At 43.1% G+C, this 117,653-nt stretch overlaps 8 protein-coding genes across 8 annotated transcripts; 5 read left to right on the top strand and 3 right to left on the bottom strand.

Moving 5' to 3' along the window:
* Positions 1–5,227: 5,227 nt before the first annotated feature.
* LOC134489937 (olfactory receptor 2T27-like) lies at positions 5,228–5,818 on the top strand. Its single transcript, XM_063292814.1, has one exon. The coding sequence runs from the start codon at positions 5,228–5,230 to the stop codon at positions 5,816–5,818; it is 591 nt and encodes a 196-aa protein (XP_063148884.1).
* Positions 5,819–17,445: 11,627 nt separating this feature from the next.
* LOC134489936 (olfactory receptor 2Z1-like) lies at positions 17,446–18,039 on the top strand. The gene has a single exon (XM_063292813.1). The coding sequence runs from the start codon at positions 17,446–17,448 to the stop codon at positions 18,037–18,039; it is 594 nt and encodes a 197-aa protein (XP_063148883.1).
* Positions 18,040–28,840: 10,801 nt separating this feature from the next.
* LOC134489935 (olfactory receptor 2Z1-like) lies at positions 28,841–29,428 on the top strand. Its single transcript, XM_063292812.1, has one exon. The coding sequence runs from the start codon at positions 28,841–28,843 to the stop codon at positions 29,426–29,428; it is 588 nt and encodes a 195-aa protein (XP_063148882.1).
* A 9,528-nt stretch (positions 29,429–38,956) lies between these two features.
* On the bottom strand, positions 38,957–39,571 carry LOC134489934 (olfactory receptor 2T27-like). Its single transcript, XM_063292811.1, has one exon. It carries the CDS (start codon positions 39,569–39,571, stop codon positions 38,957–38,959), a length of 615 nt encoding a protein of 204 aa, XP_063148881.1.
* A 7,408-nt stretch (positions 39,572–46,979) lies between these two features.
* LOC134489933 (olfactory receptor 2Z1-like) lies at positions 46,980–73,449 on the bottom strand. Its single transcript, XM_063292809.1, has 4 exons — positions 73,365–73,449; positions 72,672–73,265; positions 47,428–48,308; positions 46,980–46,988 (listed from the first exon to the last, which is right to left on the bottom strand). Exons 1-4 carry the CDS (start codon positions 73,447–73,449, stop codon positions 46,980–46,982), a joined length of 1,569 nt encoding a protein of 522 aa, XP_063148879.1.
* Positions 73,450–75,584: 2,135 nt separating this feature from the next.
* On the top strand, positions 75,585–76,520 carry LOC134492213 (olfactory receptor 2D3-like). Its single transcript, XM_063296399.1, has one exon. The coding sequence runs from the start codon at positions 75,585–75,587 to the stop codon at positions 76,518–76,520; it is 936 nt and encodes a 311-aa protein (XP_063152469.1).
* Positions 76,521–84,520: 8,000 nt separating this feature from the next.
* On the top strand, positions 84,521–85,459 carry LOC134489932 (olfactory receptor 2T27-like). Its single transcript, XM_063292808.1, has one exon. It carries the CDS (start codon positions 84,521–84,523, stop codon positions 85,457–85,459), a length of 939 nt encoding a protein of 312 aa, XP_063148878.1.
* Positions 85,460–90,651: 5,192 nt separating this feature from the next.
* On the bottom strand, positions 90,652–109,110 carry LOC134489931 (L-amino-acid oxidase-like). Its single transcript, XM_063292807.1, has 7 exons — positions 108,972–109,110; positions 100,089–100,309; positions 98,896–99,002; positions 96,268–96,463; positions 94,194–94,247; positions 91,791–91,924; positions 90,652–91,414 (listed from the first exon to the last, which is right to left on the bottom strand). The coding sequence occupies exons 1-7, from the start codon at positions 109,108–109,110 to the stop codon at positions 90,652–90,654; spliced, it is 1,614 nt and encodes a 537-aa protein (XP_063148877.1).
* Positions 109,111–117,653: the final 8,543 nt, after the last annotated feature.

Raw genomic sequence — 117,653 nt, 5'->3', positions numbered from 1 at the left:
CTTATCAACTTGGTTGCTCTCTTCTGGGTGTGCTCCAGTTGGCTGATATCCTTCCAAAAACACAGTATTCAGAACAGGATACACTATTCAACCAAAACAGACTAGAGAGGAATGACGACTTCCACACTGTTGTAGAGAAGAGAAGTGCCTGTTCTGACCTACTGAGCTTGACAGACATAAGTCAGCAAAACCCATTATTGGTGGGAGGCACACAATAAATCATAAAGCACACTCAGTCCAAGTTTATATGCCAAAAGTTCCTACTAAATGACAAATGCAGACAAAGGCAATATCATCAAAGCCAACTGCACTCACACATTCCAGCAAAGGCTGGACCTCACAAGGATTTCCCAGCAAGAAAAGAAGCATGAACACCAAACTACTATGCCATACGATTAGAAAAAATCAAAATAAAAGATTATCCCAGAAAATTTGCTCTAGGTTCCCCCTCCCTAGTGGGGGTCTTAAATCCCTTGCATGTCTTCAGCATCCCTCCAAGAAGAGATGTAGGATAGAATACCTATATACATACAGAGCGTGTAGCATAGAGTTTCCTCAAAGCTGATAAGTCACTATAGGAAGTCCTTGGCTTACGATGGCAATTGGGACCAGAATTGCCATTGTTAAGCGATGCGGTTGTAAACAGCATTGTCACATGACCGGGTCGCTTATTGATGGCAATTCTGGCAGTCCGGTTGTTATTGTTAAGCAAGGACCGTGCAGGTCGTTAAGCGAGGACCTCATGTAACCATGACTTTCAACTTCTGACTTCCTGCTGGCTTCCCCATTGACTTTGCTTGTGGGAAGCTGGCAGAGTACATCGGAAATGACAATCACATGACCGTGGCTCGCTGCGACATCATAATTGCAATCTGGGTGCCAAGGCTTGGAAATCAAAGAGCTAAGACACTATCAGGCTGAACTTGACCCTTGATGATAACATACAGGTGGGATGCATCTTAGTTTGCTTAGCTTCTGGAACCGGTCCAGTTGGCTGGGTGCTCCCACTGCTGAGGCTTTTGATAAGGAAGAAGAGCAGAAGCACCTCAACTTTTGAGTGGAGCTTGACCTGAAGGAGATGTTAGCATTAGGAAACAAAATGTATGTTATGCTGGCAGTGGGTTCTCCCAGGAAGAACCAGGGGATCCTTGTGCAAAAGGCCTGGGAGCAGAACATGGGCAGCTCTGGAGATCTAAAGGGATGGGCCTGAGGCTTAGGCCAAACAACATGGCACAATGCCAGGACTAAGCTGGACATTGGCTGGACACATAAGCAGTGGATAACCAGGTCAGCTTCTCAGATGAATAAAGATCAGGGAGGGATTAAGTAAGTAAAGGTTCCTAGCATTAGCATCAATAAACTCAGTTATATTCTCAGATGCAAATCTGTCTCTTCTATGCTTATTGCGACACCTATTGTCTTTGGAACTGACACAACGTCACTTTGCAATTTACTAAATGGGTAGGAAGTTCTCTTTAAAATAAGAAAACCAGAAAGTTAAAAGAAAACCTCCAGAAGTAAAATGATCTATACTCTGACCTTTTCACTTTTGAAACTGCATCTTAATTAAAATCTTGGACTGAGAACCCAATTCCCTGAAGTAGAAGTAGCTCAGAACCTCTCCCTGGATATATGAAAGACTTGGTTGGTTGCAGGAGGAATGACACGAAGATGGGCCCTACCTTGAATTCTTCAAAATGAGTAGACAGTTTTTTCTCCTTTCCTCTATTGCTAAGTAAAAATTTAATTATGTTGGTTATCAATAATTAAGCTTGGAAGAATAGACTGAGTCTATTTCTTATTTTCTTTGTGTGTGTGTGTGTACAAGTGACCCCAGAATTAGAGACTAGATTTTTAAAAATCAGATCTGTATCTGATCAAAATCAGATGAATACTTGTTGCCCATCTGTACATCTGTGGCACGGATTTTTCTCCCTGATTTTGATTGTAAAAAGTTTCAGCTTGTCTCCCTAATTTTCAGAATGGTAGCTGCTTGTTTCCTGAAGGATGAAAGACAGTGACTCTTGCATCGGAAGAATAATTACAATACATTTGAACAGAATCACATTGGGTGGTTTGAGGAAGCTATGAAAGAAGGAATGGGGGAAAAATCCAGTTGGGGGAAGAATCAGAAGCTTAAACCGATCTTTTGGATTTTAAAAGCCCCTGTCTTCCCCGTTTGCTGTTGCCGACACATGCAGGTATGTAATTCTTGATTCCTGAAGAGATAATTGTTTCTTGGTAAGCTGATATTCTTTAACAGTCCATACTGCAACTATTAAACTCACAAAACTATATTTGCAAATGACTTCCAGGCTGGCAAATATAATTACTACGTAAGAACAACCACAGCAACAATAGTAATGATATATGCTTTATCATAATATATTGCATGTTAATATATATTAAACTCTAACAACAATAACAACAACAACAACAACAAATCATAATTGTATCCCTGCTTTATCCAGGAATTCATAAGGCAGTAAATGACACTCTGTGTGTGTTTGTGTGTGTGTGTGTGTGTGTGAGTTTTCATCTGTGCATACGTTTAAAATCAAAATTTCATTTTATCAGTAGGCCTGACAGTGCAGATCACTCTTTGCTTGAGTAAGAACAAACGAATCTGTTTGCCTGATCTTGCTAAACAAGTCCCTATTTTCCAAATGTTCAACGGTTTCATCCTCCTTTTACTGGAGATGCAAAACCAAAGCTTGTCATTAATGTTTAATTGTTTCGACAGGAGTTGGACAAAGAGAAGGTCCTGTCCCGTGCTTTGAGTGTAAGACAGATGCCGTGTCTTGTGTTTATATTAAGAGCACTGCAGAGTTTTGCTCGGGGGCTTGGGGCTGCACATAAAGGTATCTCTCTTGCAGCACGTCATGGTAATATTCAAGAAGCTTTTCCTTTGTGGTTACTGTTAAAGAGAATGTGGTTCAAGCTTTTAAGGACTCAGAAGTGTGCAGTGGGGTACATCAGGGTCAAACCGATGGGCAACAGATGCTTTCCAGGGTGGGGCTGGTGAGGCAGCGTAGTGAAGGGGTAGGAAGACCCAGCTCCACGTTCCCCTTCCCTGCATGACTGTGGCTGGGTCATTTGCCTTCACCCCACCTATGCAGAATATTTTTGTTGTGCGGAAAATCTATCTATCTATCTATCTATCTATCTATCTATCTATCTATCTATCTATCTATCTATCATCTATCTATACCTATCATCCATCCATCCATCCATCCATCTGTCAATGTGCTGATCAATTTGAACCAATGTTATTTGAGGTTTAAGATTTGCAGGCAAGGCAACAGAACTTAAGATTTGCAGGCAAGGCAATGGAATTGGATTGGATTGGTTAGATTTAAATATAATAATCTTAGAGATGTGTGTGTGGGAGTGGGTGGGTATATGCATGTATGTGTGTATGTATGTATGTGTACATGTATGTATGTTAGAGAGTGCCAGTTGGGCATAGTGGTTAAGGCAACAGGCTAGAAACCGGGAGACCAGGAGTTCTAGCCCCACTTTAGGCTCAAAGCCAGCTGGGTGACCTTGGGCCAGTCCGTCTTTCTCAGCCCTGGGAAGGAGGAGGCAAGGGCAAACCACTAAAATCACCAGGAGAACTGCAGGGACTTGTCCAGGCAGTCGCCAGGAGTCAACACTGACTTGAAGGCACACACAAAAAAAGTATGTTATAGTGGCTTAATCTGTAAGAATTTGTCTATATTTAGCATTTCAGGTTACAAAGGCAGCACATTTCTCTTTGGAAGGGCAGAGAGTCAAGGCAGATGGCCTCAACTAGTTGTTTCATGTCTGGACGTCAGACCTGAGCTTGAGTCTTTCCAGGGCTGGTCAAGCAAGGCAGTGGAGCCAAGCAGCACAACCGTCCTCCCCCCTGCCCGAGCCTCCGCTCACAGATGTGCCCAGCCTTCTCGTGGATGCACTTGTGAAAGAGCAAATTCACTCTCTGACCCACGAGTGAAATGGATCCCCTCACCCAGGATCAGACAAGGCAGGGACAGACAAACATAGAAGCAACATGGAGAAAATTTTCATTATTTTATTTTTTAGCAGAGCATGAGGAGAATGGAAGGGAATAAGCAGGATGGAAAGAGATGGTCAGACAGATTGGACATGCATACTGACAGTATATTACAGGTTGGACAGATATATGGAGACTCAGGAAAGATACAGATGGCTATGGGGATGTATAGCATCATGCAAGAAAGAACAAACCAGGTGAAAAATGAAGAACATTTTGTTTTGAAGGCACCTGATTGAATTCAAAACTTCAACATTTTGGATACTCCTCAAATATATCAATGTATGTTAGTTCTATCCATATTTAAATCTATCTATCTATCTATTTATCTATCTATCTATGATGATATCAATAGATAGATAGATTGATTTAAATATGAACTAACATATATTGATATATTTGAGGAGTATCCAAAATATAGATAGATTTGGTTCTACATAATCACAGAATAATGTATATCAAAAGGAATATCTTTCAATGCTGCCCTACAAAATAATTTTTAAAAATTATAATTTCTAAATTGATGTCAACAAACAAGGATTGTGCAAGACTTTGGATCTGTCACCAAAACATCCCTTGGAACATATGAGACCCAAACACATCCAAATGAAGACAGCATCCAAATCATGTTAACTGTGCATTTTCACTTATCTCCAGATAGTTCCTGGAAGTTAGTAGTAATCTTATCAGACACGGCACATGATATGCTCTTTCTTCAAATTGAAACAAAATGGGGAGGGGAGAGGAGAATATCTATTTTGTTCATTTCAACAAAATTTATCACAACAAATCTCACAAATTATTTTCGTATCTTTAGGTAAAAGCTTGGCAAATGAAGGAGGGATGAGAGAGGAGAATATAACTTCATGGAGAGAATTTCTTCTCGTTGGGCTTCTGCATCAATGGTCACCCGCCCTGTTCCTCTGGGGGCTTCTCTTCATGTTTTTGATTGCTCTGATGGGAAACAGCCTCCTTATTTTTCTGATTAAAACAGACCCTGGACTTCAGATTCCCATGTATTTTTTCCTCAGTCAGTTGGCTTTCATGGACCTCTGCCAAGTTCTCTCAATCGTTCCACAAGTGCTGGTCAGTTTTGTAACCAAGAGGTATACCATTTCACTCTATGGGTGTGTTGTTCAGATTTCTGTAATTTTGGTCTTGGCAGGAGCAGAATGCCTCATCCTGGCAACCATGTCATATGACAGGTACGTGGCCATCTGCAAACCTTTGCAATATCCTGTACTCATGAGGAGAAGCGTCTGTCATATGATGTCAGTGGCGGCCTGGTTTTGGTCTACTGTACAGGCGCTGACCTGCTCCCTTTATGTCTTGCCCCTTCCCTACTGCAAGTCCAATGTGATTAATCATTACATGTGTGATTATCCAGTTCTTTTACAACTGTCTTGCTCAGATAATTCTGCTTTTGAAAGAACAATCTATGTTGGAAATTTCCTGGTACTTCTCATTCCCATCTCAGTCATCCTCAGTTCCTATGTTGCCATCCTCCTCCAGGTCCTGAGGGTACGATCTTCTGAAAGGAGCCACAAGGCCTTGGGAACTTGCATGTCCCACTTGTGTGTAGTTGGGATCTTCTATGTGACCGCTCTTCTGACATACATGACACCTGCATCTTCTTATTCTCCCCAGGAGGCCATGGTTAATACTCTGTTCTTTACTGTTGTTCCTGCTGTGACAAACCCCTTCATATATAGCCTGAGGAATCGGGATGTCTTGGCAGCTCTGAAAAAAGCCTTTGGAAGAGAGATTGCATCAGTGACTTGATGTTTGTTGTTTATTCGTTCAGTCGCTTCCGACTCTTTGTGACTTCATGGACCAGCCCACGCCAGAGCTTCCTGTCAGTCGTCAACACCCCGAACTCCCCCAAGGTCGAGCCTGTCATCTCTAGAATATCATCCATTCATCTTGCCCTTGATCGGCCTCTCTTCCTTTTGCTTTCCACTTTCCCTACCATCAACATCTCCTCCAAGGTGTCCTGTCTTCTCATTATGTGGCCAAAGTATTTCACGTTCGGCTTTAATATCATTCCCTCAGGTGAGCAGTCTGGCTTTATTTCCTGGTGGATGGACTGGTTTGATCTTCTCGCAGTCCAAGGCACTCTCAGAATTTTCCTCCAACACCACAGTTCCAAAGCATCGATCTTCCTTCTCTCAGCCTTCCTTATGGTCCAGCTCTCGCAGCCATATGTTACTATGGGGAACACCATTGCTTTAACTATGCGGACCTTTATTGTCAGCTTGATGTCTCTGCTCTTAACTATTTTACTGAGATTTGTCATTGCTCTTCTCCCAAGGATTAAGCGTCTTCTGATTTCCTGACTGCAGTCAGCATCTGCAGTAATCTTTGCACCTAGAAATACGAAGTCTTTCACTGCCTCTGCGTTTTCTCCCTCTATTTGCCAGTTATCAATCAAGCTAGTTGCCATAATCTTGGTTTTTTTGAGGTTTATCTGCATGCCAGCTTTTGCACTTTCTTCTTTCACCTTCATCATAAGGCTCCTCAGTTCCTCTTCACTTTCAGCCATCAAAGTGGTATCATCTGCATATCTGAGATTGTTAATGTTTCTTCCAGCAATTTTAACCCCAGCCTTGGATTCCTCAAGCCCAGGATGTCGCATGATGTGTTCTGCGTACAAGTTGAATAGGTAGGGTGAGAGTATACAGCCCTGTCGTACTCCTTTCCCAATCTTAAACCAGTCTGTTGTTCCGTGGTCTGTTCTTACTGTTGCTACTTGGTCGTTATACAGATTCCTCAGGAGGCAGACAAGATGACTTGGTATCCCCATACCGCTAAGAACTTGCCACAATTTGTTATGGTCCACACAGTCAAAGGCTTTGGAATAGTCAATAAAACAGAAATAGATGTTTTTCTGAAACTCCCTGGCTTTTTCCATTATCCAGTGGATATTGGCCATTTGGTCCCTAGTTCCTCTGCCTTTTCTAAACCCAGCTTGTGCATCTGGCAATTCTCGCTCCATGAATTGCTGAAGTCTACCTTGCAGGATCTTGAGCATTACCTTACTGGCATGTGAAATGAGTGCCACTGTTTGATAGTTTGAACATTCTTTAGTGTTTCCCTTTTTTGGTATGGGGATATAAGTTGATTTTTTCCAATCTGATGGCCATTCCTGTGTTTTCCAAATTTGCTGGCATATAGCATGCATTACCTTGACAGCATCATCCTGCAAGATTTTGAACAGTTCAGCTGGGATGCCGTCGTCTCCTGCTGCCTTGTTATTAGCAATGCTTCTTAAGGTCCATTCAACCTCATTCTTCAGGATGTCTGGCTCTAGCTCACTAACCACACCATCAAAGCTGTCCTCGATATTGTTATCCTTCCTATACAGGTCTTCTGTTTATTCTTGCCAGCTTTTCTTGATCTCCTCTTCTTCTGTTAGGTCCTTGCCATCTTTGTTTTTGATCATGCCCATTTTTGCCTGGAATTTACCTCCAATGTTTCTAATTTTCTGGAAGAGGTCTCTTGTCCTTCCTATTCTATTGTCTTCTTCCACTTCTGTGCATTGCTTGTTTAAAAATAATTCCTTATCTCTTCTGGCTAGCGTCTGGAATTTTGCATTTAATTGGGCATATCTCCCCCTATCGCTGTTGCCTTTTGCTTTCCTTCTTTCTTGGGCTACTTCTAGTGTCTCAGCAGACAGCCACTTTGCCTTCTTGGTTTTCTCTTTCTTTGGGATGTATTTTGTTGCTGCCTCCTGAACAATGCGAACTTCTGTCCAGAGTTCTTCTGGGACCCTATCTACTAAGTCCAGTCCCTTAAATCTATTCTTCACCTCCACTGCATATTTCTTAGGAATATTAGTGAGCTCATATCTAGCTGATCTGTGGGTCTTCCCTAATCTCTTTAGTCTGATCCTAAATTGTGCAAGAAGAAGTTCGTGATCTGAACTACAGTCAGCTCCAGGTCTTGTTTTTACCGACTGTATAGTTGTCCGCCACCTTTGGCTGCAAAGGATGCAGTCAATCTGATTTCAGTGTTGTCCATCTGGTGAAGTCCATGTATAAAGCCGTCTCTTAGGTTGTTGGAAGAGAGTGTTTGTTATGCAGAGTGAATTGTCTTGGCAAAATTCTATCAGCCTATGTCCTGCTTCATTTTGTTCTCCCAGGCCATGCTTACCTGTAATTCCAGGTGTCATTTGACTGCCCACCTTAGCATTTCAGTCTCCTGTGATGAAAACAATGTCTCTTTTAGGCGTGTTGTCCAGTAGGTGCTGCAGATCCTCACAGAACTGCTCTACTTCAGCTTCTTCAGCATCTGTGGTTTGGGTGTATATTTGGATCAGTGTGATGTTAGATGGCTTGCCATGAATTTGAATTGAGATCATTCTATCGTTTTTTGATTGTAACCAAGCACTGCTTTTTTTAGCCACTTTACTATTAATTATGAAGGCTACTCCATTTCTTCTGTGGTCCTCTTGTCCACAGTAGTAGATCTGGTGGTCATGTGATGAGAAGTGGCCCATTCCAGTCCATTTCAATTCACTGATGCCCAAAATGTCTATCTTTAATCTTGACATCTCACCAATAACCACATCGAATTTGCCCTGGCTCAAAGATCTTACATTCCAGGTTCCAATGGCGTGTTGATCCTTAGAATATTGGATTCGCCGTTCACCACCAGCACCGTCGGCGGCTAGCCGTCCTTTGAGCTTTGAGCTAGCTGCGTCATCACATCTGGGGCTAGTTGAACTCATCCTCTGTTCCTCCCCAGTAGCATTTTGACCATCTTCCGACCTGGGGGTCTCATCTTCCGATGGTATACCGACATATCTCTGGTTGTACTGATCCATTTAGTTTTCATGGCAAGAATACTGGGGTGGGTTGCCATTGCCTTCCCCAGGGATCGCATTTAGTCTGACCTCTCTGTCATGACCTTCCTGTCTTGGGTGGCCCTTCACGGTTTAGCTCATGGCATCATTGAGGTGCTCAAGCTCCAGCACCACGATAAGGTACAATTATTGATACTTGATGGCATTAGATGTCTCTTTTTCATTGCTGTTCTTTAATTGACGGAAGAGTGAACATGTGAATCCAAAGAGTGCATTATAGAGCCTGAGTCTAGAATTGTATATCTTCCGATCTAATTATGGCATCATTAGTGTACCTCGAGAAAGTGACTTTTACTTTAAGCATCTGAACTGTGATACATGTGTGGTAATGTTGAGGTATTGCACAGAATTGTTGTTAGAGTTTTTACAGGAGAAATGTTTAGATCTCTCCAAAACCCCTTATGAAATCTAAGAATTGTGATTTCCCTTATTTAACTCAATAAATATTTGTACAATCATGTTCAGTGATACTAACTGAGGTGCTATGAGGTCACTACTACCAACAGGGCAGTCAAAATTATGATCTTATCTTATTTAAATGATCTCTAAAGACTTTGAACACAATGGGTTCCTATTGTATTCTATTGTGGGTTCTTATTGGAACTTTTAAAGTGGAAATCAATAGACTTGGTAGTCTAGGACAATGCCCAGCTGTAACTATTCCACCTGGTTCTTGAAATCTTATACTTCCCATGAAGGCTCTCCTCTTTCCATCTATACAGGCTGGGATTTGTGAATAAAGGCAGTGCATGTCATGTTTGATTCTATCAGAATAAGCTCATCATGAAGAGCAGCCATTGACTTCCCAGATAGCATCCTGATGCTGATTCACTGGTATCACTTAGGATCCTATTGTCTGGCATACTAAAGACTGACTAGATGATCCTCTGCTCTTCTGGAAATTCTGGGAGTTTTTATAGATTTATTTTTATTATTAAATGTATACACTGCCCATCTCACTATAAAAGTTGCTGTCCCAATATCTGGAGGGCATCTGGTTGTGGATGATCATAATAGATAGTGGCATCCTGAAAGTACCTGATAGGTAGCTATGACCAAAAAAAGAAAAAAAAATGCTTGTTTGCTACTGTTGTATCAGGGTCTGTCAGGGTATCTGTCAGGAGGATGACTGCTTCTAAAAGCATGCAAAGCAAGCTGGGAAATTTGGAGACAGGAAAGTAATGCTGACTGGTCTAATAAAGCTTGGGTGAAATTGCTTCTTATTGTCTTTTAAGTGAAAAAAAAAGGGAGCGAGGGAATGGGAAAGCTGTGTGGCCCTGCTTCTTTCAGTCAGATCCCTTGAATCCAGATAAGTACACTGTTGCACCCATAATACTGAAATTATGTCTATAAGCCAGAAGTGTACACAATCCATCAAATCATACAATGGAAGAGATGGAAGAATTAGAAGAGGACTTAGAGTTCACCTGGTCCAACATCCACCTGGTGCATCCCGAACAGAGAGCTATCCTGCTTTTGTTCACATTTCTCCAGCACAGGAGAGTCCAATGCCTCCCAAGGCACCCTGTTTCATTCTTGAACAGGTCTTAGTATTACGAATTTCTTGCTATGTTCACCTGAAAACTGCTTCCTTGTAATGTCCTCCCCTTCTTTCTTGTCTTGCCTTCTGGAATAACCCTGAACAAGTGTTGTTCTACAGGACAGCCCTTTGTGCAATTGCCCTTCATACCTAGTTTGTACAACACCTTAAACCATAATGTACTTCTACCGTTTTAGGTTGTGCTGGGTGAATTTCATCCATTCATCCATTTTAGGTTGAACGGTGTGAACTCAGCAAACAGTGACTTCTTCAGGAAGCCACATCACTATGAACTACCATTACGATGTGAAGGTGAATCATAAAGAAAAGGGTTAAGGTTTTATTACGAACGTCATATTCAATGGGCCTAGAAAAGAAAGTTTTTAATTTGTTCAGACCTCAGAAACTGTTAGTTAAAAAACAAATTCCAGAACCCCTGATCAAATTTACACTTTCTAAAATATGCAAACCACACGATAAAATTCAGAAGAATGCCCGTTTTGAAAGAACACTGTGGCTTGGTTGGTGGAGTGGTTTGGAAGTGCAAATGCAGATAAATTTGTATTCATGGGCAAACGAAACCATTTTCTCCCACATTCTCAGTTTGGGGAAACCTCATTCCTTACTGTCAGAGGCTGTGCATGGCAGGTGGAAAATTTTAGGAGCTGGATTTGTCTCCAAGTGGCCCCTCCACATTGTAATAGGGAGTAGCTTTTTGTGTTCTGAACAAAAGACCATACAAGAAGGCTGAATAATCAGTCTTTTCTCTTTTGGCCCTTCCTGCTAGTGTGCACGTTGGATACATCATCCCTGACTACTGAATTGTTTCCTACATGGTGCAGAATAGAGGATGAACCTCCTGCAGTTTAATTTTCCATATCTACTCATACACAGTACCAGGGTTCCAGCGATGATAACCAAGGCCATTCCCTTACGGACTGCCCATTGTAATCACCCTGCGTATCATTTCCAGAACCTCCGGCAAGTTCTGTGCCTTTGGATATGTTATGTAAATAACATAAATTCTTGCTCAGTGTCTATGTATCTTTCTCTCTCTCTCTTTCCTCCGCCCCCCCCCCCGCTTTCCTTCCTTTTTATCTCTTTTTGGCCACTTACTATTTTGTGGTGTCCTTATGTTTAAAACTGCTCACCTAGCAGTTCGAAAACATGCAAATGTGAGTAGATCAACAGGTACCGCTTCGGCGGGAAGGTAACGGCGTTCCGTGAGTCATGCTGGCCACATGACCCGGAAGTGTCTATGACAACGCCGGCTCCTAGGCTTAGAAACGGAGATGAGCACCGCCCCCTAGAGTCGGACATGACTGGACTTTACGTCGAGGGAAACCTTTACCTTTACCTTTACTATGTTTAATAAATAAGCATCACCAAACTATATTTTCTGCTAGCTGAGCTGCACAGAGTAACGTGTGCTCGCTCTGACCTGGATACAGGGATTGACTGGGAGTGTGCTTGAGGCAAACCAGTCTAGAAATTACCCCAGTAAATGTCCAGCAGTGTGAACAGTAAAGACTAGCATCTCTCCCAAACTGAAATGCATGAGCTGTAAACTCACGCAGACGTTAGCTTTTGGCATATTGGACAGAAAGCTTCCAAATCACATGAAAAATAATTCACTATTTGTCATAGGTAGTTCCATGCAATACGGGAAGATATCCTCCAGGTTGGGAATTCAAAAGCACTGCTGCTCCTTCGGCAAAGCTGGGTGCTGAATGCAGGTTTCATTCTAAGCTGCTTGACCAACTTTTCTGTTCTTCCTTTTTAGTAAAAGCCATCCAGAGTCACCTGGAGTCAGGAAGCCTGTAAATCAAATAAATACATTTCCATGAATTAAGCCCACCCTCATCACTCAACACATGGGGCCTGTAAGCATATTGGTGATAAGGACCCACCCTCACCTTTTAGGACAGGATGCCTAAGGAAGGTGTGAGATAAACCATCATAGCTACTGGCAGTCATCATTCGTTCATTAGGCAGAATAATGAAAGAAGGCCTTCTGAACTATAGACCATAAAATCTTGCCCCTGGATAATGGATGCCAGCCAACTTTGCCTGCTCTTGGAATGCAGAGCTGGGTAAGACCTGGTAATTCCTTGGATGGGAGACTTCCAGGAAATTCCAGGGCTGGATGCCAGGCTGGGAAGCCATCGTGGAAGAAGAGGTAGAGCTAAGACGCTCTCAGGCTGAACTTGACCCTTGATGACAGCAGGCAGGTGGGTGCATCTTGGTTTGCTTAGCTTCTGGAACTGCTCCCGCCTGCTGAGGCTTTTGATAAGAAAGCAGAGCAGAAACACCTCCCTTATTGCTAAGAAAACTAATGGAGATGCTCATGAAGAGACTATGAGTTGAGCTTGGCCTGAAGGAGATGTTAGCGTAGGAAACAAAATGTATGTTATGCTGGCAGAGGTGGGTTTTCCCAGGAAGAACCAGGGGATCCTTGTGCACAAGGCCTGGGAGCAGAACACGGGCAGCTCTGGAGATCTAAAGGGATGGGCCTGAGGGTTAGGCCAAACAACATGGCACAATGCCAGGACTAAGCTGGACATTGGCTGGACAAATAAGCAGTGGATAACCAGGTCAGCTTATTAAATGAATAAGAATTAGGGAGAGATTTTTGCAGCTGTCATCCTGTATTTTAGTAAAAGGGTAGAAGTTTTCTTTAGAACAAGGAAGCCCAAAGAATCCTGCACTATAAAATGGAATAATCTCTAGGCTAAACTTTTCACTTTTTACTGCATCATAATTAACATCGGAATTAATTAAATTTAGAACCAAATTCCCTGAAGTACAATTAGCTCAGAACTTCCCTCTGGTTATATGAAAGATTCAGATGGCTGCAGGAGTGTGCCATTTGATTGACCCTAACTTGAATGTTTTCTCTAAATTCAGGTGGGATGTTTTCTAGATCATACTTTGGCACTTTTAGATTTGCTTTAATTTTCTTCAGCTTCAGCTTGAACTTGTACATGAGCAATTGACGATCTGTCCCGGTTCTCAATTGCCACATATGTCTGTGAAAGCTGGGCATTAAAAAAGGAAGATAGAAGAAGAATTGATGCATTTGAATTGTGGTGTTGGTGAAGATCATTGAAAATACCATGGACTGCCAGAAGAACAAATGAATCAGTTTTAGAAGAAATACAGCCACAATATTCCCTAGAGGCGAAGATAACTAGGCTTAGACTCTCATACTTCGGGCACATCGTCGGGAAAGACCAATCGCTTGAAAAGGACATCATGTTTGGCAAAGTCGAGGGCCAGTGGAAAAGAGGAAGACCTTCAATGCGATGGATTGATACAATCACAGCAACAATGGATGCAAACATTGGGACAGTCAGGCGTATGGCGCAAGACTGAACAGCATTTCGTTCTGTTATACATAGGGTCACCATGAGTTGTAAACAACTCAATGACAACTAACAACAACAACAACAACTTGAATGTTTCAAAATCAGTTGATTGATTATTTGCCATCAAGTCATTTTTGACTCCTAGTGACCACACAGGTAGATTTTTTCTCTATGGTGATCTGTCCCTAACCTGGCATTTCAGGTCTTCCAATGGTACACCCATCACCACTGTAACTGAATCCATCCCCCTTGCTGCTGGTCTTCCTCTTCTTCTCTTTCCTTCCACCTTTCCCATCATCAGAGCCTTCTCCAGAGAGCTGGGTCTTGGCATAAAGTGTCCAAAGTAGGGTTATTTGAGCCTGGTCCTTTGTGCCTCAAGGGGGAACTTGGGTTGATTTAGACACATTTTTTCCTTGTCTCCTTTTGTGAAGTAAAAAATTTACTATGACAGCTGTAGATAATTAAGGTTGGAAAGGTAGGTTTTTTCCGGTGTGACAATTTGAGTTTCTTTCTTTTTCTTCTTTTTTTCTTGCAGATGACCTTAGAATTAGAGTTTAGATTTCTAAAACCAGATCTGTAGAAGGAGATAGAGCAGTCCCCATCTGTAAATCTGTAGCACAGATTTTTTTTTCTCTGATTTTAACTATAAAAAGTTTCAACTTGTCTTATTAATTTTCAGAATGGTCATTGTTTGTTTCTTGAAGGATGTAAGACAATGAATGTTTGCACTGGAAGACTAATTGCAATGACTTTGAGTAGAATCGGTCTGGATGCTTAAGAAAGAAAGAAAGAAGCAATGAAGAAAGTTTAATTCAGTCCGTAAGAGAATGAAAACCTGAAGCTGAACTTTCACAATTCTAATTTTAAAAGACCCTGTTTCCCTGCATTTGCTGTTCCAAAGGCATGTAGATATGTAATTCTTTATTTCTGAAAAAATCATGGTTTATTTGTAAGTTCTGCAATAACCCATAATGTAAGTATTATACTGATATACAGAAAAATATTTGCAAATGATTTTCAGGCAAGCAAATATATTTGAAACATAATGATTAAAACAAAATAATTGTATAATAATAATAATAATAGAATTCTATATTCATATCTATACTATTATTATATAGTTATTTTGAACATATAATAGTAATAATTACTATAATCATTAATTATAGTTATAACCCTGCTTTAATATCCAGGAATTCACAAGGTCATGTGAATTCTATGTCTCTGTATCTCTCTGTATCTCTGTATCTCTCTCCCTCTCTCTCTCTCTCTCATTTATATACATTTAAAATATAAACTTCTTTTTAAAGGTAGACCTGAGGATGTAGATCACAGGTCTTGAATAAGAAACAAGCAGATCTGTGTGATAAATCTTGCCAGACAAATGCATGTCTTTGAAATGTTCAATAACTTCATCCTTTGCCTTTTTTTTAGCTTTATCAGAGAGGTAAGAATAATGTTTACCCAGGGCCGCAACTAGGGTCTGTGTCATCCAGGGCAAACATGGATTCCACACCCATTTTGGTGCCCCACCAGTGCTCATTTTGGCACCCCACCAGCGCAGCGCCCGGGGCACATGCCCCGCTTGCCCCCCCCCCCTAGTTGCAGCCCTGTGTTTACCATAATTGTTTCAACAGGAAGCTGGCTATTGTACCTCAAAGAAATGTGCAGGGACATCCGTCAGGGTAAACCAGATCTGCAATATTATGCTTTCCAAGTTGAGGCCAGCGAAGCAGGTTAATGAAGGACCAAGAAGACTCAGATCTCCTCTCAGCAATGGAAGCTATGGTATGTGTGAATCAGTGAAGAACCAGTTTGAATGTGAGATTGAAGAAGGTTCAGTCAAATATGCAACCTGAGATTTGCATGCAACAAGATTGGATTGGGTATAATAACAGTCATTATCATCACCATCATCTTACAGCAGAAGTGTTTTTGTTACCACTGTTCCATATATACTGTATAATTCACAGTGTTAGAAAGGAATAGCCTGTGCGGGAACTCGAGTTTGCCTACACTTAGAGCAGCCTTTCTCAGCCTTTTGACCCCGGAAGAATCCTTGAAGTATTTTTCAGGCCTGGGGGAACCCCTGCACATCCAGGCTCAAATAGAGGCCAGAAGTTCCAAAATTATAATATTCGTTTCATGGGTAGGCCTGTGTATATGCATGAACTGTGTTCTTAAACTAAATATAAAGAATGAAACTTACCTCTGTAATGTGAAGTTGCCGGAATTTGAAATAATTTTTTGAATCAGTTGTGATCTCCCAGGGAACCCCTAGTGGAGCTCTAGGCTTGCATGGAACCCTGGTTGAGAAACCCTGACTGAGAGCTTGAGGCTACAAAGGCAGCACGCTTCTCTTTGGAAGGGCAGAGAGTCAAGGCAAATGGCCTCAACTAGTTGTTTCATGTCTGGACGTCAGACCTGAGCTTGAGTCTTTCCAGGGCTGGTCAAGCAAGGCAGTGGAGCCAAGCAGCACAACCGCCCTCCCCCCTGCCCGAGCCTCCGCTCACAGATGTGCCCAGCCTTCTTGTGGATGCACTTGTGAAAGAGCAAGTTCACTCTCTGACCCACGTGTGAAATGGATCGCCTCACCCAGGATCAGACAAGGCAGGGACAGACAAACATAGAAGCAACATTGAGAATTTTCATTATTTTATTTTTTAGCAGAGCATGAGGAGAATGGAAGGGAATAAGCCGGATGGAAAGAGATGAAAAGGTCAGACAGATTGGACACGCATACAGACAGTTACAGGTTGGACAAACAGACTGAGAGGTATGGAGGATGATGGATGGGCAGGGAGAAGGTGCAGCATAACATTAGAAAGAGAAACCCAGATCAAAAAGGATATTGTAAATCCATCTGTCACACAGCTCAACCCCCCCTCATCTTTGCCTATACTGTATACTGGAAGGAAAACTGCAACAATGTTACAGGTTTCACAAAGCCAGAAAATCCATTGAATCTCTCTTTTGGCTTCAATTTCTTTTGAGAAGATCTGAAGGCACTTGAATCAGTTTGAAGGTTTGATTCAAAGGCTGGATTCAGTCAGGTCTCCTTTGAATGAAATAAAACTTCAAAACTAAAACTTTGCACACAACTATCAGTAGGTGTTGATAATTCCCCATCAGTCTGTCTGTCTGTTTTTATAGATGTATAGATAGATAGATAGGCATATAATTAGAGTGGATTCTCCATAGACATAGATATTCAAAGGAAAATTTATCACAACAATTCTCACAAATCATTTTTGTATCTTTAGGTAAAAGCTTGGCAAATGAAGGAGGGATGAGAGAGGAGAATATAACTTCATGGAGAGAATTTCTTCTCGTTGGGCTTCTGCATCAATGGTCACCCGCCCTGTTCCTCTGGGGGCTTCTCTTCATGTTTTTGATTGCTCTGATGGGAAACAGCCTCCTTATTTTTCTGATTAAAACAGACCCTGGACTTCAGACTCCCATGTATTTTTTCCTCAGTCAGTTGGCTTTCATGGACCTCTGCCAAGTTCTCTCAATCATTCCACAAGTGCTGGTCAGTTTTGTAACCAAGAGGTATACCATTTCACTCTATGGGTGTGTTGTTCAGATCTCTATAACTTTGGTTTTAGGAGGCGCAGAATGCCTCATCCTGGCAACCATGTCATTTGACAGGTACGTGGCCATCTGCAAACCTTTGCAATATCCCGTGCTCATGAGGAGAAGCGTCTGTCATATGATGTCAGTGGGGACCTGGTTTTGGTTTACTGTACAGGCGCTGACCTGCTCCCTTTATGTCTTGCCCCTTCCCTACTGCAAGTCCAATGTGATTAACCATTACATGTGTGATTATCCAGCCCTTATTCAACTGTCTTGTTCAGATAATTCTGCTTTTGAAAGAACAATCTATGTTGGAAATTTCCTGGTACTTCTCATTCCCATCTCAGTCATCCTCAGTTCCTACATTGCCATCCTCCTCCAGGTCCTGAGGGTACGATCTTCTGAAAGGAGCCACAAGGCCTTGGGAACTTGCATGTCCCACTTGTGTGTAGTTGGGATCTTCTATGTGACCGCTCTTCTGACATACATGACACCTGCATCTTCTTATTCTCCCCAGGAGGCCATGGTTAATACTCTGTTCTTTACTGTTGTTCCTGCTGTGACAAACCCCTTCATATATAGCCTGAGGAATCGGGATGTCTTGGCAGCTCTGAGAAAAGCCTTTGGAAAACAGATTGCATCAGTGACTTTATAGGAAAAAACATAATCGTGAATATTTTCTGTTTGAAATCGAAGCATTTGCTCCAGTGGAAGTGTAGTAGTAGCTATTGTTGTTATTTTATCCCACCATATATGTGGGATCAACTCAATTTTCCCCACAACAACCCTCAGTACTTGGTGGCATTAGACGTGTATTTTTCATTTCTGTTATTTAATTGATGGAAATGTTGAAAGCATGAATTAAAAGATTGCATTCTGCCACTTGAGTCTAGAATATTATATCCTCTGATTTACTTATGACTTAGAATGTTCTGAAATGCCTTATGAAATCTAAATATTGTGATTTCTGTTTGCTCAATAAATATTTCTAAAATAATGCTCAGTGATGGGGACTAATCCAAACCAGGTAATATGTGGTTCCCATGCCAATAGGCCACTCAATATTATCAGATCTACTCCCACATCCTGTGTGGTTTACAGCCTTCTAGCACACTGGGTATTGTGGTCTCCTATTGAATCTATTACAGGAAAAATCAATAAATTTCCTAGATCTCCAGTCTAGGATGATGCCCAGCTGTAGCAGTTCCATCCAGTTCTTGAGGTCTTATATTTCCAGAAAAGGCTCTCCTCTTTCTACCTATACAGGCTGGGTTTGTGAATAAAGGCAGTGCATCCCATGTCTGATACTGTGAAAAGAAGCTTATTGTGGAGAGGAGCCACTGACTTCCCAGATAGCATCTTGATGCTCATTCATTGGTATCGCAGGGCCCTATTGATTGGGACACTAAAGGCTGACCAGATGAGATGATACTCTGCTCTTCTGGAAATTCTGGAAGTCATTGTCCTAATATCTGGAGGGCATCTGGCTGAGAAAAATCAGAATAGTGCCTGAAGAGGTTGCCTAGTCTGGCAATGAAACACCTGCAAGAAAACAACAAGGCTCAGAGACCAACAAGGAGTCCACAGTTCAACCCTGAGCTACAAATATTCTCTTCAATCAGAATAGATAGTGGCATGCAGTAATTACCATGTCTACGCCTATGACTACTCTTTGGAGCATGGTTGGCCAGAGACTCTGGAACTCTGTAGATTCCAGTGTCTGTTGTAGAATTTTTCAGGAGTATGTTTGATTCAATGACCAGGACACATTGCACTGAAATACCAGCTGGTTTATTGATAGTGCTAGAGGCAAAGACAAGCCTAAAGAGGGATGTGGTTACAGTCCCTCATTACAGACTTACACTAATTAGAATATACATGTGATTGGGTATAGCAGCTAGGCCATGTGACTATAGGTGCTTGGTGAGGTCAGTGAGGCCTTTAAAGTGTCACTAAGAGGTCATGGGCAGGATTACAAAGACAGTGGGGTTTTGAAAGGACAAAGAGGTGGGATTCCATGAAATGGTTTCTTTCTAGAGAATGACTTTCTTCTGCTTATCTGGAGTCCTGCTTGCTTCTGAATATCTTCTCCCAGCTTTTCATCATTCCTTGGCCTTCTAAATCTTTTTCTGGCTGAGCTGACTGCTTTAGTTTTCCTGGGAAAGTGTTTCGTGGAGGGGAAAATTGCCTAATTTAACCCCATATAGCTAACTCAGTTCCCTCTGGGAAGATGTATTTGGGTTAGGGTCTTTTAGCTGGTCCCCACCCCCAAATTTCATATATTTCCTTCCTCTGAAGCTCAGATGCCTCTCCTATTTGGTGCTCTGAGGAATTTTTTTCTGGATTTTTTTTTTCTTGCAGTCCCTGATTTTATTCAGCCTATTTTCAAACTTAATCTTTCTTTTTCTGGATTCTACCACTACATCAAAATTGGTTCCATCCTTTTCATATTTTTAGCACATGATTGATTGATTGATTGATTGATTGATCACATTTATACGCCGCCCATCTCACTATCTAAGTGACTCTGAGTGGCTTACAAGTAAAATAGAAAACCATAAAAATCCTTACAAAAAATATACAAAGTTTAAAAAGGCAGAGAGAGTGTCCTCAAGCCGCCAACCTCCCCCAGGGCTGTGTACCATTCTTGGATCACCATGCTAGTTGGCAAAGCCAGGTTTTGATGTTCTTCCGGAAGGCCAGAAGAGTGAGGAGCCAACCCCACTGCAGGGGCAAGATGTTCCACAGGGCAGGGGCAGGGGCAGGGGCAGAAAAGACTCTCCCCCTTGACCCCGCCAGTCTAATTCTTTAGCCAATGGGGTCTGTAACATGCCTTCCCTGCCAGGCCAGGTGGGACAGGTTGATGTAATTGGGACAAGACAGTTCCTCAGGTAACCTGGGCCCATATCCTAGTAATAGACAGAGAGAGTGGATCCAGACCCCCTTTACATAATTTCTTTCCAAAGTCAATCAGAAGGGTCCACAAGGGGGGGGGGAGGAACCCCTTAGAAAAAAGCTAGTTCTTATTAAATTGACAAGGATTAGTTTTTATGAAAGAGTAATAAAATCTTCCCAAAGGAAGAACAGAGATGAAGAAGAGCTGACCAAAGAATCTCTGAAAATAACAGGCCTGAAAAAAAAACCCTGATCCATAGTAGCAATTGCAATGTTTGTTTGTTTTTCTCCATATGTTTTAATGAAGAAAATTAATGTCAGCAGCACATATACAGAAAGATGGAGAGGGAAAACCAGTGTATATGTGAAAACCAAAGTTGAAGCTAAGATAAATAACTGCAAATGCTTATTTCTTTTTCTTTTCTACTCTCACCCTTTCCCCTTTCCCCCTAAATAAAAAAAAATATAGATATACTGTAGCTCAAGGTCAAAGTTTAAAACAAGTTTAAATCATTTTTCTCTGTAAATATAAATAGCTTTTTTGGATTTGGTGCAATTTGGCTGGATTCCCTTAAGCTTCTTCTTTATCTCTCTTGGACCATCACGTGGGCTAGAAAGAGAAAGAAAGAAAGAAAGAAAGAAAAAAGGCTCAACTTTTCACCCACTGGTGAACTTGTAAAACAAAGGGGCCATGGAGCACAGTGACCAAGGGCCAGGGTGTGTCTAGGAACCATCTGGAGTGGAGGTATTTGCCTACAATGAAATGAAGTGCAGCAGGTGAATTGGATGGCACCTCTTGAGCTAGCACAAATCAGATAACACCACTACTTATGTGTAGGAAGGAAAGACAGGTTGGGGGTAGGTAGAGGACAGTACTGTGCGTTTCTCTCCCTGAGATATGCTCAGTGACTTGTCCTTACTCTGGAGCAAGCTGGTCCTGCAGATTAGCCCTCAGGGTCCTCTCTGGAACATGGCTAACCCATGTCTTCAGATCTCTTATCTTGTACCACATATGTAAGATCTGGCCTTTTTTTTAACCTTTCTCTTCTTTCCTGAGGATCAAGACTCTGGATTCTATGCTTGCTTTTCAAAGAGGAAACAGGCCATCTAGCTTTCTTCAGCTGGATGTCCTCAGATGGGTTAGGATTACAACCCCCTAAATTCCAAGCCACGATAGCTAGTGGCTTTCTGGGAATTCCAGAAGCTGTGATCCCAACTTATTTGATAGGCATCTTAGGAGAGGCATCAATATATGAACAAAGATTTCTTCCATTCCATAATTTGGCAGGCCATGTCTGTATTAGTCTAGGACACACAGAATAGAACTTAAGCACCCAAATAAGCCCTGAGTAATAAGCAGATTCAACTGAGGAGTCTTTGGTGCTCTCTGAGCTTGGTTGCATTACTCGACCAGTTGGGTAATGAAACACCTGCAAGCAAACAACCAAGCTCAGAGAGCACCAAGGACTCCACAGTTCAGTCCTGAGCTACAGAGATTCCCTTCTATTAGATTCAGCTGAATCTCATAGAACCCCCAGTTCAGTCTTTACCTCAAGGTTGGCAATGAGACCAGATATATGGAGGAATGTTGGCAGCAGAGTTGATATGCATGAAATACATTTCCCCCATGTACCAAGAATGGGGAAGGGTGGCCCCCCATGAATTGTTGAACTACAGCCTCTGGCATCCTTTGCCATTGGCCATGTTTCAGCACCTGCAGGTTTCCCACACCACCTTACATACTTTATCCTTTTGCATATTCTATAAATAAATGCCCAGATATGGCTTACATGATTCAGGAATCACAGTCAGATGGAACTCAGGTTTTATTATAGGATATGGAGTCCTGTTGGGCTATTCTGGGAGGCAGAAAAATGGAGAGGCATTTTTTCATTGTCAAAAATTCACATGAACCTGAGCTGGAAACATATTTAAACTATGAAAAGAGGCAAGTTTTGAAATTGCACCATAATTAGACTCTCAGACTCAAGGCCCCTTTCCCTAAAGGAAAAACTAAGTATGTCTCCTTGGAGAGTTTAAATCCTGGCATGCCTGAGTGATATAAATGCTAGAAATGATTTAGCTGTTAGATTCAGGAGCAGGAACATTTTTGCATTAGAAAAACAGCTGCAGAATTTTTGCTTTAAAACAATAGATTGATTAGGGAAAATGAGAGAGAAATAATAAGCTTGATGAATTTCAATCGGCAGAAGCATCAGGATGTTTTATCTGATTATTGCAGATTTTCAATAATAATAATAATAATAATAGAATAATTTGCTTCTTTATCAATTGGAGCAACATACAGTATATAGCAAATACAGGTATGTGGTCTTTGGTGGGGGGAGTTGCAATTTTTTCACAACTTACTTTTCTGATTATTTTCATTATTAAAGTTATTTATATATCAAGTACATTTAAATTTCTGTAAGGTTATTCTACCATGAGGATGGTGATGATGATGCAATGTCAACAGGCAATTATAGGTCTTTGAAGGATATTTTTAGCATCATGCATATAATGAATTCCCAAACTATTCCTATTTCATATGTTATTTTTTTAAGCTTTATTAAAAAAAATTCAAGATATACATAAAAACTAAAAAAAAAAGTAAAGGTATTAATAATGTTACTTTTAAAATTGTACAGGAGTAATAAGGAGTTGGTAGGTTATTTTGTTTTAGCCTGCTTCACATGTTATGATGCAAGAGAAAGAGACAAAAACGGCAATCAGAATAAGGAGTGAGCTAAGCAGTCCCGTACAATGAAAGGCTATAGCTATTGTGATGTATAGGTTGGAGCGAGGGGGGGTGAGGAGAAACGTATTTCTCTTGGCGGGAGATGGGCAGTAATAGAAATGAGAATAATAAATAAATAAATATTAAAAACTTGCTTTGTGTGGGAAATGTGGGTAGAGAATAGTTTTTCTCCTTCTCTGGCAACGTCAGAACTCAGAGTCATCCATTAAAATTAATGCGAGGAACCCAAGACCTATGGGGGGAAGAATGACTTTATACAATACATACAGTTGTCAGATCTGCTGCCACCAGAAGTGGTGATGGCCACTTAGCTAATTTTAAAAGAAGCGCTGGAGCTGTCCTGGCTTAAGCAAAAAACCACACTGAGACAAGAAAGTAGTCTGTAGTGCTTATTGACTGCTCTAGAAGACAGAAAATCCTACCAAACTGAAGGAGCGTGGGAAACCCAGACAGATAAACCCCAAAACTCAAGGTGGATCTGCTCTGAGTTTCTTTGAAGGACAGTTCAAAGCCTCTAAAGTACACATGCGTTTTCCCCCCTGGATAGGGCCTCCCTCCTGCTCACCATCTGTACTCATGACAGGAGCCCTTGTTAGAGGATGTGCTCCTGAGCATCAGCAGAGTCCTAAAAGAATGCTGTGTAATTCTATAGCACAGCATCCCATTAAAAAGAATAAAGTGTCCATAATGTAGCTGTTTTGCATGCAGAGCATAGGCTTAGCCCTGGTATCAAGGAATGCTAACTGACATTAATGATTATTTGCAGTAAAAAAATTAAGAAATACAGGAGGATAGAAAAGTCTCACATCTTCCTAAACAATATCTAGAAGAGTGTGAGACACGCTCACACTTACTTGAACACAAAGTCTCCTTTAGCTAATAAGAGTCCAGGTAAGGACAGGCCCGCAACTAGGGTCTGTGTCACCCAGGGCAAACATGGATTCTGTGCTCATTTTGGCACCCCCCCCCAGCACTCATTTTGGCGCCCCCCCAGCACGGTGCCCAGGGCACATGCCCTGGTTGCCCCCCACCCCAGTTGCAGCCCTGGATAAGGAACAGAGGGAGAGAAAACATCTGATGACCCTTTCCTTCATCTCTCTCTCTCTTTCTTCATTTGCACTAACAGCTCACAGGTGCAAAGAGATAGTGTAATCTCCATCCAGGGGAGGCTGAGCTGTTCCTGGACACTTACCTTGATGCGTGTTTGTTGCTTCAGGAGTCACCGGTGACCAGCTGGAACTTCTACCTTGAGTATTAGCTGCTAGGGAAGGTAGCAAAGTGGGCTATTACCCTGGTGTCCATGCTTCTGACTGGCCTGAGTGTGACCCTGAATGCTGGGCTGGATGGGTTCCTGGGCTGATCCATATGGCTCTTCCTTATATCTTCCTATGTACATTTGAGAAAGAATTTCCTTCCTTCCTTCCACTTTCTCCCACCCTCCCTCTCAACAGAGGATCTCAAAGAACCAATTATTCTCTGATAGCCAGAGCTACACAGTTCCATTATCAAACAAAATATGCTGTTTTGTAATATTTAAGGCCTGAATTCTTGTTTTGTAGAAAATTTGAATAGGAGTTTGTTTGTCCCGTCCTGAGTTTTGGCAGACTGCAGTTCCCTTGTATGCTTATAAAGGTTTAGCAGGACCAAAACTCTTGACCATATTCATTGCACATTAGCTTGTAAGTTGTCTAAACAGTTCGATGCAATCCAAAGGATTCATTTCCCCACCTCCCTATTTTACTTATACTAAGTCAGCCATATTGAGCTAACGTGTGATTGCTCTTTTATTAAGTACTGGTTTGTTTTACAAATGGAAATTTGCTTCAGCAAATTTTTATGATCTGCAATTAAATCTGAAATCAGATTCAGATCTCTATGTCTTAATATTTTAACACAGTATGTACACAAAATAGCTTGAATTCCCAACTGGCATTCATAGCATTAACACTGTATATTTTCTATGCAATCAGGAAATGTTAACTACAGTGATCAAGTAAACAGAAGCAGAAGTTCACCTGAACTCTCTTTCAAATCTTGGAAATTCCAGAGAGATTGAGCTTACAGTACTGCCAGGGCAGAAAGAAGCAGAGTGAGGTATATGTCTGAATAGCTTACAGGATAGAAAGCCATAGTCCTGTTCCAAAGTTCATCTATGCGCTAAATATTGAGTGAAAGAGTTTGCTGATCCTGTCCTTCTCTTTTCACCCTTATATCCTGTTTGCAGTTGTGATGTAAAGTAGAAAAGGTGAGCCATTCAGATGGATGTGGTTAGAACTTTCCTCTTTTTTGTGTGTGTGCATCTGTGTGTATTTAACACAAATGTGTTAGGTTTGTCAGAACTTTAATAACAATTTTCATAACTTTCTGAGAAAATGGCAAGAAACCAGCGCAGGTGTTCAACTAGCACACTGTTCAATTTAGCAAAGGAGGTGGAGGGGCCTGAGAATTTGACCAAAAGGATTTGGATGCCCTGAGATCACAGGTTCTCCTTCCTATCCTATTACATGGAAACAGGTCATGGGCCCATCCCAGAGTGACCAGGTCTAAAACCTGCTCTGCCATCACCTGCTCACACAATTCCAACTGCATTGAGGAAAGATGAATGTCAGAACAGGACTTGTGAATGTAAATAGGAGCATTAAATGAGGAAGCTTGGACTCTATCTGCGTGGAGTCCATTCCTAACAGGTAAAATTATTATTATTATTATTATTATTAATTAAATTTATACCCTGCCCATCTCACTATAAAAGCGACTCTGGGTGGTTTACAAATAGAAAAATCATGAAAACCATTATAAAACTACAAAACAATGCAGGAAGGTAAAGAAGAAAAACTAGAAGTCCTATTGATCAACTATTCAAAGGAAGGACCTAAGACTGAGCTCACTGACTCTTTGGGCAGAATATTAGCATTTTAAGAAGGAGGTCCCTATGAACTGTATGTGGGTGTGGGTGACAAATAATATTCTTCTTACATACATGGTGCTGGCTGCCTAGTAAGCAGAGCAGACAAGCTAAAGCTGCCAGATGAACCTGGAAGGGAAGGAGACAGATAACAAAACCCAGGTTGTTGCCTTTTCTGTGGTGTGAAGAGAGTCAATATATGGGTACAATAAAGGGCATTGTTTATGTTAGAACAGTTTTTTCAAACTTGTTAACTTCAAGATGTGTGGACTTCAACTCCCAGAATTCCCCAGCCAGCATGAAAAACACTGTGTTAGAAGGTGGTAGTATCAGTGGAAAGGGTGGGCTTGGGTCTCTTTGAAGACCAGAATAGAGAGGTGCTATGCCAGCCCATAGGAAGGTCACCCCACGTTGTTATCAGATCCTGTCTGTGTGCCTTCGAGTCAGTGTTGACTCCTAGCGACTACCTGGACAAGTCCCTGCAGTTTTCTTGGCAAGACTTTGGAATTGGTTTGCCCTTGCCTCCTCCTTCCTAGGGCTGAGTGAGAGGGACTGGCCCAAGGTCACCCAGCTGGCTTTGTGCCTAAGGCAGAACTAGAACTCACCATCTCCTGGTTTTTAGCCTGGTGACTTGACCACTATGCTAAACTGGCTCTCTATTAGATCACTACACTCATGCAATAAACATTGTGTTATAATTTATGCTGTTTTTGTAATTCTTATGTAATTCTTATCCTCCCAGAGTTGGTAAGTTGGTGAGACTTGGGACTTTTCTTTGGAATATATATATATATATAATTAATTGATTGAATATATATAATTAATTACAGTAATACAAACTAATACAAACTAAACTCAGAGAGAGATAGGAAAGTAAAAAGAGAGGATAAAAAGTGCAAATAAAACAAAAGACAGAAAGAAGGAAAGAAAGAAAGAAAGAAAGAAAGAAAAGAAAGGAAGGAAGGAAGGAAGGAAGGAAGGAAGGAAGGAAAGAAGGAAAGAATGAGATAAAGAAAAAAGAAAAGAAATATATAATGAAGTGACTTCCAAGGTTGTGAGCTTGGTGATTGATTGCTTCATCTCCTGGTGCTCAAACTTGTGGAAAAGCGCTGTCCTGTGGTCTCCTCATGAGGAGCAGCTGCCTGGAGCACATGTGGGCATTCTCCTGTCCTCTCCTTGTCTGGAGAGGTTCCAAATAACCAGTTTACTCACTGGTTCTTCGGTCTGTGCTGCAGTTGTCGGCTCTGCTCTCCCAGAGACATGTTTAGCTCACCATGCCTCCACCGGAGGTCCCCAGCCTTGGGACTTTCCTGTGTTGCTATGGTGAGGGGTCCAGTGATGACTGTAGCTGCACATGCCAATAAAAGACACTTCCTTGCATCTATCTCCAAACACTTTGGGTCCTTGTTTGAGTGGGCATTGAGTGGGCACTATCCACACAAGCAAAATTGGAAGCATACTCTACTAGCAGATGCAAGTTTTCTCTGATTGTCTTTTGTTTTAAAGTACTTTTGGGGACGATTCTATAAATAGTGTAAAAAGAATCCCATCGGGATTTGAGAAGAATTTGCATGGAGAATATCTTTAGTAAAGTCCATTTTGTTTCTAAGATTACATTGCATCGTATACGTACGCATGTGTGCATGGGTACATATATGTGTGTATTTATTGGTCTATTTCCAATGCAACTGGTGTTGTGTGAGCACACACTACAACAATGCACAGAGGTGTAATTGTAGAAGAACAGGCAACGCTTGCTAATTCCACGAACACTGAATATCCCTACAGACAGCTTCTCCATTTAAAGTGTTTCATGGAAGGATTATCCCATCACTGGGGATGCACTTATTCATAATTTGCAGCTGTACAGCACTGAAAAATAAGCTCCTCCCCAGTCTAACCATGGCTATATCTGCACATTTTTCCTCCAGCAATGACTCCACGTGGTGCGAAACAGCTTCTACGGTTTTCAAACTATTGTCATGGCAGGGATAATAACTGACAAAAAGCTGATTTGAGAATTATACCCAAAGGGCTGGAACAGGAATAACTTGTACATAAAAATGGTTTGTAAAAAAAAATATGGAATATTAAAGGAGAAGTAGAATCAGGAGAGCAGGTTGAGGAGCATGTTGTGTGCTCAATTAGTGGACCAAATATTACAGGTTTCAGTGTAAATGAATTGGTCTTTGAAGTCTGGGGTGTCAAAATAAGTGGAAGGAGGCACTGAAGGGAACATGAAGGATGGCAAATAATCACTGAACGTAGGAAGAGAGAGAAGAAAGATGGCAGAGACCAAAGGACATGAAATAAATGGCAGTGGGAGATGAGATGCCCAATTTCATTTATTCTACACTTCTAGTTTTCTATAATTTAATTTACCAGGTTCTTCAAATACAAACCTACCTATATTATTGCATGCACAGAGCTGTGACCATAAAGAAGTAGTGGCCCTGGATTTAAACTGGATATTTTCTCATGCATTACCACTTCTATTCTCATAAACAATCTTTTTAAATCTTCCGATAAATTCAGATACATGAAAACGGAATGGAGGAGAAGAATACCTCATCATGGAAAGAGTTTATTCTACTTGGACTTCAGCATCAAAAATCACCCACAATTTTTCTTGTTGCCATTGGCTTCATGTTCTTTGTTGCGCTTATTGGAAACTACCTCCTTCTCTTCGTAATTCATGCTGACTCTAGTCTCCAGACTCCCATGTATTTTTTTCTCAGACAATTAGCTTTATTGGACCTCTGCCAAGTTCTCTCAATCATTCCACAAGTGCTGGTCAGTTTTGTAACCAAGAGGTATACCATTTCACTCTACAGATGCATTGTTCAGATCTCTATAACTTTGGTTTTAGGAGGCGCAGAATGCCTCATCCTGGCAACCATGTCATATGACAGGTACGTGGCCATCTGCAAACCTCTGCAATATCCCGTGCTCATGAGGAGAAGCGTCTGTCATATGATGTCAGTGGGGACCTGGTTTTGGTCTACTGTACAGGCACTGACCTGCTCCCTTTATGTCTTGCCCCTTCCCTACTGCAAGTCCAATGTGATTAACCATTACATGTGTGATTATCCAGCCCTTATTCAACTGTCTTGCTCAGATAATTCTGCTTTTGAAAGAACAATCCATGTTGGAAATTTCCTGGTACTTCTCATTCCCATCTCAATCATCCTCAGTTCCTACATTGCTATCCTTCTCCAAGTCCTGAGGATACGATCTTCTGAAAGGAGCCACAAGGCGTTGGCAACCTGTTTCTCTCATCTCTGCGTGGTGGGGTTCTTCTATGGAGCAGCCATTCTGACCTACATGACATCAATATCCTCTTATTCTGTTGAAAGGTCCGTGGTTAATACAGTGTTTACGACCATCGTCCCCGCCACAATGAATCCTTTCATATACAGCTTGAGGAACCAAGATGTCTTGGCAGCACTCAAGAAATTATTTGGAAAATACAAACAGTGTAAATGATTTTACGGGCAGTAACTATAGGTTGGTCTACCAAGACAAATTCAGATGAACGTATTTGTGAGTGTAGACATTCATTTTGCCTGAACTTATTTGAATTCTATTGCTAATTAAAATTGTAATGAAATTGTAAAAACCTGGCCTTCTTAGTCAGCCAAGCTGACTCAAATGAGCTCATTGGCTCAAATTGGATTTTTAAAAAAGATGGTATTACCACCACCGTAGTAATGAACAATAATTATTTGTGAATCAATCCAATTTCAAGTGGAATTCCACATCCATCTACACCTCCAAGCCACCTCCACTTCTCCACAGAAACCTTTCTCCCATCTGCTGATCCTCTAACCTCACTTACTATTATTGATTAGAGGTGGCAAGTAGAATGAAGGAGGGAAAAACGGGTTCCCTCCTCAATTCTTGCATAGTATATACAACATGCTCCTTTGCATATTTGCCCAGAAAACAGTCCTTACCTTTACTACACCACACACTTTTGGGATGATTTCACAGCAACCTTTGAGAGTCCAGGGATTATAGTAGAGATGGGCCACATTTTTTTCTGCTGAAAATGCATTTCTCTTTGGAGTAATCAAGCAGTGGTCACTTATGAATTAGGTTCAAGCAAGCAATGGGTGTGCATAGATAAAGTAGCTAGAGCATGAGGGAATGTTGACCCTCAATGAAGCCCTACGTAATATTTTCACCAGCTTGCTCACTTCCACTAGTTCTAGCTTCTTCCATACATGCAAATATGCATCACTGATATTCATGAACTTCTGCCTTTTATGTTTTCCTTAATTACTTGAAAGCATTTTCAAAAATAACACATTTTTCTCTATGCAAAAGTGATTTGCTGGACTAACAAATTTATAAAGTAAAAAAAAAATCACAGAATTGGAAGGGACATCAGAGGGCATCTTGTACATGGTTCAATCCTCTGCTCGTTGCAGGATGTGGAAGTGGGTTGATGAGTTTTATGGTCAAGTTTATGATCAAGTCCAATTTGAAACTGACAGAAAATGCAAGCAAGATGTGCTGCTTGTGATTGGAGACTGGAATGCCAAAACTGGAAACATGAAAAAGGAAAATGTAGTTGGATTGTATGGCTTAGGAAACTGAAATTGAGGAGGAGACTGACTCATACATTTCGGCCCCTCCAAATGATTTCTTCATAGCTCTGTCTTCAAACACCCAAAATAACAGCTCCATACATGGACATCACCAAAAAGAGTATATAGAAATCCACTTAATTATATCATTGCTAATAGGAGATGGAGGAGCCAAGTTGTAGGATCACAGACATGGCCAGGTGCTGACTGTGGAACAGATCATGAACTGCTCATGTACAAGTTCCAAGTTAAGCTAAAGAAGAAGTGGAAGCCAGTCAGTTCCCGTGATTTGACCTCGAGCATAAAGCCACTATTTTCATGAAGAACATCAGGAATCGCTTTGAAGTCCTGAACCTCACTGACAGAGAACCAGAGGAGTTATAGAATAAACTTAAAGAAGCCATTAAGAATGAGTGTAAAAAAAAGACTGCCAAAAATGAAGAAACAGAAGAACGCAAACTGGATTTCAGAACAAACCATGGCAATTACCAAGAAGAGAAGCCAAAACCAAGAAAGACACAAATCTCAGAAAGGAACAAACAAGAAGCAGTATTACAACATCTGTAAAGACGCTGAAGAAACAGACATGGAAAAACAAGGAAAGTCTTCCAAATGATCTCTGAACTTTGAAGGTTTTGAAGGAATACCCATTGAAATATGGCAAGCAACAGAAGAGGAATCAGTCAAGGTTCTAACCAAGCTATATCAGAAAAGCTAGAGAACCACACAGTGGCCAACAGATTGGAAGTGGTCAATCTACATTCCAAAACCAAAAAAGGAGACTTAACAGAGCATTCAAACTATTGTACAATATCCTTAACTTCACATGCTAGCAAAATAATGTTTAGGATCATCCAATGCAGATTAGACTACTATATGAAAAGGGAAATGCTAGATGTTCAAGCTGGTTTTAGAAAAGGCCAAGGAACCCAAGACATTATTGTTGATGCACACTGGATAATTGAGAAAGCCAAAGAATATCAAAAATAAATCAACGTATACTTCATTCAAGGCCTTCAATTGTGTTGACCATGTCAACTGTGGAAAGTCCTTTGGAAAATGAGAATCCCAGAACATCTCATTGTCATCATGTAAAATCTATACACAGGAAGGAAGTCATAGTTTTCACAGTCATAGAACAGGGTGAAACAGACTGACTCCATGTTGACAAAGGAGTGCAACAAAGCTGTACACGCTTCGCTTATTTATTCAACCTATTTGCTAAATATATACTAAGGGAAGCTGGATTGGAAGAAGATGAGTGTGGTTTAAATTTGGAGGAAGAAACACAATAACTTGCACTATGTTGATGACACTAACCTGATAGCTGAAAATGCAAAGGATCTGCAAGCTCTAGTAATAAAAGTCAAGGAGCACAGGGAAAAAATGGGACTAAAATTAAATATAAAGAAGAACAAACTAATGACAATAGGTTCAAAAATCAGTCTTAGATTTGACAATAAAGACACTGAAGTGGCGGATAGCTTCTGCCTTTTAGGATCAATAATCAACAATAAAGAAACAGGAAGTCAAGAAATATACCACAGACTAGCAACCATTGAAGGCCTTGGAAAAATTATTCAAATGCCATGATATGTCTAAACCTACATGTCTATACCTACAAAGATCAGAATAGTGCAAGCCATGGTATTCCCTGTGACACTCAATGGAAACAAAAGTTGGATTCTGGAGAAGCAGGACTGATGCCTCTGAACTTTGGTGTTGGAGAAGACTCCTGAGAATACTGTGGACAGCCAAGAAAGCAAACATATTGATCATTGAACAAATCCACCCAGAATTCTCACTAAAGGCACACATTACCAGGTTCAAATTATCCCACTTCAGACACATTATGCAAAGACCTAGGTCTATGGATAAGTCTCTAATGCTGGGAAAGGGGGAAAGAAATAGAAGAAGAGAATGACCAGCTTCAAGGTAGATGGAGTCAGTCCATCTGGCAATGGGGACACCATTGGAAGAGCTGAAAGACCAGTTTAGGGACAGATCATCATGGAGAAAATCTATGTGGTCACTAAGAGTCAACAATGACTTGATGGCACATGATCAATTGATCATTCTAAAATGATCATTCATTGATCATGAATCAATCATTCATTCTAAAATGTTTATCTCAAGGGTGTCTAGATTTTTTAAAATCTTCTCCTTCTCCAAAGTGTTAGCCGGTCCTCCTGCTTTTCTGCCATCCACAGATTTAATCATCATCCCCTCAATTCCTTTTATCCAGTCATTAAAAAAAGTTTTGAACAGCACAAGGCCCAGGACAGAGTCCTCTGGCACTCCACTTAATATTACTCTCCAAGCCAACGTGGAGCCATTTATGAGTACTGTCTGAGTATGTTCATTCAACCAATTATGAATCCATGCCACAGTTGTAGCCCATGTTTGATCACTTTATTCATATGAGAATTGATCAATTGCTTTCTGTTCATTTCTTGTATTCCTAATAGCTAAGAGAATTCAAATCCTCTTTTTGATATTCAGATGAAGTAGATCTCCATTCTTAATTATTGTATTGATTATGTGATAATTGATTGCAAATTCCAGTAAGGTCTTGAAAAGAGAAGAGTTTTCAAGATATGAGAAGAGTCTCTGCCTGTGCAGCTGCTTTTTATGCTAAATTAGCTCAGTTAATTCATTCCTGTATATAAGTGCAGATCCAGGTTGGTCTTGCTTCAATACAATCTATGTGATTTGTCTACTGACAAACATTCCTGTGCCAGGCTGTACAGGCCAGGAAGGGAGACCCAAGGAAGAGAATCATAGATCTGGAAGAGGACATTGGGGCTGTTACATCCATTGTCCTGAAACGAAATTTCAGCACTCCCAGCAGATGCTGTCCCACCTGTGCCTGACAACAGCCAGGAATGAAACCAATACCTCTCTAGGAAACTGATTAGTTCCCTTAACCCAGTCCTTGTTACTAACATTTTTCCATTAAAGGTGCCCATTCAGTCATGACAGATGGCTTTGTAACATGAAAAAGTAGTCATGAAATAACTGATATTCCCAGTCAGGGGGAAAAAGAGGTAGGATGGGAGGAGTGGAGAGTAGAGAGGGAAAGATCAAACTTGGCAGGGAGGAGAGAATGAAAGAGAGAAAGAGAAGAAAGGCTATTTAACCCCTCTTAAAATGCTTTGCTGCTCTGAGTGCATAGAACTTGGCTAGATTACTGCAGTGTTGGTGGCCACAAGGTCTCAGGATTCGAACCCAGCTTCACCAGCCCTCAGCATAGTGGCCAAAGTCTGAGACCAGCAGTCCTGCATTGCCAGTTATGGCTGAGGTTGATTGCCAACACTGATTGCCAACAGCCTTTAAACACTGTTTCATTATTTCTTGAAAAACAAAAGAAAAAATAGGCAGTACAAAGTCTGAGACATACTGAAGAAATGAAGATGGTGGCTACTCCTTGGGCCTTGCAAAGTCTGCTTGAATGGGCTTGCCATGGTGACATAGGTCAAAGAGAAAGTCATCTTAGAAACGTCCTCTTACCAGAGGACTGTCTAGAAAACTCTTCTACAGTATTTATCATTCCCATAGCACAGATGGAGCCTGAGAATGAGAGATGGGAAGGCATGGATGGCTTCAGGGCTCATAATGCAGCCACCTTTTAGAAGTTAAGTAAGAACTGTATTATTAGCAGCTGGATGAAGGACCAAGTGGAACACTGTCATCTTTTATGACGGAAGAACAGTAGTTCAGTACCATGCAGACCTTTGAGGCAGCAACCTCGTCAGGCACCATAAGATAAACATGTTCCATGGTACCGATGCGAAAATTTAAATTATACAAAATCACCCAAGGCTTTGATGAGCTCATCAGACCTCAGGTTAGAACAGTTTTGGTGATATCCTGAGTGTTTTTTTAACACTGATAACACTTTTAATTTAATTCTAGTATTTATGCAAATAGTACTAGGATTCTTGCAGGAAACTTGGCTATTGCATTATTTGACGTGGGAAAGCTAGATATAGAAAATTTGGGCAATGTTCAGTAGCAATGAAAGAAAAGCAATTAAAATATACAGTAAATATCCAAAATATAGTAGAAATACATTATGCTATTAGGCAATGGATATGATATGATGTATATGTATATGTATATGTATATGTATATATGTGTGTGTATGTATGTATATATGTATATCCTGCAGGCATGAACAGCATACACTGAACAGCACAACCAAGTGGCTGGCACTGTGTACATCAGATGACCTCTGATGTCCCTTCCAATTCTATGATTTTTTTTTTTACTTTATAAATTTGTTAGTTCAGCAAATCACTTTTGCATAGAGCAAAATGTGTTATTTTTGAAAATGCTTTCACTGTGTATGGGCTAGAGACCCTCCCAAGTCCAGATGGGAGATTCCACAGAAGGTCATGGAGAATGACAGGGCTAAGATCCTGTGGGACTTCCAGGTCCAGGCGGACAGGCAGGTACTGGCCAATCAGCCAGACATCTTGGTAGTAGACAAGGACCAGAAGACAGTGGTGGTGATAGATGTAGCAGTGTCAAGTGACAGCACCATCAGGAAGAAGGAGCATGAGAAGCTGGAGAAGGACCAGGGCCTGAAGGAGGAACTAGAGAGGATGTGGAAAGTGAAGGCCAAAGTGGTCCCAGTGGTGGTGGGAGCCCTTAGGGCTGTGACTCCCAAGCTGGGAGAGTGGCTCCAGCAGGTCCCAGGAGCAACATCAGAGATCTCTGTCCAGAAGAGTGCAGTGCTAGGAACAGCTGAGATCCTGCGCAGAACCCTCAAACTCCCAGGCCTCTGGCAGAGGACCCAAGGCTGAGGAAGACACTCACCACCCATAGGGTTGGGAAGGGAATTTTTTCTTCTTCTTTAGTGTGTTCAAAGTACCTCACATACATTACTGTAGTAGTCCTTATAATAACTCTATATAGTAAGAAGCCATCTTTATTATCCCAAAAAATTCAAATACAGGGCTTTTGTTGTTTATTCGTTTAGTCGCTTCCGACTCTTCGTGACTTCATGGACCAGCCCACGCCAGAGCTTCCTGTCGGTCGTCAGCACCCCCAGCTCCCCCAGGGACGAGTCCGTCACCTCTAGAATATCATCCATCCATCTTGCCCTTGGTCGGCCCCTCTTCCTTTTGCCTTCCACTCTCCCTAGCATCAGCATCTTCTCCAGGGTGTCCTGTCTTCTCATTATGTGGCCAAAGTATTTCAGTTTTGCCTTTAATATCATTCCCTCAAGTGAGCAGTCTGGCTTTATTTCCTGGAGGATGGACTGGTTGGATCTTCTTGCAGTCCAAGGCACTCTCAGAATTTTCCTCCAACACCACAGTTCAAAAGCATCGATCTTCCTTCGCTCAGCCTTCCTTATGGTCCAGCTCTCGCAGCCATAGGTTACTACGGGGAACACCATTGCTTTAACTACGCGGACCTTTGTTGTCAGTGTGATGTCTCTGCTCTTAACTATTTTATCGAGATTTGTCATTGCTCTTCTTCCAAGGATTAAGCGTCTTCTGATTTCCTGACTGCAGTCAGCATCTGCAGTAATCTTTGCACCTAGGAATACAAAGTCTTTCACTGCTTCTACATTTTCTCCCTGTATTTGCCAGTTATCAATCAAGCTGGTTGCCATAATCTTGGTTTTTTTGAGGTTTAGCTGCAAACCAGCTTTTGCACTTTCTTCTTTCACCTTCATCATAAGGCTCCTCAGTTCCTCTTCACTTTCAGCCATCAAAGTGGTATCATCTGCATATCTGAGATTGTTAATGTTTCTTCCAGAGATTTTAACTCCAGCCTTGGATTCCTCAAGGCCAGCTTGTCGCATGATGTGTTCTGCATACAAGTTGAATAGGTAGGGTGAGAGTATACAGCCCTGCCGTACTCCTTTCCCAATCTTAAACCAGTCTGTTGTTCCGTGGTCTGTTCTTACTGTTGCTACTTGGTCGTTATACAGATTCTTCAGGAGGCATACAAGATGACTTGGTATCCCCATACCACTAAGAACTTGCCACAATTTGTTATGGTCCACACAGTCAAAGGCTTTAGAATAGTCAATAAAACAGAAATAGATGTTTTTCTGAAACTCCCTGGCTTTTTCCATTATCCAGCGGATATTGGCAATTTGGTCTCTAGTTCCTCTGCCTTTTCTAAACCCAGCTTGTACATCTGGCAATTCTCGCTCCATGAATTGCTGAAGTCTACCTTGCAGGATCTTGAGCATTACCTTACTGGCATGTGAAATGAGTGCCACTGTTCGATAGTTTGAACATTCTTTAGTGTTTCCCTTTTTTGGTATGGGGATATAAGTTGATTTTTTCCAGTCTGATGGCCATTCTTGTGTTTTCCAAATTTGCTGGCATATAGCATGCATTACCTTGACAGCATCATCTTGCAAGATTTTGAACAGTTCAGCTGGGATGCCGTCGTCTCCTGTTGCCTTGTTATTAGCAATGCTTCTTAAGGCCCACTCAACCTCACTCTTCAGGATGTCTGGCTCTAGCTCACCGACCACACTGTCAAAGCTATCCCCGATATTGTTATCCTTCCTATACAGGTCTTCTGTATATTCTTGCCACCTCTTCTTGATCTCTTCTTCTTCTGTTAGGTCCTTGCCATCTTTGTTTTTGATCATACCCATTTTTGCCTGGAATTTACCTCCAATGTTTCTAATTTTCTGGAAGAGGTCTCTTGTCCTTCCTATTCTATTGTCTTCTTCCACTTCTGCGCATTGCTTGTTTAAAAATAATTCCTTATCTCTTCTGGCTAACCTCTGGAATTTTGCATTTAATTGGGCATATCTCCCCCTATCACTGTTGCCTTTTGCTTTCCTTCTTTCTTGGGCTACTTCTAGTGTCTCAGCAGACAGCCATTTTGCCTTCTTGGTTTTCTCTTTCTTTGGGATGTATTTTGTTGCCGCCTCCTGAACAATGCTGCCAACTTCTGTCCATAGTTCTTCCGGGACCCTATCTACTAAGTCCAGTCCCTTAAATCGATTCTTCACCTCCACTGCATATTCCTTAGGAATATTAGTGAGCTCATATCTAGCTGATCTGTGGGTCTTCCCTAATCTCTTTAGTCTGATCCTAAATTGTGCAAGAAGAAGTTCATGATCTGAACTACAGTCAGCTCCAGGCCTTGTTTTTACCGACTGTACAGATGTCCGCCACCTTTGGCTGCAAAGGATGTAATCAATCTGATTTCGGTGTTGTCCATCTGGTGAAGTCCATATATAAAGCCGTCTCTTAGGTTGTTGGAAGAGAGTGTTTGTTATGCAGAGTGAATTGTCTTGGCAAAATTCTATCAGCCTGTGTCCTGCTTCGTTTTGTTCTCCCAGGCCATACTTACCTGTAATTCGAGGTGTCATTTGGCTGCCCACCTTAGCATTCCAGTCTCCTGTGATGAAAATAACATCTCTTTTAGGCGTGTTGTCCAGTAGGTGCTGCAGATCCTCATAGAACTGCTCTACTTCAGCTTCTTCAGCATTTGTGGTTGGGGCGTATATTTGGATCACTGTGATGTTAGATGGCTTGCCCTGAATTCGAATTGAGATCATTCTGTCATTTTTTGGGTTGTATCCAAGCACTGCTTTAGCCACTTTACTATTAATTATGAAGGCTACTCCATTTCTTCTGTGGTCCTCTTGTCCGCAGTAGTAGATCTGGTGGTCATTTGATGTGAAGTGGCCCATTCCAGTCCATTTCAGTTCACTGACGCCCAGAATGTCTATCTTTAATCTTGTCATCTCACCAATAACCACATCCAATTTGCCCTGGCTCATAGATCTTACATTCCAGGTTCCGATGGTGTGTTGATCCTTAGAACATCGGATTCGCCGTTCACCACCAGCACCGTCGGCCGCTAGCCGTCCTTTCGGCTTTGAGCTAGCTGCGTCATCATGTCTGGGGCTAGTTGAGCTCATCCTCTGTTCCTCCCCAGTAGCATTTTGACCATCTTCCAACCTGGGGGTCTCATCTTCCGATGGTATACCGACATATCTCTGGTTGTACTGATCCATTTAGTTTTCACGGCAAGAATACTGAGGTGGGTTGCCATTACCTTCCCCAGGGATCGCATTTAGTCTGACCTCTCTGTCATGACCTTCCCGTCTTGGGTGGCCCTTCACGGTTTAGCTCATGGCATCATTGAGGTGCTCAAGCTCCAGCACCACGACAAGGTAACGATCCTTTGCTGAAGAAATACAGGGCTAGAATAAAGAAATATCTGAAAGCAACCAAATAACTCTCATATGAGGCAAAAGAAATGAAAAAGTGACCAGCCAATAAAGTCATTATATTACACAGCTATCTTTTCCAGTACTTTTATCCATTTCAAATTGCAATTAATATTAAAAGATATTTAGAACATTGTTTTGATGACATTTTTCATTATAGATTCTAGAAATGGCCAGTAGGACCCCAAAGAAGCATACCTGTTAACTTCTTTTTCCCACACCCTCATTCATCGCAATTGACGTACATTTTGCAAAGAGTTTCCTCAGGGCCGCCAAGACATCCTGGTTCCTCAGGCTGTAGATGAAAGGGTTCATCATGGCAGGAACGATGGTAGTAAAAAGAGAATTTATCATGGCCTTTTGTGCTGAATAGGAAGAGATGGGTGTCATGTAGGTCAAAATGGCTGCTCCATAGAAGAAGCCCACCACACACAAGTGAGACAAACAAGTCCCTAAGGCCTTGTGGCTCCTTTCAGAGGAACGCAGCCTCAGGACTTGCAGGAGAATGGCCACATAGGAAGCAAAGATGACTGAGATAGGGATAAGAAAGACTAGGAAAGTTCCAAGATATACTGATCTTTCAAATGCAGAATTGTCAGAACAAGACAGCTGTATGAGGGCTGTATACTCACAAGCAATATGGCTAATCACATTGGACCTGCAGTAGGGAAGAGGCAGGACATAAAGAGAACAGTTCAATGCCTGCACAGAAGACCAAAACCAGGCCGCTACTGATACGATGTTGCAGATTTTGTTCCTCATAAGGTTTGGATACTGTAAAGGCCTACAAACAGCCACATACCTGTCATAGGACATGGCTGCAAGGATCAGGCACTCTGATCCTCCCATTAGTAGGGTGACAAAAATCTGAAAAACACATCGGTAAAGTGAAATAGTATATCTTTGGCTTACAAAATGGACTATCATTTGAGGAACAATTGAGAGAATTTGACAAAGGTCCATAAAAGCTAACTGGCTGAGGAAATAATACATTGGTGTCTGAAGACTGGAGCTCATTTTAATTAAAAACAGAAGAAGGCTGTTTCCAACTAGAGCAATAACAAACATGAAGAGGATCAAACCAAGAAAAACCATGGGTGACTTTTGATGCTGAAGTCCAACAAGAACAAATTCCATCCAAGACGTTGTGTTTTCCTTCGTCATTCCTCCTTTATTTGTCTGGTTTTTATGTAAAGATTCAAGAAGAGAATATGGTGCACTAGAATGTATTCAAAATTTAGGTTAACTCACCAATATTATGAGTGGGAAAAATAAAATGCAGAAATAAAATACCTCTAGAATGGTTTCTTTGCTTATATTATTTATTACTATAAATTATTACTATAAATATATAATAATTTATTATTATGTATATTATTAGTGTTTTCCATTGTGGGGGGATCCCCTGTCCAGTTGAGCATAGCATTGATTGACATCAACATCTTTTTAAGGTCACATCTTCCAGATGTCTTTGGACTTCCACACAAAATTCCCAAGCAACCTGGAATTATGGAAGGCACCCTTTTTGGGAAGTCTGGTTTATATGAATATAGCCCATGCTCAAACTGTAGAAGTGGACTATTTGGAGTCAAAGGACAAGCTTGGAGACAATCCAAGCTCCTCAATTTCAGGAGAAGGATATTTTTCCTCTCTCGCAGTTTTCTGCTGCAGGGCAGCAGAACATCTGAATGCTTCATCCATGCACTCAAAGTCTTATTCTGCCTCTACAGTGCCCCCAGCCCAGGTTTCCAGATGTTTGGGACTGCAGTACTCATGCTACTTATAATCCCTACCAAGTGCAGCCAAGCTTTTTCAGCACTTAGTCTTCATGGATGCAGAGGCAAACTTTCCCAGGTAGAAATCGATATCCATTAATTAGAAGTAATGTATATAATAAAAAAGGTGATCCTAAAGGCTTAATGCTCATGATTCCTACTGAAAATGTCCAGCCTAAGGACAACAATGAAAGTTGGTGATGCCAATGTTCTGAAAAAAATAGGGCTTAGCCATGAAAGCATGCTGGTGACAATTTTAGGTATTAACTATAGACAAATAAGTGAGTTAATGACATGTTGCACAAACCTTTTAATAACCATTTCCTGAATAATCTAAACAAAGAAATAGGCATTAGGTGAAGAACAACAAAAGGCTATGTACTACTTATGGCTTTTGTGACTTTAAGCACCCATACTAGAGGGGCAAACCACAGTAGTTGTTCCCTGAGCTCGTTGGACGAAGCTCATATGAAATAAAAAGGCAATATTCACAGACAGTGGCTCTGATAGGCACACTTTGGCTATTTCTCCATACCCCACTAATGATCTATAGCATCACCATTCTAGGAGGAGAGCCATGTTAGTCTATGGTAGCAAAAAACCTGGAGGAGTGGGGCAGCATCTTTTCTGACTGACTAATTTCTCATTAAAAGGCATAAGCTTTCGTGAGCTGCACTTGACTTCATCAGTGCATGAAGCCGGTAGACTAGTATATAATCCTACATGACTCTAGCCGCTCTGCGCATCTGATGAACTGAACTGCAAGCTCTCTCACAAAAGCAGATGCCTTTTAATAACATCGCCCAGCCACTGCTGAAGTTACATAGAGCCTGCCCTCATTCGTGCTATTTTGGATAAGGGTGGACAGATGACTCTAAAAGGGGCTGTCAGTCCCTAACGGGAAAATGACCTACCTAGGCTCTACAGGAGAATGCCCACATCCAGAGGAAAGCGCCACTCTCGATTCGAGCCACTTTATGATTCTTATAACTGACAGGGCAGCTTTAGCCTAGAGTCTTTAATGTCTCTAAGCAGAGGAAAATATTTGTGTTATAAATAATCCATGTATCATACTGGAAAACACTTGATGCTGTGTAACAAAAAGATCTACCCCATCAGATAAGCCAAAAGACTTGCTTATCTGACCATCAGGGGAAAAATGTAGAAATTGATGAGACGCATGGGGCCGTGTAGACTACGTGGATGGATCTCCCTTTCTCTGTGTATCTCTGTGTATCCATGCACATGGAAGATGGGGATCTCACTCTGTGGCTTCTAGCATCACCTTCCCAACCATTCTGGAAGAGGGAACATCCACAATGCCCTTCTCCGTTCTCCTAGCACAATTCCTCCCCGGAATCAGATGTTCCTTGCAGATAGAAGGACACCCCTCCAAGTACATAGAAAGAAGATTTTTGATCCCACCCCACCATCATAGATAGACTGGCAATCAGACAGGCAGGCTACACTGTTGTGCAGATCTATACAGCTATAATATATTAATGTTGTTATCAATGCACAATAAAATGAAAATATAATGAAGATACAATGGTCACATACCTGTATCTACTGCATGTATATTTGCAAAAGCAAGTAGAAAAGAAACATATTTTTAAAGGCAGCCAATATATACATTCTGAAGATGCTGAAAAGCTCCTGCTGCTTGAATTAATTTTTCTTCATGGATTCTATCTCACCCTCCTAAAATACTGAATATGATTTACCTAGAAATTTACCTAATGCATAGTTGCTTTACATTTAAAAAGGACTTTGTGTTTTGAAATTCTTCATTATATGTTTCGAAATCTGTTTTAACATACAGTGATCAGTATTCACAGCTCAACAATAGCAAATATTAACAACCACTATTTGATCAGAAGTCAACTGCAAATGTAATTCAAAAGCTATAAGAAAGCATCTTTCCTGGAAAACAACATTTCCTAATCCACAGGTATGCTGTTATCATGGCAAAAATCTTCATTTAAATCTCCAGACATATTAGTTGCCAAGTCTTTAAAAAGTGCCTTGTAACTTGGCTAAGTCTAAACCAGAAATGACACTTTCATAACATTGATTTCCCAGTTTTTAAAGTCTCCAAGGATAAATTATGTCACAACTTTACCTTTGAGGCTTCCAGATCTCTATTATGGAGCAGTTTCAAAAATGGAAAGTTGAATATCATTCTGTTTGAACAGGTTCTCATGTTTCCTACAATTTCCTTCAGTCAATTCCTGCCAATTTCCCTTTTTCCTACACACAGACACACACAGGCAAAGAGTTTTCAAAACTCAAGGATAGTTTCTCCCTTTATTTTGAAAAAAAAAAGTGTTGTAGAGCACTTAGATTTTTTTTCCTTTTTACCTGTTCAATTGTGTCTGATTCTTAGAGACTGCCTGGACAAGTCCCTGCAGTTTTCTTAGCAAGGCTTTTCAGAAGTGGTTTGCCATTGTCTTCTTCCTAGAGCTGATCAAGGGGGACTGGCCCAAGGTCACCCAGCTGGCTTCGTACCTACAGTAAGGAGGGACTAGAACTCACCATCTCCCGGTTTCTAGCCTGGCACCTTAACCACTTCACCAAACTGGCCCTCACATGCACTTAGACATTAGATACCAAACAAAAATACTAAATTTGTACTAATCATCTTCTATAAATGTTATTCTAAAGTCAGGACTGAAAATGGGAGGGAAAATGCTGCCTGCTTGTTTCATTAAGTTAACTTTTAATATTATAATATTTTGTCAGTTCTGAACCCAGTTCATGGCCATAGGATTGGAGAATTACTTATTTGGGAATCTTCACAAGTACAATTCTAAACACTTTTGCTTAAAAAATCTTTTAATTCCATTTAATTGAATATATCTGGATAATTACAGAACACTAACAGAAAAATCAGGAACATTCTATCAAACCAGAAGCATGAGATCGTTTCTGTAGAATATTTGTAGATTAGCGTCTTATCAAACTTGTAAGGTTCAATTTCTACCTGCTGTAGCAAAGTCACAGTAGGCAGTAATATTTATTTATTTATTTATATTCTATCCCGCCTTTATTATTTTTATAAATAAGGTGGTGAACATACCTAATACTCCTTCTTCCTCCTATTTTCCCCACAACAACAACCCTGTGAGTTGAGTTGGGCTGAGAGAGAGGGACTGGCCCAAGGTCACCCAGCCGGCTTGCATGCCTGAGGCGGGACTAGAACTCTCATACCACACCTGATTGGCTCTTGGGCTGAGAAGGAGTGACTGGCCCAAGGTCACCCAGCTGGCGTTCATGCCTCAGGTGGGACTAGAACTCTCAGTCTCCTGGTTTCTAGCTTGTTGTCTTAACCACTAGACCAAACTGGCTTGGAAAGTGTGGTAGAATTTCTATAGAATGAGGTGGCTCTCTGGATGTGAGACCTCAAATCTGCACCTAACTTTGTGGCAGCCCCTTTGGACCCTCTGGAGAACATGGGGCACAGTATATGCTCCACTATGCTATGCAGTGACCTAGGTTCTGCATTCTGGAAGGCAAAACAACCATTAAAATCAATTTCTATTGCCTAAGGCTCAATAATATAAGCATTCAGAAACCATTTGCTGAGGGTGCTGAACAACATCTTAGATATGGCATTGCTTATGTTGAATTTTCTCAGGATTTGAAGAAGGCATAGAAAAATGTTTGTCAACTCTCAGTAAAGATCAAGAAAAGTTAGAGCTATGTAGTAGCGTGTGTTTACTCAACCCGCTCCTTTCCTGGCTGATTCAATTGGCCAGGATGATTGTCCCCAGGGTTAAGGGAGATGATCAGTGCCTCCTTGTTGATGGGATGTGCTACACTTGCTTAAAGGAAGGGGTTGAAAGACTTGTATTGAAGAGATTTTTCCTTGACCAGGTCATCTATGTCATTACAGGCCAATCAAAAACATTCAAGTTATGGATGGGATGACTGAGAAAATGGTGGCCTTGCAACTCCAGTTGCAGTTGTATAATACTGACTGGGGCTCATTTCAATCAAGCATTTATGTAGCTATAGTAATAAGACTGCTTTGGTTACTCTTGTGGTAGTAGATGACCTACAACTAGAAACTAGATAGGGTTAGCCATATTATTTTTCTGGACTTCTTAGCCACTTTTGATGCCACTAGTCATGGTATCTTTTAGGAACATGGGACTGAGTCTCTGGGCCATTGATTTTCAATGATTCCAGACTTCTGGAGTCCTCGTTGCTCTCTGAGTTTGGTTGTTTGCTTGCAGACATTTCATTACCCAATTAGCTAACATCATCAGTGCTAGCAAGTGTGGGGTTTGCTCCCTGTTTATATAGCATAGCTTGCCCTGCCCATGTTGGTGAGGCTGTGGTTTTCTCCTTGTTAGTTCCTTGATTAGGGTATTGTTTTCTGCTTGATTGTTTGTCTGGTGTTAATCCCTGCTTATCTGGTATTGGTTGTTGGAGATGATGTGTTCTGGTCTTTTTGTTTTCTTCGTAGCTTTTTTATTGTCTCTTTTGAATGGTGTGTAACTGGGGTTTATCTCCATGTGTCTATTGATGGCTTGAGTGCCAAGCTTTTGAGTGCCAAGCTTCCAGGAATTCCCTAGCATTTTTGGATTTGGCTTGGTCTAGGAGGCTCCCAGTTTCCCAGTTGAAACTATGGTTGAGTCTGTCCATGTGCTATGAGATGAAGGAGTTTTCATCGTGTCTTCTGACTGCCGGTTGGTGTTCATGGATGCCCTCTGCTGGTCTTCTGCCTGTCTGTCCTGCATAGTGGCTCTTACAGTCCTTGCAGCATCTGTTGTAGATGACTCCTGCTTTTTTTCTTCTTGGGCTACTGGGTCTTTTGGTTTGCTTAAGATGCTCTGGAGGGCTTTGGTGGCTTTGAGTGCTACGGTGATGCTGTGTGGTTGTAACTGTCTGTTGCTGGTTTCTGAGATGTTTCTGATGTATGGCAGTGTTCTCCTTTTCATGGCTTGGGTTGGTCCTGCTGGAGTGGGCTGAGCGGTCAGGCACTTTCCGATAAAGTTGCACCTCCATTTTGCAGGAAGATGCTGCGTAGGCAGTCCGTTTCCTTTTTCTGGTGTTCCAGGTTGCCGCAGTGCATTTGTGCTCATCTGAATAATGTTCTTACACAGCCCCTCTTGTGGGAAGTTGGGTTGTTACTTTGGTAATGGAGCCCTTGGCTGGTGTGGCTTGTTTTTTGATAGACTTGCCATCGTTTCCTCTGCTAATGAGGGTATCCAGGAAGGGGAGTGTGCTGTTGTTTTCTTCTTCCCTTGTGAATTCTATTCCTTGGAAGATGTTGTTGATTGGTTCATGTGACTTTTCTAGTTGTTCCTTTTTTTATTATGACGAAGGTGTCGTCTACATACCGGATCCATACTTTTTGTTGTATGTGTGGAGTGCTATAGTTTCTGGACACAGCATTACGGTCTCTGCTCTGAGTCCTGAGAGTGGTGATCCCATGGATGTTCCTCTGAGTATATCTGAGAATCAAACTAGAAGTAGTGAAGCGAGGCTGATGAGGTCCATGATTCTGAGCTTTCGGATCTTAGTGTATTTGGCTAGATCAGGTGAATTGTGTAGTACTGCTGCCATGGATTCTTTTGCTAGTTCTGCATCTATGAACATGAAGTGCTGCAACGTTGAATGAAACCATAACATTCATTCTCCTCTGTGAGACGTCCAAGCTTTTTTCTAAGCTCTTTGGCTATGTTGTATTTTTGGGTGCCTGGTAATGATACAATTGGACAAAGAGGTTCGTTGGACTGCCCATCTCTCAGTAATGGCGGCCATGATCTTATGCTGCCCTGTCTCTACCACTATCACTCCAACTCCAAATACAGCTCACACACACACCAGTCAGAGACAGTTTGTTATGGCTTCACTCTACCAGTTCTGTTGCACATGAACAGCCTCCAGAGTGCCTCTCGTAGATGGTCTTCTTCTTGTTATCCAACCATTTCCAACAATCCTTCCTTTCATTCTTCACACCTCTCCATGACACACCAACCAACTCCCCTCTCTTCTAAAATACTTTCCCTTAACTCTAACTGGAACTTCCTCAGCCCACCAGCTCACACAACTTCAAGAAAGCTTCTCAGTTACACATTATTAATTCTACCTCTCACACATGAGGGAGGGAGGGAAGGAAATCTCAGGTTCCATGGAGAAAAATATCTAATCTCAAGGCATTATTTTGGTGTGGTAATGGCAAGTGGAGAAACCTCCATGATATCCCATACTATATGTTGGCCTGTGGTTCTGTGATTTTAATGCCAGTCACCTCCTTTTTTTCTCCATTCTCAACTTTGTTTAGCAAAGACTTTTAGATTTCCATTATTGTAAATAAAATTGACAGATATGTTTTTTTTTAATGTATTGCTGTAATTAAAATAGGGATATTAAAAAAGAGAGATCTCTTTGAAGTTGTCTTTCAGATCTTTTATTGATATGATGGACATCTGTCAGGGTCAGTCTCGCTTCGCAATAAGACACAGACTCACTTAATGGGTATTAAGGATTTCTGGTTTATTGGAATGATGGCTGACAGAACGAAAAACGGGAAGGGGGGTTGTAGTGTGGAGGTGCCCCTTTTATACCCTCTCGTAGGGCCCCAGGCTCCTCCACCCTTCATTGTCCCAATCCCTCTTGATGGGATCCTTGATGGCTGCATGGGCGTTTTCCCGGTGTCTTCTCTTGTCCTCTTGACTCTGGTGTGTCCTCCGGGGCACCAGGTGCGGCTTATCTCTGCTCATCCGATGTCCTTCTTTTCAGCTGTCTATGGGTCCATGGGTGTGGGTGCTTTGGGTGCTTGTTTTAATCCCTGGTTTAATTATCTTCTTCCTCTATTCCTTAATGATCATGATCTACATTGTGAGGCTCTTTTGTGCCTTGCAACGAGGTCATGACACATCTCACAAAGAGTTTTTGTAGAGCTGCTATAACATCCCTGTTTCGTAAGCTATAGATAAAAGGGTTCAGCATTGGAGGAACAACTGTGATGCACACGGAATAAATCATGGACTTACGTGCTGAGTAAGAGGATACAGGAGTACTGTATGTTAGAATGCTTGCCCCATAGAAGATGCCCACTACAGATAAATGGGACACACAGGTGCCTAATGCTTTGTGCCTTCCCTCAACTGAGCGCATGCTCAAAATCTGCACAAGGATGGCTATGTATGAGAAGAGAATGACTAAGATAGGCAGGAAAAGTAACAACACAGTGTCAAAGTATACTACTTTTTCAAATGCAGATGTGTCAGCACATGTTAGTTTCAGCAAAGCTGGGAATTCACAGACAAAATGGTCTATTATGTTTGACCTACAGTAAGGTAGAGATTGTACATAAATTGCTATGACCATAATGGTAAGCGATGAAGACGACCAGATTCCTGCACTCATGACCAGGCAGATGGTTCTCCTCATAAGAACTGGGTACTGCAAGGGTCTGCAGATGGCGACGTACCTGTCGTATGACATGACAGTCAAAAGGAGACATTCTGAGCTCCCCATGGTCAGCGTGAGAAAAATCTGCACTATGCAGCCTCCTAGTGAAATAGTGTTTCTTTGAGTTAAAAAATTGACTGACATTTTAGGGATCACAATGAGGATTTGTCCCATATCCACACACGACAGTTGGCTCAGGAAGAAGTACATGGGGGTATGAAGTGAGGAGTCCATCTGGATTAGAAAGAGGAGGAGAGAGTTTCCTGTCAGAGCAATAAGACTCATAAACAGGACAATAGCAAAGAAAACAGAGGGAGCTCTCAGGTGCCCAAGTCCAATAAGATGAAATTCTGTCCATGAATTTATACTCTCATTTCCCATGGTGCCTTTGTTTGGCCGGATTTGTGCTCAAGACTGAAAGACAAAATTTACAAGGGTCTAAGTCACAGAAATACCAGCCAGCCAAAAATAATTGAGTTACAATATAACCAGATTGGATGCAGAACACATATTTCAGTTTGTTTGTGCTAATAGAGCCATGGTTCAATGCCGAATCCTGGGCCATCCTTTACCCAGCTATCACCAGCATAGTATCAACTCTGAAATACAACTTATGAAAAGTACCTGTTTCTCTGTCTGGAGATTCACTCCCAAGGTTTCGCTAAAATCTGTTTCCCTGCATTCCAGTCATGATTCCTTTCTTCTGAGCACTGGAGATATAGTCTGTTCTATTTGGGAGCCCTTCAGGTACTTAGGAAAGCCCTGTTTTTTTGGGGGACAAGATGTACATACCTACCAGTTTCAGCCATCACACTTAGGATTTGATTTCTACGCTGTAAACCTACCATAAAAACAAACAGCTTTGCTTAAAAAACAAAACCCACACACAAGAAAAACAACTCATACCTTCACATGTCCAGGCATCAGAGGAAGAGAATTGTTTGCATCTTAAGAGAGTTAGATCTCAGTTATTTTAATATTGATGCTAATAAAACTCGATGTCGTTACTCGTCAATCATACTTTTTCACTCCAGAGCATGATTATTCATGGAAAAGGACTGGTATCAGACAAGTATCTGCCAGAGTCAAGATCTATCGAGCATAAGTCATTCTGGTTGATCGAAATGGCCCAACTCTTAGAAACCATGAATTCTCACTACTACATTTGAACTCAGTTCCATGAGCCCTAATCTGAGTCCTCTGTCCACAGGGAAGAGGAAAGAGCTGCCTAATACGTATAGTTTCTAAACTTAGTTGACTCCATGGGGAAATGCCAGGAGGAACACAGTTTCTCGTTTTGGGTGGTCCAAACAAAGAATGGTGCTTGCATCATTCAGTCCACTCAGGGTTGGCAGCATGTAGGAGAAAGAAATGGAGATGCTGCTGAAGGGCTGCACCCTTTGGGAATTTGGTTTCCAGAGTTGACTCATTAAATGTTGCTTTTCAGAAAGAATCCCTGAAGAATCAGTCAATAACATTACAAGTTGAGCTTTCTAGGCCTCATTACTTTTTGTCTGCTCAAACAACAGGAATATGGAAAGACATCTCCACAGGGATTACATTCCTAGAAATTTCAGGGACTGTAATCTCAGGGACCTATCCTGAAAATGAAATATCCTATTTCATTTACCCTTCGTACCCTTTACTCTTTGGCTTCCTGATACATTATCAAGGTTTGCCTCATGAATTTTACACTGAGGATACCTAAGTCTTTTGGTTTTTTTATAGGTGTTAATGACAATGAGTAGCCAACCAGAAGCATCAAGGAAGCCAGGGAAACCTCAACAGAGAAGCCACCCTTAATAACAGTTGAAATTCCATACTGGACTGGTTGCCGCCCAGATCAGCAAGGAGTGCATTGGGTGCTCTGACTCTGGGCATCCAAGAGTGTGAAGCGGGCTACAAGACTAAGTCCTCTCTGCTAGGCCATCATCGCAAGGGACTGCAATATGACTGGATGGCAAAAAGAAGTGAAACGTTCTAACATGGAATGTTATTGCCCCTCTATACCAACTATAAAAGCATTCTAAAAGCAAATATTTGACACTTGGGAGCAGAGATTCCTAGCTTGAAATGTTACTGTCATGAGTAGTGGTGGCGAGCAGGAGGGGTCCTCTATCCAGGGTGGAAAATGCATGCGTAGTACTGAGGAATTAAGCAGCCATTCAAAGAGACACAGATCAGACCCGCCTTGACTTTTGGGGTTTATCTGTCTGGGTTTTCCCACGCTTCTTCAGTTTGTTGGATTTTCTGTCTTATGTAGCAGTAATAAACACTAGAGACCTATTCCTCGTCTCAGCGTGATTCCTGACTGTTAGGACATCAATCCTAACAAAATCCTACTCCCATTGAAAGAAGGAGGAACAAAGAAAAATAAAGGAGAGACATTTGGGAAAATGTCTTCAGAAAACCAGGAAATTCGGCAAGCCATCCAACAATTGGCAGCAGCCCTGCAACAACAACACCAACAAGTAGATCTCCAGATCAACACATTACAAGCAGCCATGCTACAGCAGTTACAACAACCAGCTCCGATTAACCCACAACCGGTGCCAGCAGCAGCAGCAGCTCCACCAATAGTCTTGAGATCCCAGGGCAGTCTACCAGAGAAGTTTGGAGGAGAAGCAGGACAGTTGAGAACCTTTCTCACACAGTGCACAATGTTTTTCGACAGCAGACTGGCAGAGTTTCCCACAGACAGAACCAGAGTCACCTTCATTCTAAGTCTGCTAAAGGGCCCAGCAGCCAAATGGGCTATTCCCATGGTGGAGAACAACGACCCAATTCTCAACGACTACCAGAATTTTCTGGCAGGGTTCCAAGCACACTTTGACGACCCGATCAGAGAGGTCACTGCCAGCTGGAAATTCAGAAACTCAAGCAAGGCAACAAGAGATTGGGAATCTACGTTGCTGATTTCAAGCTGTTAGCAGGAGATCTAGACTGGAATGAGAGTGCCTTGAAAGACCAATTCAAACAGGGGCTGGATGGAGAAATTAAGAATGAATTAGTGCACCAGGGAACACCAGCTACCCTAGAAGGTTTATATCAACTGTCTGTGGTTGTAGATGCCAGGCTAGAAGAGCTCAGACAGATGCAGCTGGGGAAAGGCAGGGGCCTCAGGGCACTTCCAGGATTTCCAGCTCTCTCTGCAGCATCTCCTTACTCAGGACCAGAGGAGCCGATGCAGATCAGGGCGAGCAGGAGGCTTATTTCCGAGGCTGAGAGACAGAGAAGGAGAGAGAGAGCCCTCTGTTTTTACTGAGGAGTCCAGGGGCACATGGTGAGAGCTTGCCCAGCGAGAAGCCAAGCAAATTCCGTAAGAGCCCCAGGACAAGCAGCTGAAACAAGAGCCACCTCCGCCTTTACTTCCAACCAGGGAAACTCCGTCGGTCTCCCTCCACAGAGCTCAGCAGGGAGACCATCAATCAATTAAGAAGGGCTCATTCTGAGGATTCCAGGCAATCCTTTTACTACTTACCAGTCATAATGCATGTAAACCCAGAGCACCAGGTCAAGCTAGAGGCCCTCGTGGATTCTGGAGCTTCCACCAATTTTATTGATGTACAGACCATACAAGACTTCAACATCCTGACCATAGAATTGCCATGTCCCATAGAAGTGGAGACCATTGATGGCCAGCCCCTCAAGGCAGGGCCAGTTAGAAGGTTCACAGGACCTTTGCAACTAACAACAGGAGACCACACTAAGTGGATCCAACTTTATGTTACGGCATCACTTAATGTGCCTATAGACCTGGGCACATCTTGGCTGAAGATCCACAACCCATTATTGAATTGGACTATGGGAGCAATCTCCTTCCCAGCTAAGGAATGCCAGCACCACAAGATTCAAGCTGCTCTCCTCTCTCCAGCAACCAATGAAGCCACGGAAGCAGGGGGGGGGTTCCAGTTGCCAGCCAAGTATGCAGATTTCGCAGACGTTTTCAGTGAACAAGAGGCCACAGCACTACCCCCCCCCCCCCATAGGGACTGTGATTGCACCATTGAGTTAATACCAGGAGCCAAGATTCCAGCAAGGAAACAATATCCCATGTCCCCCAAGGAACTAGCCACCCTAAAGGATTACTTGGATTCTAATCTCCAAAAGGGTTTCATCTGACCATCTACTTCCCCAGTGTCTGCTCCTACCTTCTGCGTACCAAAGAAGCCTGACCCGTTGGCACCGGCAAACCAGGAGGCACCCATGAGAGTGGTCCATGATTTCAGTTCCCTCAATAAACTTACGATAAAAGAAAATTATCCCCTCCCGCTAATATCTGATCTGCTGGATTGCTTACAGAAAGCACGCATTTTTACTAGGTTGGACCTCAGGAATGCGTACAATCTGATCTGGATGAAAGAGGGGCATGAATATCTGACTGCCTTCAATAGCAGGTTTGGTAAATTTGAGTACCTTGTTTTGCCCTTTGGCTTGTCTAATGCAGGAGCCATATTTTCCCAATTTATGAATCAAATTTTCTCTGATTTACTAGATAAGTATCTGGTCATTTATCTAGATGACATATTAATTTTCTCTGAGGATGCTACAACTCATGTAACCCATGTACGTAATCTCTTACGAAGACTGAGAGAGAACAAGCTGTTCGCCAAGCTAGAGAAATGTGCCTTCGATTTAACTGAATTACATTTCCTGGGCTATAAAATATCAACAGAAGGCATATCCATGGATCCTTCTAAGGTCCAGGCAATTCTCTCTAGGCAACCCCCCCGAAATGTGAAAGATGTACAAAGGTTCCTAGGGTTTTGCAATTTTTACAGGAGGTTCATAAATAAATTTAGTGACAGGGCTAAACCCCTCATACAACTTTTGAAGAAAGGGTCAAAATTCATTTGGGGGGAGAGAGAGCAAGCAGCCTTCCAAGAATTTAAGCAACTCTTTGCATCCCAGCCGCTTTTAAGGCACCCTGATCCCACAAATTCATAATGCATTCAGATGCTTCCGATATTGCCATTGGGGCGGTGTTATTGCAATATACAAACAACACCGAGAATACATTGCTTCCTTGTGCCTTTTTTTCACGCATGCTCTCACCAGCAGAGAGAATCTATGATGTTTTTAACAAGGAGTTGCTAGCAATTAAAGCAGCATTCCAAGAATGGAGGCACTGGCTAGAAGGTGCAGCCTTTCCTGTGAAAGTTTGCACCGATCACAAAAATTTACAGCTTCTACACAACACCAGATCCCTCACTCCACACCAAATCAGATGGAGCCAGTTTTTCTCCCGTTTCAATTTTGTTATTTCTTATGTTCCCAGGGTGCAGAACTGTTTGGCAGATGCCCTCTCTTGATCCATTCAGGCAACCCCCGCTACTCACCAGGAGGTACAGGCTACTATATTACAACCTCACAACTTTCAACAGTCTATGAGGGGGAACCAGACAGAGATTTTAGCAGCAGGCAGACAAGCAGAGGACCTATTTACAAGAGTCAGAGCTCAGCAGCAACAGGACCCATATGCCAGGGCCAGGATGGATGACCTCCAGAGGGACCCGCAAGACACTGCCTCACCATTCAATGTGGAGGCAGGAATCCTCTGGCATAGCGGGCGATTATACATTCCTCCCTCATTAAGGGAAGAAGTACTGAGACTTTGCCATGACCATCAAACGGCAGGCCACAGAGGTGTTTTCAAAACTCTCCATAGAGCTCTGAGAGACTACTGGTGGCCTAAGATGACTGCAGACATAAAGGGCTATGTGGCTCCTTGTCATACCTGTAGACGAGCCAAGCCTCTCCCAGGGAAGCCCACAGGACTCTTGCAACCCCTACCCACCCCCAGTTGGCCTTGGGATACAATCTCCATGGATTTCATCACTGATTTACCCCCGGTCCAGGGGCTGACTTCCATACTAGTGGTGGTGGACCTTTTCACTAAAATGGCGCATTTTATTCCTTGCAAGGGCCTCCCATCTGCGCAAGCCACAGTGCAGTTGTTCATGGACCATGTTTTTAGGTATAAGGTAAAGGTAAAGGTTTCCCTTGACGTAAAGTCCAGTCGTGTCCGACTCTAGGGGGCGGTGCTCATCTCCGTTTCAAAGCCTTGGAGCCGGCGTTGTCCATAGGACACTTCCGGGTCATGTGGCCAGCATGACTCACGGAACGCCGTTACCTTCCCGCCGAAGCGGTACCAATTAATCTACTCACTTTTGCATGTTTTCGAACTGCTTGGTGTGCAGAAGCTGGGACGAGCAACGGGAGCTCACCCCGCCGCGCGGTTTCGAACCGCCGACCTTCCGATCGACAGCTCAGCGGTTTAACCCGCAGCGCCACCGCGTCCCTTGTTTTTAGGTATAGAGGCATGATAAATCACTTGGTGAGTGACAGAGGCCCACAGTTCACTTCCAGGTTCTGGAGGGCCCTTTTCCAGTCATTAGGGGTCCAGATCCACCTATCATCATCACATCATCTGGCTAGTAATGGGCAAGCTGAGAAAATTAACCAATGGTTACAGCAGTATCTCAGGTGTTACACCACTTATCAGCAAGACAATTGGCCAGCCCTGCTCCCCATGGCAGAATTTACTTATAACAACTCTGTGCAATCCTCTACCAAGATGTCTCCTTTCCAAGCACTCTACAGGGTTAACCCTCGGGTGTTGCCCACCTCCTCCCAGCAGGGAGCTGTTCCAGCTGCAGCTGATTTTCTTAAAGAACAACAAGCCGCACAGGAGTTGCTAAAGGAGCAGCTGAACAGGGCAAAGAGTGCTTACAAGAGAGCTGCAGATGCTTACAGACAAGAGGGGCCAACGATTGCAGTAGGAGACAAAGTGTGGCTCTCTACCAAGTTTTTGACCTCTCCCAGGCCCTCCAAGAAGTTGGACTCTAAGTTTGTGGGCCCTTTCACTGTGGTACAGCAGATAAATCCAGTGGCTTATCGCTTAAAGCTGCCACCATCCATGAACATCCATCCAGTCTTTCACAGAGCCTTGCTAGCCAAGGACCCTCCCCCAAGTGCCTTACGATCGCAAATGCCCCCCCCCACCTCCAGTAATTGTGGAGGGGGAGGAGGAATATGAAGTCGAGGAAATTCTGGACTCTAGGAGGAGGGGAAGGGGCATCCAATATTTAATACACTGGAAAGGGTACCCTGAGGAAGAGCGCACATGGGAGAATGCCAGAGATGTGCATGCACCAACGCTGGTTCATCGATTCCATCAGCTTTTCCCTCACAAACCCAAGCCTCGCACTCTACCAGAGATTCCTCACTTGGCTGAGCAAGCAGAGGAATCCCAAGCAGAGGAGTTTGTAAGTTTGCAGCTTCCACCCCCACCTGAAGCCTTGACACCAGAAACAGAGGAGGGGGGAGAGCCGCAGCCCTCTACCTTCGGCTTGCATTTCCCAAGGGGGAGGGGGGGCGAATCTTCTAATTATCTAGCTATTTTCCAGCAGCAGCCACCTGGGCCAGAAGCATTATCAGACCTGGAGAGCAGCACTGATTCGTCCTTGGAGGAGTTTTCCTTTGAAGAATTTCCATCGTTGCCCAGTTCCCATGGGAGCTTGGAAGCAGAGATGGCCTCTTATCAGACCTCTGGAAGGGAGGGGGCTGAAATGGAATGTGAATCTGGAGGGGAGGGTGATGTCATGAGTACTGATGGTGAGCAGGAGGGGGCCTCTATCCAGGAGGGAAAACGCATGCGCAGTACTGAGGAATTAAGCAGCCATTCAAAGAGACACAGATCAGACCCGCCTTAACTTTTGGGGTTTATATGTCTGGGTTTTCCCCCGCTTCTTCAGTTTGTTGGATTTTCTGTCTTATGTAGCAGTAATAAACACTAGAGACCTATTCCTCATCTCAGTGTGATTCCTGACTGTTAGGACAGTTACTGCATAAAGACTAATGTTGGTTTATCCTTAAAAGCAAATTCAGGACTAGAAGCAATTGAGCAGATAGTAAACAAACATTAGGTGGAATCTGATGAGCTCAAGACTGTGGCCAATTTAACTTCTGAAGGAGTGACAGAAAATGCAGCTGAATAAAATTTAAATTCCCCAAGAACAACAGCAAATAATTGTGCAGTTAGAGGGATCGCACCTAACTGATAGAGAGATGGAATTGGCTTGAAAATAACAATTCTATTGAAAGAATTAGAAAGAGTATGATTATCATGTTGTTGTTGTTTATTTGTTTAGTCGCTTCCAACTCTTCGTGACTTCATGGACCAGCCCACGCCAGAGCTTCCTGTCGGTCGTCAGCACCCCCAGCTCCCCCAGGGACGAGTCCGTCACCTCTAGAATATCATCCATCCACCTTGCCCTCGGTCGGCCCCTCTTCCTTTTGCCTTCCACTCTCCCTAGCATCAGCATCTTCTCCAGGGTGTCCTGTCTTCTCATTATGTGGCCAAAGTATTTCGGTTTTGCCTTTAATATCGTTCCCTCAAGTGAGCAGTCTGGCTTTACTTCCTGGAGGATGGACTGGTTTGATCTTCTTGCAGTCCAAGGCACTCTCAGGATTTTCCTCCAACACCACAGTTCAAAAGCATCGATCTTCCTTCTCTCGGCCTTCCTTATGGTCCAGCTCTCGCAGCCATATGTTACTACGGGGAACACCATTGCTTTAACTATGCGGGCCTTTGTTGTCAGTGTGATGTCTCTGCTCTTAACTATTTTATCGAGATTTGTCATTGCTCTTCTTCCAAGGATTAAACGTCTTCTGATTTCCTGACTGCGGTCAGCATCTGCAGTAATCTTCGCACCTAGAAATACAAAGTCTTTCACTGCCTCTACGTTTTCTCCCTCTATTTGCCAGTTATCAATCAAGCTGGTTGCCATAATTTGGTTTTTTTGAGGTTTAGCTGCAAGCCAGCTTTTGCACTTTCTTCTTTCACCTTCATCATAAGGCTCCTCAGTTCCTCTTCACTTTCAGCCATCAAAGTGGCATAATCTGCATATCTGAGGTTGTTAATGTTTCTTCCAGCGATTTTAACTCCATCCTTGGATTCCTCAAGCCCAGCATGTCGCATGATGTGTTCTGCGTACAAGTTGAATAGGTAGGGTGAGAGTATACAGCCCTGCCATACTCCTTTCCCAATCTTAAACCAATGATTATCATACCAAAAGGATAAAAACTTGGGGTGCCCCTGGGAGGGACAAATTACATGGCTTTTGGATCAAATATCTCACAAGCCTGCATTCCAGGTTGGTGACATATTTGAATGAACTTCTATAACCCTCAAAGAATGAAGAATGGAGGACAAGTAAAATAACCTTCCTAGAATAAAGAAAAAGCACTCATTCTGGCAACTGATTATGTGCCATCAAGTCAGTGTCGACTCTTAATAATCACATGGATAGATTTTCTCCGTGAGGATCTGTCCCTAACCTGGTCCTTCAGGCCTTCTGAGGGTGCCCCCATCGCCATGGTAACTGAGCCCATCCCCCTTGCTGCTGGTTGTCCTCTTCTTCTCTTTCCTTCCACCTTTCCCAGCTTTAGAGCCTTCTCCAGAGAGCTGGGTCTTTGCAGAATGTACAGGCCTACTAATTGCCTTCTCATAACATTTAAGATGTTTATGGGAATCACCTAAATATATTCTTATTTGAAAGAAAATGTTATTTTTCCTATTGAGCAAAAAGGAAACTCCAAAAAATTTATACAGCACAAAAGATCAGTTATTAATCGACAGGATGAGCCTCAAAAACAAAAGGAGAAGAAAAATGAAGAAAAATACATCATAATCATATTGTCAGTAAGCAGAGAATGTGTTTGGATTTGCACATGCTATTTAGGGGAAACAGTGACAGAAATAGTACTTATTAATATGTGGAAACTCATTCTAAGAGAAAGTTTAACTGCATGCTGTGAGCACTGTCGTGAATAAGCACATTTTTATCTATAGTTTTGTATTAGCTATATTGCAAAATTTGGATAAATGCTTACATGTAGTCCTCATTTAGCAACCACAATTGGGACCAGCAACTTGGTCATTAAGTGAAGCAAAAGTGAAGCACTAAGTGAAACCATGGTTGTGCTTATCATTTTACTTCAGCTTTCCTTTGCTCTACAGGCCTGCCAAGGTTATAAATAGTTTGATCCTGTTGGACATGAGGAATGGACAGGATCCTCGGGACAGTAAATGCCACCACCTGTCATCTAGACCCATGTCCCTCCTGGATAGTGAGGGTGGCTCAGGAGGTGACATGTGGCTGGGTCCAGGCGATGGTCAATACATCCTTGAGGGAGGGGGTGTTCCCAACTGCCTTTAAGGAGGCGCTGGTAAAAACCCTCCTCAAGAAACCATCGCTGGACCCTACTGTACTGGATAATTTTCACCCAGTCTCCCACCTCCCCTTTTTGGAGAAAGTGGTTGAGAAAGTGGTGGCATTACAGCTCCAGAGGGTTCTGGAGGAAACAGATTATCTGGACTCCTTTCAGTCAGGTTTCAGGCCTGGATATGGGACGGAAACAGCATTGGTCGTACTTATGGATGATCTCTGGTGGGAGCAGGATGGGGGTAGTGCATCCATCCTTGCTCTTTTTGACCTCTCAGTGGCTTTCAATACCATCAACCATGGTATCCTTTTGGGTTGGCTCAGGGAGTTGGGGGTGGGCAGTGTGGTTCTGCGCAGGTTCACCTCCATCCTCCAGGGCTGGTCCCAATTGGTGGAGATAGGGAGTGAGAGATCCAACCCTCGACCCCTCCTTTGTGGGGTGCCGCAGGGCTTGGTTCTCTCTCCTCTCCTATTTAACTTATACATGAAACTGCTGGGTGAGATCATCCATCACCATGGGATGAGGTATCATCAGTATGCTGACGATACTCAATTGTATGCTGTGACTGCCCTCTCTGAGTGTCTGGGGGCTGTGGGGGTCTGGATGGGGAACAACAGGCTTCGGCTGAACCCTGGTAAGATGGAGTCGCTGTGGGTTAAGGGCTGTGCCATATCCGGGACTTTGTCATCTTTGGTTCTGGGTGGGGTTGCACTGCCCCAGACAGACCTGGTGCGTAACTTGGGGGTCCTCATGGACTCACGGCTCTTGATCGAAGAGCAGGTGGCAGCCGTGGCCAGAAGGGCCTTTGCACAGCTTCGTGTTGTGCACCGGTTGCGCCCTTTCCTGGATCGGGAGGCCCTTTGGACAGTCACTCATGCCCTTGTTATCTCCCATATAGACTACTGCAATGCGCTCTACATGGGGTTACCCTTGAAGAGTATCTGGAAGCTTCAGCTGGTTCAGAATGCGGCTGCGCAAGCTGTTTTTGGTGCCCCTAGAAGGGCGCATATAACACCTTTGCTTTGCGAGCAGCGCTGGATACCAGTTTGCTTCTGGGTCCAATTCAAGGTGTTGGTTATCACCTTTAAAGCCCTACATGGCATGGGACCGGGTTACCTGAGGGACCTCCTCTTCCCCGCTTCATCAGCCTGCCCCACCTGGTCATGCAGAGAGGGCATACTGTGGACACCGTCTGCAAGAGAATTCCATCTGGTGGGGTCCAGGAGGCGGGCCTTCTCTGCAGTGGCGCCCGCCCTTTGGAACATCTTGCCCCTGGAGGTGAGGCAGGCCCCATCACTCCTGGCCTTTCGGAGGGAATTGAAGACCTGGCTCTGCAGTAACAAATTTGATAAATAAATAAGTAAATACACACATAAATAAATAAATAATGTCAGGCTTGGTCGCAAAGTTACTTTTTCATCACTGTTGTAACTGTGAACAGTTGCTAAACAAGGACTACCTGTAGTCTGTAATCTCACTATAACCGACTACAATTTCAGTTTGTGCCTTGGGTCGAAAGCATAAAATTGAATAAGTTTGTGCTAAAGTGCAAACCAGTCCTTATCAAACTATAGGCTAAAAGAATTCTGTGCCAGAGTTGGATAATTATGATCTTAGCCAGTTTGCAAAAAGACGCAAATGAGTCAGAGTCCTGGGCTGTCCTTTGTTCTTTTCCCTGAAAACATTTTCCAGCACTCCTGATTCTCAGGCTGTAGCTAAGTAGATCTGAGACCTTTATACAAAACTGAAAAACCATATCTTTCGGAGCTGGCGTGATTTAGGAGCAGAGTGGGTAGCTGGCTCAGGTCGACTCAGCCTTCCATCCTTCCAAGGTTGGTAAAATGAGTACCCGGCTTGCTGGGGAAGATGACGACTGGGGAAGGCAATGGCAAACCACCCCACTCTATAGTCTGCCAAGAAAAAGTCGCGCAAGCAGCATCCCTCCAAAGGGTCAGACATGACTCGGTGCTTGCACAGGGGACCTTTCACCTTCACAGGAGCAGAGCTGCTTGACAGAAAAATCCCACCATGATTAAGAGTGAAAGCCAAGTTTAAAGTAGAATTTCCGGGCAAGCCATATTAGCTCTGCACCCTTGTTTGCTTTTTTGGATTATATAGCCACCCATCTCAAATACATGACTCTGGGCGGCTTACAACAATTAAAAGCAATACAAAAACAAGCAAAAAAAAAGTAAAAAACCATATAAAACCATATAAAAAACCTCTCCTTTCTCTAAATATTCAGTCTACACACAGAGAAGAATTGGATGTTGCTTGAGATTCTTCCCTATTCCAAAGTTCAATTGCAATATATTCAGCTCAACACTGTCTGCAGTGAAGGTGCAAAGGCGTGGAAATATTGATGCTGATCAAATAACTAATGTATAATAAGACAAGGGAGGGTTGACTTAAATATGGCATCTATTGAAGTGGGGAGAGCAACATTTACAATATGTCAGGCACAGCATCACAATCCAAGATCCATTTCTTTTGTACATGCTTAGGATTGGGGTGAGGCTTGGATTATGATGTTGTGCTTGCCATATTGCGAATTTTGGACCATCCCCAAACACCCCTGATCTGCTTACCTCTAATGCAATTCTCTTCACTTTTGTTGCATTTGACAATGGCCGGAATGCTTAGAGTCAGACACAAAAATATATTCTTCTGGCAATTATGCACAAAGAAAAATTTGAGCCTATCAAAATACATTGACACATGTGTTTATGTATCTTTTATATATGTGCATCTTATATATTATTTTTCCTTACTGTTTCTGTTATAGACTTTTCCTAAATTCCATCCATAGTCAATCCATGTTTGGAATGGAAACCATGGAAGCATGAAAACCATCTCTGCACCAACTTGGTTCAATGGAAGACATTTAATTATAAAAAGAATAATAGTACCATTCATTCAGTTTCAACAAAAAAAATCTTAAAGAGCTTGCACCTTAATCAAACAATCAAATTCTCTGTTTACAATGTTTGCATTTCTTTGAAAAGTTGCCTTGCAAAACGTTTTCTCATTAAAAGTTCTTTAATATTATGGTTAAAATCATCAACTTCAACAAGACCCATTGGTACTTATTAAAAGGCTTCATTACATGGCTGTTGTTTAAAAACTATTTTAAAAAAAGAAATCTCAAGAGAAAAGGCTTCAGGTAATGACAGTCTTTGCTTCTGGGAAATGGTTACTTTCTGAAGAAAGTCTAGGGAACTCTTGAGATATTTTGAAATCTCAGCTGCAGACTCCCAACAGGTTTAAATATATATATGCTTGATTGGATTGGATTGCTAGAAAATATTAACAACAGGATAATTATCCAAGCTGTTGCTTTTCAGCTAATAAGACACATCACTTGAGACAAAATCTAATTGGTCACGTAGTAACATATTATTATATCAATTATCCATATTTTTTAAATTTCCAATTATCAATAAGAGTGGAGTCTCCAAAACTTATGATTAGCTCCCTTTCCCCCCCCCCCCAACTTTCCCAGCCAATGCATGTATACTTCCAAACTGGAAAACTAGGAAAAACTGCTTAATTGAAAGCCAAGTCTTGAGAAATGCCTGAATTATCAATAACACGGCTAATCACTTAAAATACACAATGATGATGCACAACCAATTCATATAATCCACAAGAAAAAGATTTTGATGTAGGATCCCATAGGCTGGTGATAGTTCCATGTTATTCCATGAGTTGTGGGGGGGGGCAATATTTTGTCACAGTGTGATTCAGGGGGGGAAATTATTCTGTTAGTTGACATGAAGGGATGGGTGGGAAGAGTGCACAGAGAAAGTGCTTGGGACATTTGGACGCCCAGAATGAAAGGAAATTATAACTAAATATTGGCTTAGTCAAAGGATCTCTCCATTTCAGATATGTGGTTGAAACAGAAATCTATTGATATGTATACAAGGCAAAGGAACAATTATAAAATTTAGATGATGACATTGAGACAATTGATGAAGGATGCGCGAATGATGAGAGGTTCTGAATATAGAATACACCATTTCTTGGTAGCATCAAGAGTAGATCTTAAGAAAAATTGGACATGAAAGCAAGTAGTGAAAGAAACTAGAGTGGAAGTAGAATTGCTAGAAGTAAAAATAGAAGTTTTATAGAATAAAGTATTTCCCAGAATTGATGGGGCAAGCTGACAGTGGAAAAAAGACCTAACAGAGTAACTTGCCTTTTTAACACCTTCCCTTGCCTATAAGACTTGCATCACTTCCTCTATCAGTTAAGTCCTTTTTTTTCTTCTGTCTTTGACAGAAGATCACATTCTCACTTCTTCTCCATAATGAAGAAGAGACATTACAGGCTCTTATCTGGATGGATTTAAGTAAGCATCACTATCGAAGCAAATATCTGTAGCTCAGGGTTGAACTGTGGAGTCCTTGGTGCTCTCTGAGCCTTGTTGTTTTCTTGCAGATGTTCATTGCCAGACTAGGCAACATCTTCACTAGGCACTGAAAATGTTGCCTAGTCTGGCAATGAAACGTCTGCAAGAAAACAACAAGGCTCAGAGAGCACCGAGGACTCCACAATTATCACTATGTTGTTTCCTAAATAAAGCTTATCTTTATTTTCTTTCATGCAAGAATCAACCTAAAGGATACCATCTTGCAAAATTTAGTGTTTTCCCTTCACATAGTTTTTCTACTAAGCAAACCTACTGGCTAAAGAATAGAAGGAATGTGCTCCAGATGTTATATGACATCTCCCAGCATCCCCCATCATTAGCTCTGCTAGTAAGGGCAGTTGATAAGGGCAGCCAAGACATTTAGAGAACTGAAGCTCCTATATGTGTTCTTGCAAAAAGTTTTCCTATTTTTTGTGCAAAGTGCTCTTTCCCTATCCTATCTTCAGAGTTCCAGTATGTATCTGGCCTGTGTTACATGCATATTTGTGAGTGTGTGTGTATACATTCAGTCCCAGGTTCCATGGACCCCCATCTAGTGGACTTTAGATGCAGTGACCCCTTCTTCAAAATGGCCCTTTAAAACAAGGATTCCTTGCATATCTATATGTGCTTGTGTGTGTGTGTGTGTGTGTGTGTGTGCATGTGTGTGTGTAAAAATGTGTTGAAGCAGAACAGAAAGAGTATTGATGCTTTCGAACTCTGGTGTTGGAGAAGACTCCTCAGGATACCATGGATAGCCATAGACCTATGACAGCAACCAGTGAGTTTCACATGAGAAAGGTTGATAAACTGATTAAGGATAATTGGCAAATCACTCAAAGGGAAATTGCTGTCAAGCTCGGCTTTTGATAGGAATGTGTGAGTCATATTATTGATGTCCTTCAATATTGGAAGGTTTGTCCAAGAAGGGATCCTCTCATGTTGATGGCAGAGATGAAAGCTTCAGGAATTTAAGCTTGTCAGCAATTGTTCTCACACTAGAATAATGAAGGTGAGGAATTTCTTCACAGCATTGTGACAGTTGACAAAATCTAGGCTCATCATTATGACCCAGAAAAGAAATATCAGTCTATGGATTACCATTACAAAGACTCACCTGGGGGGGGGGAGGAATCAGAACCCAGGCTTCAATAGGTAAAATCACAATTACAATTTTTTTGGAGCACAATATCATTCACATGGATTTCCTTGGACCTAGCATCATTATTAGCTCAGAGCAACTACATTGCAACATTCAAAACTTTGAAACAAAGATTAAGCAGACTTCAGAGAGATTTTTATTGCAATATGGCAACACTAGGGCCTCATACCTCATGCACCACCCAAGAGACAATTGTGAAGCTGGACCTCGCTGTCTTGCCCAACCCACTATACAGTCGAGACTTGGTGCCATGCAACTTCCACCTTTCCCCAAAAGTGAAGGAACACCTTTGTGAGCATCTGTTTGACTTAAATGAAAAGGTGGAAAGGACTGTCAGAACCTGGCTGAAGAGACAGAATGTGAAGTTCTTTCACGACAGCTATAGGAAGCAGGTCAATTATGGGCAGATGTAGCAAATAGTAGTGACTGCGTGGAGAAGTAAACATAGGTAACAAAAGAGCACAATTATTTTCCTGTTTCATTTATTAAAATATCCTTATTTAAAGTTAATGGAGGTGGACATTCATATGTTCATTTTAGCAGCGATTATACAGTATATTAATATTTGACTATTTTTTCTATTTGATTTCTACTCATGAATCTATTTGCCAAACAAGTAAATAAATTGGTTACATTGTTTTTTCATTGTCCAACCCCCCCTTTTCTTTTCCTGTCTTCTCTACTCTGCTTTAATCATCCTGAAGTAACAAGCAGTCTTCAGTGAATTACACAAAAGAACTGGAATCTTCTGGGATTGAAAAAAAAATCTGAGAAGGATGTAAATTAATGCTGAGTTTTCCTTCTAAATTCTTGTAAGTAATGCACCAACAGTCTCTCCTATGACTTCCTTTATCGGAAAGAAAGAAACCAGCTTTGCTCATAGCCAAAAAAATTATCCTCTATTTCTTGTCTTCACATTATAATTTTATTAGAGCAACTATGGTCAACAGATATGTAAACTCTAAGAACTGATAGCTGAAAGGAAGAAAGCAACTAAGTGAGATCTCAGCTTTATATACCAGAGGCAATATTTTGATCAAATCACTAATGAAAAAAGAAAAACCATTGTGAGATACAGATGAAAAGGAACAGAGATGAATGAAGGTAAGATATTACATAACAAACAACCCAGATTGTTAGGACTGAATCTATATAAACATCCTATATATAGCCTAACCTAAGTCTAAAACTTGTTAATTTGCTATTATCTTCTATCTTGTCAATGTAATGCGTATGTACATTCGTGTAGGTTGCCCAGAAGGTAGACTGGAATCTACTGGTAGATCTCCAAGTGATTTCCAGTAGATTGGTAAAAGGGTTGGGCTCAGAATTGTTTAACAAGAACAACAACAGAATGATTTCACCTAAACTATGTTGCTGAAACAAGGGAAGCCTGGTGTAATTAGGAGAGGTTTTAGCAAGGAAAGACTGAGCGGTCCGTGCAGAGTTTGCACTCAGATCAAAGTCCTGGGCTCAGAAGTCTTTCATTCTACTTCTGCACCAAACTCTGGCTGTGTAAGTTACACAAGTCAACTGTCTTGTGGCAAAGCTGCTTGCATCATACATTGAAGATGACAAAGGAGATGGTTCTTCCTTGCTTTCATCTCTCTTTCTGTATATCAGTTGGGTCCTTAAAATAACATGACTTCTCAGTGGGCATTTCCTGACTGTCAGCCAAAAACTAAACAGGTGTGAAGTTTGCTGCCCCATTGCCAATCCCTTTTCTGCCTCCATTGCCCCTTTTCTAACTCACTGCCAAGTGGTGTTGTCTTGATCGTGCATATAGAGCAGATGATAAGAAAATGATGGATTAAGTCCACTGACTTTGCCATCTTCCCTCCTTTTCCTGGCATCAGCTGGTGGAAAACGCATCCTGGGGCTGCAGTGGGGATGGGTATACCTGGCCACATGGCTTTGACCATCATCTCTAAACTCCTTCCTGTGCTCCTGTTCTTGTAACCCATCTGTTGTAACCTGAGCTAAATAGATTTTCTTTTCAAAAAGTTTGGAATCATGAAGGGAGCTGAATCACATCCCTTTTGCTCAAGATTGCTCTCCCCTTTTCCTTTTTCTATGTAGGCAACAAATGCCCATTTCTGATTCCTCCATGCTCTGATCAGGAGGCAGTGAAGGGGAAAGAAAGTTATTCTGTCGTCATCATCATCATCATCACCATCATCATCATCAGTTGTAGCTGCTCACTCCAGTAGACTCTGGGCAGCTTACAAAATCCAATTTGTTTCTTTATTTGAACTATTTCTAAAGTGGCCCATCTCACACTACAGTGACCCTAAGTGGCAAACAAGGATTAAAACTGAAACAAACCCACAATTTAAATCACAGATAGAAATAGCAAAGTGAATGTAATCATGTAGTGTGCCTGCATCAGTGATATCATGTGCACTTCTGGTCGCCAAACCTCAAAAAAGATATAGTGGAGCTAGAGAAGGTTCAGAGGGGGACAGCTAAGATGATCAAGGGGCTGGAACAGCTTCCTGAGGAGGAAAGGTTGTGGCATTTCGGCCTTTTTTGTCTAGAAAGGAGGTGACTGAGAAGGGATGTGGATGAGGTATACGACATTATGCATGCACAAAAAGCTGCAGATGGAAGTACTGCATTAGCAATTTATATTATTTCAGGGATGTATGGAGTGGGAGTGAGAGGCATTTATTACTTCAGATTTGTTGATGGATATCCTTTGCACTGTAGTATTGATCGGGGAGCAGGGGCAAACAGTGTTCCTTGTATATTCTCTGTGTTTCAAGACCCACAGAAGTGAAGACACTCACAGATCAAATTAATTCTGCCTTAAGAGAATGATGTGGAAATGGCCTTTGACTCACTGGGGTGGAATGGACTTGAAATCCAATACAGTATCCCAGATATGGAAGTTATTCACATTATGCACAAAGGCCCTCAGCCTAGATCAGCCTTCCCGAGCCAGCAGGCTGGCTGTTGGCAGCAGGTTAGGGAAGACTGGTCTCAGTTTTGCAGAGTTAATGCAGCATCCATAGACAGTGGGCAACTTTTTCAGTGCACAGATCAAAAACCAGTGCGTAGGAGGAATATTAATAAAACTGTTTTAGATGGATGAAATTAATGGACCAAGTCCTACAGTATAGCGAAACAAGTGGTAGAGTAAGGGGTCAAAATTATTATCCATTTTTATCTGGTGAAAGAAATTCTTTCCTATTCCTAAACACAGTCATCATTTGGAACACGAAAATAAAACTGAGCTACTGTGCTACTGTGTTTCCCAAGAGACCATTTTCTTTCACCTGAGGTATACAGTATTTATGCATCCTTAAGACTGTTGTAAGAGGGACGCGGTGGCGCTGCGGGTTAAACCGCTGAGCTGTCGATCGGAAGGTCGGCGGTTCGAAAACGCGCGGCGGGGTGAGCTCCCGTTGCTCGTCCCAGCTTCTGCACACCAAGCAGTTCGAAAACATGCAAATGTGAGTAGATTAATTGGTACCGCTTCGGCGGGAAGGTAACGGCGTTCCGTGAGTCATGCTGGCCACATGACCCGGAAGTGTCCTATGGACAACGCCAGCTCCAAGGCTTTGAAACGGAGATGAGCACCGCCCCCTAGAGTCGGACACGACTGGACTTTACGTCAAGGGAAACCTTTACCTTTACTAAGACTGTTGTATACAGATGTCTTAGGATGCGGGAGAGCCATACATTGTAATAACACAAAGTTCTCTTGGGAAATTGTTCATTCTAGAATGCTCACCAAACTGTTATTTCTATTCCACAGATATTTCAGTTTGCAAAAGTTACTGTCTTTCAGCATCATCTCATATTTTAAAAACTGGTATCAGTTAAATTGGAGGCAAATAACTGTGTTCAGAACATCAGAAGGTGGTCTTTAGAAAATGTTTTCCTTGTTAAAAACAGCTGTTTATTGGCTGCAGTGCTGTCAGGGTCAGGCTCGCTTCGCAATAAGACACGGACTCACTTAATGGGTATTAAGGATTTCCGGTTTATTGGAATGGTAGCTGACAGAACGAAAAACGGGAACGGGGTTGCGGTGGTGATGCGCCCTGTTTATACCCTCTTGCGGGGTCCCGTGCTCCTCCACCCTTCATTGTCCCCAATCCCTCTTGATGGGTTCCTTGATGGCTGTGTGGGCGTTTTCCCGGTGTCGTTCCTTGTCTTCTTGGTTCCGGTGTGTCCTCCAGGGCACCAGGTGCGGCTTATCGCTGCTTATCTGAAGCCCTGCTTTTCAGCTGTATATGAGTCCATGGGTGTGGGTGCTTTGGGTGCTTGGATTAAGCACTGTTTTAATTATCTCCTTCCCCTTTTCCTTAATGATCATGATCCACATTGTGAGGCTCTTTGTGCCTTGCAACGGGGTCATGACATGCTGCCCCCCGAAGATGTCTTTTAGGGTGCTGGTTTCTCTGGGTATGCCTCGTGGAAACGTCTGGTTAGTTGTCTTGCTCTGACATGTTGTGCCTGGACCCACTCTGGGTGGGGGAAATGTTTCCACTTGACGAGGTATTGCAGCTTGCCTCTTTGCTTTCTTGAGTCCAGTATTTCTTGTACTTCAAAATGTTGTTGGTTATCTATCATGGTGGGTGGGGGCGGTGGTTCCTCCATATGCCATTTGGATGTGTTTGTCGGTTTCAGTAGAGTGCAGTGAAATACCGGGTGGACCCGTCGCAAGTTGTGAGGCAGTTCCAGTTTGAATGTAACTGGATTGATTACCTCTGTGATTTTAAAGGGTCCGATGAATTTAGGTGCCAGCTTCTTCAAGGGCTGCGAGGTTTTTATGAACTTAGTGGAGAGGTAGACCCTATCTCCCACTTTGTAGTTCGGTGCCTCCGCCCTGTGGTTGTCCACATATTTTTTGTACGTAGTTTGTGCGTCTGCTAGGGCCATTTGGATGATTGGCCAGGTTGTCGCCAGCTGTGCTGGCCAGTCGTCTGGTGAGCAGGGTGGGGCCTCTGGTTGAGGTAGTTCTGGTATTGGTACAAAGTCTCTTCCATAGACCTTAAATGGGGTGTGGCCAGTGCTTTGGTGTACTGCATTATTATAGGCTACCTCTGCAAAAGGTAGTAGGTCCACCCAGTTGTCCTGTTGGTAATTTATGAATGCCCTCAGGAACTGTTCAAGTGTTGAGTTTAGGATCTCTGTAGATCCGTCCGTGTGTGGATGCCACGCAGTGGATAGTGCTTGTTTAGTCCCGATTAGTTTTAAAAATTCCCTCCAAAACTTTGACGTAAACTGTGTGCCCCTGTCGGTCACCAACCTGCAGGGGGCGCCGTGGATCCTGTATATGTGTGTCAGGAACAGGCGTACTAGTTGTTGGGCGGAGGGGATGGTCGCGCACGGAATGAAGTGTGCCTGCTTTGAGAAATAGTCTTTTACCACCCAGATTACTGTTTTCCTTTGACTGGGTGGGAGGTCCACAATAAAATCCATGGAGATTTCTTCCCATGGCCGGGAGGGGCTGGCTACCTGTTGCAGCAGCCCTTGGGGTTTCCCCCCTTTCCGTTTGGAGGTGGCACATGTGGGTCAGGTGGCAACGTAGTCTTTCACGTCTTTTCTCAGGTTTGGCCACCAAAATTGCCTCCTCATTAGATGAAGGGTTTTCACGAACCCAAAATGTCCCGCCGTTTTGTCATTGTGTGATCTGTTTAAAATTTCCCCCCGCAGTGATTCTGGCACATACAAGACCTTCTCTTTCCAGGCGAGGCTGTCCTTGATAGATACATGGTGTCGGTTGTTTTGCAACCATGTATCTGTTTGTAGTGCTTGTGAGAATCTTTGTTGCCAGTTAGGGGAAATTGAACGGCGGCTCCGTTCGTTCCCTGCCGTTTGTGCTGGCGTGCGCTGATTCCTTGTCTGGCTGCGCGTGACAGCTGGGCAACCCAGCTGTTTGTCGGTCCATACCATCCCCACAATGTCTGAGGTTTGCGTGTTGTCCTGTGGCCGTCGGGAGAGGGCATCCGCCAGGAAGTTCTTCCTGCCCGGTATAAATTTCAGCGTGAAATTAAACCGGCTGAAGAACTGTGCCCAGCGCACCTGCTTCGGGCTGAGGTGTTTAGGTGTGCTGAGAGCCTCCAGGTTCTTGTGGTCTGTCCAGACCTCGAAGGGGCAGGCGGCCCCTTCCAGCAGGTGCCTCCACGTTTCCAGAGCTGCTTTTACTGCAAACGCCTCCTTTTCCCATACATGCCATCTCCGCTCTGTTTCGGAGAATTTGCGGGAAAGGTAGGCACAGGGCTTTAGCTGGTTGTCAGAGTCCCTTTGGAGCAGGAGAGCTCCGATGGAAAAGTCGGAGGCGTCTACTTGCACTACGAAAGGCTTGGTGGGGTCGGGGTGTTGTAGCACTGGCTCAGCTGTAAAGAGGTTTTTTAGTCTCTCGAATGCCGTTTGACAATCAGCTGTCCAGTTTAGTAGCGCCCCTGGGTTTCTTGATTTGCGCGTGTCCCCCAAGCCCTTAGTCTTAAGCAGGTCTGTTAGGGGTAATACAATCTCCGCCAGTCCCGGGATGAACCCCCTGTAAAAATTTGTGAATCCGAGGAAACTTTGAAGTTGTCTCCTCGTGCGTGGGCGCTCCCATGCCAGTATAGCTTGGACCTTGCTTGGGTCCATTTCTATTCCTTTAGCAGAAATCCTATACCCTAGGTAGTCAATTTGTTTCTTGTGAAACTCGCACTTGGAGAGTTTGGCAAAAAGCTCTGCCTTGTGAAGTTTCCTGAGCACTTCTTTTAACAAGCGTTCGTGCTCACGTTCTGTTTCAGTGTAGATCAATACATCGTCGAGGTAAACCAAAACCCCCTTAAAAAGGTGGTCACGCAGGACCTCATTGATTAATTGCATGAATACCCCCGGTGCACCTGCCAGTCCGAATGGTAGCACCTTGTACTGAAACGACCCCAATGGGCAGTTGAAAGCAGTTTTCCACTCATCCCCCTCCCGTATCCGTATACGGTAATAGGCTTCCCTTAGGTCCAGTTTAGAGAATACCTTACCCTTTGCCAGGTGGGACAAGATGTCCTTTATTAAGGGTAAGGGGTATTTATTTGATATGCATGCTGCGTTTAATCTGCGGTAATCTGTACAGAGCCGCAGTGACCCATCCTTTTTCTCTCGAAAGAGGACTGGCGCTCCTACTGGAGAGTTTGCAGGCTCGATAAAACCTCTTGCCAAGTTTTTGTCCACAAAGTCCCTCAATGCTGCCAGCTCCCGCTGGGTCATGGCATATATTTTGGGTTTGGGTAGGGGTACCCCCGGGACCAGTTCAATGGCACAGTCCGTTTTCCTGTGGGGGGGGGGAGCTTGTCCACCTCTTTCTCACTGAAAACGTCTGCAAAGTCCACGTATTTGATTGGCAGTCCCTCTGGCAGTGCCGCCTCTCTGTGCTCTGCAGTCGTCGTTGCCCCCCCCCCCATGGCCGCTCGGGGGACCCTGTTCCCTGCAGGTGCTTGATAACGCCCATCAGCAAACTTAATCTCTCTGGTTTTCCAGTTGATGACTGGGTTTTGCTGCACGAGCCATGGGATCCCTAGTATGAGTAGGGGTTGCCCCACCGGTGCCACGATGAAAGCCAATTTTTCCTCGTGGCTGCCGAGCCTTAGCGCGGTTTCTCCAGTGTATTGGGTGACCGGGCCCCCTCCTGCTGCTGATCCGTCAAGCTGCGTGAACACCAAATGGTGCTGAAGTGGATAGCAGCGGAGGTTAAGCGCAGCTACCAGGTCTGGGTGCATTAGACTTTTGGAGCAGCCAGAGTCAATCAGTGCCCAGACCTTTTCAGTTTTATCCCCATGGGTGAGGGTGACACGGACATAGAGGGTGGGGCATTCCTCACTCACCCCTTTGTCGTTGCACCTGTTACTCTTCTCCACCTGTCCTTCGGCACCCCTTAGGCCAGGTGGCTGTCGTTTCCCGTCGGCTCATCGGGATTGCTTCCCTCCTCCTCTGAGCTGTAGGGGAAGTGTCTGGCTCGATACTCCCCCTTCGCTGCTGGTCGCTTTCTAGGCACTGGGGTTGGTGCGGTTGGTGCCCTCCTTGTGCTCTCTCTGGGTGTCGGTTTGGGGCATGTTGCTGCCTTGTGGTCGTCCTTGCCGCACGTGAAGCACTGCCCTTTTGCAAAGCACTGGTCCCGTTCCTCCTTCCACGGTTGGGGTCTCGCCTTCCCCGGCCTCGCAGCTGTTCGTGGGGGTCTCGTTGCCTCCGTCTGCTGCACTTCCTTCTTGGTGTGGAGGAACGTGTCGTGGGCGTCTTCTGCTTCTCCCGCCAGCCGGATCCATTCGGTCATGGAGTTGGGATTGTTGCGGCAGAGTGCCCACCAGAGGACGTTTAAGTTAAGTCCTTGTTTGAATTTCTCAATAAGGGTCGATTGAGACCAGGTGTCCACTTTTCCGGCTAGGGCTTGGAACTCCATGGCATACTCTGCCATAGGGCGCTGGCCTTGCCTGAGTGTTTTCAGCACCCTTTTAGCTCTTTCTTGCTCCAGGGGGTCCCTGAAGTGCAGCTCCAATGCCCGCAGGAATTCTGTGCTGTCCTGCAGCACTCCGGCACCTGATTGGCACAGCTGGACGTACCAATCGGCGGCCCGACCTTTTAACTTTATGGCCAGGGCATTGACTTTGCCCCTTTCCGTCCTGAAGCAGGGACCCCATTCTTCGAGGTAGTACCTCGCATTTGTTAGGAAAAACGAGAGTTTTGAGGGGTCCCCATCAAACTTTACGCCAAAGTCCTTGGCAGCCGTTCTGATTTGGCTCCAGGTCATCTCTGGGCCATGCCGCGTGCTCCGCGGGGGCTGGTGCGGGTCGGATTGTCTCCAGTCCTCTTGCGGTAGCCTTGTCTCTCTCTGGGTCTCCTCGCAAGTAAGCCGGCCCGTAGGCAGGGTGGGAGGGCGGGATGTCCTCCATCGAGTGAGCTCTTGGCCCCTGCCGTCGCCGCCGCCGTACTCCGGGTCCTCGCTCCGCCTTTTGTCCGGGTGCATCTCCGGTCGTCGGGTGGGCTCCTGGGATCGGGCTCCTCCGTAGCAGCTGCCGTCCGCTGGGTAGCCACTCCGCCTTTCGTCCGGGTGCATCTCCGGTCGTCGGGTGGGCTCCTGGGATCGGGCTCCGCCGTAGCAGCTGCCGTCCGCTGGGTAGCCACTCTGTCTTTCATCTGGGGCCGCCTCCGTTCGTCGGGTGGGCTCCTTGGACCGTGCTCCTTCATAGCCGCCACCTCCCGCGAGGTCGTCCCGCCGTCTCTCGTCCGGGTGCGTCTCCACGATGCTGCTGCCATGGGGTTTCTGCGCCGCCGTCAGCTGTTGGAACAGCAGCTGCATCGCCTGCATTCCTTCCTCCAGCGCGTCCAGCCTTGCCGCCGCCTGCAGACTCCTGCCGGTGCGCTCGCCACTCCATTCGCCCTCCCTTCGGGTGGCCGTTGTGGAGGACGGACCTTCCCTCGGTCCCTCCGGGGTGCCGGGCGATTCCTTGATTCCGTCCGCCGTGGGTGTCGGCTCGGCTCGCGCTTCCTTCGGGGTGCTGGGCGAACCTGGGGAGGACCCCCTCGTCTCGCACCCGGCGGCTCGCGGGCCCCGGGGTGCCGGGGTGGTTCCCTCCCACTCCTCTTCTCCCGAGCTGGATCCCATACTTACCCGGGCGTGGCACCGCCCGGACCTCAGTCGCATCCTGCCCGGGGAAAGGGGAGCTTCGCCGGGTGCCGAGTGGTTGCTCATACCTAGCTGGGTCCCTCACAAGCTGGTTGGATAGGTGCTAGGTAAAAAATTTTTGTCGGTTCCCGTTTTTATGTCAGGGTCAGGCTCGCTTCGCAATAAGACACGGACTCACTTAATGGGTATTAAGGATTTCCGGTTTATTGGAATGGTAGCTGACAGAACGAAAAACGGGAACGGGGTTGCGGTGGTGATGCGCCCTGTTTATACCCTCTTGCGGGGTCCCGTGCTCCTCCACCCTTCATTGTCCCCAATCCCTCTTGATGGGTTCCTTGATGGCTGTGTGGGCGTTTTCCCGGTGTCGTTCCTTGTCTTCTTGGTTCCGGTGTGTCCTCCAGGGCACCAGGTGCGGCTTATTGCTGCTTATCTGAAGCCCTGCTTTTCAGCTGTATATGAGTCCATGGGTGTGGGTGCTTTGGGTGCTTGGATTAAGCACTGTTTTAATTATCTCCTTCCCCTTTTCCTTAATGATCATGATCCACGTTGTGAGGCTCTTTGTGCCTTGCAACGGGGTCATGACAAGTGCTATCTCTACTCCAGGAGTTTTGTCCTAAATCTATAGTGACCTCTATCAAGCCTATGGGATCTAACTTTTTTTAAAATTATTTTTAATTAGAATCTCAAGATCCATCAAACCTAAGGTATGGTCAAATGTCATACACTGAGAATGAAAGAATACTGAACTCAGGTATTTGTTCTGATTGCTAGAACTGAGCAATCCTTTCATATGTAAATGTATCCAAATTTCAAATACATATTGTCCCTCAAGGGAAAATGCCAAGTCAAGAAAAATTAAGCTTTCTCCCATACACACATGCTTCCAATTCTCAACTGTCACCTCCGAGAGCTATTTTTCCAAAACTAAAAATGGCATTTTTGGGGTTTCTGTGATATCTACATTTAATGTATGGTGTCACTAATCTTGAATTTGAAAAGTTCAGGTGAAAAAGGGCTGTTGAAAAACCTGCAGCAAATGGTCCACAACTTCCATGTCTGAGTGGGAAGACTCTTTTCTGAAACTCTGGAGAAAAGTTAGGGTCAATAATCCAGGCTTAGATGGACCATATGTATAATGCAGCTCCAGATGCTCTTAACAGAATCATCCAAATTCCTCTCGATGTACTATTAGTATATTAACTATTGGTACTAACAACCTTTATTGGAGGAAAATCCTGAGAGTGCCTTGGACTGCAAGAAGATCAAACCAGTCCATCCTCCAGGAAATAAAGCCAGACTGTTCACCTGAGGGAATGATATTAAAGGCAAAACTGAAATACTTTGGCCACATCATGAGAAGACAGGACACCCTGGAGAAGATGCTGATGCTAGGGAGAGTGGAGGGCAAAAGGAAGAGGGGCCAACCAAGGGCAAGATGGATGGATGATATTCTACAGGTGACGGACGTGTCCCTGGGGGAGTTGGGGTTGTTGACAACCGACAGGAAGCTCTGGCGTGGGCTGGTCCATGAAGTCACGAAGAGTCGGAAGCGACTGAACGAATAAACAACAAACTAACAACCTTGCAATTTCTCAAAATGTCTTTTTTCCTAGGAAAGATGCTTCTGATATTCTGTCTTATTCTCAGGGTGCTTGAGAATGTCTTTCAATTTTCTCCTGATGGTGATGGTAGTGGAGGTGCTACGGTTGATGTTTTGGGTTATACATCTGGAATGGATATAAAGCACTTTAATTAAGCAGTGGGGAGAAGTCTTAAAGATTCTCTGACTGCCTATACTTCACAAGTCCCTTGGGAGGAATATCTTCCTTTAGGATTTAATGGAAATGTGGGAAACCATTTGCTGGAGTGATGATAGTACAATGAAGGATGAGATATCCCTGGACCTCCTTATAGCTAAATCCAAACATGGACATTCACCTCTGAGAATTTCTCCAAACTTATTTTGTTTCATTTGAATTCTCTTTCATCAAACTGAATGGAATAGGTAGAAAAACTGCAGGATAATTGTTTTGCATGGCACCTCTATGCATTTCCAAACAAACCTCATTATTCAATGGCACTATTTTTCTCTACTTTATTTAGTGCACAATCATTTGTAAATGGAAATATAATAGCCCTCCTGAACTCTGCATGTTTTAAAAAATAATAATAAGCTCCCCTCTTTTTTATCTTAGGTAAACATGGCAAACAATCTATGGGGAAATAAAAGTTCTGTGTCTGAATTCATCCTTCTGGGTTTTTCAGCCAAGCCACAAATGCAGCTGTTCCTTTTTGCTCTCTTCCTGATCCTGTATCTGATGATCCTGCTAGGCAATGGTCTCATTATCAGCCTTATCAGAATAGACTCTCGTCTCCACATACCCATGTACTTCTTCTTAGCCAACCTCTCCTTCCTGGACATCAGTTACAGTTCTACCACGGTGCCCCAGATGTTGCTACATCTGCTTTCAAAGAGAAAAACCATCTCTTTTGCCGGCTGTACTGCCCAAATGTACATTTTCCTGTCTTTGGGGATAACTGAATGTGTTCTCTATGCCGTGATGGCTTACGATCGATATGTTGCCATCTGTCACCCCCTACACTACGCTAATATCATGAGCAAGTCGATTTGTGTTAAGATGGCAGCTGGGTCCTGGGCCTGCGGCTTCCTCTTTGCCATGGTGCACACTGGCTTCACTATGCGCTTGCCTTACTGTGGCCCAAACGAGATCAACCACTTCTTTTGTGAAGTGCCAGCTGTCTTGGAATTGGCTTGTGCAGACACACATGTCAATGAGATGGTGGACTTTGTCTTGGGGGTGATCCTGCTCATGACCCCACTTTCTTTGATTGTGGCCTCTTACATTTTCATCTTGGGTGCTATCCTGAGGATCCGTTCTGCAGGAGGGAAGTTCAAAGCTTTCTCCACTTGCACCTCACACATTACAGTGGTGACTCTCTTCTATGGTGCTGCCATGTTCACGTACATGCGCCCAGCTTCCAGCTATAAGCCAGAAAGAGACAAGAAGTTTTCTCTTTTTTACAACGTGGTATCTGCTCTTTTGAATCCCTGTATCTACTCCCTAAGAAACAAAGAGGTCAAAGGAGCCCTGGGCAAATTGGTCTGCATACAATAAATAAGCATGTTTATTATTTATTAACAGTGGGAAAATGAACAAAAGGTCCATTTTATATCCATGGTACAGTTTATGCAGGACGCATGAATTTCTGGGACAAAAGAGATCCACAGCTCACTAGGACACCGCCTTTATCTATCTATTCGGCTACACGTAAGAAAATAATATTCCAGACAGTCATTTTACCATATTGCTTAACCTATTACAGAATTATTAGGAGGACAATTGGGATATTTAAAATGCAATGGAAATGGTATAAAACTAAAGCCATACCAAACAGTGCAAGATTGTTTACCTCCCGAGGAAGAGTTGTGTTATTTCTGATTCTTTGGGAGATAGATGATACTGTAGATGATGGATGATGGATAGGTGAGAGGTGAGAGGTGAGAGGTGAGAGGTGAGAGGTGAGAGGGAGATAAGAGAGAGAGATGAGAGATGATAGCTAGATTGCAAGCAAAAAACAAAAAAACAGGGAGAGCGGTGACAGTCACCCTACCTTTTCACTGAACATCTCCCACCCCTTCGCTATCAGAGTTGCTCAATTAGAGCAGCATAGGGGCTTTCCTTCCTGTGTACTCTTCTTTAAAAGGATCACCCAATCATCCTTCTTGTCATGCTCCCCAACCAAACCTTCCCAGAACATCTGATTGGACTCGCATGCATGAATGAAGTCAACACGTGTCAGACCTTGCGAGTCGGTAGAGGGGAGGGGCAACAGTCAGGAGTGAGAACACATCATGTTTGGACTGCTTCTCACATCCAAGGTCAACCGGCTGAGCCGTTGCAGACACCTGCGAGAGACTGGCACAAACTGCAGGAAAGGGGGCTGCATACCAGAACGAGGGAGGGGGAGTCTTGTACTCATTGGGCTGTTTAAGTTAGACAAAACGCAGGAATATTCACTCACAACTTTTTTGCCATTCTGTGTGCTTCTTTCATTAAAAAGATTTCTACTGTATTTACGTACGAATTGGATTTAATGGTAATAGAGTGTTGTAGTCATCACACTTCTTTTCAAGAAGGTACATTGCATAATCATTTTGTGATGTAAAATAGAAAACAATTGCTTTCTTATGGTGAGTTAGCAGTTACGTATACAGGGGCTTAAAAATTTTAAAATAAAATCAAAATTTCTTGAAGATGCCCAGCACCCAGAAGCATCAACTGGTTTAGAAAGCAGTGGCATGGGCAGTTGGCTTCTGGCTGCAATTCAAAGTTTTGGCTGTTACCTATAAAGTCCTCCATGGCATAGGGCCTGGCTACTTGAGGGACCGCCTGTCTCACAAAGCATCTGCCCAGCTGATTCAATCCTGCTGGGTTGGCATGCGCCAGGTTCCTTTGAATAAAAAATACCACCTCTCGGGACCCCAGAAGTGTGCCTCCTCTGTAGCAGCACCTGCCCTTTGGAATAAGGTCCCCCCACCCCAAATCTGGATGGCCTCCACTGTGCCAGTATTTTGAAGAGCTGTGAAGACCTGGCTCTTCACCCAGGCTTTTGGCAAGGAAGAATGATGCCCCCTTGGAGTTGATAGAGACAGCAGGAGGAAGCTGGACATAAGAAAGTAGATTGAGGTTGAATGCCAATGCCCCAGTTGCTGCTTTGAATAGCCCTTTGAATTTGAATGTGTAACTGAACAAGAGATAGCTGATAAGAAACCTTTACAAATACACAATTTACCCTTTGTTGAAAAAGAGACATCAGTGAAAAAGAATTTAGACTCCCTATGCCCAAGGTTTAAATGTACAGGCAGGGAAGAAGATAAAAGGGCAAGTTATAGCATTGGGGAATATGGTTAGCTATGTGTATTTGGGATTAGGGCTTCCTTGACCAGAAAGTAGTCACCCCAGCTCATTTGCATTTTAAAATTTACACCCCTAGGTGGGACACAGCTAGCTCAAAGCCGAAAGGACGGCTAGCTGCCGACGGTGCTGGTGGTGAAGGGCGAATCCGATGGTCTAAGGATCAACACACCATTGGAACCTGGAATGTAAGATCTATGAGCCAGGGCAAATTGGATGTGGTTATTGGTGAGATGTCAAGATTAAAGATAGACATTCTGGGCATCAGTGAACTGAAATGGACTGGAATGGGCCACTTCACATCAGATGACCACCAAATCTACTACTGTGGACAAGAGGACCACAGAAGAAATGGAGTAGCCTTCATAATTAATAGCAAAGTGGCTAAAGCAGTGCTTGGATATGATCCAAAAAATGATAGAATGATCTCAATTCGAATTCAGGGCAAGCCATCTAACATCACAGTGATCCAAATATATGTCCCAACCACAGATGCTGAAGAAGCTGAAGTAGAGCAGTTCTATGAGGATCTGCAGCACCTACTGGACAACACGCCTAAAAGAGATGTTATTTTCATCACAGGAGACTGGAATGCTAAGGTGGGCAGTCAAATGACACCTGGAATTACAGGTAAGCATGGCCTGGGAGAACAAAATGAAGCAGGATATAGGCTGATAGAATTTTGCCAAGACAACTCACTCTGCATAACAAACACTCTCTTCCAACAACCTAAGAGACAGCTTTATACATGGACTTCACCAGATGGACAACACCGAAATCAGATTGATTACATCCTTTGCAGCCAAAGGTGGTGGACATCTATACAATCAGTAAAAACAAAACCTGGAGCTGACTGTAGTTCCGATCACGAACTTCTTCTTGCACAATTTAGGATCAGACTAAAGAGATTAGGGAAGACCCACAGATCAGCTAGATATGAACTCACTAATATTCCTAAGGAATATGCAGTGGAGGTGAAGAATAGATTTAAGGGACTGGACTTAGTAGATAGGGTCCCAGAAGTACTCTGGACAGAAGTTCGCAACATTGTTCAGGAGGCGGCAACAAAATACATCCCAAAGAAAGAGAACCAAGAAGGCAAAATGGCTGTCTGCTGAGACACTAGAAGTAGCCCAAGAAAGAAGGAAAGCAAAAGGCAACAGTGATAGGGGGAGATATGCCCAATTAAATGCAAAATTTCAGACGCTAGCCAGAAGAGATAAGGAATTATTTTTAAACAAGCAATGCGTGGAAGTGGAAGAAGACAATAGAATAGGAAGGACAAGAGACCTCTTCCAGAAAATTAGAAACATTGGAGGTAAATTCCAGACCAAAATGGGTATGATCAAAACAAAGATGGCAAGGACCTAACAGAAGAAGAAGAGATCAAGAAAAGGTGGCAAGAATATACAGAAGACCTGTATAGGAAAGATAAGAATATCGGAGATAGCTTTGATGGTGTGGTCAGTGAGCTAGAGCCAGACATCCTGAAGAGTGAGGTTGAATGGGCCTTGAGAAGCATTGCTAATAACAAGGCAGCAGGAGACGACGGCATCCCAGCTGAACTGTTCAAAATCTTGCAGGATGATGCTGTCAAGGTAATGCATGCTATATGCCAGCAAATTTGGAAAACACAAGAATGGCCATCAGACTGGAAAAAATCAACTTATATCCCCATACCAAAAAAGGGAAACACTAAAGAATGTTCAAACTATCGAACAGTGGCACTCATTTCACATGCCGGTAAGGTAATGCTCAAGATCCTGAAAGGTAGACTTCAGCAATTCATGGAGCGAGAATTGCCAGATGTACAAGCTGGGTTTAGAAAAGGCAGAGGAACTAGGGACCAAATTGCCAATATCCGCTGGATAATGGAAAAAGCCAGGGAGTTTCAGAAAAACATCTCTTTCTGTTCTATTGACTATTCTAAAGCCTTTGACTGTGTGGACCATAACAAATTGTGGCACGTTCTTAGCGGTATGGGGATACCAAGTCATCTTGTCTGCCTCCTGAAGAATCTGTATAACAACCAAGTAGCAACAGTAAGAACAGACCACGGAACAACGGACTGGTTTAAGATTGGGAAAGGAGTACGGCAGGGCTGTATCCTCTCACCCTACCTATTTAACTTGTACGCATAACACATCATGCGACATGCTGGGCTTGAGGAATCCAAGGCTGGAGTTAAAATCTCTGGAAGAAACATTAACAATCTCAGATATGCAGATGATACCACTTTGATGGCTGAAAGCGAAGAGGAACTGAGGAGCCTGATGATGAAGGTGAAAGAAGAAAGTGCAAAAGCTGGCTTGCAGCTAAACCTCAAAAAAACCAAATTATGGCAACCAGCTTGATTGATAACTGGCAAATAGAGGGAGAAAATGTAGAAGCAGTGAAAGACTTTGTATTTCTAGGTGCAAAGATTACTGCAGATGCTGACTGCAGTCAGGTAATCAGAAGACGCTTAATCCTTGGGAGAAGAGCAATGACAAAACTCAATAAAATAGTTAAGAGCAGAGACATCACACTGACAACAAAGGTCCGCATAGTTAAAGCAATGGTATTCTCCATAGTAACATATGGATGCAAGAGCTGGACCATAAGGAAGGCTGAGCAAAGGAAGATCGATGCTTTTGAACTGTGGTGTTGGAGGAAAATTCTGAGAGTGCCTTGGACTGCCAGAAGATCAAACCAGTCCATCCTCCAGGAAATAAAGCAGACTGCTCACTTGAGGGAAGGATATTAAAGGCAAAACTGAAATACTTTGGCCACATAATGAGAAGACAGGACACCCTGGAGAAGATGCTGATGCTAGGGAGAGTGGAAGGCAAAAGGAAGAGTGGCCGACCAAGGGCAAGGTGGATGGATGATATTCTGGAGGTGACGGACTCGTCCCTGGGGGAGCTGGGGGTGTTGACGACCGACAGGAAGCTCTGGCGTGGGCTGGTCCATGAAGTCACGAAGAGTCGGAAGTGACTAAACAAATAAACAACAACATACTACATGCTAAAAGAATATCATGGGATAATATGTTATATGCAACACTGTCTATGCAAATGCTATAAAAGTAACCAGTTAGAAGCTTCAACGGCTAGATGGTATTTGTGATAACAGCTTTAAAGGTGTATAAAAAGTTGCTGCTTGCTTGGCTCAAGGCTTTTCCCTGCCTTAAAGGGGAAGCCCCCCTTTCCTTGTAGATCTACAATTAAACTGGTTTTTTTTTTTTTGCTGAATTCTCTGATCCTGTGTGATAATTGGGCTACATCGTGCTGGATTTAATTGAACCTCCCCACTTTGGGGACAACAGGGTTGTGTGGCTTCATTTCTCTTTTCATTCCTGTTCAGGGTTTTTTGTCATCCTTGCCATCTTTTCTTCTTCGTATTTTTCCACTATTGTCTCTTTTCTTGTTTTAATGTTTTTACTAGTGAGTAAAGTCATTCGGAGTCAGGCGGAAGAATAATAATTCCATGAATATAAAAAAATATAAGACTGTTTTAACAGTCTGCTGGATCAGGGCCTCACCTCATACAGCATTTGGCCTGACGCAGGAGCCAAGCAGATGCGTTTGAGAAACGTCTAAGTCCAGAAGGCAACAGCCCCTTTCTGTTGTCTGTCCCCGCAACCACTGTTTTAAGGCCTGCTGATGTAGGAAGCAGCCGTCAATATTAGTAGCCACTGATATCCTCCATGAACTTGTCTCGTCCCCCTTTAAAGCCACCCAAATTGATGAACAGGCAGCAAATTCCAGGCTCATTGTGTGCTGTGTGAAAATGCATTTCCTTCTGTCAATGCTCAATCTCCTGCATCGGTGGATAGCTTTGCATCCTAACACTGCAGGAGGGCGAGAAAAACTCTATCCATGTCATCCGTGCAGGGTTTTATATACCTTTATCACATCACCCCTTACCCCACGTCATTCCTAGCCCCAAAGACCCATTTGCTGCTTTCTCATAAGGGAAATTGCTTCAACTCTCTCACCAGCATGGTTGTCTTTTTTTTTTTTTTTGCCCTTGTCCCAGCTGTGCAATGATGAGAACTGATTGTAATGCTCCAAGCAGGCATGTCCACAGGGTGTGGCCAAAGAAGTCAAGCTAGCAGCCATCACGTGTGATCAAAACTCTGCCTGTATTTTTTTAATGTGTATTGCATGTATCATACATTAAAAAAAAACAGGCAGCGCTTTGATCATGTATTGTAGCCACCATCTTGACTTCATGGACTCTAAGCAAACTGTTACAGTGACCACCTTGGAAATTCTGGAAGGAATTAAAATGCCTCCTTTTGTGAGTGTTATCTTCACTCTTATGTTCATATTCACGGGGAGGCCATGAGTTCTAGTCCTGCCTGAGGCACAAAGCCAGCTGGGTGACCTTGGGCCAGTCCCCCTCTCTCAGCCCTAGGAAGAAGCAGGCAAGGAAGAACCACTTCCAAAAACCTTGCCAAGAAAACTGCGGGGACTTGTCCAGGGGAGTCACCAGGAATCATCACTGACTCAAAGGCACTAAAAAAAAAAGTGAAATGTTCCATTGTGTGAAGGTAAATATTATCACCTTATAATTGCTACAGAGCAGATCGATTTGTTCTTAAGACGACAGCTAGAGGGGCTGATTTCCTCAAAAAGTCTAGCTAGAAAGTCAAGAAAGAAAAAGAACTAAGAAAGAAGCTAGGAGTGTGTTAGAATTTTTAAAAAAATGTTACACCCCGCAAAAAATAATAACTGGGTCAAAATAACTTGGTTAGAATGGATCATGGGAATAAGAAACCAATTGCAATCACATCTATACTTCTATGATGTCTGATTATCGTTTATGCTTCCTTCATCCAAATCAATGAATCTGTCCTGACTAAGCAAAAACCACGCCAAGGTGAGGAAGAAGTCTCTAGTGCTTTATTATTGCTACATTAGACAGGAAATCCTACCAAACTGAAGAGGTGTGGGAAAAACCCAGACCGATAAACCCCCAAAGTCAAGGCGGGTCTGTTCTGTGTCTCTTTGAATGGCTGCTCAAAGTCTCTAAACTACGCATGCGTTTTCCCCCCTGGATAGGGGCCCCCTCCTGCTCACCATCAGTGCTCATGACAGAATCCATCAATCAGCCTCTTTTAAAGATCAAATGAATAGACTGTTGGTGCAACGGTTGGACTCAGAATGCCTGGAATATTAGATATGAGCCTATCCAGTCTAATCATTAAAGATAATGGCTGAGTATATTCACTGTCACTGTGCTTCTCAACATCCCATGGGCAATCACTGCTGTATCTCTAGTCAGTCCTAAATTAAATCCTTGGGAATGGTGGTTGAAGTCCCCAAAGTTTGATACACTTCAGAAGATTCTTTTTCATCCTGGAGATGTGAGATATTTAGCTGCCTGAATGATGCAATGAGTAACCATCCATTCTTTCAAAACAAAGCAAGTTCTTACTATAGCTTCAATAGAAAGGTATATATGTAGCTCGGGATTGAACTGGGGAGTCCTTGGTGCCCTCAGAGAGCGTCAAGGACTCCCTAGTTACTATAGCTTGTTCAACATAGCAGAACTTCCTGGACTGTCAGAAGTATTTTATTGGATGAGTGCAGTTAAAAAGTGAGGCACCCGAAGAAAGCCTAAAGATCATGTATGGAAGATCATTCTTTCAGGTAATAATGGCTTTGGGGTTGGAATTGGGTAGCTGTGAAGAATATCTGCCTTTCTAAAAACCATCAGACATGAGTTTAGCCCCAATTTCTTCAGGGCAAATGTCATAATACAAGAGAGGATAACTGAACATACGGGTAAGAAAGCATGAGACCCGACCTTGAAGCTTGGAATTAACCATTGGAACCCTACGGAACAACAATCAAATGGATTTCCAGAAGGCAGACCTACATTTTTCGTATAGAGATTGCAACTGCAAATATAATAATATAAGAACATCTGTGCAGGTCTGCAATTTTCTCTAAACAAATGGGTAGAATTTGAAGCCACAATATTTTTCCTAACACTGAAGATCAGGATTTTAAAAACCTGATTGATAGTGGAAGGTGCCTCAGCAAAAGTTTCAAAGATGTTCTGACAGCAGGTGTGTGCACTGTGTGGGTGTGGGTGCTGTGTGCATATGTGTATTCTCAACTAATTACTACTGGCTTTGATTTCTTTTTCATCACAGCCTCCCAGCTTTAATTCCAATGTTTCCTGTTACATTTTCAGGAGGACCAGTAATGGAAAGAACGAATAGAACTTTGTGGACTGAATTCGTTCTTCTGGGGCTTCTGAATCACACTGTGATACATACAGTTTTTTGGGGGGCTATTCTGTTTACTTTTTTGGTTGCCTTACTTGGAAACTGTCTTTTCTTTTTTGTAATCATCACAGGTTCCTATTTCAGGACCCCTATGTACTTTTTCCTCAGCCAGCTCTCCTTCATGGACATCTGCCAGACTTCTACCATTGTCCCCAAAATGTCCGTGGATTTTTGGAACAAGGGCAACACAATCTCATTGGCTGGATGTGGCACTCAGATATTTTTCACCATCATGATGGGAGGAGCAGAGTGCCTCCTACTGACTGTCATGTCTTATGATAGGTATGTGGCTATCTGCAAACCTTTGCACTATCCAGTTCTCATGAGCAGGAGGCTGTGTGTGGCCATGTCTGCTGGAGTCTGGCTGGGGGCTTTTTTAAATTCACTCATGCACACCCTTTGTGTGCTGCAGTTACCCTTCTGTGAGTCCAATAGAGTAAATCAGTTCTTCTGCACAATCCAAGCTCTGCTGAAGTTATCATGTTCTAAAACATCCACCTATGAGAATGGGTTGTTCCTGACTGGCATTATATTCCTCCTGGTTCCCCTCTCCATCATCTTGGCTTCCTACATCTCTATCCTTCTGACTGTCCTGGGAATGCAATCAGTGGAAGGAAGACATAAGGCGTTTGGCACATGCCTCTCCCACCTCTGTGTGGTGGGGGTCTTCTATGGAGGAGCAAGCTTTAAATATATGAGACCCAGCTCTTACCGAACACCACAACAGGATAAGGTGGCCTCTGTGCTTTGTGACATTGTGGCTCCCATGTTGAATCCCTTGATATACAGTTTGAGGAACCGTGATGTGCTAGCTGCACTGAGAAAACACATTCAGAAATGTACGTTGAATATCTAACCCAACCTAACTAGGGCCACGTTGGAGCCAATCTATGTGGCTATGTGGAAGGGAACAAAACCAAGGAGAAAAATATTACGTAGCAGTCATGAGTGGCAGCCACTAATAGTCTAATCCTCTATGAAATCATCTAAGCTCCTCCTAAAGCTATTCAGCTCGGTGGCTATTCTTGCATCTTGTGATAGTGGAGTTCATACTGAAATTATATGCTAAACAACATGAAGCTGTGATTCCTTTTATTTTTCTTATATTATTCAGTTTGTACTATAAAACTGGGAGAAAAATGTCTCCATACAATGCATAATTTTCACTTCACTAGCACATTTTTACTTATTTTGAAGTGAGTAATGGAAGAAGTCAGTCTTACGCTGTGGTGGAAAACAAGGCTACCCAAGCATTTCAGCTGAACCCTAGAAGCTAAGAAATATTTAGGGGTGGCATAGACCTGAGAACATCATGCGACAAGCTGGCCTTGAGGAATCCAAGGCTGGAGTTAAAATCTCTGGAAGAAACATTAACAATCTCAGATATGCAGATGATACCACTTTGATGGCTGAAAGCGAAGAGGAACTGAGGAGCCTTATGATGAAGGTGAAAGAAGAAAGTGCAAAAGCTGGTTTGCAGCTAAACCTCAAAAAAACCAAGATTATGGCAACCAGCTTGATTGATAACTGGCAAATAGAGGGAGAAAATGTAGAAGCAGTGAAAGACTTTGTATTCCTAGGTGCAAAGATTACTGCAGATGCTGACTGCAGTCAGGAAATCAGAAGACGCTTAATCCTTGGAAGAAGAGCAATGACAAATCTCGATAAAATAGTTAAGAGCAGAGACATCACACTGACAACAAAGGCCCGCATAGTTAAAGCAATGGTGTTCCCTGTAGTAACATATGGCTGCGAGAGCTGGACCATAAGGAAGGCTGAGCGAAGGAAGATCGATGCTTTTGAACTGTGGTGTTGGAGGAAAATTCTGAGAGTGCCTTGGACTGCAAGAAGATCAAACCAGTCCATACTCCAGGAAATTAAGCCAGACTGCTCACTTGAGGGAATGATATTAAAGGCAAAACTGAAATACTTTGGCCACATAATGAGAAGACAGGACACCCTGGAGAAGATGCTGATGAGAGTGGAAGGCAAAAGGAAGAGGGGTCGACCAAGGGCAAGATGGATGGATGATATTCTAGAGGTGACGGACTCGTCCCTGGGGGAGCTGGGGGTGTTGACGACCGACAGGAAGCTCTGGCGTGGGCTGGTCCATGAAGTCACGAAGAGTCGGAAGCGACTAAATGAATAAACAACAACAAGACCTGAGAAGGAAGGAAGGAGGGAAGGAGGGAAGGAGGGAAGGAGGGAAGGAAGGAAGGAAGGAAGGAAGGAAGGAAGGAAGGAGGGAAGGGAAGGGAAGGGAAGGGAAGGGAAGGGAAGGGAAGGGAAGGGAAGGGAAGGAGGGAGGGAGGGAGGCAATATGATGATTTTAAGAATAGAGAGAATGGAGCAATACTAAAATTATGGCATGAGCACTGTGATATAAGGCTAAGGGATTGAACCGTCATTGGGGAAACCCAGCTCAGTATCCATTCTGATCCATGGAAGATCACTGGGTGATTCTCTCTCAGCCCAAAGTCCATGGAATCTTAAGGTCTTCTAAAGCCAGAATTTTCCTATCCTGCTGAACTGCTTTCTGGGAAATATGAGACAATGTGGTTTTCTAAAATTATTCAAGTTGTTAAACTGCTTCTTGATATTTTAAAATCAATATATATTGCTCAAGTTTGCTTTGTAATGTGTGTGGGGATCCTCTAGGGTACTGTCATGGGTGTGCTATCCAAATGTGGCCCCATAAATTCTATCAAAGTCAACCAGTTCAACAAGCCAATCGGTAGAGGAGGTAGCAATAACTATACAATTAGTGACTTGGCTCCACCCAGCATTATTTACAAGTGGGGTCAAACTAGGCAACATTGTGGTCTTAACATCATAACTGAAGTTTTGCCCCTTTTGTCCACACAGGCATTACAGGCAATGTACCAAATGTACATTGTAATGCTGCTATCTTGCCTGCTTGGCCCCTCCTGCAGAGGCTGCTGTCTCCAGGCTCTTCCTCATAGTTTGTTCCTCTTCTCCTCACAAGTTGCTCCCAATGGAGGAAAAGCGAGATTATTTTCAGTGTTACCTGGTCTTCTGAAGCTGCTGGAAGGCTCTCAAGAACAGCAGGCAAGTGTAAAGGGAGGAGGCAGCAGGAGAAAATGGGAATCCACAAAACCTTCTTCCTTTCTTCTCGCGTAGGGATTAGGAATTGCAGCTCCCAGAATCTCTTGGTTGGTTTTCATGCAGGGGCTAATGAGAGTTGTAGTTAACCCGAATACCACAAGTTCCCCATCTCTGCTAGGAAGTGTTCTGTACAGCTATCCATATGGTTGAATTGTTGAAGGGCAGATGGCCTTCTCTTAGTAACATTAATACACGTTCAATCACGGGGAGGACAGTGTGATACCAGGGAATGCCAGTCTACTCCCAAATGGGGCCCAGCACCCTTCCTGTCCCACTTAACCTTGAGACTGTGTTGAAAACTATCAAACCTGAGTTTGAAATGCTGCAAAGCAAACAGCTGCTGGTAGCATTGCATTTCTTTGCAGTGATTTTCTGGGCTCCACAAATGCTCCGCTGAGGTGGCCGAGAGTTAAAGTAGTATTTTGGGGCAATCTGCCCCTTCCCACAGCAGACATTTGGTGAATGTACCCATCAGTTATGCTTTGGAACTGTGGTGTTGGAGAAAAATTCTGAGAGTGCCTTGGACTGCAAGAAGATCCAACCAGTCCATCCTCCAGGAAATCAAGCCAGACTGCTTGCTTGAGGGAATGATATTAAAGGCCAAACTGAAATACTTTGGCCACATAATGAGAAGACAGGACACCCTGGAGAAGGTGCTGATGCTGGGGAGAGTGGAGGGCAAAAGGAAGAGGGGCCGACCAAGGGCAAGGTGGATGGATGATATTCTAGAGGTGAAGGACTCGTCCCTGGGGGAGCTGGGGGTGTTGACAACCGGCAGGAAGCTGTGGCGTGGGCTGGTCCATGAAGTCACGAAGAGTCGGAAGCGACTAAACAAATAAACAACAACAACCCATCAGTTGCTCTCAAAGTTCCAAATCTGCCCCCAGATCAAAAAGACTGACCATCTTCTCTTAAATTGCCTCTGCCGACTCAGCTTGCCCACTGGATCCTTCTTAGTAGGAAGAGGTTTAAAGGACTTTCAGTTTCAAGTAAACTGGGGGCTGGACTTGACAAAGCAAACCAATAAGGTTTTGGCATGTTTTATTGTGCTTCTCTAGCCTCTCTATTTGAGGGTTAGCTGGATGCTTTCCAGCTGATTCCCCAGTGTTGCCTTTAGATTTGCCCTCCATGCATGATTTCTTTGAAGTTCTTAAGAAAGTAAGGGAGGTGACCTTGACAGAAATAGGCAAGAACCATTATCTAGGCAAAGGGGGCTGAAACATTATTTAAGGTCAGGGAAATAAGATAATATTCGGAAGCAACTCAGGCAAATGCCTCCTTGATTCACTGGAGTATAAGAAGGAGGGGAGATACCCCACAATTAGACTTTGCAAGACTCTGTTATTACAGCCAACACAGTGCACTTCTGGTCTTCTTGTGGAGTTGATTTTCTGTTCTGGTCTACCCAGTGGAGCTGACATGTTCTGACTCTCAGTTGCCAGCTCTTGATTGGCTGTAGCCAACTCTGATATCCAGGGATCAACTTCACTGGACTGTTGTTTTTTTCTGCAAATGGCAAGAACTGTCCCATGGTATAGATTGGATCCCACCCAAGTATGACAGAAACACATTTCTGTTCTTCATTTGTAGAAGCAACAATACTGGGATATAAAATGGGAAGATGTGGCATTTTTCTGACAGATAAGACTGGAGGAAGTGTGAACAAAGTTCTTAAACCTATCATTTATATAGAAGAGTTAACTATAAGTAATGGTTTCTTTAGGTCAGATAATTTACCCATCCCTGTGAATTAATGAGGAGAGAGAATCTCTCATATTGTTCTCATTGCGTTTTTTCCCTCATTCATCCCCTAATTTGTACTTATGGCCCATACTGTTAGAGTGAATAGGAGTATGCTGAGAAAGTTTATATAAAATCCGAAATATTATGCAGTTGTGGATACCAGATAGCATTGGCTGTTATGTTCAAATCACATTCTGCAAAATGGCCTTGCTTTGGCTAGTCTGCTGAGACAATAGATCTAATTGTCTTTATATATGTCATGTTCGCCGTTTCAATGTCTTTGATACATCGTAACGTTTCGCATGTCATTAGCTGGATGCGTGTTTCATCTTTCACGGGAGGATGAGAGGGGTTTATCTCTTGGCTGTGCTTTTGGAATGTATTTGGGTTATCTCTTGTGTTCAAGGTTACTTTCCCAGGCTAGCAGTTCTGACGGTTGCCAGCACCTGGGACGGGCGGCTCTGCTGGTAGGGAGGCGGGGTATGTTTGCAACGAGGGTTTTAAGTTTGTATTTGGCGCACTTTCTGTCATTCTCAGCTTTCTCTGTATTTGTCCTAAGATCCCTAATAAATCAGATTTCATTTAGCAACCTCTTGTGAGTCTGAGTATTTGGGCTGGGCAATCATTACAATATAGCAAGAACATAATTGTCTTTATATAGCAAGAAAAATAAATATAAAGAAGCAGCACATACAATGCCACTGAGCTTTAAAATACTCCATTTAGAAATTAGATAGTATTATGGCTTAGAAACAAACACCATTTTAATTACAATCCAAGAATATGTGGATCCTTGATAAAAATTCAAGCTGGACTTTAGTATGGAACTGCAAATTAAAGAAAAATGAAGGTCTTCATGCAATACTAATGCAAGTTTTGCAGGGAAAGTTGCAACTGAGTGTCTGCAGATAATAATCATAACTCTTCCTAGTCACGCTTCCAACTCCTGACATACTTTTCCAAGTTTTTCTTACAACTAGTGTTTTGATTTCCTTTGTCAGGTTGGCATGAAGCCTCTGATAGTTGGTCATTCCGGGCTGACACCTGGGTAGTTCAGCCTTACTGCAGCATCAGCCGCTCCCAAAGACTTCTCTGGAGTCATTTCACAGCCAAAAGATTCTTCCATAAGTAAATTATTCTTCAGTAAATAAGTAAATTCTTCCACAGTAAATAATTATTTTACTCATTGTGGATATTACTTGCTGCCCTTATGGCAGATTTCATTGCAGTATCAATCCAAGCATGTGGCTGAGCTGTGTGTTCACCTGCAAAATAAATCCTCCCTTCATTCTGGGACAGTATCTGAGAAAAATGGGTATGTTGGTATGGTGTGAAGATGATGAATGCTCCCATCGAATATTGGTCAAGGTCCCATTTTTGTACCACATATTTGCCACAGACCGATTTGAGATAATCTTTAGGTACCTGATGGATTTCCGCAAGGTCATCCATCATCACATCAACACACTTTTCCTCACTGAGCGCAGTAAAGAAATCAGAGTCAACATGCAAAGTATAGGATGCCAGAAGGACACCTATTCCATTAGGGAAATCATGATTTGGGTAGTAAATCACTCGTGACGGGAGATCTGTGATTGATCTCCCCCCTCGAATCCCATCATTCTCCCAAAATTTCTCAGTGCAAACCAAGGCAATTTTAGTAGCGCTTCCATAACTCACAGACCGCAGTACGCGAGACTTGGGAATTGAAAGAGGTGGCACAAACTTGATGAGTCGTGTGGCCTTTGCTGTAGCTGTGATGAGGACATAGTCAGCAATCAGAGATGCTGGGACAGAGCTGGCCAGCCATTTGTAGAAGACTCTCACTTTGTTGCCGGCGCGAAGTATCTTCTCCGCGGTGCAATTAAAATGGACGACTCTGACCATTTCCCGGAAGAAACTTTGAGGAAGTTGATCAAATCCCCCAACAATTTCATCAAAACTGAGTTTGAATGTGAGGAGGAAAAAACAAATACAAGTGGAGATTATCAGAGTTATTTTAGTGAATCTCAAAAAAGTGCACATTGTTTCTGAAGACAGTGTTAATGCAGTCTGTTATCAACTATTTTAGCCCATCAGCTTGAGATCAAAGGTCAGTCAGTTTCTGTTTCAGAACCAGCACTGTTTTAGCTGTCAATAGTCGCCAAGAAGATAAAATAGCAAATATAAAACTTAGAGACAAAATTTAACAATAAAAATAAATAACATGAAATGCACTCAATAAAAAAATACACAGAATAAACATATATACTGTGTATGTGTGTGTGTGTGTGTATCCAGTAGCTTTTGGCTTTTTCCCTCACCATCTCATTGTTTACCTGTTTTTTGAAAAGATGAAATGTTTCATAACAGAAATAAGAAATGAGTGATGAAATCCAGCTTCTTCATTCAGGATGTCCCCAATCATCTCAACAGCTGCTTTGCTCAAATTTCCTTCCTTAATGAGGTATTCCTAATATATGAAGAATTGGGAGCAAAGAGGATATTTAATGGGGGAAATTCATGAATTTACAGTAGGGTTCTTCTTCGATTGCACTGTTCTAATGCAAAAGCAGGCCACCTTATGGTGGTCAAGAGCTGCAGTTCCTGGAAAAGTGCAGCGGGCAGGTGAATGAGGCAAACAGTGTGGAAATACATCCATAGGCTTCCACAAGGGAAGCAATAGGGCAGATGAGGAAATGTGTGTGATGACATCATGATGCAAACACTACCACTTATTGCCCTGTAGCAGACAGCAGGACTCAAGTACATAAGGGCAAAATCTGCTTTATGATTACAGGCAGTCCTCACTTAATGGCCACAATAGGAACCAGAAAATTGGTTGTTAAGTGGTGTGGTCATTAAGTGAGTCACCATGTGACCAATTTTATGACCATTTTTACAACAGTTGTTAAGCAAATTCAGCTTCCCCAATGGACGTCTTTTGCTGGAAACCAGCAAAAAAGGTTGCAAATCACAATCACATGACCACAGGACGCTGCAGCTGGTTGTAAATGCGAGCTGGCTGCCAAGTGCCCGAATTGTGATCATGTGACCATGTCGGTGGTGCAACCGTTTGTGACAGACGTAAGTGTGAGTACAGGTCATAAAGTACTTTTTCGGAGGCCATCATAACTTCAGACCATCATTAAATGAGCACTCATTAAGCAGGGACTACCTGTATGATTATTTTTTTCATTGTAGGCACTGTCCAACTCCAGAGCATTTCTGGGTGGCTCACAATGTCACAAACTAAAGGCCAATACAATATAAAAAGTACAGGATAGATAAGAAAAAAAACAAGATAGCAAATCTGGCTAACAACACAAATACATATAAAAACACCTTCAACAAGGGGCTTCAGCCACCCTAGTCCAGGGCCAGGGAGAACAACCAGGTGTTATGGCCCTCCAGAATACCATCAGGGTAGAAGTCACCCCTATCTCAGGGGGAACCTCATTCCAGAGGGCAGCTATGCCATGACAGAGAAGGTGCCCTTCCTGGGTCCCAATAGATGACACTGTTTGATTGAAGGGACCTGGAGTACGCCAACCCTATGAGCACAGGAGATAGGTGGCCCCTCAGACAACCAGGCCCTATGCTACATAGGGCTTCATAGGTGGTAACCAGTAAGAAGCTGCATTGCCAATTTTCACCCGACAACAGCTGGGGAAAAGGAATTAAATTATCTTTCTACAAAGCCAGCTATGTCATTAGTTTAGGATGATGCATAGTGAGTAAGGATATGTGAATTTGTCAATTTTGATTTCTTAGTATCTCGTTGTACAATTATGTCAGTTTCAGTTTTTCTGCTTTGCATTTTTTCAGTGGTGAATTCAGTCAGTCCATTTCCATACCATTTTGAGTACTTCTAATTATGTTCATAATAAAATGTATATGCATTTGATATACATTTCTCCAAACATATTTTTGTTTAGAATTTTGATAAAGGTGCATAGGCTCAGCAATTTCCAATCCCTTTCCTGCATCGGGAAGCCCTTCGGACAGTCACTCACGCCCTTGTTATCTCCTATATAGACTACTGCAATGCGCTATACATGGCGCTACCCTTGAAGAGTATCCGGAAGCTTCAGCGGTCCAGAATGCGGCCGCATGGGCTATTTTCGGTGCCCCTAGAAGGGCGCACATAACACCTTTGCTATGCGAGCTCCTACATAATGACTGAAGTTGATCACAGCCATCTGGATTTTATGAGCTGGGGTAGTTAAGAAATTGTTTTAGAGGGATTTTATTAGAATTTTATTGTATATTTATTGTTCTGTATTGTATACCGCCCAGAGTCCCTCCGGTTGGAGGAGATGGGCAGTGACAAATTTGATAAATAAATAAATAAATAAATAAATAATTTTTTTCAATATATTTTGTACTTTATGTTTCTTAATAAATCCAATTTTCTGCAGGTTTTTCTCTGATAGATTTTTTTTTAATTGGCAAACTACATTGCAAACTTGAGAAAGCATGGCCAACAGCTGAATTTCAGTTCATTCATTAGCTTGGTTCAAAAAAATGCATTTTCAGTCACTGATGTCTCATCATCAGTGTTGAAGAGCAAGAGCCCGTTATTAGTGTGATTCACTCCCCTTTAATTCACCCATACTCCTAGACTGCCTGATGTTATTTGCATTGTTTTAATCATGTGTATTGGAGACAACATAACCATCTGAAGAAGATCATGAGACTTTTCATTTTGTGAAAAGAATGAATGACAACATCGGTTTTACCTTCACGGAAAATGAATCGTATTTTTCCTTCAGAAGGGTACAGTTTTCTGTGACCTGAGCAAGAAGAAAACACATCGTGGGTTTGAGTCGGATCTCTTACTTCCATGTGGAAGAAAATTTGTGTTTGCCTTGATCTAAGTTGGGCTCCCCACCTAAGTGAACCAAGAACATCTCCTATTTTTCCCTGGGTATAATTAGTATCAGCCCATTGAATGTTGTCCTTTGCTCACTAGCTGGGCCTGTTTCCTTTGGGGAGCAGACACAACTGAGAAGGGGTGCCCACCTTCTCATTAAATGCAGCCTCTGTTTTCACCTGATTCCTTTGAAACAGGAAAATTGATATCCCAATATTTAATACCAACCTGCAGCTTTCCTAGAACATTTGCCAGATTTTTTTTTCTAGAATGCTCAACCCATTGTTACCATGTAAATTTGTCAGTGCAATTTCAGTTTGGTTTGAGATTTGGACCCTTGACATATAAAATGAATGCATGTATCTTACTTTTAATCTTGGTTTCTTGACTTGCAGAGGAATATTAATCAATAAAATAATAGTCTTGACAACCATTCTTTTTCGCTATTGAAATCTTCTCATGACATATGTTTATTTAGTCCCCCATTATGTGAAAATATAATTCATTATTATATGTTTCCGCAATTGCTTTGATATCTTCAGTTAACCATAATCTAACTCATACAAAAGCCTGAAGTTTTAAATGGTATATATAATTATCTAACAAAATTCTCTTTATTTGTATTTGCCATATAAATCCCCATACATGTGGATTTTGCTCATTTTACTGCATAACATGGAAGAATCTAATCCATTTAGTTCTTCAGTTAGAGGCATGACTTCATATATTAAACATGAGATATGGATAAGGATTCCATACATAATATTCGAAGGCTTTTGTAAATCAAACTTAGCTGGAAGTACTTAGTTTTGTAACTCATTGTATATATTTAACAAGTCCCCCAATTTATGAAAAAAGCAGGACCATTGGGCCCTGTCAAAGACTTTCTTAGCATGAATAACAAAGCACTTCAATTTATGGTATTTTTAATTTTGTACATTGCATGTAATATAAACAAGCTCTTGTGTAAGAGCCCTTTGATAAAACCAGATGGAATTATGTACTGTGACTGGATTTGTTTCTACCTGGAAACCGCTTTTGGACTATTTGCTTATAACTGAAAAAAAATGAAGTTTTGATTTTGGGTTTTAACAATTAAATTGTTATTTTTCTATAGAAATAATATTAAGGTAAAGGTAAAGGTTTCCCTTGACGTAAAGTCCAGTCGTGTCCGACTCTAGGGGGCGGTGCTCATCTCCGTTTCTAAGCCTTAGAGCCAGCGTTGTCTGTAGACACTTCCGGGTCATGTGGCCAGCATGACGACACGGAACGCCGTTACCTTCCCACCTAAGCGGTACCTATTGATCTACTCACATTTGCATGTTTTCGAACTGCTAGGTGAGCAGGAGCTGGGACTAGCAACAGGAGTTCACCTCACCGCACGGTTTCGAACCGCCGACCTTCCGATCGGCAGCTCAGCGGTTTAACCCACAGCGCCACCACGTCCAGAAATAATATTAGTTAAGGTTTAATTAAGAGTAAGAGATAAATTATTACAATAAGCATTTGTATCTGTGTTGGAGAAGGTCAGAAGTCACTTTCTCCTTATTTTTTCTTGCTGTTCTTAACCTTTTTAATTTTTCTTTTTTCTTCTAGTTCTTTATTCAAGCTTTTCTGTACTTTGCATTTTAACTGTATCCTGAAATTTTAATAAAGTTCTTATCTTATTAAAAAAAAGATAAAACTAGATTGAATTATGTAGCTCTTTTGTATTTAATATAAGCATTTTATTGTATTTAATAACATTTGTGTTTAATATATTGTAATATTTTGTATGTATTATAAAGTGCTTTATGCACATTATTTCAGTTAGTATTATAGCGGCCTTCCTCCACCTTGCCCACCCAGGTATTAGACTACAATGCTCATAATCCCAACCAGAACTATACTAGGACATTAGATCTGTCCACTTGTCCATCCAGTTCCCTTCTCACAACTACCTTGTCCAGCGTCTCCTCAAACAACTGGTCAGCGGACTTCCCCCGCTCATTGGGATGAACTTGGTACCCAAAGATTTCAGGGTTGTCAGGTGCCATTTTGTGTCTGACATTTCTAATTAAATACCAGGCATTTTCATTAGTCAGTTGCATTGGGTTTAGACGAAGATTGAACTTGTTAATGTATTCACGAACAATTCTGTGAAGGGAAAAGCAACTCAGATTTATTTACAAGCTTATTTCGTTATCAAAATGAGAGAAAAGCACAATTTCATCAGATAAATTCATCAGGGTTGTTCTGCTCTCTGTTCTCAGTTACCACCAGGGACAATTGTCTGTTCCCACAGTTGTTCCCCTGGAATTGCTCCTCAGGGACAGACTGCCTATGATCCAGGAACTAGCATGTGACCCTAATGACTAGTAGCCTTGATAGTTTGATCCTCCATTAATTGGCTTAATCCCATTGTAAAATCATGTTTTAAAAAAGTCTTGCACTCCAGCTTTCCATCACAGAAACAGAGTCTTGATAGGAGATCCAACAATTACAAGGAAGTATCTATCCCTAATTTAATGCATAAGTTTACAGAAATATCACAGCTTCTAAAGCATACAGCTACTCTCTGGAACATCCACCCCCCCACAAGATCCAACTGGCCCTGATTCAGCTGGCATTTCAGAAAGCTTTAAAAACATGGCCAGGTTAATGGGGCCACAAGATGGATGCTATTTGTAGTGACCTTGTCCTTGGCTACTGCTATAGATAGATTTATTATTGTTATTGTTATTAGTTGTCTTTAAATGAGTTTTAATTTTATGTTAGCCACCAAGAAACGCTGCTGTGAGGTGGGCAGACAGAAATAAAAATGTATTAAAATAAATTAAATAAATATCGAGGTTCACTCTGCATTTTAAACAAATGCCCATTGGAATCATGGTATTTTCATTCACAAGTAAAAAGCAAGAAGAGAGTTGCTTTCTCTGTTTTTTTCAGGGTGGACTTTCCAGGCAGGCACCACCACTGAACAGGCCCCCATGTACTTAATTCCTGTCTCTTGACTAAAGCTGGGGACTAGAGCTGATGTCCAAGAGTGTAAGAGAATGGTGGTGGGTGGCTGGGGATGAGGTAAGTATCTTGTTCCTCTGAATCAAAAATAGAAACTAAAGTTTGTGTTTTTAGTTATTATAGCAATTAAGTGTAAGTGCTGGTTATCACCTTTAAAGCCCTACATGGCACAGGATCAGGTTTATTTGAGGGACTGCCTCTCCCTCAGAGTACCTGCTCATCCCACCAGATCAGATAGGGTAGATACGCTCCAGGTCCCTTGCCTTAAATATTTCCATCTTGTGGGACCTCAGAGGCATGCATTTTCCATTGCAACGCTTGCCAACACCCTCCCTCTTGAGATCCAGCAGGCCCACACCCTTTTAACTTTCTGGAAAGCGCTTAAAATCTGGCTTTTCCCCAAGTGTTGGGATAGGTTGAGATTGGAGTGGGAAGAGAATGTTGTGGTGCCAGGTTTTCCTGTTTTTTTGTTTTATTCTTCTCTGTTTTTATTGTTTGTATACAGGTAGTCCTCACTTGATGACCATTCATTTAGTGAGGATTCAGACTTACAACAGTGCTGAAAAACCGACATATGACCGGTCCTCACAATTATGACCGTTGTGGTGTCCCTGTGGTCACGTGATCGCAATTTGGGCATTTGGCAACCGGTTTGCATTTATGACTGTCGCAGTGTCCTGCAGTCATGTGATTGTCATTTTCTACCTTCCCAGCCAGCTTCCGGCAAGCAAAATCAATGGGGAACCGCATGATTCGCTTAACAACCATGGTTTGCTTAATGACCGTAGTGATTTGCTTAATGACTGCCACAAAATAGGTCATAGAATTGGGTCAGATTCTCTTAATGACCACTTTGCTTAGCAACTGAAATTCCAATCCCAATTGAGGTTGTTAAGTGAGGACTACCTGTATAGTGTTTTATTCTTTGGCTATGTGCTGCCCAGAGTTTGGTTTTAAGATGGGCAGCCATACAAATGTTTTAAATAAATAAATATACTGCCAATTCCACATGGACTTTTGGTTCTTTACAACAATCCAAACATAAAAAGAACAATAGTAAACCATTTGAAAACTGGCAAGGACAGGATTCTCCTCAGCAGCTGTCTCAGTAATCTCACATCCCAAATGCTCTTTGGTGCAATTCTGTTTTGACCATCCTTGTAAAGACCTCTCTCCACATCTCACCACCTTCCCTACTCAGAAAGTGCAATTGCACAGGTCAATTCTATTCAGAATAGGTGGCCCCGCAGGGACCCACGTGCCAAGACAGACGGGTCTTTTTAAATAACAGCCAGCAGGGCAAATATTAGGATAAATATTGTTTGATAAACAGTTTTCTTACACCATCTTTGATGCTACATTTTGTACTTGTACAAGCTTTCTGGATACCTTTCGGAGTCAAGTCCTTATCAACATCCTTGAGTCCTGTTCCAGTAGGCAACTTAACAGTTATCATTTTTCTAACAATATATCTAAAATTTCAGGAAGGCAACAATTTATTAAATGTGAAGGATTTTGCCTCTGACATCAGATGAGGGGATGGAGAAAGGCCTGCCAATCAACCTTACCTGTGGGCTTTGGGCAGACGCATAGGCCCCAAATCAACATACCAGCCTTCTTCTCGGTGAGTCTTAATGCGCCCTCCCACGTGGTTACTGGCTTCCAGGATCACAACCTAGGAAAAAAATGTACTGATGGGGAATGGGTTGTTCTAATTTCTCTCTCTTCTCATAAGTATTTGGTGATCCATACATATCTGTGGCCCAAGAACTCCTTGCAGATCTCCCTTTGGCTTCACATGAACCTTGATTCACTTTTACAAACCCTGTAACCAGCACTCCTATTGGCTGGAGTTATATCCTTTGTTGGCCATTGGTTTCAATTGAGGGTATTCATCTGAAGGCAATAGGCTAGTTAGGAAATGCCAGGCAGACCTCAAATCCAGCAGCAAGTGATCTTTGTTACGACTGAGGTGCTGGCTCAAGAAGATGTGAAGAAGAAGAGGAAAAAGTGCCGTACTTCACTTAATGACTGACCCAAATCTATGACTGAAATAATTTTTCAACTTTCCATTGCTGACTCTTCCCCCTCCAAAGGACACAACCTCACAACCTCACCTTAATCCAGCCTTTCTCAACTTTTTGACCCCAGAGGAACCCTTGAAATATTTTTCAGGCCTGAGGGAACCCCTGCATATTCAGGCTCAAATATAGGCCAGAAGTTACAAAATTATTTTATTCATTTCATGAGTAGGCCTGTGTATATGTATTAATGTTCTTAAACAAAGTATAAAGAATGAAACTGACTTCTTTAATGTGAAGTTGCCCGAATTTGAAATAATTTTTTAAATAAATTGTGATCACCCAGGGAACCCCTAGTGACCTCTTGCGGAACCTGAGGGTGCCACGGAACCCTGGTTGAGAAGCCCTGCCTTAATCCATTCATTTATTCATTCACTGGTCTGACATTTATCCACTTTATCCCATTAATATAAAGCAATGTTCAGCAATTGCAGTATTATAAACAGTTATGTCCTTTTGTAGTTGTTCTGCTCCTAAGAGACCGCAGTTGAGAGAAATCAAAATTCAGTCATTGGAGTAAATGTTCACAAACTAATAATAATCCATTTTTAGCCTTTATATTATTAGTCTAAGGTTATACTTGCCCATCCCCACCCACCACAATGGCCACTTCTATTCTGAAACCAACCCAAACACGCCTAATTTATCTTTTTCTGAGTAAAAGGCAGTTGAGTAATTACCCGATGCCCAGCTTCTTTGAGTAATTTGGCAGCAGTCAATCCACTTATTCCTGCTCCGACAATCACAATACTCTTAGGCTTCAAGGTCCTTCCTAGTCCATGTTTGGCAATAGCCAACCACTTTTCGTATTCAGGATCCTGGAAACATTCTTCCAGATTGTTAACGTGATTTTCAGATCCCAGCACACTCGTGAATAGTAAAAGCAGAAGTAGCACTAGAAATAAGCAAAAACAGATATGAATTTATTTTTGTCCTGACCTCTTCTTATTCTGTTCTAATACCTACTTCACTTGCATTCTAACCACTTTTGATTATTTCAGGATGTGGATAACAGATTGAAAAATATTGCAATACGGAATGCATCTTTTCATGGTTTGGGATATTTCATTCCCTTTGGCTTCTCCCCCAATTTTCTGTTCCCATCCCCAGCAGCTAATCAGGATGCCCACTGGGTATCCTCAGTCCTTTTGTGGGGGTGGGGGTGGGGGGCATAGTCAGTGTAATATATAAGACCAAATCTAGTTTTATTAACATCTTTGACTTCCTCGTTGATGAAGAATGAATTGAACTGAAACTTAGCCAGCCTCCAAAATTTGCAGTTTTTCAAATTTTGCAATGCAGTTTATTCTGCAGTTTATAACTAACAGCAACAGAAGTTTATTAGGAAAAAGTGTGTATTGATGAAGATACCATGAAGCCATAAATTCTAATCCCGCCTTAGGCACAAAGCCAGGTGGGTGACTTTGAGCCAGTCTCTCTCTCTCCCCCACTCTCCCTCTCCTTCTCCCTCTCTCTCTTTCTCTCCTCCTTTTTTTAAGACTGATAGAATACAAGTCTAAAAGAGAAACAGGAAAGGCTAAAATGGTGCAGGAATAAACAAAAAAGCATATCAGACCAGTGGCTTCTGACCTTTTCCAGCACAGGTATAAAAGTACATAAACATCTCTTACTATTAACTCAACATTTAGTAACATCGTATCTCTAAAATCAAACCATTCAATCATCAAAACCTAAAATGAAGACTTCATACTTTTGGGTTACAAGCAAATAGTCCAAGAGCAGCTTCCATATGGAAACAAGACTAGCATTGATAAGAGCCAGTCCCTCTCTCTCAGCCCTAGGAGGAGGGAGACACTGGCAAACCACTTCTGAAATTGCCAGGAAAACTGCATGAACTTGTCTAAGCATTTCACCAGGACTGGAGTTAAGACTGGTTTAAAGGCACCCCCATTATCCCCACCAAAACATCTAGCTATTGCTAGTAATGGTCCAATACAATCTTTATGCAAAGTCTGGGGAATGACTGAAAATGGAAAATTGTTGTTAATGATGGCTTAAAAGCTCTTCTGTTGTTTTAAAGTACTGTTGATGATGGATTTCCAAAACTTTTCAATATAAAGGCAAGCTGCCTGGACGTGGAATCACAGCCTTAGAGTCCATGTGCTTTGCAATAGAACACAGAGATTTCTGAAACCATATTTTATGCAGTTGAGCCCATAATGTTGTAATTATCCTGAGGAATTCCAAATGGCTTTGAATATTGTGCACAATATTCAGAATAATCTAAGTCCAATTCATTCTGTTTCTGTCACATATTTGCTTATACCTTTTGTTTCTAAGCTGCCCAGAATCACTTTTATAGTGAGACGGGCAATGTATAAATTTAATAAAATAAATAAATAACATATTTATTTATTTAATTTATATGGCTACCCATCTTATTTGCAACGCTGAGCGTTGAACATAGCTAAAACCATTAATATAATAATGCGAAGTGAAAATATACAGGTATATATATATACTGTGGGTGGGTGTGTATTTACCCAACAAGAATAAAGGAAAAAAGTGGCAGCCCTGATAGGCTACTTTGCCTTGATCTCCAACTCCCATGCTCTTCTAAGATTTCTTCTTTTTTTGCCTTTGGATCATAAATACCAGATGCTGTCTCCTTTAGGCTTGTCAGAGGTTCAGAGATTAACTGGCTAATATACGATTCATGATCTAATAAACTCATTTTTGAAATTAATTGGGAGGCAAAAACTTTCCACTTGAAGAATGTGCTATAATAATTCTGCATCTCTTCCCATTGCTATACTATTACCTTAAATATCCTTTATCCTGTCATTTCCTAGGCTCTAACTCACTTCCATTTATGAGATCTGGAAATCCACAAAAGATCTAAAGATGAGTAAGAGAAGTAGATCTGTCTAATGAATTCCCACTTGGAAATTTGCTTTATAGAAGCAGTACAGAGGAAGATGTCATATAAATGGAGGAATGCAAATACTAGTATGCTAAGTTCTTTTGATTAGGTATGTGGCAAAATATCTTAAACCAACAATCTTTCATTTACCCCATTGCACTGAGATACAAACAAATTTGGGCTGACGCCAATTTAGAAATGGATAATTCCAAGTTGGATATTTCTGGCAACGGTGTCCAAGAATTCTATTCAAGCCTTTTTAACTGTGGAAATTAATCCTGTTGCATCTACAGTCAACCTACCAATTTAATAAAAGGTTGGTTAGTTCATTCATTCATACTAAATCAGATTATTGGCCTGCCTGGTCCTAACGCTCCCCAATGTGGTGTCTTCCATACATGTTGTATATTGATTTCTGCTACCATCACTCAGCATGGCTCAGTGTATTGCAGAAAAACAGTAATAAAGGCAGGTTTAGCTTACTCTACGGCAGAGAAACACCATTCTTGTTCTCCTCAAATCCTTTTCAGTAGGGACTGTATCTCTAGTTTCATATGCTTATTATAACACTGAGCTATAAAAGGTTATGCATTCTAACTTGCATTGGAATCTCAGAACAAAATAATTCACTTACAGAAGGACTCCATCATCTGACCATTGGCTAATAGCACCAAGCGACGGTTCGTATTCTATAGAGAGCAAATGGTGCCAAGCACCCCAGCAATGTGGTTGAGAATCCAAGGACACTGGCTTTCTCAAGAAGTCCTTCCCTTGGCAGATGTTTTATAATGCAATCGCCTCCCCCAGGCCTGTTCCAGCAGATGATAATACATGTCATCTGATAAGGTTGAGCAAAGTTAGCATTGCACGTATTCTTCAGGAATAATACTGTGTCGCGACTTCCTAGCATATTTTCAAAGGAAATGCATATTTCATTTTAACACCATACTAGGACTGACAGATTAAGAATGCAGAGAAACATTTATGCCTTGCAGCATGGTAACAAATAGAATTTGTTCTGCTTGATAAAGGTCTACCTGCAACACTCTAAAATGTGGACATATTGTTGCTTTGAATAAGTGCCTTATGATGTTAGCATCTTTATTTACAATCTGTGTGACATTCTGAAGAAATTCTAAAAGGTTGGTGAGACAGGATTTACCTTTGTGGAATTCATGCTGATTTTCCTTCAGCCAGGACGAATTTCCAGTTCTTTAGCACCGAGCCTTATCTGAGTGACAAGTTATATATTCTCACTTGGAGGTCAATAATTTCACACTTAAGTTCTTTAATAGGTAGATGCCATCAGAACCCAATTACAGTGGTCAATTAGTTTGTGACTGCCTTCTTTTTAAATCATGAGAAAGTGCTGGATCCCCTGAAATTTCAGGCTGCTCAGATGCAGGGTACACAATGTGGAATGGCTCATCAGGTTGGGTGGCTTAGAAACACCAAAGGTTTACAGCCAGATTGTAATGGTTGCCTATCCCAAACACTCAGACTCACAAGAGGTTGCTAAATGAAATCTGATTTATTAAGGAAACGAAGGCAAATACAGAGAAAGCTGAGAATGACAGAAAGCACGCCAAATACAAACTAAAAACCCTCGGCTGCAAACGTAATCCCTCCCCCCTACCAGCAGAGCTATCACCCCCCATCCCAGGTGCTCGTAACCGTCTTCCATCCAGCCTGGGAAAGCAACCTTGAATACATGAGATAACCCAAATACATTCCAAGCCCGCGGCCAACAGATAAGAACTCCCTGAACAGGAATCGTCCTTCCTCCGGAGATCAAACACGTATCAGGCTAATGACATGCGAAACGTTACGATGTACCAAGCACATTGAAATGGTGAACATGACATACCGCCTCCCCCAAAAAAATTAAGGCCACGGTTTAGAGGGGTAAGCAGTATGGAATCGGGTAACAAGGATAGGAGAAGCCACATCGCGAGCGGCTACCCACTCAGGATGAGGGAAATGCTTCCAGCGAACTAAATATTGTAGTGTGTTGCGAATGCGGCGAGAGTCCAGAATTTCTTTAACTTCAAAGTGTTGTTGCCCATCAATCATGATGGGAGGCGGAGGTGGAGGTTGATCATGCCAGCGGTCAGAGCGAGTAAGGGGTTTGAGCAAACTGCAATGAAAGACAGGATGTAAGCGTTTTAGGTTATGTGGCAAATCAAGTTTAAAAGTCACAGGGTTGATTTGGGCAACAATGGGAAAAGGACCCACAAACTTAGGAGCCAATTTCTTTGAAGGTTGAGAGGACTTGATGAACTTAGTAGACAGATATACCATGTCCCCCACTTGAAAGGCAGGGTGAGGGGCACGCTTCTTATCAGCGTACTGTTTGTAATCTGACTGAGCGTCAGCTAGTGCCTGCTGGATGACCGGCCAAGAATCTGCCAACTGTGTTGACCATTCGGATGGCGAGGCCAGCGAAATGGAAGGCTGTGGCAAGTCAGGGATAGGGACAAAATCCCTGCCATGTACAGTGCGAAAAGGGGTTTGACCGGTGCGTTGATGAACAGCGTTGTTGTAGGCAACTTCAGCAAAAGGGAGGAGGTCAACCCAGTTGTCTTGTTGATAATTCACAAAAGCTCACAAATATTGCTCCAATGTGGAGTTGAGCGCTTCCGTGGCTCCGTCAGTCTCAGGATGCCACGCCGTGGACAATGCCTGCTTAGTGCCCAGTAGTTTTAGGAATGCCCGCCAAAATTGAGAGGTGAACTGTGTGCCCCTGTCCGAAATCAAGCGAGAGGGACATCCGTGTAACCTGTACACGTGTACAAGGAAGAGGCGGGCCAATTGTCGTGCGGAAGGAATGGACACGCACGGAATAAAATGGGCTTGTTTAGAGAAGTAGTCCTTGACGACCCAAATCACAGTTTTACGTTGACTAGTGGGTAACTCCACAATAAAGTCCATAGAAACCTCATCCCAGGGGCAAGCGGGACTAGCCACCGGTTGCAACAGTCCTTGGGGTTTTCCCACTTTGCGTTTTGACATAGCGCACACAGAACAAGAGGCCACATACTCTTTCACATCTTTGCGCAGTGTGGGCCACCAAAACTGTCGGCGAACCAGGTGCAAAGTTTTCACAAACCCAAAATGTCCCACAACCTTATCATCGCGTGAACGGAGCAACACGTCTTTTCGCAAACTGTCAGGGACATAGAGACGGTTGGATTTCCAAGCGAAACCCTGGGCATTGTCATAATAGAGACATTGTCTCTATTAGCTAGCAACCAAGTATCAGTCTTTAGTTCTTTTAGAAACTTTTGTTGCAATTGAGAGGGAATAGACCAAGTGCCTGGCGGCGCTGAATCACTGCCGCCCGGTTGCTGCGCACAGGCTTGGCTGCGAGTCACAGCCTGCATTCCCAATTGTGGCTGTGTCCACAGCGTGCTGACCACCTCTGGTGCTGAGCAAGAATCTTGGGGTTGCCAGGACAATGCATCTGCTAGAAAGTTCTTTTTCCCCGGGATAAACTTCAGTTTGAAATTAAATCGATTAAAGAACTGAGCCCAGCGCACTTGTTTAGGGCTCAGCTTGCGGGGGGTACTAAGGGCTTCCAGGTTCTTATGGTCAGTCCACACCTCGAATGGATGATTAGCCCCCTCGAGCAGGTGGCGCCAAGAGTCCAAAGCCGCTTTAACTGGAAACGCCTCCTTTTCCCACACATGCCGTCTTTCAGTTTCAGAGAATTTGCGGGACAGGTAGGCGCAGGGTTTTAAGCACCCCGCCCCATCGGCTTGCATCAACAGGGCTCCAATGGAATAATCAGAGGCATCAACTTGAACCACAAATGGCTTAGAAGGGTCAGGGTGTTGTAAGATCAGCTCCTGGGTAAAAGACTCCTTCAGCTTATCAAACGCCGCCTGACAAGCTGGCGTCCATCTCAGCAGCACGCCTGGGTTTTTTACTCTGCGCGTCTCCCCCATCCCTTTTGTCCGAAGCAACTCAGTCAGTGGCAAGGCTATTTCAGCGAACCCCCTTATGAATAACCTGTAGTAATTGCTGAACCCCAGGAAACTTTGAAGTTGCCTGCGGGTGCGGGGTCTTTCCCATTCCAAGATAGCCTGAATTTTTGCAGGATCCATTTCAATGCCCTTATCTGAGATTCTGTACCCCAAATAATCAATTTGTGTTTGATGGAAGGCACATTTGGACAGTTTGGCATACAACTCAGCTTTCCTGAGCTTGCGAAGCACCTGCTTAAACAAGGTATACATGTTCTTCCAGAGTTTCAGTATAAATCAATACATCATCCAAGTACACCAATACCCCTTTAAACAGATGTTCATGGAGTACCTCATTGATCAATTGCATAAACACTCCAGGAGCCCCAGCCAACCCAAAGGGTAACACCTTATATTGAAACGCTCCCAATGGGCAATTGAATGCCGTTTTCCATTCATCCCCCTCCCGGATCCGTACCCGGTAATAGGCTTCCCTTAAGTCCAGTTTGGAGAAGATTTTCCCCTTGGCCAGATGTGCTAACATATCCTTTATCAAAGGCAGGGGATATTTATTGGATATTGAGACTGCATTGAGCCCACGGAAATCAGTACAGAGTCTTAATGTCCCGTCCTTCTTTGGGTGGAAGAGAACCGGCGCTCCCACTGGTGAGTTAGCCGGTTCGATGAACCCTCGTGCTAAGTTTTTGTCCACAAACTCCCGTAACAAAGTTAGTTCCTTTTGAGTCATTGAGTAAATCTTTTGCTTAGGTAATTGGGTGTTAGGCACCAGCTCAATGGCACAGTCAGTTTTCCGATGGGGGGGCAGTTGATCCGCTTCTTTCTCCCCAAACACATCAGCAAATGCCTGGCACTCCTCCGGCAGACCCTCCAGAGGAGGGGCTAGGTACTGCGGAGTCGCAGCTGCCGCTACCCCTACCACCTCCTCTGGGGCTTCATGTCCCTCTGGTGCTTGATAAAATCCATCCTTAAAGGTGACAGTTCGATAAACCCAATTTATTTGTGGGTTCTGCTAGACCAACCATGGAACACCCAGAACCACAAACGGACCCCCCACCGGAGCCACTACAAACGACAGACCTTCCCGATGGCTACCCATTTGTAAGGCCACTAGCCCGGTGAATTGCGTGACCGGTTTGCCCCCAGCCATGGACCCGTCCAGTTGGGTAAACGCAATGGGTCTTTGCAACGGAAAGGTAGGTAGCTCCAAGGCAGCTACCACGTTGGGATGCATTAAGCACCGTGAACACCCCGAATCAATCATTGCCCACACTTCTATCGTCTTCGACCGGGATCCCAATTTTAACTTCACCGTGGGAATGCGATAGCTGCCACTCACCAACACAGGCTCGCGCCCTTCTTCCACCACCTGCCCTGCGGCGCCCTTTAGAGCAGGTGGCTGGCGTTTCCCGCCGGCTGTAGCAATTCGGGTTCCCCCTTGTCCTCGTAGAACGGTACGCCTTCCAGCTCACTGTTGCCCACCGCTGCTTTCATTTTCCTCGGTAGGGAAGGGGACTTCGCAGTCGACTTCCCCTGCCGGTCGTCACCCTTTGCCCTCGGGCACGCAGCCGCGTGGTGCCCCTCCTTACCGCATCGCAGGCACTGCCCCTTCGCATACCGACGCTCCTTCTCCTCTTCCCAGGACCGTTGCCCAGATCTTCCCACGGAGCCCGACGGGCGACTGGGTTTTCTGACTTGCCCCGACTTCGCTGCTCTTCTCTGCGCAAACACCTCATGGGCATGCTCAGCCTTGCCGGCGAGCTGGATCCACTCATACAAACTATCAGGGTCATCTCGTCCCAACGACCAGCGCAGTACTTCGGTGTTTAGGCCATCCTTGAACAGTTCTATGACCGTTGCCTGTGACCAGTCTTCCACCTTCCCCGCCAGCGCTTTAAACTCCAGCGCGAAGTCAGCCACCGATCTCGATCCCTGCTTGAGTTCTCTCAGGGCACGCTTCGCCCGCTCTTTGGCTAAGGGATCCTCGAAATGATGCTGTAGAGCCCAGAGGAATTTGTCGAACTTCTCCAGTTCGGGAGCTTCCGACTGGCACATCTGTACATACCAGTCCACTGCCCTCCCTTTCAGCTTGGTAGCAATGGTGATGATTCTCGCTTTTTCCAATCGAAAAAGTGACCCCCACTCCTCCATGTATGCCTTGGCATTCGTTAGGTAGAACGAGAGCTTTGTTGGGTCCCCGTCGAACTTGACAGGGAAGTCCCTCAATCCACCGCCCGACGGGCTGCGCCCCCCCACTGAGGGTTCGGCTGCTCTGACAGCTCCCGCCTGCCTCCGCTCCGGAACGGGCGGCGACGCTAATTCCACTTGGTGAGCCTGGTCCCCTTCTCTTGGGCGCGCTGCCCTTCGCCGTTCCGGGGACTGCACCTGGGAGGAAGGGGTCGAATGCCGCTGGCTTGACCCCTCCCGCACTTCCTTCAGCAAACTCAGGTCCACGCTCATTTTCTGCAGGATAAGTTCCAGAGAGTCCATCTTCGACTCCAGCACCCGGATTCGGTCTGGAGTGGGGGAGTCCCCTCTCACCGGCACCTGAACCACCGTGGGCGATAGCGGGTACCTCTGCCTCCAGGACGAACCCCTCACCTCCGAGAAGTCCCCCCGGCTTTCATCCCAGGTGACCAGTTCGCCCAGGGTGGTCACCATGGTTTCTGGCGCCGTTTTCATGCCCGCAGCTTCACCTTCCGACCCCGAACTCGCCTCCTCCCGAATTGCTGAGAGTTTGCCCAGGGGGGGTCGGTCAGAGCGCACCACGGTAGAATCAGGCTCTCCCTCACTCGACCCCTCACTCTCCACCAGTAGCACGTCAGGATCGATCATCGCTGGCACTCTCCCTCACAGGGTCAGACAACCTGTCTTCTCCTGGAAAGGGGCCAGCGGGATTTGCAATTTTGGATTCTCAGCTTTATGTAATGGTTGCCTATCCCAAACACTCAGACTCACAAGAGGTTGCTAAATGAAATCTGATTTATTAAGGAAACAAAGGCAAATACAGAGAACGCTGAGAATGACAGAAAGCGCGCCAAATACAAACTAAAAACCCTCGGCTGCAAACGTAATCCCTCCCCCCTACCAGCAGAGCTATCACCCCCCATCCCAGGTGCTCGTAACCGTCTTCCATCCAGCCTGGGAAAGCAACCTTGAATACATGAGATAACCCAAATACATTCCAAGCCCGCGGCCAACAGATAAGAACTCCCTGAACAGGAATCGTCCTCCCTCCGGAGATCAAACACGTATCAGGCTAATGACATGCGGAACATTACGATGTACCAAGCACATTGAAATGGTGAACATGACACAGATGATTTCCCCAACAGCACCAACAACTGGTGTAGATTGCAATGCAAAACTTCTGCATGTCCATGTGTAGGCATATGGGTGGTGGGGGTGGTTATGGCTCTTAAGCTCAGTGGGGTTAACCAAGCAAATATCCCCAGTTTTACTTTTCATCATCTAAGAAGGTCACATATTTGAAGACAGAGATTAAAAAAATAAAATATAGTATCCACCATCCTCATTTATGTGGTGGCCAGTCAGATCTCCTGCTCCTCTACTTAGATTTCCTTCTTTAATTAAATATTCCAAAACGGGAGACATGAACAAAGTACCATTACTTCCTAATCCATGTTTTCGTTTTAGATAATTGAGTCCAAAGTTGCTTTTCAACTAAAATAAGACCAGGCCAAATCCAGAGTTTGCCCTCTTCTATCTACAAGAAGTTTCTCCATCAGCAAGAAATCCTAGCGGAAGAATGGTGGTGGATGATCCTTGTGGATTCTCACCCCTTCCACACTGTTTCCTGTGCTCAGTCTTTTAGCTTAGTTTGTGCTGAGTGTGTCCTCTCTGGTAAAGGACAGTTATGATGGATGGAAAATAAGCATGGACCTATCCTTATAAACATTAGTCTGGCAAGTCTGATTCTAATAACTGTGTAGCTAATTTAAAATTGTGCTCAGCTCGACCACAAGAAGTCACCTGATACCATTACTATAATACTGTAATTATAGTAGCTGAAATCTAGATTCTTAAATTTCTCTCTCTCTATGCCAGCAATATCCTGCGGTTGCAAAACAAAGAACGTGAAAAACCCAAGAATACTTTAGTCAAGACTACTATGGACTTGGGATTGTGGCCATGAATATTTGTGTTTTTTTTTCTCCTACCTCATGTCTTCTGTTGATTTTACATAAATTTAGTGCTCCAACATAATTTTCCTTATTTCAGCAAAGTTTTCTTTGCAGAAACCACTCTTAGTACATAGTTCCAGTGAGATGGCCCAAAGTACACAGACTTTTGGAGGATTGCACAGACGGACTTGTCCATTTAGGTCAATGGGCTTCTTTGGGACTTCAAAGGAAACGTCACTGGCGAGGGTCCCGGCATGGCCATTTCCAAAATGATAAGATGAAGTATATTTGTATCAACTTTATTATGGTCATTGACCAGAATTCAACAAGTTAACAGCAGATGAAACAAAATAAAACGGGATAGTTTACAACAAGATCATAGATAGAATCAAAGTGCATCTGGTTTTACAAACAGGACAAGATCCAGTGGCTGGGACACCAAAGAGATCCCTGGGTTTGAAAGTGGGTGTGGTCAGATGAGGTGGCTTGCCCTGGTTAAGCAGTGCCCCCAAACGTATCCAGTGTATGATAATGATTTATTTGTATATTCATGCCTTAGATGGTATGGTGTAAAAAAATAAGTGAGATTATATTGTATCTAGAGCAAAGTTTCCCAGCCCATTTTCTTGAAACAGGGACACTTGCTGTCTGAAAGCTTCTTCTCTCACGTTGTGCATCTTCCTCCTGAAATTTCAGTCCTGAAGTATATTTCTCACAAGGGAGAGCCTTTTATTGTGGAAACACTTTTTATTCCTTCCCACTCATCATTAGGGGTTATCCAGACCATACATTAAATGTGCTGCCTGTGTGTGATTAGGGTAAATATGTCAGGATTAGGGTACCCTTGATATTTCCAAGCAAGAATATAGAAGTCATATATCTCTTCAAAGTAGGGTAGATTTTGGTTATCTGATTGGAACCACAAATAAAGGTAATAAATAAGAACAGGGAAATACAATTTATAATACTCCCTTTCCCCAACTAAGGGTATTAGACATGTGAGGCCACCCTGGGAAGGACTTCCCTGCAGCCGTCTGCCTTCCCACCAGTGTCTTGCACAATTCTCCATATACCCATTACATCTTTCACCTACCCCTGCTGCCCACATCACTCTCGTTCTTCTCCTCCCACTCTTCAACCCTGTATTGTCCTCCCCATATCACCAATGCCTCCACCACCACCACCACCATCACCATGTCCTCTTATGCACTGGGTCACCTCCTCACTGCTTCCCAACTTTTCTGGGCTGGCTCCCTCCTGCAGTCATAGAAACGGCTGCATGGGCCACCTGAAAGCTGCAGGTTTAAAATGCTGTGATTTTCCATGGCTTGTGGGTAAGCAGGGAAATATGCCGAATTTTTTTTTTCATTTTACATAGAGGTGCAACTTCTAACTTACCAATGCAGCTGTTTATTATGTTGTAAGACTGTTGCAAGTCATTGAAAGCCCCTCCAGACATAGTGCTGGGACCATAATGTCTTACCAGAAAGGAGGAGATTCAGCCTCCCAGTAGTTGCTCAATAAGGAAGAATGGTCTGGCCCAAGGGTGACTTTGAATTAGAGCTATTTCCTGATTTTTTTTAAAAAATGTACTATGATATGTACTTGCATTGTTTCATACATTGCCCTGAACTCTTTGAAAAAATGTCAGTATCCAGTGAAATACACAATATTATCTTCTGTTCAGTATAGCCACTTACTTTATCCAGTACTTCTAGAGGTGGTTCATCAGCAGATTTTCCCTTTTCACTGATTGACTGATTGATTGATTGATTGATTGATTATGTGCCATCAAGTCATTATCAACTCTTAGCAACCACATAAATAGATTTTCTTCATGATGATCTGTCTCTAACCTGGTCCTTCAGCTCTTCCAATGGTGCCCCCATCACCACTGTACCTGAGTCCATCCACCTTGCTGCTGGTCATGTTATATCCAAAGAGGTCAGCATTTTCATTCACAGCCAATACTCTTTCCCTAGTATTTCTAACCAACTACCAGGCATTCTTATTATTCTAAGCAAATGGGTTAAAGGTGAGACTAAATTTCTTAAGATATTGACAATTCTGGAATCAAAGAGCAAAGGATTAAGTCACTAGAAGTCAATAACCAAACTTTAGTAAGCTGGAAAAGTAGATAATACCAAAAGGAATATGGTATGAAAAATGATTGAAGAATGCCTCACCTTTTGCTCAGTGCCCTCTCTGGAAGTGGGATATATTATAAGGGCCTTATAAAAAATGGGGAGAAAGGTGAAGATAAGAGACAAAGCTAGTCTTTTCACAAATAAGAGAGAAGAAAGCTCAGATGTTATGGCATAACTTGCTCTACCAGAGTTGTCTGGCCACATTGCTGTGCTATTTGTTGATTGACTAACGTAGATTAGATTAGACTAGGTTCAGGAAAGGTTACAAAATATTTTAAAACAAATATACTAATAACTGAAGTTACTCAATTAAAATATCCCCCACTTGCTTTGCTTTAGGCAAAAGCCAGACAAGGAATTAGAAACATCATGCCATCCAGTACATGTTGGGGAAGGAAATTCTCATATATGTGGACTGATGGTTCCCTTCCCATGATTTAACTATAAATCATACAAGTACTTTATTTTAAAAAGCCATAACAAAAAATGGGCATCACCTCAAATTGATAAACATCTTGTTATCAGAACATTACCTCTGAAGATTACTTCCTCCAAAGGACAGAACTATGTCCTGTCGAAGCAGTATCAGAGCTGTGTGTATCTGCAATATTCCTCTCTCAGGACTTTGTACTGTATTCACACACCTGAGGAGGTAAAGTGTAGCTCACCAATTGATTCAATAACTGTTAGTTTTTAAAACGCCACAAGACTTTCAGTACAGGATTAACATGCCTAGGTAAAGGTAAAGGTTTCCCTTGACATGAAGACCAGTCGTGTCCAACTCTAGGGGGCGGTGCTCATCTCCGTTTCAGAGCCAAAGAGCCGGCGTTTGTCCATAGACACTTCCGTGGTCATTACCTGCCCGCCGAAGCGGTACCTATTAATCTACTCACTTTGGCATGTTTTCGAACTGCTAGGTTGGCAGGAGCTGGGACTAGCAGCGGGAGCTCACCCCGTCACGCGGATTCGAACCGCCGACCTTCCAATCGGCAAGCTCAGCAGCTCAGTGGTTTAACCCACAGTGCCACCGCATCCCTTAACATGCCTACCTCTCTAAAAATCATTTTAAAATGATACTTAGGGAATTTATATTATTACAGGCTTCTGCTAAAATTCAGAAAATAATTTTTTCTGACCCCTCATCCAAGGCATTTATAAATATGTTGAACACCACACAGCCTAGGATGGAGCCTGTGGTATGCCACTTAGCACTTCCTTCTAACTTGACATGAAGCCACTGATATTGCTATAGCTGCCCTGGGTGCAACTGTTCATCCAGTTTTATATCCCCCTAATGGTAGCCTAGCACAACCCCTGGGTGCAACTGTTCATCCAGTTTTATATCCCCCTAATGGTAGCCTAGCACAACCCATGGGTATAAAACTGGATGAACAGTTGCACCCAGGGCAGCTATAGCAATATCAGTGGCTTCATGTCAAGTTAGAAGGAAGTGCTAAGTGGCATACCACAGGTATAAAATCTCTTATATCAAATGCAATTTGCCAGTGTAAAGGCAGGACTTAGATCCCTTGGATCATTACCCCACGGAGTCAAGGGCCAAAGCTCACACCTGGTGTCTTTGGGCCAGTCAGCTCAATCTATTTAATGGGGGGTTTGATGTGGGGAAAACTTGGAGAATAGAGCTAGGCGTGCTTCCTAGAACTCCTGAATGAAAGGCAGGAGATCAACAACCACAACGACCACCACCACAACAGATGGTCAAGACAGTCCAAACAAAACAGCAGTAATTTTAACAGAGTTCGCATCTCCTTCTAGTAAAATTGAATGTTCCAATTTAAGTGTAGCTATTTTACTTTTATTGAAAGCTAAAACAATACCAAACACCTACTAGCAGTTTTTTTAATCATAGCATGTATACAACAAGGCCAATCACAGTTCAGACGTTATTGCTGTGATCAAAGATCAGCATATCAAAATAAAACAGAATAAAATCAATAAAACCAGAATATAAAATCAATAAAATAGAATGAACGGTCTGAATCCGAACTGACAAAAGTGTTACATTTGCCCCAGTTGTTGCTGCATTTTCACTGCAGCCATACAAAATGTGTCTACTGTGTTGATGGTAGCACAGCTGGAGTCTGAAAGAAGGAGATGAGCATAATGTGCTCCCGACTTTCCTGGAGATGTTGCAGCAGGCGTCGTATATAGTCCTTACGCAGATTCCTGTAAAAATTTCAGCAACAAAGTGAATCAGTGTCACGTTCCGGTGTCAAGTAAAGAAAGTGCAAGGAAGAGGGACAAAGTTTAAACAGAAAAGGGTAAGAGTTCACTCCTCAATGCGCAAACTCAGATGCAGGCCCAATACTTAATTTTACAGTTGATGTAAAAATAGGCCTGACCAAAGTATTTCTTCCAAATAATGTTCAAAGCACGTACTTCCCCAATATTTAGCGACTAAACTGCTGAACTCGCAGGCCTGCTGCTTACATAATTACAAATCTTCCCTTACAGGTAGTCCTTGGGTTATGACGGTAATTGGGACTGGAATTTCCATCGCTAAGCAACGTGGTCATAAAGTGCGATGTCACATGACTGCATCGCTTAGCGACAGAAATCCCAGCAGTCCCTGTTGCCATCGTTAACCAAATCCCACCAGCTGTTAGGTGAGGACCCACCCCAATCCAAGTCATTCCAGGCTTGGTCCCTCCCAGCCGCGAGCCTTGGTAAGATAAGGGACTGCCTCCTCTTGAACTCGTCCCACCCACCTATCTCCCCCCCCCATCTCTTCCCTTTTGGTTACCCTGCACAGTGGCATGCCTTGGGGCTGGGGCTAAAGTAAAGGCCTGGGGCCTTCAGCAGTCTCAGCCAGCTGCCCTTGCCCCTGTGGTTGAAGCGCCCCTGTGGCTGTAAGTGTGGGCAGGCTGCCAAGCACCCAAATTTTGATCACGTGACCATGGGGGTGCTGCGACGGGCATAATTTCGGGGACCAGGCGTAAGTATCATTCATTCAGTGCTGCCATAACTTGGAAGGTTTTTCAGAAGTGGTCTGCCATTGCCTCCTTCCCAGAGCTGAGAGAGAGGGACTGGCCCAAGGTCACCCAGCTGCCTTCCTGTCTAAGGTGGGACTAGAACTCACAGTCTTCCGGTTTCTAACCTGGTGCCTTCACCACTGCACCACACTGGCTCTCAAGTTTAAAGTGTAAATATAGATTAGTGACAAGATATGATGTAGCCACTGAAGAACAATGGGGGTTGCCTATGTGCCTAATTTGGGGGTTCCTTGGATCCCAGCACATACTATGCAACTGTACATGCAAACTTTGGGCTGTAGTAAAAGACATGTTATTCTGACTCAGACTTTCTATGAGCTAAAACTTGCCAGGACCTTTCTACTGAGCCCTATTTTCATTTGCCTGGAGCATGGCTCCAGTGAACAGGTCCCTTAGCACAGTGGTTCCCAATCTTTTTGGCACCAGGGACCGGTTTCATGGAAGACAATTTTTCCACAGACCAGGGGTGGGGGATGGTTTCGGATGATTCAAGCGCTTCCTCTTTTTTCCCCCGACCTTTCATTCTTTTTTCTTCACACCGTTTGGAGATAGCAGCCAATGGGCTTGCTTTCTCTGACAGGAGGCGGAGCTCAGGCGGTAATGCAAGCGATGGGGAGTAGCTGTAAATACTCAGGCTATAAATTCACTCACTTGCCCACTGCTCACCTCCTGCTGTGCAGCCCGGTTCCTAACAGGCCATGGACCGGTACCAGTCCACGGCCCGGGGGTTGGGAACCCCTGCCTTAGCACGTCCAGGGAATTTTCCCATATATAACCAGGCATTGCCCACCTGGGAGTGGCAAGGAAGATGTTCAAGCCCAGAGACTTTTACAAATGGGGGAGATAGACGGTGACAAAAATATGATAAATAAAATAAATAAAATCATTTCCTTTTGGGGTCCAAGTGCTACTTCTCAGCTCTGCTCCAGAGCATTAAGAAAAGACACTTTGAAGCTGGTGCCACCAGATTAGGCCCTTCATTCTTGATAAGGTGTTTTCCGAGAGCAATTATTGGGAAAGTTGTTATCAGTTGCAAACCCACATCTTATGCTTAAGTTCTTTGATAGCGTAGTGACCGTAGTGGTATTGAATCAGAAGCCAAATGAAGTTTAAGTACTTTTACTGGTGATAAAAATAGTAAGTGCTGTTCTTGGCCATCTGCACATTGTACTCTGCCAGTTTTGTCCTGATCTGGTGCCACCCCTGTCTTGCCTTAGCAGATGTTGATGGTGTTCAGCCTTCAGCCAATAATCAAGATATTCTCTTCTCAAGGGTTCCCACGTCTTGGTTTCTCATAAATGTGTGAGATGAGGAAGCGGAGGCAACGTCTGAAGATTGGCAGCGATTACAAGCAGGCAAGAGGACTATCATTCAACTGCCAGGACCACAAGTTATGGTGAGCAGCATATCCTGGTGGGAGCCCTGCCTGGGGCTTGGAGCTTTGCTGGGAGCCCATTAGCAACTGAGGCAGCACTTCATTTCAACTATGCAGGAACTTTTGGGAGGGGCAAAGGCTGTATGCTACTTTATAGACTTTGAGACTTTTGTTTGAACTGAGTATTAAAATACTATGTATAAAGGGCTGAGTATTTACGTGGCAGCAGCAACTTGCAAATCCTAGAAGGGTGGAGTTGACCCACAGCAATACCCCATTGCTGGGGAAGGTGTGTGCTGCAATAAGCACTGTGAACAGATTTGCAACACTGTGGTGTGTCCAGTCCTTGGAAAGGAAAGAACCGTCACAAGGTTAAATGGACTTAAGGCATTACAGAGCAAATGCATGAAGGAGAGAATAGCAGGCCTGCCTGCACACCGTTGATTGATTCCAAAGCCGTGTTTTAATAATGAATTCCATTGCAAATTAGACCTCCAGAATACATAACACATGCAATACATCCCAGACTAATTGAACGCTTCCTATTTCATAAAATATATGAAATTGCTTTTAGATTTTTGACCGTTCCAGTGGGGACCATGGTCCTGTCTTGCAATCTTATTCACTATTCAACCGTTTTCAAGTCCAACATAGGATTCTCTAGGTATGTATTGGAATACTAACAAAGGCTGATGAG

Source organism: Candoia aspera, chromosome 2 (genome assembly GCF_035149785.1).
Source record: "Candoia aspera isolate rCanAsp1 chromosome 2, rCanAsp1.hap2, whole genome shotgun sequence".
In the NCBI taxonomy this organism is placed as follows: Eukaryota; Metazoa; Chordata; class Lepidosauria; order Squamata; family Boidae; genus Candoia; species Candoia aspera.
This window is presented reverse-complemented; position numbering and strand designations above follow the sequence as displayed.

Bases quoted from the DNA above. Each gene is read 5' to 3' on its own strand.
- LOC134489936 (XM_063292813.1), top strand. From the start codon at position 17,446: ATGTCATTTGACAGGTACGTGGCCATCTGCAAACCTTTGCAATATCCC.
- LOC134492213 (XM_063296399.1), top strand. From the start codon at position 75,585: ATGGCAAACAATCTATGGGGAAATAAAAGTTCTGTGTCTGAATTCATC.
- LOC134489933 (XM_063292809.1), bottom strand. From the start codon at position 73,449: ATGAGCAACCACTCGGCACCCGGCGAAGCTCCCCTTTCCCCGGGCAGG. The intron at 73,266-73,364 runs GTATGGGATCCA...GGTCCTCCCCAG, and splicing joins GCGGTGCCACGCCCGGGTAA to GTTCGCCCAGCACCCCGAAG. The intron at 48,309-72,671 runs GCAGGGGCCAAG...ATTCATGGACAG, and splicing joins GGAGTACGGCGGCGGCGACG to AATTTCATCTTATTGGACTT.
- LOC134489935 (XM_063292812.1), top strand. From the start codon at position 28,841: ATGTCATATGACAGGTACGTGGCCATCTGCAAACCTCTGCAATATCCC.
- LOC134489931 (XM_063292807.1), bottom strand. From the start codon at position 109,110: ATGATCGATCCTGACGTGCTACTGGTGGAGAGTGAGGGGTCGAGTGAG. The intron at 96,464-98,895 runs GTAAGGTTGATT...TTCCCTTCACAG, and splicing joins CGTCTGCCCAAAGCCCACAG to AATTGTTCGTGAATACATTA. The intron at 94,248-96,267 runs GTAGTTGTGAGA...CTTCTTGCTCAG, and splicing joins TTGAGGAGACGCTGGACAAG to GTCACAGAAAACTGTACCCT.
- LOC134489934 (XM_063292811.1), bottom strand. From the start codon at position 39,571: ATGTCCTATGACAGGTATGTGGCTGTTTGTAGGCCTTTACAGTATCCA.
- LOC134489937 (XM_063292814.1), top strand. From the start codon at position 5,228: ATGTCATATGACAGGTACGTGGCCATCTGCAAACCTTTGCAATATCCT.
- LOC134489932 (XM_063292808.1), top strand. From the start codon at position 84,521: ATGGAAAGAACGAATAGAACTTTGTGGACTGAATTCGTTCTTCTGGGG.